Here is a 144,179-nt window from a genome sequence, read left to right on the forward strand (position 1 = left end):
AAAATTTAAAAACAAAGGTGAAGGACCCAGGAGGCATATAGCTATATTCAGATCCATATCTCTATTCATATCTATATATCTATGTCTATATCTACATTTGCCTATATCTATATATTTCTATGTCAAGATATATCTCCATAGAGATCACCCCCCCCCCATATTTTGGACATGGTCAATATGAGAATTTGTTTTGATTGACTATGAATATATGTAGCAAGGGTTTTATTTTCCTTTGTATTTTAATGGGAGAAGAGTGGGGAGGGGGAGAGAAGGTGAATTTTTATTAATTGAAAAAATATAAATACAAAATATTAGGAGGGATAGATGACCCACTGAGAAGGATTCATTGGAGAGATTTCAAGGAGGAGAGGGGATTTGAAGCAGACTTTGAAATGTGGGTAGGGCTATGTTTGGTCATTTAATACTGCTTCATTCAGTTCCTCATCTGTAAAATGAGCTGGAAAAGGAAATGGCAAACTACTCCAGTATCTTTGCCAAGAAAACCCCAAATGGGGTCATGAAGAGTAGGACGCAACTGAAATGACCTAACAATAAATATTTGGTACTGATTCAAAGCCCATGGTCCCAGATAATTATATAACTTAGAGTTAGAAAATTCCTTTGAACTCCTTTTTACATCCCCAATTGGCATTATGTGTCCCCATAACCCTTTTGGGATGCTCTGCCAAAGGGAAAAAAACCCTAGAAAATACAAGAGCTATAATGGGCTATTAAGCTATTTCTCTTCTAAGATCCCCTTTGATTGGCAGTCAAGAACAAAGTGAAGGAAAGACGACCAGGCCATTGCCTTCCACCTTCCTGTTTCATATTATTCCCTTTGTTGGGCAGAAACTCAGGCCAGAATAGAGGGCTAAAGAGAGGGTGTTGTTACTGTTGGTGTTGCTCTTTGGGATTATTCCAATGTAAATTTAGTTATTCACTTCTTCAGGAATTGTGTTTTAAATATCCCTTGTTTCATAGTATTTCTTTATTTGTTGATCTTTTATTGGGTTTCCTCATTTTTCCTGCCTTAGTTCTTGACTTGGGACTTTGTTACAGAGATAGTCTTTGTATTCTTCTGGAAGGAATGGTGAAACATTCTTTGGAATGAGAAGGTCAGTCTTCATTGGGGTCTTGTCATCAGAGTACACTCTGACTGTTGTTTTCCAGGTCTTGGCACCAAAGGCTTCTGACCCAATTTTGGAATCAGATCATCAGAGATAAAGGCACCAGGCATTCTTGGCTAGATTCTGGTCTCCGTTTCCCTACTCCTGACTGTAGAGCTCCTCAGATTGTTCCTGGTCCTGAAAGGAAGGTTGCTATATATTACATTCTTAGGCAAGACATTTCTGACTGGACCAAGGCTTCCCTGGTGCTCCTTGTCTTCTGGCTGTCTCTTTGTGGGGACCCGGGCTGGAAAAAAATGCACTTACTATAGTTTCCCCTAGGGTGTCTTGATCATATCTTTATTGGGTCCTTTTTATTATTATTTTTCAAAAAATCCTTTCTGGAATCATTGGGAGAGAGCTGGACTTTTCTGTTTACTCTCCACTATCTTGAGAACAACTCCTACAGAAAAATAATCCCTCCTTTTGGCAATGATGTGAGGAACTTTTGGGGCAGAATGTTGCATGCACTGTCAGTTGTGATTACTATACTGTTTATTTTTTCTTAACTGTTCTGAGATTGGAAGGAGAAATATCCAAAGATTATGTGATATTAAACAAAAATAAGTAAATAACCCTTGTAGCTTTGCTTGGAACAGATATACAAAGTATTGTTAATGCCATCAAAATTAATTTCACTGGCTATTGCTCTTTCTCATAGTAACATACTGATTGTAAACTGCAGCATGGTAATGAATCTGAATTATATTTAGCCATAAACTTGGGGTTGTAAGCAGAAGCTGTTTTTCTCTTTTGTTTAACTGGAGATGAGGAGTGGTGGGAGAATAGAGTACAGAAATCTAAGTGATGATTCTGGGAATTGAAGCTGTGAGTGACAAATGAAAGAATGTTAACCAGAAAAATGACATGACAGAAGGAAGGGGATGCTTTATTATTCTTACTTAGTGATTCTTACCAAAATAATTCTGCAGCACTTCATGATTCTAATTGAAGTAACTGATATTTTCATTATTTTCATTTGACATTTGAAAGCAAAAACAAGTTTAACAAGAAAGTAAGTATTTGAGATCCCAAATTAGAAAGAGATTTTTAAAGTTTTTAATAGGGGTCAAAGCCACATGCCGAGCACTTCCAAGGAACTACCCCACATTTCATTTAGTATTGATGTATGCTTAAACTTGAAATAAGAAGGATGTGATAATGTTTTGTTTATGTATCAGTTTTTTGTTATAAGGGGATCTTCCCATGCATTAAAACCAAATGCAATGAAATTGGACCATAACTTTATACTAGCTCAACTTTGGTTAGGGCATTGAATATGCAGAGAGGGAAAAATAAGGCTAGTGCCAGATTAGGAAAGGCCTTGAATGCTAAGCAAAGGAGTCTGAAATTTACTCAGTTGAGAGTAGGGAACCTTGTGTGTGTGTCTGTGTGTGTCTGTGTGTGTGTGTGTGTGTGTGTGTGTGTGTGTGTGTGTGTGTATAATCTCATTTGATCTTTGCAACAAACCACATACAAAGGTGCTACTATTGTCCTCTACTACTATTATTGAGGAAAATGAGGCCCCTAGATTAAGGAACTTGCCCTGGATGGGGGAAAGGAACTGGAGACGGAACACAGCTAGAAGGGTCTGAGACAGGGTATAAACTCAGGCATTCACCGGCTTCCAAGTCCAGCATTTTCTTTCAGCTGTGTGACTCTGGTTAAGTCATTTAACCTTTTGAAGGCTCAGTTTCCTTATCTATAAAATGGGGTTAGACCTCTAAGGTCTCTTCCATCTCTAAGGCTATGATCTTATGGTTTTAAGTGTGTATATAAAGTCATTTTAGGAAGGAAGACCCTAGCAGCAAGGGGATCAGAAAAGGTTTCTTGTAGGAAGTGGCTCAGTCTTGAAGGAAACCTAGGGTTTCATAAGATAGAGGTGAGAATATTTGAGTTTGAAGGTATGAAAATGGTATACAGAGCATCATGCCTGAAGACTAGCAGGTGGGCCAGTAGCACTAGACTATAGAGTGAAGGGAAAGGATAATGTATAAGAAGACTACAGAGTTAAGAAGGGGCCAGTTTGATACCAAAAAAGAAGTTTCTGTTTAATGTTAGAGGTAATAGAGAGCCATTGCAGTTGGTTGAATAAGGGAGGCTCATGGTATGATCTGTGCTTTAGAAAAATCACTTTGGCAGATGAATGGAAGATTGATGGTGGTTTGTCGTTGTCGTTGTTCAGTTGTTTAATCACGTCTGACTCTTTGTGATCCTGAATGGAGCTTTCCTGGCAAAGATACTGAAGGGATTTGCCATTCCCTTCTCCAGTGGATTAAGGCAAACAGAAGGTAAGTGACTTTCCCAGGGTCACCCAGCTAGCAAGGATGTGAGGTAGTGAACTCAGGTCTTTCTGGCTGCAGATCCAGCACTCTAACTACTGAATTATCTAGCTATCTTGAGGTAGGGATACCTACTAGAAGGCTTTAGCAATAGATCAGGCAAGAGATGATGACAGTTGGAACCAGGGTAGTGGCTGTGTGAACTTATAAAATTGATGTATGTGAAAAATGTGAAGAGAGAAATGACAAGGTTTGGCAGCTGACTGGCTACGTAGAGTGTGTAAAAGCAAGGAGCCAAGGCTGTGAACCTAGGGGACCTAAAGGGGGCGATATCCTCTACTGGTATAGAGAAGTTCAAGAGAGCAGTGAGTTTGGGTTCAAAGATTTCTGCTCTGGACATGTTAAGTTTAAAGTGCTTGTGGGACTTCCATAGGTATCCATAAAGATGGAGCCATAGTATAGTGGATAGAAACATGACTTCAAAGGCAGGCCGAAAGACTAGGTTCTAATTCCCCCTCTGATATATGTGGTCTGTGCAACCATGCTAGCCACTTAACCTCACAGTGCTCTAGACAGTTCTCTAGAAAATAAATTAAAGAAGTTGTTTCCTTGCATTGGTGGATGCAGTTTTCTTATCATGGAGTTCCCTCTTTATCAATTAAATCACAGCTTCAGTGCTTATTCCTACGGTAAGTCCAGCTCAAGATGTGTAGTAAGCATGGTGATGGCGGCCTGGAACTCACAAGAAAGTCTCTGGCTGGGTGTGTAGATCTAGGAGTCATCTACCTAGATTATGGTCGTTGAACCTATAGGAATTGATCAGGTCACCCAGTGAGAGAGTATAGAGAAAGAATAAGAGGTCCTAGGCTCCTGATTCTGACTATTATATGACCAGCCCATCTCTTTTTCTGGTCATATGTATTTTTGAATTCTTTTCTGATAGACGTAACTGGCAATGTGCTACTATAAGCCTACTCATATTCATCTTTCTATTTCCATTTCTCACTGGAAATTGGGATTCTTTCCAAGTTAGTGATGTTTTATGATTTGCAGTCATGTAACCTGGCTGGGAGATTATCAGTAATGACAAGATGAGCATCTGTCAAAGGAAATAATCAGCTTATCTTAAAATTGGTGGAAAAAAAGGTAGAGTCTAATTATCAGAGAGGTACTCTGTATAATGACAATTATGTTAGTTCTTCTCGCCAGATATCTATCACCAGAGGGAAAGAATGGGATTTTTAGGACAGCTAAGGTTATTGATGAATATTTGTGAAACTAGCAGAAATAGGGCACGGGGCAAATTCAGTTGGGATGACAAGGAGCATGCTGGTGCGAGGATAGTTCCATGAGCAGGAAGTGGGATATGAAGTGTCATGGAAGACAGACTCATGGAGGAATATAGTGGTACCAGAAGGTGGTGATCCATTCCCTAGAGAGTCGCATGGGGATGATTATGCCCTGCACCTCCAGAGGACCAAAAAATGAAGTTTGGGGATACCATTTGCTATGGGAGGAAGTGTTCAAGTACACTCTCATGGGGAGGAAATTCACCATCTCAGGTGGTAGTGCCTTGGGGCAAAGCTTCATCCACCCCTGGGCTACAGTCCTCATTGCTCTATTTGGTAAGAGTAAACAACCAAGTTCCATGACTATATCATCAACTAGCCAGAATGAGCTTAAATTCCAGACCTCAGGTTGTTGGCGAGAGCTATATTATTATTTCTCAGATAATATTAATAGTAATCATAACTATAACCAGGGGTGTGCTGAAGCCAGCTCATACTGGATCATGAGAGCTAGTTGTTTAATTTAAGTGGGAGCATTTACACTGCAGAATCTACAAATGTTATCAATCAGGGCTTAGTATATTTTTTGTTGATTGCCTAGACTTAAGAAAATGATGAAGAAAATGTTGAAAGTTTATCTTGTCTCATTTTTTTTTTTGAGAAGCTGCTAAACATTTACCAGCATGCCCCTGGCCATAACTCACATTTATATAGCACTTGATTCATGGTGCCTGGTACATAGTAGGTTCTTGTTAATTGATTGAGGTAGTTATCAGAAGTATTATTATTCCCATTTTACAGATAAAGAAACTGAGAATCAGACAGATTAAGGAATTTAAGATACCAACCAGAAGTGAAGTAATCTTCAGGGTTGAGGACAACATAATAGAAGTACATTTTGCTAAACTACTGATTAAATAATTCATCCTATGTAAATTTTGCATTACTGTCCAAACCATTGGACAGTAAAAGTCACATGTGGGGATAGAAAGGATAGGACAGAATGTTAGAATTGGAAGGAACCTCAGCTATTACCTAGTTTGACTCTCTCATTTAACATTTGATGAAATTAGGGCCCAGAAGTATAAGATTACTCACCCAAGGTCACATAGCTAGATAGGGTCAGAGCTGGGATCAGTTGCTTTTCATTTATGATCTTTTTGTTGACAAGGATGAGAGAAAGGCTTTGGATATAGTTTCTTTATTAAGACATAAAAGTGGGGCAGCTGGGTGGCTCAGTGGATAGAGCATGGGACCTTGAATCAGGAGGAGCTGAGTTCAAATTCAGCCTCAGACACTTGGCACTTACTGGCTGTGTGATCCTGGGCAAGTCACTTAACCTCATTGCCTAGCAAAAAATGAACAAAGAAAAGTTTAAAAAAAAACCAATGGATAATCAAGAAATCATTTATAAAGAAAAGACACAAAAACAAAATCATTTTTTATTCTACATAGAATTCACAGTGTTAGAGCTAGATGAGAACTTAGAATCAACTAGTCCAAGTTCCTTATCAGAGGATAACAAATATAGAGCTGGAACAGATTGTAGAGACCTTCAAATCCAACCCTCTCATTTTACAGATAAAGAAACAGAGGCCTAAAGAGGTAATTTTCCCAAGGTCACACAGACTCTAAGCAGCAGAGTCAGGAATTGGACTCAGGTCTTTCTTGAAGAAACTGAGGCCTGGAGAGGTGATGTTCCCAGCTGGGCCTAGAATGGAGGCCTTTTGATTTCTGGTTCAGTGTTCTTTTCTTTATTCCACACTTTTAAACCTATTATATGCACATAACTCCAAAGAAGAAGCCCAATTCTTAAGTCAGTATCTAGAATAGTTATAAGTCACGTCCTCTGACTCAATCTAAGTAGAAAGGAGAATACAGCAAGGCATTAATTTTCAATCTTTTATTGAGTATTCTTTTTTTGATTCATGTTTCTCAGAGAGATGCAGACATCTGCCTTATTTTTTCACCACTTTAAAGTTAACTGTGAACCTTTTGTTTTTCTTCCGAGCACCCTGAAGTCAGCAGATCTGTGTCGTTGAAAGAGAATGATGTGTAGACACTATTTTGGCCATGAAACATGTTCAATAGTTTTAAGAGAAGACATACAGAGCTGAGACCATCAAGCAATAACACTACCTCTTTGGTCAACTTTGTACACAACTACATTAGAGAGATGTGAAGTTACTGACAATTTTGAGAGCTAATTATTCTGCTTATGGCTAAGTAAGATGTGTATTTCTTTAGGAGATCCTTCAGCTGACCCTGCATTTAGCATGTGGTGAAGATTTTATTTCCAGTGTAGGCCAGCCCACCCTGGAATTCCACATGGGAGGTCAACCTAATTCCTAGGCAGCCCACACCCATTGAGTCATCAGATTCCCTCCAAGAGTTCAAGGAGCACCAAGAGCAGGGGTACAGTCACTACTGAATGAAAGATGAAAGTCCCCTTTATATGTCCAAAGACTGCAGTAGCTTTCATGGGCATTGCTGACCTTTCTGTCACTATGCGATTGCTATCAGCCAGGACATTTCGCTTCTTATGATATCAAAGTTTACTGAAAACCTTCAGTAATCTCTAGGTTACACATAATCCCAAAGCCATAGGATCAAGAAATCAATCAAAAGGGATTTATAAAGTGCTTACTATGTGCCTGGGACTGTGCTAAGTACTAGAGATATAAAGAAAGGTAAGATTAGTCCCTATCCTCAAGGAGTTTACATTCTAATGAAGGGAGACCTCATGTAAATAACTAAGTATATACAAGAAATATACCACATATTTTTCTTTCTTTCTTTCTTTCTTTCTTTCTTTCTTTCTTTCTTTCTTTCTTTCTTTCTTTCTTTCTTTCTTTCTTTCTTTCTTTCTTTCTTTCTTTCTTTCTTTCTCTCTCTCTCTCTCTCTCTCTCTCTCTTTCTTTCTTTCTTTCTTTCTTTCTTTCTTTCTTTCTTTCTTTCTTTCTGTTGGGCAATGGGGTTAAGTGACTTGCCCAGCATCACACAGCTAGTAAGTATTATGTGTCTGAGGCTGGATTTGAACTCAGGTCCTCCTGAATCCAGGGCTGGTGCTCTATCCATTGTGCCACCTAGCTGCCCCTTCTGCGTATTTTTCTTTGAGGCTTTGTTTGTGATGTTGTTAAGTCATTGTCTTCTTCTCAGTTTGTGTCTTGGGCTTCCCTGTCACCATAGTAACTTTTTATGGTTCTCTTTTTGCTGTTTGCTCATTTTTCTAGTCTGTATCTTGACTTCAGACTTTATGTTAGATATGGGCTCTGCTTACTTGTGAAGAGATGACTGGCCTAAGCTTCTTCTTCTTCTTCTTTTCTTTTCTTTTCCTTTTTTTTTTTTAATGTCTCTGCTGCTTTCACAGCTCAGTGGGGGCCTGTAAGTTTTCAGTGTTCCCAAAGTGGTATGATCTGGGGAAAGGTCTAGTCACTCCTCTCCTTCTCCACTGCCCTCCAGGAAGGCCCCTACTTCCTTGTGACTGCTACTGCTCTTCTCCGCCCTGGAATTGTGATCTGGCACTGGGTAAAGGGTGACAGAGCTGCCAAACGGTACCCAATCCTGTTCCAAGTGCTACCAGAGTCTTCAGGAATCTCTTGCTGAATTGGCGCTGAACTAGGCTGCCACCACAGTGGTGACTATTTTACCAGGCTGAGCTCCTAGCCAGTCTCTGCCCTGGTGTGGACCTTCCAAAAGTGCCCCAGGCTGGAAAAATTATTCACTGGGACTTTTTGTTGGCTTTCTTGCTCAGAATTCAGTTTGATGCATTTTTTAAGTTGTTTGGAGAGCTTGGCAAAAATGCTGGCTTCACTCTGCCATCTTGGCTGTACCCCCGAAAAATATATACAGAGTAGATGGAAGGCAATCTCAGAGAGGACGGTATTAGTAAATTGGGGGTCTAGAAAAGCCCTCTTGCAAAAGATAGGATTTGAGCTGATTCTTGAAGGAAGCCAAGGAAGCCAGGGAAGCAAAGACTTAGAGGTGAAGGAAGAGATCATCCCAGGCATGGGAGAAAGCTTGTAAAAAAAGTACAGAGGTGGAACATGAAATGCCATGCACAAAGAACAGCAAGGAGACCAGTGTAACTAAACTGTAGAGCAGGTCGAGGAGAATAAGGTGTAAGAAGACTGGAAAGGTAGGAAGGGGCCAGTTTAAGCAGGGCTTTAGAAGCAGAGCAGAAGGTTTTGCATTTGATTCTGTAGGTAATAAGGAACAGCTTGAGTTTCTTAAACCTGTAATTTAGGAAGATCAGTTTGATAGTTGAGTGGAGGATGAGTGGAGAGAGATTTGAGGTAGGGAGACCCACCTGCAGGCTATTGTCATAGTGCAGGTGTGATATAACAAGGGCTTACACCAGGGTAATAGGAGTGTCAAAAGAGAGAAGAGGGCATATCTGAGAAATGTTTTGAAGGGAGAATCAATAGGACTCATCAGTAGATTGGATTTTGGGACGTTTTGAAGGTGTTTGAAGGTGAGGTTAAGTGACTTGTCCCAAGTCACTTAGAGGTCAATGGTAGAACTGGTAGAACCTAAGTTGTCTGACTTCACCTCTAACACTCTCCCCACTGCATTGATTTAGTTTATGTTTCTTTTGCAATTCATTCCAAAGTCAAACAGTAAAAATTATAAACAGTATAAAAGCTGATTTTTTATTCTGCTATTATTAGGATATCTATCTCTGTTGTGAAAGCTATGCAGTCAGTCTTCCAGAAACTGAACAAAGAGGGGGAAGGCTTGGAAAGGACTTAAGAAGTTATACTTATAAGTGCCCCTCAGAAATGGTATGATTTCTCTGGCTTTCCAGATAAATGTATTTATTCTGAAATATTTTTAGACTCAGATAATATATGACAGCGATCAGGTCAGAGGACTTAGAGCCGGCTCCCCAGATTTAGAGTTTCAGCACTTTTATTGTCCATCTGAGGAACTTTTGGGAAACCTAGTGATTCTACAGCAAGTTGACACCCCACCCCTTCCCAGTCATTAATGAAAGCTATTTTACAGAAACACAGAATGTCGGAGTTGGAAGGGGGTTCAGGTCCAATCTAGATCACAAGGAATACAGTCTACAACATCTCTGATAAACTATCCTCTGATCTCTGCTTGAAGGTCTCCATTGAAGGGAAACTTGCCACCTCCCAAGGCAGTCTGTTTCATTTTAGGAAGGCTCTGTCAGGAAACTGTCTTTGTATTGAGCCAAATTCTGTTTCCTTCTGTCTTCTATTCATTGCTCTGGGTTCTGCCCTCTGGGGCCAAGCAGAAGAAGTTTAATACCTTTTTAATGTAACATCTCTCCAGATGCTTGAAAACAGCAATTGTGGTCCCCTGAGCTTTCTCTCCTTCAAGCAAAATGTTACAAGTTCCTGTGAATCATCCTCGCATGACAAGATTTTGAGTTCCCTCAGCATCCTGGGCATTCCAACTTGACTGTCCTTCTAAAATGTGGCACTCACAATGTGATGTAAAAACTGCTTTTTTTTCCCTCCCACCTAAGCAAGATGAGGGAGGGACAGCCTGGTGCTGCATACGGAGGGAGAGGATACCTGATTGACGGAACCAATGTTGACCTTGACACTACATATTAAATAGGTTTCTGAGTTACTTGGGAAAGACATGGGGACTAAGGGGGGGATAGTGGAGAAAGATTTGCAACATTCATGGGAAGTGGGTGCTGTTCTGTCTCTTGGACTTGCTTGAAATGCCAGAGACTGCTAGAATGGACATCTTCTGGGTGAAAACATTTATTTTCTCTCTCTCTTTTTTTTTTGATGGTAGTAATTGGAAGCTTTATTTAAAACAAATAAAAATGTGCAAAGTATTTTACTCATTTTCTTCACTCCTCAGTCTAGCGTTTGGATTGGTAATCTTGAGGGCTAGCTGAGCTGCTCTCTCAACAATGACTTTCTGATTCTTGGAGGACACATTGTGATCAATCTCGGCACGGTAAGATTTGTTGCACATCAGAAGCACATCTAGCTCTTTGACATTGTGTACCAAAAACTTCCTGAATCCACTTGGTAACATGTGTTTTGTCTTCTTATTGCTTCCATAACCAATATTGGGCATCAAGATCTGGCCCTTGAATCGTCTTCACACCCTGTTGTCAATGCCTCTTGGTTTATGCCAGTTTCTCTTGATCTTGACATATCTGTCAGACTGATGCCAAATGAACTTCTTGGTCCACTTCTTGATGCTTTTAGGCTTTACGAGAGGTCTGAGGGCAGGAATGGTGCCAGCAGAGAGATAGCGGCTCTCCACGGGAAGCACCGAAAGAAAGAGAGAGAGAAGGAAAGGTATTTTCTCTCTTAACCTTTTGAGCTGAAGTCACATTTCATTTCTAGCTGACATGCTCATTCGCTCGTGTATTTTAATCTATATAACTTCTCCGATTTCTGTTTGGTGTTTACTTAGATAAATGTATTTACTTGTTATTCACTCTCTGTGATGTTATTTGTGGAAGCAGAATCGGCGGGGATGGAGTTAAGTTGATCAATGTAAGCTACCTTTCTTCTTAGGAGTGACCGGGGAAAGCAGGTTTCCTCATCAATCTCTAGACTAGACAGATATCTGAGGTATGGCACATAGATATAATTCTAACCCAATATCCCTGTCAGAGATGGGCAAAAGAACATTCAGCCTTGGCAGCACTCCTGGGGGCCTATCTGCTCCTCAATCACAGCTAGCATTTTGGAGATGCAAGCATGGGCTCTTTTCCTGTCTTCAGAGGTGGACTAGTAAGTCCTCAGATCAGTTACAAGGAAAGACTTACTGCATAGGGTAGGGGAAGAGGGTTACATTCAGAAGTGAATGTGATATAAATACAAAAGATCTAAATTTTTAAAAAACAGCAAAAATGGCAGACCCAGAACTGAACACTTGGTGAATGATATTGTCTTTTGAAGGCAAAGCCCAATGGGGCCATCATCTCTCTTGCTTTGGGGCAATATATTTCAATTATTCATATTCATTTATTCCTTCACTACATCATAACAGACCAGGCATTGGGATGAGATTAAGATTTGAGACTTCATCCTCCTTCTACCACTCATGGCCTGTGCAGCCTTGGGCAAATCATTTAACTCTTCCAGGCCTCAGTTTCCTCAACTTCCAACTGATCGTGTTAGACAGAAGATGTAGAGCCAGTGTAGTAAGAGTACTGGAGCTGGAGTCAGGAAGACCTAGGTTCAAACTCCACCTTTGGCGCTAGTGATGTAGCCTCTCAGAGCTTCACTTTCCTCATCTGTAAAATGAGAAGTGTAGACTCAATGTCCTCAAATGTCTCTCTCACCTCTAAATCTATGATCTGATTCCTAATTTCCCTTACACCTCTCAAATTTTAAGATTTAATGGGCTCTTTCCCCCAGATTAATCTCAAAGAGCTCAATTTATGTGGCCCTCAAAAGAGGAAATATTTGGATTCAATATTTGCAAACCTCTTGGAAGTTTTAGATCTTTTTCTTTTCTCCAAACTAGCCCTTGGTACAGCAAACAATGAGAAAACTCCCTTTAGCAATACATAGTCCCTTCAAAGCACTTTGGAATCTTAAGATTAAGTGCTTAGGGCACTTAAATGATCATATATGTCCAATTATTAATGTCAGTACTCCTTGAGTGCCCACAATATGCAAGCATTATGCGAGGCAGAGTGAGGGTGGGGAGAGAGGAATGCACACGTCTAGGGCAGTTACATTCTAATGGGAGGGGGTGCGTATATATATCTTAACACATAGTAATACAAATTGTGCTCCATTTACAAATGAGTTGTGTTTTAAAGGGTCATTTGGAAGTTTCTTGTTTGGAATTGAACTTCCTTTCTTTTTCTATTCCTTCTTCAACCCTTAATGTGGATTTCATGCAGCCGCTGCTGGAGTGAGCAGGTTAGACTGGAAGGCTTCTCATTCACTGTCCAAGCCTCTTGCTTCAGTCAGCCTGCTTTTACCTCTGCTTTCAATTCAGTTCAATTCTACAAACAGTTAAATGCCTACTAGGTTTCAGGCACTTTGCTCAGTGCTGGTTACCCAATGACCATCTTCACAATTCTGTTTGCTGGTCACACACACACACACACACACACACACACACACACACACACACACACACACACACACACACATATGCTTGTAGTGACCTCATTAATTGAGGGCCTGTCCTCATTATTGCATCTAATGTCAGGACTTTTCTCTTGCCCTCAATCCAAAACTACCTATCTTCATAGCCAATGTGGAAATTTGTTTTGTTTGACCACACACATTTGTTATAAGAATTTTGTTTTTCTTTCTTTCTTTCTTTTTTCCTTCTTTCCTTCTTCCTTTCCTTTCCTTTCTTTTCCTTTCCTTTCCTTTCCTTTCCTTTCCTTTCCTTTCCTTCCTTTCCTTTCCTTTCCTTTCCTTTCCTTTCCTTTCCTTTCCTTTCCTTTCCTTTCCTTTCCTTTCCTTTCCTTTCCTTTCCTTTCCTTCTTTCTTTCCTTCTTTCCTTCTTTCTTTCCTTCTTCTCTTTCTTTCTTTCTTTCTTTCTTCTTTCTTTCTTTCTTTCTTTCTTCTTTCTTTCTTTCTCTTCTTTCTTTCTTTCTTCATTCTTTCTTTCTTTCTTTCTTTCTTTCTTTCTTTCTTTCTTTCTTTCTTTCTTTTCTTTCTTTCTTTCTTCTTCTTTCTTTCTTTCTTTCTTTCTTTCTTTCTTTCTTTCTTTCTTTCTTTCTTTCTTTCTTTCTTTCTTTCTCTCTCTCCCTCTCTTCTCTCTTTCTTTCTTTCTTTCTTTCCTTTACAAGAAGGGGGGAGATGGGAGGGAGAGAAAAATGAATTCTCAATTGGAAAGAAAAACAATTAAAAAGAAAAACCTGCCTGTGATGAGTTATCGGGTCACAGATACAGCCTAAAGGGACTTCAAAGGTCATCTAATTCAACTCTTATTTCAGAGATAAGGAATACAGACTCAAGACAAGCTAAGTGATCATAACCTTAGGTCCTTACTCACCACTTTGCAAGGTGACAGTCAATCCATTCAACTAATCTCCATTTTCATATTAGTGTGTCCTAGTGGGTCAGCACATTCTCCTTCTTGGGTAAAACATTAGCATTTAATAGGAGCTTTCTGGAGACTAGTGATTTAACTCTAATGACTCTGATAAGGGGAGTTGTAGCTTTTGGAACAGACTGGTGGGTGAGATATTTTAGGGGCAGACAGGAAGGCTTTTAGGTGTCTATCAAATGACATCATAGCCTTGAGCGTTCCTATTCCTGTGGTAAAGACTGCAAGGGTGTAGGAACCGTGCAAATGAAGTTTTCCCTCTAGTGCTCAGAGGATCATCTGGTGAATTGGCTCAATTTTCAAATATGATTTGAAAATGTCACACATTTTTTGCTCCTGGGATGTAAGGACTAACTGTTAATGATTTCTGCAGCTAAGAGATGCTGGTTTGAAGGCAGAGCTTTCTTAGAAATAAAATAGTACCAAAATGTTTCTCCTCCCCTACAAGTCCAGAAGACTTCACATTCCCTTTTGTTGGCATCTACCAAAAGGAGAACAAGAAAAGAAACCTTATCTAAAACCCCTTATGCCCTACTGATTTTAAGCTCATTAGAAAGAGGCAGCAATTATTGCAGATATCCTGGGGAGCCAGTAAATATTTCATGCTTTTATAGTGGCCAAAGTTTTTGTTTACATATAATTGAGGGATGAGGAATAGGATGTAATGGTCTCTTATTAACAGCTGTCTGGGAGGTGGGGTAAGGGGGGTGTTTTTTTCTTTGTAATCTCACTCTCAAAATACAGGAGCCAATGGGCTGTGAGGACTAGATTCATTTTTACTGTGGAACATTTGCTGAACTTAGGGATCAGGATGAAAAAGAAACAAACAAGCTAGGGTTAAAGGGTATTTGATATTTTAAAATTTTATATTAATTGCAAACTTATGAAGAGGATATAATTGAGGGGGAGAGTAGGTGGGAAGAATGACTGCAAGCTGACTCAGTAGTGGAGGGGTGACAAGGACAGCTCTACCACAGGGCATGGAAGAGGAACACAGTGGATGTGACATACCAATATGCCATTGAAAATTGGTGGGGCAGCTAGGTAGTGCAGTGGATAGAGCACCAGCCCTGGAGTCAGAGGACCTGAGTTCAAATCCGGCCTCAGACCCTTGACACTTACTAGCTGTGTGATCCTGGACAAGTCACTTAATCCCATTGCCTAGCCAAAAAAAAAAAGAAAAAAGAAAATCGGCCTACATGCATCTACATGCTTTGGGACTTAAAGAGACTCACCTATTAGAAGAAGGTCCTTGAACTGCCATGTCCCAGGAGGCTGTGTATAGACTTACAGAGTGAGCATGTTCTTACAGTGGGAGGTTTTGAAAGAAGTGCTAGGAAGCCTTGAAGTCCAGCCAAAGGTTGAAGCCATGGATGGGTGTGAGTGGTGGAGGAGCTAACAGTTTCAGCATTTCTGATCCATGGTGGCCGGCATTCTTTAACCTACAGGTTTAATAAGCAGCATAGCTCTAAAGTCTGTAACAACACAAACTGTGGTGTAGGGGGACGTGTCCTAGATTTGGATTCAAGGGATCTGGGTTCAAATCTCAGCTCTGCAATTTCTGAGGGCCATTTTGGCCCTCAGTTTATTAATCAATAAAATGAAGAATCTGGAGTATGTGACCTCCAAGATACCATTAAATTCTAAATCCGTGACCCTAAATGGGAGAGAAACCAATAGGTTTAGTCTGTTCAGACCTTGGTGAAGGGCATTCTTCCAGATGGGTTCTTCAGCTAGGTTGGACTGACTGGAAGAGCTAATTGTTAAATTTTCAATGTGAGCATTTACACCACAGAAGTTAGCAAATGCTATACATCAGGGCTTGATTTATTGTTTTGTTGATTTCTAGACTTAAGTGATGGCAGAGAATGTTAATAATGCTGATTAAATTTCAAAACGTGCATGTTTTCCCCCCAGAAAGCTGGCTGTTAAATATTTACCACTGCCTTCACTGAGAGTTTGCCAGGCCTGTTTGCAAAGGTTAACCTCCCAGGGTTGGGGTGAAGATGAAACGCAATAATATTTGTAAACCACTTTGCAAACCTTAAAGTGCTATATAAACGCTGGCTATGGTTATTATTATGGGTTTTACATTGCAGGCCCTGTGTGAATAATGGCATGTTGCCCTAGACAGAGGTATTTAGTAAAGAAATTGCAAAGAACTAAAAGTCGTAACCTAGAGAGTCCTCAAGGGAGAGGCATTGCTGAATTCTGTTAGCTATGGGACACAGAAATAATAATTTCCATTCCAAATTCCTAAGTACTTTTTTTTGGGGTGGGAGTGGGAAGGAGGCATACAGAGGGAGACCTGTTATTTACTGATCCTTACATATGAGATATTAAGTGAAAAATATATGTTCTTGTTTGGAAGTTTTGTCCCCATGAGGCCCAACATCCAGATGTTTCTGAATATTATATACATGCTTGTGAATCAAAATAAACTTCCACCTAATTTGGAGGACCTCTTTCTGAAATGAGGAGTGTCTGAAGGTCAGCTTTGCCATGTCTTACCTGATGGGTGACCAGATGAGTGAATGTGATTTTCTTCCATGTCTCTTTTTCCATTCTGTAGAATGGGGATAGTTGTCAACAAGGGCTGTCCTTGAAGTTCCTATAGCCAATAGGGCATTGTTGTAGGATTCAGAAGAAGAGGGCTTAATGTCTAATTTCCTATTGAGGCCAAATTAATGGGAAGGACTGAGAAAGTTTCAGTTAGTAGTTTGGAGGAACTGGAGCAAAGAAATGACAAGGGAGGGGGCTCCAACCCAAAATGGTAGATTGAGGAAGTGATCACAATGTTTTGTTTTTCTTTCTCCTTTTGATTTCCTTCCTTTCAAATACCATAGTGCAAAGCTTCCAAAAGTGTAGCCCCAGTAAGATAGGCCCAAGATCTAATGACAGGCCCCTGCTAGGTATTGCTAGTCTGTGCTCATAATTGACTGGCTCCAAAATTTTGGAAGAGAAACTTGGTACTTAAGAATAGACTCAGCATTCCAACTTCTATTTGGCACTGTTTATAATAGTGCCAGCAATGAAGCTACCCCAAAACTTTGCAGAGAAGTAGCTATTGGGCAAGCCACTTAAGGAACCTTGTGAGCAAGAAATTCTGTTATTTTCATCTCCTGATGAAGTAATAGTCAATTACTTATCTTGGGTAGTTGGGGATGAGATATTTATTTATTAGTTTATTAAATTTATAACTCTTTGGGCTAAAAGAGGCCTTATTTGGTTAAAAGTAAGGTAGCATGGGGGTAGTGGATAGAGTACTGGACTTAGAATCTGGAAGACTGGTTCAAAGCTCATCTCTGGAAAGAACAATGTGGTACAATGGGAAAGGTACTTCATTCAGATTCAGATGACTCGGGTTTGAACCTTAATTTGCTCCTTACTATAACTGTGACTTTGGGTGAGCCAACTCAGCTCTCTGGGCCTTAGTTTCCTTATCTGTAAAATGAAGAATTTAGACTAGATGACTTCCATGTCCTCTTCTGACTCTGGCTATGGTCCTAGGATCTGCATGGTTATGGGCAGGTCCCATAGTTTCTTTGAACCTCAAAAAACATTTTTGAGACTTAATCTACTAAATTATGGGAGGGTTGTCATCTGGATCTTTGAGATGTTGAAAGTTGTACAGAATAATAGAGAAGACATAATGTGGTGCTAATGGTGGTAAAGCCAGACAAAAGTCTGGAACTCCTTTACAATTCAATTTACAAGGAGAGGAAGACTTCACTTGTCTAAGTAGGGTAGGGTTCTCTTTTTTATGTCAGAAGGAGATTCTCTTGTGTCTAGGATCTTAGAGGCCCTTAAAAATGTGGTGGGAAAAGTCCTGGGTGATTCTATCCTCTAGGCACGGATGCTAGGAATTCAGGCCCTGTGGCCTCACCCATAGGATTAAAGATTGGTCACAGGAGCAGAGCACTCTGGTTCCCTCTCACTGAGCAAAATGGCTCCAGCAGCTTAGAATGTGCTGACTGGCCAGACGTGTCTGCAGCAGCAGCAGCACTCGCTCTGATGTTATGGTCATGGGGAATGTATTAATAGGCTTTGAAACAGATCAGTAGCCCTGTAAGAAAGACCTCCTTTCTTTGGAGAATGCGGTTCTTTCCTTGAGGGTATTGGAAAAATGATCAACTCTGGGGCCTGATAATCCATTCCTGCTCAGGGTTTTTGCCCAGATCCAATTCACCTGCCTAACAAGGACTGCTGGATCAGTATTGGCTCTGTAACAGGACTGGAAATAGACAACTGTTGAGTCTCATTTTTTAAAGGAAAGATGTAGGATGTTTTGACTTGGCCAAACATTGCTCTTCCATTAAATGTTTATGAAAAGAAGGAGATGGAATGAGAGGGAGCTAGGATGTTTGGAGGAGTTAAGCAATTGACAAGCATTTATTAAGCATCTGCTACATGCTAAACTCTGTGCTAGGCGCTGGGATATAAGTACAAAGAATAAAACAATCCCTCTTTTCAAGGAATACATCCTAATGGTAGATACAGTAAGTATAGGTAAACATATGCAGCATAAATGTAAAAAGTCAGTAAATATAGATATGTGCAAAGTAGCTCAATGCCAGATAATTTGGAAGGAAGGGAATTGCAGTTGGAGGATCAAGAAAGGCTTTATTCAGAAAAATATTGTGTGAGTAACATCTTTTTTTGTTACTTTTTTTTATCAACATATTCTGCTTTTTACATCATCGTAGTTACCCCAAGTATCCTTCCCTTTTCCCCTCCCAGAGAGCCATCCCCTATAACAAATAGTATTTTTTAGAGAGGAAAAAATGAGCACAACTAATCAATACATTGAAAAAGTCCCAAAACATGTGCAAAGCTTTTGAACACCTGTGGACCTTCCTCCTCCATGAAGGGCTGGGTTGGGCATGTCCTTGAATGGCTCTTCATTCAATTCCTGATGGATCTTTATAATTTTGCTACATTTACTTCTGATATTTTGGCATGTAGTTTTTCTTTCCATTTGAACCAAAGAAGGTCCCATTTTACTCAGAGACAAATGTCTTTATGTCCAAATGTCAGAGACTTATGTCCAAACTGTACTTTTCTACACACATGTATATTTTCTTATTGGATTTGTCAAGCAACAAGCATTTATTATTCACCTACTGTATACCAGAAACTGTGCTAGACATTGTGATTACAAACAGCCTCAGGGAGGTTATATTCAACTGGGGGAGTTTATACAAAAGAAATTCCAGGTTAGAGGCAATTTGGATTAGCAGAGAGAGGGCAAGCTTTAGAGGCAGGAAGACATAGGTTCAAATCCTGACTCAGATACATACTGACTGTGACCCTAGGCAAATCACAACCTCTCAGTGCAGTCAGATAATTCCCTAAGATTGTAAGTTTCAGAGTTGGTGCTGACCTGAATTCCTATATAGAGTTTCCTCATGGCCAGTTCCCTATACCAATGAAATTATATGTCCAATTTCTACTCCCTCCCTACCTCCCCAGCCCTAAACTAAAATGCAAGGTAGTTTGGGAGGCTAAGAAGCTACATACATATTGCAATAATTGATGAAGCAAATACTCTGACTTTGCTGTGCTCTGGGAAAAAGCAAGAACAGAAGTATAGACTCAGGGAAGAGGAAGAGGGAAAGGAATAAGCGTTTGTATAGCTCCTTCTATGTATCAGGTTCTGTGCTGTTTTTGTTTCCACAAATATTATTTCTTTTTTTTTCAGAAGATTTAAAACGTTTTATTCATATTTAATTTTTAAAATACATTTAAATTATTCCTACTTTGTGAAAGGTTTTTATAGCAAGAGTAAAACAGTGAAGTAAAATTAATAATATAGTGATGTTATCTGAAATTGCAATCAACACTTTTTAACATTCCCTATCACTATTTTCAAAAATTAAGAGAAATCAATTTTCTCACTCTTATCCTCCACTGCATTGGAGAAAATTTTTTATTGTAACAAATATACATAATGAAATTCTAATTCCCACAATGGTTAAATAAAAAAAAAAGTATGTATCATTCTATACCCGAAGTTTTTCATAGTTTTGTAATGAATAGCATATTTCACCACCAATCCTCTGGAATCAGACAGTCATTTTCTTGACCATAGTTCATTCAGCTTTCAAAGTTTTTTTTTTTGTTTTTTTTTTTAGTGAGGCAGTTGGGGTTAAGTGACTACAAATATTGTTTCATTTGATCCTCACAACAACCCTACAAAGTAGGTGCTATTATTGTCTCCATTTTACAGTTGAGGAAACTGAGTCAAAGGTTAAGTGACTTACCCAAGGTCACATAGCTAGTAAGTGTGTGAGGTTAGATTTGAACTCAGATCCCAGCACTCTATCCACTGTGCCACCTAATTGCCTCAGGGGCACACTCTTCCATGTACCACCTTAGCCTCGTGGAAATTCGTCTCAGACTTCTACAAAGCATTGGTTTCACCAAATTCGTGTCCGAATGTAGCATCCCTGCTGGATGAACCCTGCCAATTTGCTCTTCATTCCTTAGGGCCTCTAAGCTGGACCAGTTGGCTATAAACCTCATCATGGACTTAATTCTTGGACCTCTCAAAGCTCACCAGGTTGTTCAACCAAACTTCACTTAAAAGAGAACAACAAATGCTGAGACAAAGAATTAAGTCTTATACTCGCAGGTAGCAGGTCTGCCTCAGGTAGGGTTTCTTCTCTCATTGAAACACCACCAGCCAGCAAGAAGTAAAAATCAAGAGAAGGGACAAGCTTGACTGGGACCTTCTGAATGCATCCCTAGTCCCCACTGTTAATCAGAGGCTCCTTTTCACCACAAAGTTAGCAGAGGAGCCAGGTACAGAATTTCTGTGCATGCTCCAAACCTCTCCAAGGTGTGTCTATTACATATCATTGCAAGGCTCCAGGAAGGAGCCCCCCCCACCCCCAGCTTTTTCCACATAGGGACATTTCATCAGCTGAGCCTACTCATAAGAGCTGGGCTCCATGAAACTGCCATAATTTCACAGGATTCTGAGTTGGAAGAAACGTTGAAGTTCCATTAGGAGCTTTCTAGTTCCACCCTCTCAGCGGCACTGGGGAAACTGAGGCTCAATAAAGTACATTTATGGGTCATAAATGGTAGAATGAATTCCTCTTACTGGAGAGTGCCTTTCCCTCCCATTACCTCCTGCTGCCTCAGGGGCACAATGATTCTTTCCAAAAGAATGGCTTTGCATGCATAACATTGTAATTATTGAAAATATTTATAAACCTAAGAATAAAGTTTCTGTTCTTAGCAAATCTCTGACTTATTCTTCCATAATGGGAGTAGATGGAGAATGATAAGTTTAAGCTTAATGTAGACAAGAAAGGCTTTCAATTCATTAAATTGTTTTTACTCCTGGTAAATTTCCAGCTCTCATTCATGTGGTCAGAGGGCCAGATTAATTTGTCCACAGCTGCTCTTTAATCTCAGCATATTTTCCTGCTCTTTGCACATCACCACATAAATTATCCCCATCCTTTAAAAGAAACATGGGTAGCAGGCAGAGTTTTGTGTATTTCTCCATGGCAACGTCCAATGGAGTAAACCTTTTGTTCCTACTGTTTATATATAAACTACATTGTATAGCTGTTGAAAACCTTTGATTTTTCCTAGTGAACTTTCCAAAGGGAAAAAAAAAGGCTGCATTAGTTTCTGTTTTGACAACAAACATGAGCTTGACGTACTTCTATACCCAGTTCTTCATTGTGAAAAGTCTCTCCAAAAGGCTAATCCTTATGAAAGTATGTTCATATGTATCTTCTTGATAAGGTAGAAATTATGAAGGTACTCTAAGAAGTTTAAGAGAATAAGAATCACATTAGGCATTAAGATTATCCCCACATCCCAGATTAAAAAAAAGAATACAGTATGGTTGGGGTAAGAAATGTTCTGACACCGTGTGTGTGTGTGTGTGTGTGTGTGTGTGTGTGTGTGTGTGTGTGTGTAACAGACTATTGTGTTTAACTAAGAATTATCCTATATGCCTGAAAAATCAGGATCAAGTGAGCATTTGTCTTTCTGTTTAACTTCTGCTCATGTACCTGGGAAGCAGTATGGTGTGGATCAGAGGACCATCCTCTGTATCAAGAGCACGTGGGTTCAAATCCTGCCTATGGCACACACTAGTGTGACCTTGGTCAAGTGACTTCACTTGACCTCATTGGGTCCCTAAACAATTCTCTAAGACTTCAAATTACAGTTTAATTATAGGTGGACAAAAGGAGTTCCTTACAGTGATGAAATCATAAGTTTTAACCAAGTAAACCAAACCAAAACCCATCTGTGCTATTCACGGTTTGTCAATTTGCATGAAATGAGAAAGCAGTAATACCCAAAGTAACCTAAATAAAACCTAGTGAACATAAGCAATTCCTTCTTTGGTGAATCAGAAGGCACTTTGGGATTTTGGAGTGTTTCAAGGCTATCATTATACTTCCATATTTATATTTGATATGATTGGAATTTCACCAATATGAGTATTCCCTCCATCAGGGCAAATAGAAACCTGCTGCATCTCCACCTGTGCAATTCTTGATTATGTTTTCCCATAGGCTTCCACAGAGACTCTGCCCTAGCATGTTGGAAAGCTTCTTCTGGAGCTATTTACATTTTATCAGTACCAGTCATTGCTATAAAAAACAACATATTTAGAAACATGAATTTTCAATATATTGTAGTGTGAGAAAAATAATCTGGGTATACATTTCTTAAGGTTCTAATTATATGGAAATTTACTGGACTATTTACTGTGGCTCAGCCTGAGCACACCATCCAAGCTCCCTCTCTGGACATAACTCTGGAGAGGGCACATTTTTGCTATGGGAGCAGCGCCCTCTTGGTGTGGGCAGAGAGCCATTGGGATGGAGTAGGAAGGGCACTGGTCAGAGAATGCAAAAACCTGAGATCCTTGAGTTCCAGCCCAGGTTGTGCCACTTACTATTTAATTAATATTTATTAGCAAACTACTTAACTGACCCAAGCTTTTGTGTCCTCATCTGTAGAATGGACATCACTATTTTTACCTACCTTAATAAGATACCTAGAAGATCAAGTAAGGTAGTACATGTCAAAGTACTTTGATGAATTGTCCAGGGCTCTAATACAGGTATTATAGTGGGAAGTGAGAAGTTACATACTCAAGATGCTGTCAAAGCCATTCTTAATTGTCCCCCTCCCCCTCTGCATTTGAATGTGATTGCTTTGAAAAGGTAAACAGCTATATTGTTTATTTATTTTTTTGAAGGTAGACTTTTTCATTCTTTTTTTCTTGGTTCCAAATTCTCTCCAGCTGTATTATTTTGGCTGGAAAGCATAAAGGACAAAGTGGGGAGGGGCAGGGGAGCAGCAGATAAATCATTCTTCTTCTTCTTCTTCTTCTTCTTCTTCTTCTTCTTCTTCTTCTTCTTCTTCTTCTTCTTCTTCTTCTTCTTCTTCTTCTTCTTCTTCTTCTTCTTCTTTGGCTAGGCAATGAGATTAAGTGACTTGCCCAGGGTCACACAGCCAGTAAGTGTCAAGTATCTGAGGTCAGATTTGAACTCAGATTCTCCTGACTCCTGGGCCAGTTTCCTCTGCACCACCTAGCTGCCCCTTAAATCGTTCTTCTTTAGCTACAAATATAGAAGCCTTACTTTGAGCGAAGGGCTTTTTAATGTTATATCTCAATGGTTCTTGAAAAACAGAGTGTTATCACTAAGAGCAAAGGAGCAGAACAAGAGGGATCTTGAAGATCAGAGGGTCACAGATGTAGAGCAAGGAAACTTAGAAGTCATCTATTCCAATCCCCCAATTTTGCAGATGAGAAAACTGAAGTCTAGAGTGCAACTCTGTTCATTTTACCTGCTTCTTCCTTTCTAGTTCAAAAGAGGTAGAATATAGAACGTAAGAGTGAGGAAGACTAGGCTTCAAATCCCCGCTTCAGACACTGCGTGTATCATCTCTAAAACAGGGATAAAAGGGGCAGCTAGGTGGTGTAGTGGATGGAACACCAGCCCTGGAGTCAGGAGGATCTGAGTTCAAATCTGGCCTCAGACACTTGACACTTAATAGCTGTGTGACCCTGGGCAAGTCACTTAACCCCAATTGCCTCACCCCCCTACCCCCAGAAAAGGGATAAAATTAGCAGCTATTTCAATGGGTGGTTATATAAACATTTCTTGTTGTAGTTGAGCAGCAATTTGGCATAGTGGCTAGAGAGCTAAGTGCAGAAAGATCCAGGTCCAAAGTTTCATCTCTGACATACATACATACATACTGACTGTGATGCTTATGTACTGCTTAGCTGCTCCCATTTCTATTTGAGTTTGGCACCATTGGTCTAAAATAAGATGCAAATAAGATGATGATCTGCATTGATACAGGGAGTTTTCTTATTTGGGAATTTCTTATACCAATGCAATCCAGGTCCAGTCTATATCTCTATCCTATTATTGTTGTAATGCAGATAGGAAACGAGCCTAGAGATGTAAAGTGACTTACCAAAGATCACACAGAAGCTTTGGCTAGTTATTAGAGTTGCTGTGTTGAAGTTAGTTTTTATGGATCCTCACTTGTGGGGGCTTTGGCATCTTTCATGTAAAGTCTACAACTGGAACAATTCAGAAAATTTGAGTCATGAATTTCTAGTTCCCATACAGTAAAGAGGCACTTGTTCTCTTAATTGAGAATTTGCTAGCCATTAATGAGGCACTGGAGTGACAAAAGCCCTCTAGCCATGACTTGCACTAGACATTGGGAAACACCAGATTCAGAGGGCCTTATTGGGTTGTGAAAAATGAAAATGTAACAAGAAATTATCTTTCTTATCACATCATCATCATTAAAATCTCTTGATTTCAATCACAGAATTCTATTTGAGCCCCTCTGCCTTTGTGAGCTGTTCCTATAGTAGCCTTTAGGAAATCAGACATCTTCAATCTGGACCCTTCTGTTCATATTTTAAATATTCATTTCTAATTGTTTTTCTGTCTGGGCTTGCTGAGAATGCCTTGGGCAGGGAACTTAACAAGAACTTAGTGCCTCCTTGTGAAGGAGATGGCTGGTAAGAACAAACATATCAGATACCTGATGAATATTGACCCCATCTGCAGAAAGCCAAATTCAGGTCCTCTGTTCATAGTGATATATAGACTAGTCTCACACTCACATTACTGACTGCATTCATTCTAGAATTATAGGTAGAAAGTAAAAAAGACTCAGATCTTTCTTCAAACATCAAATAAATCACAGGCGTTGGGGATTCAGAAGTAGCATGGTGTGGTGGAGAGAGAGAGAGAGTAATGACCTAGGAATTCAGAAGCATGTTCTAGCCCTAGCTGCTGCCACTAATGAGTTGTGTGATCTTGGGCTAGCTGCTTCATCTGTTGGCAATCAGTGGGTGGATCAGATCAGTGTTTTCCACATCAAACTGTACTGCAGACCCCAGAAGATACTTGAATTTTCTATAAAGGACCACATGGCCCTCTGCAGACTGCCTCACTGAGGAGCAGGGAAAGGAAAAACTACCAAGAAAAGGGAGAATCAAGTTTTTAAGTTTAGAGAAATTACGTAAGAACTGTTGTGAGTGGAAGTTTTTTGAGACTAATAAAAATTTGCCTTCAAACGATGCTGGTCCATAGAACAGAAGTATAGGGAGTGCTGGACTAGATAAATGGTAAGATGCCATCTCTATGGTTAGAGATTTGATCTATTGAAGGTAAAATGAAATTATGTACTGTATGTAGAAACACTTGAAGAGCTAAAAATGTCATGTGTTGTTATGGAAGGAGGTAGGGTTTCAGAACTGGAAAAGACCTAAGAGGCTACCTATGCTAACCCTTACCTAAGTAAGAATCTCCCCTACAACATCCCCTGCACCGCAACTAAGTAGTACAGGTCATGGAGCCTCTGTTTGGAGACCTCTAATGAGGAGGAAACCACTGGCTACTTAGGAAATGCATTCCATTTTCAGATTTCTCTAATTGTTGTTAGAGGAGGATAGTGATATAAAGGAAAGGTGGGCTAGGGTCAGCTTGTGGAGGGGGCAAGGGGTCATCCACAACAGGCTAAGGAGTTTTTATATTATCCTGGAGTCTGTATTTAATATAGGAAACCATGGCAGATTTTTGAGCAGAGATGAGTGGTATGGTTTTGAGCTGGGCTTTCAGATTATTTTAGCAGCTGTGTAGAGGTTGGATTGCAGAAGGAAGAGATTAAAAGCAGGGAGACTAATTAGTCCAAGTGAGAGATAATACTAATAATGAGAATAATAAAAATAATAGCTAGTATTTTGTATAGTACTTTAAGGTTTATTAAGCACTTAATATGTTATCTTATTTGAGCTGCACAAGAATCCTGTGTGGTAAGTCCTATTATTATTCCCATCTTAAAGATAAGAAAGGTTAAATGACTTAGTCAGGGCCACACGGCTAGTAAGTGTCAGAGGCAGGACTTGAATTCAGGTCTTCCTGATTCCAAGTCTATCATTGTACCTATCAGACCAGCTAGCAGCCTCAAGGATAACCTCACCTAGGATAATGAATGTGTGAATGGAGGGGAGGGAGTAGAGGCAGGAGGTGCTATAGACGTAGAACTGACAAAATTTAGAAATTTCTTAATTATGGAGCTTGAGGGATAGGGAAGAGTCCAGGATGATTTTGAGATTACCAGCCTGGAAGGACAGTGATGCTTTGCACAGAAGTAGGGAAGTTTGAAGGAGGGTTTGGGGGTGGAGTGAGATAAATTCTGTTCATACATATAAGTGCTGGGTTTGAGATACTTATAGGACTTCCAGGGAGAGATTTCCAGTACGCATTTGGTGATGCAATACTTGAGTTTAGGAGAAAGAATAGAGCTGGAGGCAAAGATTGAGTATTTATTTTTTTCTGCAAAGAGATCATGATTAAACTTGTGGGAGCTGATGGAGTCACCAAGATATTGGGTATAAAAAGAGGAGAAAAGTATCTAGGCCTGAACCTCAGAGGAAGCCCGTGATCAGGGATAGGGTGGTGATGGTTTGATGACCCATTGAAGGAGTCTGAGAATGAGGAGGCAGACAGATAGGAAAACCATCACCAAAGTCAAGAAAGGTGAGAGTGTCCAAGAGGAGATTCAAGGGCTTCTGAAAGATCAAGGAGAATGAAGACAGAGAAAGCATCTTTGGGATTTAGCTGTTAAAATGCCATTGGCAATCTTCGGCACAGAAGTTTCTGCAGAGGGGATGAGCTGGAAACCAGATAGAGAGGCTGAGTGAGCAGTGAAAAAGATGAGTCGTTTTCTGCAGAAAGAGTTGAATGTAGACAGTGTAGATAGTGAAAGGGAGAAGAAATATCACTGTTAAGAGGGGATGGCAGGGTCAAGCAAGGACGGGAGAGATTAGGGTATACTTAGAGGTGGCTGGATGAGCTAAAGGAGGATCAGTCTCTACATAGAGGCCAGGCATTGGCCACCTCAGGGTCAGAATTCATTCAGAAAATAGGGGAGGAGTAGCAAAAACATTTGAAATAGAGTAGGTGCCCATTAATTGGGGACTGGTTGAATGAGTTGTGTCTTGTGTACATACAGGCATATTATTGCCCTATAAATAATGATAAATGGAAGACATCATAGTGTAGTGGACAGAGTCAGCTTTGGAGCCAGGATTGTTTGGATTCAAATCCTTCCTCTGATACAAACTGGCTTTGTGACTCTGGGCAAGTCATTTAACTTCTCAGCTGCCCCTAGGAAACTTTCTAAGGCTTTAAGTTTCAGAAACTCCCCATAGCCATGAAATCACAAGTCCTGACCATCCCTCCTTCCCTACCCCTCTCCCTAATAATAATAATAATAATAACAATAATAAATATAAATTAGGAGACACATGATAAATGGATGCAGAGTGAGGTCAACAGACCTAAGACCACAATCATATAAAAGAAAACAGTATTAAAAAGCCTTCAGAATCTAGGGCAGCGCAATGACCAATCTTGACTCTTGGTGGACTAATGATGGAATGTAACTCCTCAATAGAAAGGTGGTGGACTAAAAATACAGAATGAGGCATATACTGACAAGGTCAGAGTGAAGATTTGTTGTTTTGATTAACTGGACTTCTTGGATACAAGAGAAGATTCTATGATTGGGGAAGAGGGTGGTTGACAGTGGTGTAGAAAAAAAGAACATTAACAAAGTATTAACAAATGAAGTAGGAGAGGTTCAGTTTCATTTAAAAAAAACCCAGACATTAAAAAAAACCAAAAAACAAAACTAAAATGTCGAAGTAGGAAAAGTTTAGAGAAGGGAAAGTTTCACTTAAAAAAAAAACTTGACATATAAAAAAAGTGATCTAAAATGTTGAAACATTTTACCTGAGAGTAACAATAGGTAGCATTTATTCAGCACTTTAAGATTTGTGGAGCGTTTTACAAATATTATCTTATTTGATCCTCACAACAAGCCTTGGGGATAGGTACTATTATAAACCCCATTTTATAGAGGGAGAAACTGGGGCAGAAAGAGATTAAGTGACTTGCCCAGTTACATAGGTAGTAAGTGCAGGAGGCTAGATTTGACCTCAGGCCTTCTTTATTTCAAGTCTATTACCTGCCATCTAAGCTGCCAAAGACAAATTGGGTGTATCCTGCTATGTCTTTTAAACAAAGCAAATCTGATGGCCTGCTGACATCATGCCTTAGCTGGAATATGGATAGTAAGGTATCTACAAAAGTCAGTACGAGAAAAGAAGCCAAGGAGATTAAGGTTTTGAGAGGGCAGAGGAACGCATTCTAATGCTACTTTCTCTTCTTTCTTGCCTCATTCTGTTTCATACTCTGTAGAATTAGATGGGAAGCGAGTGTTTCACTTTTGAGCACTAAAAATGAAATCTTTGGTATATTTGTTTCACTTCAAATAAACAGACAGATCTGTGAAGTCTTCCTGTGACCACATTTTATTGGACTGATTAAAAACACTATCTTCTTACAAAGAATCCATGTTTTTCAGAGCCTCCTGGATCATGGCATTTAATCCTAATCTCAAATCTCATTATGCCGTGGAGAATCCCAGATGCTATTTGCACGAACTTTGCTTTGCTAGGAAAAGGTGACATTTATTTATTTACTTAAAATGCCGACTTTTCCTCTGTGTGTGATTTGAGGAATGTGGATTAATTTAAACTCCCGGCACCCTGGACTTTCTAAAAGAATAAGGATTACTCTGTTGGCCAATGCTCTTAATGCTAAATTAGAAGGTCAAGTTATGGTATGCAGGAGAGGGCAATTTATCTGTCTTTAGAAGGGAGAACCAAATACACAAAATGAAGCCAATAGATAAAAGCAGGAAGATGTTTGTTTTGGGTGGTAGGACAGTTTAATCCAAGCACCTTGATTTTTTTTTTCTAAATAGATAAGGAAAGAGGACCAACGATGTTAAATAACTGAGTTGCACAAAGTCACAAGAGTGGTAAATAATAGAGATGGCCTTTGAACCCAGATCCTTTGAGTCCAAATTCAGCGCTCTGCCCTTGCCAAGACATCTTTTGAAAAACCAGAGGGCATCTGAAGTACCATGAAATTTGCAGCTGTAAGAAACTGTGAATCATGTGGATATCTACAAAAAAATGTTGCAGAGGAAATGATTTTGCAGTTTTGCAAACAAGAGATTTAGGATTTGCAAGGAACAGCTAGCTTCTGCATGCCAGGAACAGGGTGCTTTCCATTGAAATAAATTTAACAAACACATTAAGCACCCACTATGGGCACCAGAGATCCTAGTGTTGGAGACACCCGTCTGTGACATGTTGATAGCATTGGCTCAGGTCTCCCCTTCTGCCCAACTTCTTCCCAGAAACTGGGAAACCCACCCTATTTCTGTCTGGAAAGGGCTCTGCCGGAAGATGGTGTTTGAAGTGACTCTTCAGGGAAACCAAGGAGGCTAAGAAACAGAGATGAGGACCGAGAGCATTCCAGGGAGGAGGGGCAGCCATCACAAAGGCAAAGAATAAGGAGATGAAGCAGTGTGGGCAAGGAACCAGAAATAGGCCAGTGTCACCGGGTTGTAGAGTACATTAAAGGGAGGAAGGTAGAAGAAGACTGGAAAGGCAGGAAGGGCTCAGATCACACGCAGATCATAGATTTAAAACTGCAAAGTCTGAATCTTAGAGATCTTCAAGTCTAATCTGTTGATTTTGTGTTTCAGTCCTGAGCAGCTCTTTGTGAAACCCCCATTTGGGGTTTTCTTGGCAAAGGTACTGCGGTGGTTTGCCATTTCTTTCTCTAGCTCATTTTGCAGATGAGGAAACTGAGGCAAACAGGGTAAAGTGACTGGTCCAGGGTCACACAGCTAGGAAGTGTCTGAGGCTAGATTTGAATTTAGGGAGATGAGTCTTCCAGATTCCAGACCTGGCACTCTATCCACTGTGCCACCTAATTGTCCTCGCTTCCCCATCCATTTTGCAAATAAGTAAACTGGGCCACAAAATGGAGAAATGCCTTGGTGAAGGTTAATTGCTGAATGGCAGAGCCATTGTTTTATCCCAGGACCTCAGACTCCTGGGATAGAGCTTAGCTTTCATTTCTATAGTCCTATAGAGTTACAAAGTACTTTCTATGATTATTTCTGTTGATTCTCACAGATGACCTATGATCTTTTCTGTTCCTTCTTCTTTCTGATGGAACCATCCAGAGCTATGACTAGAATAAAGAAATCAGAGTTTTGGACAGCTAGGTGGTACAGTGGATAGAGCACCAGCTCTGGAGTCAGGAGGACCTGAGTTCAAATCTAGCCTCAGACACATAACACTCACTAGCTGTGTGGCTCTGGGCAAATCACTTAACCCCAATTGCCTCATCCAAAAAAAAAAAAAGAAATCAGAGTTTTACCCATGGGTGCCCAATTGGGAGGACACTGGCAAATTTATAGAAACAACAGAGGTAAGCATTTAGTTAGCAACAAGTCTTGCACCCCAGCCTGGATCCTGGGGCATCTGAAGCCCCAAGACAGGAGAGTGTTCCACCCCCTTCTTCAGCTGAGGTTTGAGCAAGGCTTGTGGTACTTGCCTGTGACACAAAAATTCCTATTTATGGCTCAGGGTTCTCATGCAATCCTTTAGCTGCCCAGTGTCTCACGGGGGTTAATATCTGGAGACAATGCCCTATGCCACCAGGACAAACATTCTTCCCAATGTCTCCATATTTATTCTTTCCCCCTCCTTGTTAATCAAACTAACTTGCCTTTCTCTCATTCTTTCTCAGGGAATTGTCATATTATAAAACAATCTGATAAATTAATTCGTCACTGAACACCATAGGGACCGACAGGTTTCACTTCTCTCCATCTTCCTTGACTATCTGCTCTATACCCTTGTTATTAGAAGCCTCACTGTCTGTACCAGAGACCATGTCCTGGAAGAACTTCTGCCCTGGGGCTTATTTTTAATTTATGAGATGTCTGTTTCCAGAGCACTATTTGAGGAAAGTCTCTGCTCTGTTTCCCATCACTCCCTTCTCTTCAATTACCTCCTCCCCAATGCCTCCTTCATATTGGAGTATCCTTCTCCCTCCTTCCCCCAAATGGGTGTGACTTAGTCAACAAGCAATTATTAAGCACCTACTATGTGCTAGGCACTGTGCTAAGCCTGGGCATACAAAGAAAGGCAAATATCAGTCCCTGCCTTCTTGGTGTTCACATTCTAATAGGGGAGACAACAAGCAAACACATATATACAAATGAGCTAGATATGGAGTTGATGGAAGGTGATCTCAGAGTTAAGACATGAACAGTAGGTGAAGGAACTGGGAGAGGCTGTCTATAGAAAGTGAGATTTGAGCTGAGTCCTGAAGGAAGCTAGGAAGCCAGGAGCAGGGATAAGGAGGGAGAACATTCCAGGAAAGAGGGACAACCATTTAAGAGATTCTCTCACTTTCTTTGCAACTTTCTGGACCCAAGTTCTCTTCCTTGGCTATCACTTCCCTTTGTGTGACATTTAGAATATAAAACACTTGTAGAGGGATCAGCCCTGGTGAGAAGGGCCACCTAATCATACTCCAGAGACTGGAGTAAAGGAGGAGACAGTGGGAGATAATATCAAGTGTTGTGAGAGGAGAAGAGAGGGGAGAAGGGGATTGTAAGGTGAATGGTTGACATTCAGGATTGAAGTTTGGCAAGGCATGAATGGCAATAGGACAAGGGAACAAGGGGATTTGAGAGTAGAAGACAGGATGGAATTGATGAGGTTAATTAAGGGGTCAAGGATGGGGAAGGAAAACAGTGTAATCAGAGTAGGAGTGATGGCCTGGGAAATTACAAAGGCACAGAAGGATTGGAGGTTATGTGAAGATGAAGAATAGGTTTAAGCCTTAAGGGCAGTAAGGCATTGGGAGAGATTGGAATATCAGAGGTTTTGATTGGATGAAGGGATTTTGGAGTTCTTGACCAAGGAAGTGGAATATTTGTAAGTGATGGCAAGATCAAATGGATGACCATTTCTATGTGTAGCTGAGGTAAGAGTTGAATAATTTGGAGAACTGGGAGGTAGGGCATTTAAGGAAATATCAACATACATGCTGAGGTCTGTTAGTATAAGGACAGGAGTAGGGGTGGAGAGAAAGGCTATGAGCCAGGAACTCATTGAGGAGGAAGAGAAAATGTTCTGAGGGCTAGTTGATAATGGCCAACAGGATCTGGATTGAGAGAAAATTTTGGATAGAATGAACTTTAAAGGAAGCAGGGCTGCCTAGTGATAGCAGCAGAGGGAGAGTATCGAAATAGCAAAGAGGAATAAAGATCAGAAAATATTCTGACTCTACCTTTGGGACCTATAGGTTGGGGGGACATGAGAGAAGGTGAATACAGTTCTGAAAGGATGACATTATCTTTCCTAATGATAGGCTTATGCCTTCATAAAACAGAGGGTGACTTGAATAAATCATTTCATACTATTCTTAATTTTTCTGAGGCAATCTCAGTGTAGGATTTTTGAAGGATCCAAAAATGGATGTTTGAAGATTGTGCCAGTGAGAGCAGGAAATGAAAATAGGCAATATTGTAGTTAAGTCTTCTATCTAAGATTGGATTTGTTGTCTGTTTTGTTGGGATGATTATAATTATTGAATATGGGTGATTGACACTTTCCCATCATGATGCTTTACCATTTCAAGGTGTCCCACCAACTGCTTAAATTCATCATCAGGGTAGGGACTAAGAAACCATACCAAAAGACTGGCTGGAAATGAAGAACACATTTTCCTTTTCACAGCAACAACTTATGTTCAGATAGTAGGAGAAAACCACCCTTCTGGTCTTCCTGAAAGTTACAGACAACATAATGCATGTGTAACTGGTGGTTATTTTTTTTTTAATACTCTAAAATAATCAGAGCAGGTATATGTCCAGTAAGAATTCCCGGGCATAAGTGAATCATCATGAATTCAGAGCTTTTTACATTTGCATAGGAAAGAGAAAAAAATGCTTTCTCTCAGTGCTGAAGTCTCCCTGGTTTCCTACAGTTAGCAAGGGGAATGCCTACACCATTCTTGTGGATACATATGCAAATTTCCCAGCCAACAATTTGTAACTATAATAGTAATTATTATGTGGCATTTATATGATGCTTTAAGGTTTGCAGAGCTCTTTACAAATATTATCTCATTCAATCCTCCCAATAGCCCTGGGAGGTAGGTGCTATTTTATTCTCATTTTACAGATGAGGAAACTGAGGAAGGTAGAGGTTAAATGCCAGCTAGTAAGTGGTCAGAAATAGACATTTATTTAAATTAGATCCATATCCCTGAATATGAATTGAAGATGAATATGAACTACTCTTCTTGACTCTAGGTCTGGTACTCTATGCATTTCAGCACCTAGTTTTACACTAACAAAAAGCAGCAAGACAATTTATTTTCAAATCTTTTTTTCTTTTTTTGGTCTGGATTTGTGATTTCATTGGTGTGAGGACCTCCTGGTGTGGAAACTTCCACAGCTAATAAGTGTCAGAGATGAACACGAATCCAGGTCTTCTTGACTTTAAGGTCAGCTCTTCATCTAACAGTGCAACACACTGTTTTTCACTGTTCTGTCTCTCAGTTAGCCATATAGTAAGATAAATACAAGTCCTACTTTTTACTCGTTATCAGTTGGCTCTGGCCATATGGGTTGGTGCTATCAATCTGTCCATCCATCCATCTATCAATCTGTCCACATACATAATTTGTAAAAATAATCATTTGTAGTGGGATTGAGTGAGATATTTGACAAGCCCACCCCCTCGAAACCATTTTCCAGCCATTACTACTACTTGAATGCTAGCTATTGTTACTTAACAAATGCTGGTTGAATTGAATTTAATTATCGGCGGCGTATCTTTGTGCTAGGTACAAAGAAGCATCAGAACTTATCTCTGCCTCAAAGGTCTGGAGACTTGTTAGGAGAAAAATTTTACACGCATGAAATAACAGAAGGACCATACCAGCTAGTACATGAAAAAGTACAAGATTGTGTTTCAAAGTGAGCACACTAGAGGAATTTAGAGAATCTCAGAATGGGAAGATCATCTAGTCCAACCTATGTCTGATTGAGAATCACCAGACAAGGGATCACTCAGTCTATGCTTGAAAGTCTCCGATGAGGTTCCCTTCTCCTTTGATGCATCCCATTCTCCTTCTGGGTGACTCTAATTGTTAACAAGGTTTTCCTCATAGCTGAGAGCTCCTTCTGCAACTTCTATCCAGTGCTTCTGGTTCTGCCCCCTGGGACAAGGAGAATGAGTCTAATCCCTCTTACATAGAACAATTCTTCAAATATATCCTACAGACAGCTTTCATCTTCCCTCCTAAGTCTTCTCTCTTCCAGATTAAGCAGCTCTAGTGCCTTCAGTTGGTCCACAGATAGATCATGGGATCTTAGATTTAAAGCTAGAAGTGGCCTTAGAGGTCAGCTTGTCTAACTTCCTTCTTTTACAGATGACAAAAGGGAGGCCCAGAGAGATGAAGTGCCCAGGAAGTCAGTATTTGAACCTGGGTGCTTTGATTGCAGATTCAGTATTCCTTCCATTGTTTCCCATATCACATGCTTTACAGCCTGTTCTGCATCCCAATGACTGTCCTTGCAAGGCCCTTCAGTTCATCTATGTCCTTGTTAAAATGTGACACCCAGATCTGGCTATGACCTTTTCCTCCTGTTCTTGACACCATGCCTCTACGAATGTCCCCCAAGATTCCATGAGCCCCATTTCCCCCTCCCTTTTGTTGGGCTGCCTTACCACACCATTAATTCACATTAAACTTGCAGTGTTTTCATTGCAGAAGAGAGACCAGCATAGGCTGGTATCTAGGGGAGGTTCCCTGGAAGAAGAAAAACAGAATAGACTTTGAAATAGATAGAGTTTAGGTTTAGGGGAAACCACATGAGGAAATGTGTAGAGACAGGGATAGGTAGGGCATGTGTAGATATGGAAAGTTAGTAAAGAGACCCACCCAAGAAGACTGGAATTTGAATTGTTTTCCTCAGTCTCTTTGGACTCTCAGAGCAAGCAGACAGAAACACAGAGTTGCCAAAAGTGAAAAGATGTAAAATCCTCATGTTTAGAATAATATCTGAGTTAAAGCCTAAGCAGAGCTCATTTTTCATATTTTCGATAAAAGCCTTCAGGCATTTGGAGGTGCATAGACTGAGTAATGGGTTGAGAATCCTTTACTGTAATAAGTGCTAGGCTCTAGGGAACCTTGGATCAACAGCTATTCTTTCTAAGCTGCCATTTGCAGTATTTAGTTTTTACTGGACAAAAATAGAGCCTTTCATAGAGATGGCTTATTCTTTTTTTCATTTGTGCTCATAACCAAATGTAAACTTCTGTCTGTCAGTAATAAATTCTAAGGTTACCGGGACAAAATTCATAAACAAAACACTTCAGGCAGATTTATTTCCAAATCAGGAGTCTAATGTTTCTCCCTTGGAAATACCCAGTGATAATTTTTCTAAAGTGCTAATGAAACTAACAGACCAATAGTGCTATCTAGAGTCAGACATCATGGGGGATGGCGCCATCCAGCCATTCCCATGAGTCTTGTCAGTGTCCCTGTACCCTGCCCTGTAATATGGCTGTAGGATATTGGTTCCAGGCCTGTCGTGGCCCGGAAGGGCCTGGCAGGGCAACTTTGTGTTTCCACTGTAGGACATGACTTCTGACTATTGGAAGGGTTTAATTTTCTCTGGGGAAAGGAGCTGTGGATTTGGGGTGGTGGCTATGGTCCTCCAGATTACAGGGTCATCAAATATCACCTGAAAGCATATTTAGAGATTGGCTAGTTCAACCATCTCATTTTATAGATGAAGAAACTGAGTCTCCAAAGGGAAGTGATTTGTCCAAGTTTACAAAAGTGGGAAGTCAAAGAGCCAGGACTTGGAACCAACTCGTCTGAGTCCAAATCTAGTACTCTTTCTAAGAAACGACACTTGGCACAGCCTTAAAATTATTTTGGATTATTGATTTCTTTCTTGTCTCATATGAACCACCAACTCCTCCTAAACAGTGTCTCTTGAGGCTGACACCTTAGAGCTGGTCCTCAACAATTCATGACTATATTATTGCGGTAATTTCCTCACTAGTCTTTTTACCTTCTTTCTTTCTTCTCTAATCTATCCTGGTTTTTTTGTTTTTGTTTTTTTATTTTTAGGCAATTGGGGTTAAGTGACTTGCCCAGGGTCACACAGCTAGTAAGTGTCAAGTGTTTGGTCTGAGGTCGGATTTGAACTCAGGTCCTCTTGACTTCAAGGCTGGTGCTCTATCCACTGCACCACCTAGCTGCCCTCCAGTCTATCCTGAATAATATGCCCAGGCTAATCTTTCTAAACAACATCCTCCATCACCACCTATTCTCTGTTGTCTTCTGGTCTAGGTCAAAACTTCTAGTGAGAGGGGCTAATGTCCATGAAGGGAAGGGAAAGAATCTGGAGAGCAGTAACTAAATAAAACAAGAGAAATAGATCACATTAAATTATTGAATTGTGTGTGTGTGTGTGTGTGTGTGTGTATGTCTGTGTGTCTGTGTCTCTAGTGTCCTTATGATTCATGAGTTTGTGTCTTGTTTGCTTCTATATGCCAAGTAAAATAAGCCTCACCATCTTCCCAAGTAAGGACAGAGAGCCTAGCATCCAGGGAAGTATAGGAAAGGGTCTGGAGATGACTGCAAAGGGAAACGAATCAGTTGGATCTCATTAGATTGATGTCTCACAAATAGAGAGCTTGCCACAGTGGTTAGGCACAAAGAATAGCCAAAAAAGCTACCAACAAGAAGCATCTAGAAGATAGTGTGCCATATTTGTGTTTCTGTCAATATAATGAATCATCTCTCTCTGTCTCTGTCTCTTTCTCTCTGTGTGTCTCCATCTACATATGTGCATGTATGTTATATGTATGTATATATGTATGCACATGAAAAGTACAAGCTCACCTTCATCCATTTCAATAAAGTGACATGGCTAGAGCAACATATGTCTACTTGTAGTTAACAGAGAGAAGGAAGTGTTCCTTTCAAGAATGGAGATAGTCCTGAAGGCAAAACATACAGAAAAAAAAAGTCAGAAGGAAGTTCTCACCTGAATAAGAGGTTAGAGGGTGGAAGAATGTGACTCAGAGGAGGAGGCCAAGAAGAAAGACTGTTGAACATTTGGAACTATAAGAGAGCATAAGGCTCTCCTTGTGAAGGGAGGAGCTCTATCGTCACTGGAGGAAGCTGCTTCTATGCTTTGAGGAACGATGACATAGATTGGCAGGTCACATCAGAGGAGATACTAGAGGGTAAGAACAGGAAGTTCCAAGAAAGGATCAAGCTTGGCATGCTCCCAGTTACCCAGCTGAGTTCCAAGAAACATGGAAGTGCAGGGAGACCAGGAGCCGTCATGCTTTGTTTGCTCGAGGACTTCTTGGAGTCAGTGCTTTCCAAGTCTATTTCCCCTATTTAGGGTTCAGGAGCCTGAACTGGTGCTGCTGCCTCCCAAGCAACCATGGCACCAGGATCCCACCGCCTCAGAGTGTAAAGGTTCTGCCACCTCCGATGCACACATGCCACAGAAAAAAAAGGTGTTATCTAGAACAATCGCCACTATATTTATGAATGTTTGCTGTAGATTTCAGGTAGCCTATGATATATACCAGCACAAAAATTTCTGGGACACTCACAACCCACACTCTAGCACTTCTCTATTGAGTCTTCAACTTCTGCCGTTGTCTGTCTTTCTTTCTTTCTTTTTCCTTTCTTTCTTTCTTTCTTTCTTTCTTTCTTTCTTTCTTTCTTTCTTTCTTTCTTTCTTTCCTTCCTTCCTTCCTTCCTTCCTTCCTTCCTTCCTTCCTTCCTCCTTCCTTCTCCTTCTTTCTCTCCCTTGTTCCCTCTCTCATCCTTCTTCCCTTTCTCCTCTGTCCCCATCCCTCTTCCTTCCTTTGGCCTTCTGTCCCTTTCCTATTCTTTCCCCTTTTATTACCCCTCAAATTAAACAGAATCATTTTCTCCTCAGTTGAGGAGCAAGCTCTTCTCACTCACAAAAATAGGATTTAAGACCCAGGTTCAACATTCTTTTTTTTTCTTTTACTAGTAGCTTCTATTATTGTAAATGTCACCACCATCATCACTACCTCCTTACTTCCACATCTCAGAATTCCTAGTTTCCTTCAAAGCTCAGCTTCCCCACAATTTTCCTTATATATACCTATGTTGTGTCCTTTGATAAAATGAAAGCTCCCTGGAGGCAGGAAATATTTACTTTTGTCTTTGTATACTCTAGGATCTGGCACAGAGTAGACACTTAATAAATGTTTGTTGATGAGCATTATCTCTATCAATTGTGTTTTACATTTTTCAAAACACTTTACTTACATCATCTTATTTGAACCTTACAACAAACATGAGAGGTAAATATTACTATTCTTGTCATGTTGCAGATAAAGAAACTGAAGGTCAGAGAGGTTAGGAATGGTTACTCAATGGAAATTGAGAAGACACCCATCAATTGGGGAATGGCTGAACAAGTTGTGGTATATGAATGTAATGGGAATCTATTGTTCTGTAAGTTATGATGAGCAGGCAGATTTCAGAAAAATCTGGAAAGGATTAAAAGAAGTGAACTGATGCTGAGTAAAGTGAGCAGAGCCAGGAGAGAGTTGTACACAGTAACAGCAACATTGTGCAATGACCAACTTTGGTAGACTTAACTCTTCTCAGCAATACAAGGATCTAAGACAATTCCAGAAGATTCATGATGGAAAATGCTATCCACATCCAGAGAAAAAACTATGGAGTCCGAATGCAGATTGAAGCATATTATTTTCCCTTTTTTGGGTTTTTTTTTCTTTCTTATATTCCCTTTTGTTCTGATTCTTCTTTCCCAACATGACTAATGTAGAAATATGTTTAATATGATTGTACATATACAATCTATATCAGATTGCATGCTGTCTTGGGGAAGGGGAAGAATAGAGGGGGAAAATTTTAGAACTCAAAATCTTATAAAAGTGAATGTTTAAAATCAAAATTAAATAAATGAATAAGTAAACAAAAGAAAATTAAAAGAAAAAGAACCCAAAGCAAAAAACCAAAAGAATGGTTACTGAAGTGTCAGAGGTAGATTTAAACCCATGTCTTATTGACTCTGAGTCTTGCATTCTATTCCAAACCTTTAATGAATACATAATTAAAAAGCATAAAAGTAACTCGTTTTATGTTTTCCATAAAAATCTCAACTGTCTTCTCTTAAAGAAGTAATCCAAATTTAAGAAGCCTCTGTATACTTGTACTATAATATATGCTACTTTATATATATGCTACTATAATATATGCAAGCTTTTGATTGAATAGCAGTACTTTGGATATGTCTTTAGAGTTTTGAAACTCAAGATCCCTTGGGTAATCATCTGCAATTCTTATCTACAGAGAAATGCTATGAAGCCTTTTCATTTAAAGCAATTCTGTGTGTGTTTTAAACCATTATTTTGGTATTTGTGTTTTAGCCGACTTCTAGATGAGAGAAGAGAATACGAAACTGTCAGACCAGGGGCCAAGCAGCCCTTTCTCAAAGCCAGGTGTGTTTTTCCTTCTGTACTGTTACTGACAAGAGAGTGCTGGGGGATTATACCAAGAAAATTCACTTTCCTTTGTGCTCAACATTTCTTTTGTTCCTTTTGATGACAAATTCTTTGAAACCAAAATAATTTGCTCCTTTCTGCCTTTTCCTTTCTTACTGGCTAAAGGAGTAATTTAGATGAAAGGAATAATAATTAGCATTTACATGCTATTTTAAGGTTTGTAAAATGTTTTAGATACATCACCTCATTTGATCCTCACAGCAATTGCATGAGGAAATGATATCAGTATCATCCCCATCTTACAGATGAGTAAACTAAGGCTCAAGGAGATTAAGTGATTTGCCCAAGCTAGTCTCTGAGATGAGATTCAAACCCAAGCCTTACTGACTCTACATGCAGCACACTATTTGTATTGTTATATTAACCTTCTAACTAAATAGAAGGTCTGGAATGCCAAGCTAAGGAGCTTGGACCTAATTGGATAAGTAGTAAGGAAGTGGTAGAGGGGCTTATTGTGGCTGTGTGGGAAGCATATTACATTGAAATATTGAGGCTTCTCCCTTCTTAAATTCATCAGCTGCATTGCCATTTTGTCCCATTTAATTAATTGTGGCCTCAATAGATGAATGCCTTAAAAAAACCCTCCTGAATTGCAAATTGTTGTTCTCATCAACATTTTCTCAGTCTTTCAAGGACCTGTGGCCCAAAAATGCTGCTTCTGAATAGTTGTGGCTGCCTGGGAGAAAACGGTGTTCCACAAGGAGGAAACATGCTAAAAGTAGAAAGATGAGCACACTATTATCACAAGATGCGATCACACTGCATTCTGTAAGTTAATAATTCCAAACCCAAACATAATCTATAATAGGGTAAGGCACTGTCCTTTTATAGGGAGTAGTTTGTTGCTGACTTAAGTCTGCCCAGAATTCTAAGAGAAGCAGTTACTCTGACCAATAGTTCTGAGATAACAGCTGAAGATTTCTCTTTGAATGTGACAAACTACAGTATATGGGAACAATATGGACATCAGAACTGGTCTGTAAAATTGTAATTTTCCTGATTACAAAAAGGTGATAATTTGGCTACAAATCACAATAGAAGCTGGAGTCATTCACAGAAAGGAGCCAGGGAATGAACCTATTAAGATAGGAGGAGAGAAAGCTAAAAGGACAAATTTCAGAAGTGTATCAGCTAAGTTTGAAGCTAGAAGTAATGTTATACTACAGTTACTGTTGAGGAGTAAGTCAAGTTCATCAGAAGAATGTATTGAAAACTGAGAAGCAGTCACCTAGTAGATTCACTAGTTTGGCATAGATATTGTATCTAGCAAATCAAGAAGAATGGAGATTAACACAGTTTAGCAGTGAAAGCATCTGTTCAACATAGAAGCTATGCTCAGCAAATACTTCTATGGGCATTTCCTGAGACAGAGAGAAGACACTGAAGTTTATGGTTCTATACTTCTGAGTTATTCTCTGAGATATGGATTTTCTTTACTTATATTCTCCTTGGCACGTTTTTATTAATATGTGTCCACTGTCCTCCACAGGTACTGAGTACTTTGTTAGGAAAGTGTGGCCTGAGTTTGTGTATGAATTGTGATATATTTATTAGTTTTGTGTTTACTTTAATTTGTAAGTAACTGTGATGTTTTTATTTCTTTTGCCTTGTTACTAAGTAAGTGGTTACACTTAAGCTCTAAAGCGTCGTCATTATGAGTGGTTAGCCTATAAAAATGGAAGCACATTAGTGGGGGCTCAGAAACTAAAGCAGTGAGTAGAAGAAATGTTTTCCCCTTACCAACAGAGTTTCCCCTAGAGCACCGAGAGGATTTGAAAAATGATCCTTTTCTTGGAAGCCGGACATATTAATATATGGGGAAGTTGGCATGTCCTATAATAGCAATTCAATAAGCATTTTTAAGTGCTTATTACATGTCAGGCATTGTTTTAATCACTGTGGATACAAAACATGAAAATAGTTCTGGCCCTCAGGCAGCTTACATTCTACTGGATTAAATAATTTGTTTTGTTTTGTTTTTTCTGCCTAGTAGGAACTTTGAGCCTTCTGAAGGAGAGGATGTTTTAAATAAGGAAGGTGGACTATTTATATGCAACCTGTGGTAGAGCCTTCTGAGCTAATACTGGTCTGATGGGCCACAGTCAATACACTGTACCTTGATTCCAACATAGTGATGTCATTTTGGTCTTCTTACATTTTGGTTACTTACAAAGGACAACAACCAATTAAACCACCCAACAAATAAAGTATTGCAAACATTGGCAGATCATCCTTTAAAAAAAAAGTCACCATGCAAATTTTATCCAGAAAGATATGAATGGTTATTACAGTATCCAAATACTATTTCACAACCTCAAGGATAACTTTGTCAATTAGGGAACCCCTTCCATTGAGTCAGATCAGAAGCACCCCTATCACTTCAGAAATAGCATTCAAGAGTTAGCGTGGACGGAATATTTATCATTCTATGGTCAGCCCAGCAGTGGGCCTCTCTATAATGCCATACTGGCGTACCACCTGGTCCCTTGACTTTAGCCTATCATTGAACCTATTCTGGAAACTCTTTCAACTTGGTAGGATCCCTTAAAAATGAAGCTTTATATTCATTAAAGTATTGATTCCTGGTCTGTTTTATGGCAGAAGCTGCTGTTCCTCTCCTCTTGTACCCCCAACATGGGGGCCATCTCCAGTCATCCTGATTTATATCTGGCCACTGGACCCTAGATGGCTCTGGAGAAGAAAGTGAGGCTGTTGACTTTGCATAGCCCTCACTCACTTAAATACAATCTACTTGAAAATCATGGCATCACCTGCCTGACGTTATGGTCCCCTTTGAGAAGGAAGGACAAACAACGACAAACCCTAACATATTCTTCATGTTTTCTTAATTACCTGTTTCCATTTTTAAGGTCTGTTGTAGTCATGCTAGAATTTTTTTTCTCATTCCACTAGGAACCAATTTAACAGTTTTGGATGGTCCTGAGGGAGAAAACCCACTTTTTATTTTTATTTTATCTATCTATCTATCTATCTATCTATCTATCTATCTATCTATCTATCCATCTATCTATTTTATTTATATATATATATATATATATATATACATATATATATATATATATATATATATATATATACATATATATATGTATATATATATTTTATTTTTATTTTTTTTGGTGAGGCGATTCGGATTAAGTGACTTGCCCAGGGTCACACAGCTAGTAAGTGTTAAGTGTCTGAGTCCAGATTTGAACTCAGGTCCTCCTGACTCCAAGGCCAGAGCTCTATTCACTGCACCACCTAGCTGCCCCGAAAACCCACTCTTTAAATATAATACTTCTTGGTACAGAAGTTTAACTTGAGTAAAACTCTGCTCTCAATACAAGTGATGCCCAAGCAGGTGATCTTGGTAGCAAAATGCTATTGTAAATTAAGAATGTGGGAGTGAGGTATTTGAGACAAACCCTGGCCTCTTGTGTTTAAAAAAAAATCAACTTTATAAATACATGATGTAGAGAGGGGGAGACTTATCTGCCTCCCAGATAACTTTCAAAATACTAGTTCACCTGGAAAAGATCTGGGGGTTTTAGTGGACTACAAGTGCAGTAGGAATCAATAGTGAAACACGAGAGCCAAAAATACTAATGGAATCTTAACCCGTCTTTAAGAGAATTGCATGGCCTGGGACTAGGTAGGTTGATAACCCTCCTATATGCATCACTCTTTGCAACACACCTGAAGTACTTCATTCAAATATAAACACCATTTGTTAAGTGAAAGTTGGGTGCGTCTTGTTGAGGGAGGGAGTGGAGGGCATGCTTGAGCAGGCACTAGCTGGCCTAGCTTTGGGGCTGGCTTTGGAGAGCTCTTTGGTGATTCTAAGCATCGACTTTTCAGAGAGAGATGCTGATGGGACCTGGCCAGTGTGATGTTAATACTTTATCAGCATTTGCTTCTGGAGCCATCAAGATCTATTGAATTAAGAATTTTCCGTCTTGCTCATAACTCACAGGGTTGTTCCAAAAATCTTTATTAAGCGTCTACTGTATGAAGCTAGACAGTGCAATGGATAGAGGTACTAGGCCTGAAGACAGGAAGACTCATCTTCCTGAGTTCAAATCTGGCCTCAAGACACTTAAGCTGTGTGATCCTGGGCAAGTCACTTAACCTTGTTTGCCTCAGCTTAGTCATCTGTAAAATGAAGGGGAGAAGAAAAAGGCGAACCACTACAGCATCTTTGCCAAGAAAAGCCCATTTGGAGTCATGAAGAGCTGCACACGACTGAAAAATGACTGAACAACAGCAGCACAGAGAGTGTGTGTGGAGTGCACTGTGCTAGACCCCAGGGAAAAGTCAAAGGCTAGATACTACACTGTACCTGCCCATAGGGAATATATAGTCTAGAAGGTTTGGTATTGATTTTTCTCTTTCCCCCTACAGCCAGGAAAAGCTTCCTAGATTTCCCTGGAAACCCTCATTTACATTTTTGGGCTAGTTCTCAGTTTTTTGTTATGAGATCTCTGTCCTTTTCCACCCAACCCTGTTTCTCCATTCTTTCAGCAGCACATCTTGCCACATGTTAATTGTTCTTTTGTTGTCACTGCTCTAGTGGGGGTGAGCAGGCGGCCGGGGGGGGGGGTGCCAGGGAAGGATTTCCTTATGTCCCATCTGTATTGCATGTCCTCATGTAATCATCTGTGCTGAAAGCCTGTTGATCCTATCTAAGCCTTTTAGTATTTTCGTACACTTTAATTAAACCCACCCTTAAACCTTCTTTTTGCTGATTGCGTTCATTAAGATTCTTTAATCTGCCCTCTCTGTCCCTCTCCCTTAATTCCATTTGTCATTCCTTGTATGTTTCCTATTTAGCACACAGGTCCTGTTTTTTATTAAACTGTCAACAGAATGTTCCTGCTTTTAATGTGGCTTTGGGAGAATAATAAGTTTTGTCTTTTTCATAATTTTGAAAAGTGGAGGGGGGAGAAAAAAACTTCACTGGTCTGATAAAAGGGAATTATTCTGTTCTCCTGTTTTGACCAATTTTGGAGGAAAAAAAGACAAATAGGTTTTGTTTCCCTAATTCTGGTGGTATGTGCTACATTGGGTGAAGTTGGGGGTGGTGGAGTCCCTCGATTAGAGCCAGGTGAGAATTTCCTTTTTGGGGCCAAATATTATACTTACATCAAGTGTGATGCACTGGGATGTCAAGTGTCTTGGAAGGGGAGGTTTATCAGTCAACCAACAGAGAGCTTCCTGCTTCCTGTTAGTTACTGAATGGACCAGTCATTTAGAAAAAGCAAATGTGGGGCCCATGTCTTTCATACAGAAGTGGGGGTAGAATGTTACAAAAAAAAATTGTGCTTTTGATTGGAAATATGCAACATACATGTGCAAAAAAGCACATTTGATTTCTTCACCAAAGGAAGTCCCTCCATGCTTTAGTTAATGGTTGAATGAGCTGCCATGCCCTCTCTAATGTATGGCCAGCCTTACATGGGACTTTCTGACCTTGGATTGGTTCTCAGAAAACAGAGAGGAGAGACATGCAATCCATCTCTGGGCTACTATTCAAAGCCTTTCTAACATAAGAGGGCCTCCCTTATAACCATAGGTTTCTTGCTCATTAGGAAAAGGGACACTGCCATACTTGTCACCAAGATGTGTAAGATTACATCAGGGTTTTAAAATCATATCTGGAATTTGCAAGTATGCAGTTTAGGGTATCTCTTTCTTTTTAAGTTATTCTTGGTAAATTGGAAGGATATACATTCTGCCCGGAAGCTACTGTGTTGTACTCTAGACTTCCAAAATGGGAGTCTTTTTTTTTTAAGCCGAGATACTTTTATTTTGTAATGAAAATGCCCTTTCTACCTAAGAACTTTCCCTGGGAACTTAGCATTTAAACTCTCCTGTGTATACTGCATCTTTTTGGGTAGTGAAAGGGATTGTAGATTTAGACCTTGAAGGGACCTTAACACCAGTGAATCCAAACCCTCATTTTATAGATGAGGAAATAGGCTGAGAGAGATTATGTGGGGAAATACAGGGAGAGGGAAGGAAAGGAAATTAGCATTTATTTAAGGTCTACTATGTGCTAGGCACTATGTTGATAACTTTATAAGTACTATCTCATTTGATCCTCACAACAAACTTGAAAGGTAAGTGCTATTATTATCTTCATTTTACAATTGAGGAAACTGAGGCAGAGGGGCAGCTAGGTGGCACAGAGGATAGAATACAGGGCCTGGAATCAGGAAGACTCATCTTTCCGAGTTCAAATGTGGCCTCAGACACTTACTAGCTATGTGAACCCTATTTACCTCAGTTTCCTCATCTTTAAAAGGAGCTGGAGAAGGAAATGGCAAACCGCTCCAGTATCTTTGCCAAGAAAACCCCAAATGTGGTCATGGAAAGTTGGACATGACTGAAAATGACTGAACAAACTGAGGCAGACAGAGATTAAGTGACTTGCCTAAGGCCACCCACTTGAGGTCAGATTTGAATTCAGGCCTTCCTGACTCCAAGCCCAATAGCCTGTAAGATACCTAACTGAATTAGGCCTGGGATTAGGGGTCAGGAGGCTGAGTTCAAGCTCTACCACCAGTTAGCTGTGTGACCTTGGTCTCACTCATCCGTTAAATGGGAAGGTCAAAGCTAAGGCTGAAATGTCAGAGCTTCGGAATTTCAGTGGGCCTGTGATCCCATGAACACAGGCCCTTCCTCATTTGTGAATATTGCCTTTTCATCCTGTGGGACTCTTGCCCAAATCTGCCTATAAATCCTCTATCCACGGTACATATATCCAACATAATAGGAGGGATTGTCTGATCATTATAGGGAGGTAAATTCCCACCAGTGGTATTTACCTCTTTCAAGAGGGCAGTCCAGGGGAAAATCCAAATAGATGACGAATTTCCTATAGATGGCAAGGCCTTCCAGAAGCTTCTGTTTGTGGGTAGCATTTTGCTAATCACATCAAGCATTTAAACACTGCAGAGCATTCTAAACAAAATTTGCAGTCTCTCAGAAACCTGAAAGTAAGTGTGTGTGTGTGTGTGTGTGTGTGTGTGTGTGTGTGTTGCAGTGTATTTAAAACTAGATAAGTAACAGAAGGGCAGGGAGGGTAGGCAGCCTGAATACAAGGTAGATAGATAGTCAATGACTCAGGACAGTCCCCGGTTCTCCCCATTTGATCAGTCACTCAGTGTTTTAACTTTTATGTTACAAAATAGGCTTGTGAGTTTACTCTCTGCATGTTGTGGAAATGGAAGTACTTATAGAAGCCTGTTCATAAGGTTTTAAATGATCACAATATCTATCATAAATATACTATTTAAAGATATAAGACCCAAGGTCCCCCTCATCTATGTGCCTCACTCATGTTCTGTGTATTTTGTGAGTGAGAATCCCCTCTGAAAGATATCTATAGCCATCACTAATGTATTTACTTTTAACTGCTGAAAAAAAATCCTTAGTTAAAATCAGAGGCATTCTAATAACATAGCAGTAGAATGTACATATAAACCTTGACTCACCTACCCATAAATGCGCACATCTTCAGCGGAAATAGTTAACATGCATAGGGATGAGGCATGGGGCATACATACAAGGTGGACACAAGCATTTGGAGTATTTACCCAGACTTGTACATGCAGAGAATGTGGAAGGGCAATTCATATCTCTCATACCTCAGAGTTGTCCATGTCTTTTGGTGATATCGTCACACTCTTTTTTGCTTGGCCTGCTACTTATCAAGTGTTATGTCCAAACCACTTCCCTGCTGAGTATTACATCTTTCTTATTCTATACTTAACATCATATGTGTACTCTATCTGGCCTTCAGTCATCTGGGTATTTTCAGGGCCACATGTCTCCCATGCACTGAGGGATATTTGGTTAGTAACATGGTTAGTAAGCTTCTTCCTGAAATAGAGTATTATATCTTTTTCAATCATTTCCACTTTCCATTTTTGTGTATTTGTAGGGGGGGAAGGAAGATGGGTGCTATTCTTAGCAAACTTCTCCCCTATAGGAGTGGGCCATAGTACTTTCAGCCAGCTCTTATACCTTAGTTACAATTTTCAACTGAGATGATAGTTTCAGGACTTCCTGCTACCCTGCTCAACATCCATGGGGGTGGGGGGTGGGGGTGTTATGGCTAATAAGCCTCTCCCATGCAGGAGAAGATTACGTATCTTTCAGCCAATAGTTATGAACTACTTTCTCTTAGTCAGGCTACTCTACATACCAGGCTAAGCTCCTATCTCTTCTTTGAACTTCTTTCCCCACTATCTCTTCTGGACCCCTTGACAACTCTCACTTGACTCATGCTTAGAAACCCATAGATTAATTCTTAGTTCTAATCATATGCTCTTCCTTAGGCAAGCCTCCATCAGACTTTACTTCCTTCAAAAAAAAATGAGTGAAACTGGTAAGGAAACTTTTTAACCTCCTACCACATATTTCTCTGCCTTGTGCACTGGTTGAAGAACATTAAAAAGGCACCTGGTGACCTTCTCCCCTACTTTCTTCTCCCTCCCAGGTAGCAAATCCTGTCATTGTCTCTTTTTTGGTCTTTATACAAAGGAAGCCAGGTATTTGTAAATCAGGATGTTTTGTAACCTGGATTCTCATCTTCTTCCTTCTTGTAATGGGAATATAGAAGGCATTTGATAGACATAGATTCTGGAAACTGAGACAATACAACCTAATGAAATGATTTGGGAAATGATAACATTTCAGTATTGTAGCAAGTGTCTGTCTACTACTGAAGTCTCATCACTGCAATTTTACTAACCCAGTTTTCAAAGCACCTTTCTTTCTAAGGACTGGAGGACAGAGCTACCTTTTACTCAGCAGGTAGAAAAGGTGACTGGCTTTGCAGTGTGATTTCAGGAGTTGGCCAGGGGAAAGCCTGCTTCCTTTTAAAAATCCCACCACTGGGGCTGGGTTTCATTCTTTTAGTTTAAGGCTCTAATCCCTAGGGGATCTCCCCTTCTAATCTATCCTTCCCAATAATGCCAGGAGAATCTTTCTACTGCATAATTCTGGGCAAATCAATCCTTTGCTTAAAAACCTTCAGTAACTCCCCATTTCCAAGCAAGTCAAGTTCAAATTCATTTGTGATACTTTACAATTTGGTGCCAACTTACTTTTCCAGTTCTGTACTCCTCAATAATAACTGATGAAAGCAATAAGTATCACTAAGTAAAACTTAGTTAAAGCCATTTTTTAACTCAATGAGTATTCTCTCCCCCTCAAACTAAACCTGACCAGTATTTCTTTCCATTATTTTGGTAAGGTAGTTACATAAATAAAGAAAGGCAGTAAGACATGGTGAGTAGCCATCTGAGCTCAGAACCAGGAACAGGCTCTGTGACCCTGGGCAAATCACTTAACCTGTCAATGCTCTAGGAATTTCTTCATCTAAATGACCCCTCAATTAATGAAATCAACGTCCAGTGCCTATCCCATATCTTATTTAAGTGAATGTTAGTCTCATTTGTTTAAGTTAGTAAAAAGGGGCACAGATTGAGTTAAGTGGTTTTCCATCACCATCATCCAAGTGACCCATCTATATCACATCGTTATACTTTTATTCCAGTTATAGGGGCACCTTGCCAATGGGCAACCATGCCAGAGCAATAGAGTGGGAGTTAGGAGACCTGGATTCTAGTCCAGGCTCTGTCTTCATCTCACCGTTGTGTTTTTAATGTGAAAATCACTTCCCCGCTCTGGCTTTCAGTTTTTCCATCAGTGAAATGAGGAAGTTGGAAATGGTTTTTAAGGTTCCTTCTTGTTATAAGGTCCTATGCTTTTGTGAATGAGGTAGAAGTCTAGTCTATTCTTTTGTGAGCTAAACTCATGCAAATAGAAGAAGAGGAAAATCAGTTCTTGCTTAGTTAAATGGATGGCCAAGAATTACAAATATTTGACTATGATGATTAGAGAGTCCAGCCTGTTTCCCATGGTGTTTGATTGCCAGATCTTATTTCATAGGATAACTGTCCAGTGCTACCAATTGTATGAATTTTTGTCCTTTTAATACCTCAAATTTTTAGGTGTTTTATACTTTAGCTGTATTGTAAGATAAAAGAATTCCACGAGGAGAAAAAATCCAAAATTTTCAAACAGTTCAAAGAACTGAAAACTTCACAAAGAAACAATGGCTATTGTTTGGGTCATCTAGGTATTAAAAAAAGAGGATATTTCACATACCAGGCATCCCCTACATAGCAGATTTAATTCATGCTGTGTGATTAATGCTTCCTGTGGATTAGACTATTCACACATAGTTTCAAAGTTTTGTTTTGTTTTGTGCCTGGGACTTTTTGTGTAAGCTCCACACCCTACCCCCTACTTCTCATTCCTGCTGACTGCCCATCAAGTTTTTTAAACATTTTGTTTTAGCTGATTGTGGAACACATTTTATGAAATCCAAATAAAAGAGAACCTCACTGATTCAAGCTAAACAGGAGGAAGGCCTTTCTATATTAGTGAAAAGTTTGTATCTTAGAAAAACAAAACATTTTAATTGCTTGCAAATCTACCTGGTTACTCAATCAGTCTATGGGGATTTGCTTTCATGAACAGATAAAGATGATTTATGATGTGCATTTCAATTATTTATTTGAAATGGGACTTTCTAAAATATTTGAAAAGACTTTATTCTCTTAAGTACATTAAATATTTTACTTCAACCGTGCTTATCCTATTCATTTAATGAGAAAACCCAAGGTTTTAGTGTTAAGAGAAAGCTTGTATTTTTGTGTCAAGTAGCAGACTTCTTTTCTTTGGCAGGGGTGGGGAATCTGTGGCCTCAAGGCCACATGTAGCCCTCTAGGTCCTCAAGTGTGGCCCTTTGACTGAATCCAAACTTCACAGAATAAATCCCTTATTAAGGGTAACTTGACTTGTTTGGAAATGGGGAGTCACTGAAGGTTTTTAAGCAAAGGATTGATTTGCCCCAATGTATACATAAGAAAGATTCTTCCAGCAATATTGGGAAGGATAGATTAGAAGGGGAGATGACCTTGGGATCAGAGCCTTAAACTAAAAGGATGAAACCTAGCCACACCTAGTTAGCCAGGAGATACATGTGTCAAACTTTCTTCTCCAGTGTTTCTAAGTACTGATAATACCTACATTTACCTATAAGCAAAGTTATTGAATGGATTTCTTTTGACTGGATCTGTGTTTTCATCAGAGTAAGGAATTAATGCTCAGAAACAGTCTCTGCTTTCCTGTCATTCATATGGTCTTTGACAGTTGCTTAGGACACTGAGAAGTTAAGTGACTTGCTCAGGACATAAACTCACCCAAGTACACTTAGAGACACAAAATCAGGAGGAGTTTTATTTATTTCTTTTAAAAATATTATTGGATTCAGCATAGAACATTTGCCCAGAGTAGAGCAAAGAGATGAGACCTCCTTGTGGAAAGCAGCCAAAGGCCACTGAGGCCTAAAGTGAGCCAGATGGAGAGCTGTGTGAGCCCTGGGAGGGAACCCTGGCACTCTTGCCCATCAATTCTCAATTCTCCCTCCTCTCCTCCCCAGTGAAATAAAGTCTCCACGGCTAACACACACACAACTTCAGGGAATTAGTTTTTGTTCTCCCAATGAGGATTCGAACTCTGAATCCATGCATCCTGGGAAATGTAATCATTTCCCAGCTTGGTCACCTAGGAAGGCATTCCCTCCCCTCCCACATGGGTTCTAGGATAAGAGGTGATCAGGGCCAGTTCAAACTGAAGAAGAATGTGGCCGGGAGAGTCAGCGCCTGGCCAGCATGAGACAGAGGAATGGAGCAGTTTTTACTCGCACCATTCATGGAAAGGCCTTTTCTCTCTCCCCCTTTCACTCCCAGACTTGAATCATTGCTTCCTTTCCAAGATGAATGAGATGAATGGTTTTTCTGGAGTACTATTAGCATGCTTAATGTTGACTAACTGGAGTTTCTTAGAAGAAAAATCTTTTGAGTCTTTTGGTACAGTAAAGTACAAAGAGGTCCAAGATGTTCAAATGTTTGGCTTCAGATGACAGCGAGTTGGAAAGTTGGAAAGAAAATTTCCCATCTTCTCCTTCTCTTCACTCAAACAGAAATCTATTCATCTCCAATATAGATTTGTTTTTATAAAATTTTGTAATAATTTTGGATTACAAAATACTATTTTGTACAGATTAGAAAACTGAAGCAATTACAAAATAAATTTGTAATAAAGGCTCTTTATAATATAAGATTATACCGATACTGATGATATGGCTAGCGGGACACATGCTTTACAAATGTTTTTCTCCAATAATGGTGATGGATCTGTGCTGATGCATCCACACTCTCACTCAATCCTTCTTGTGACCATGAACATACATCAGAGTTAGCTTGCTAGAGTTAAGTGTGCAGCCTGATTCTTTGCAACAGGGAGCAAAGCTAATGGACCCAAGTGGGGAGCAAATATACAACCTGGCTTCGTTTGTCTAAACATCCATGAATTCTGACCCTGAGTCTCTTTCTGGCTTGCACATGAACAGATAAGGTGCTTCCTTCTTTCCTCATTGGCCTTTATTTCTACTGTTATGATCTTTCTTGACCTTTTGTTCCAACTCAGAAGGCATTTCAGAATGCATTTTTCTAGTAAAGCTGCTATATTTAAGTGTTGTGTATTAGAGGATCATAATTAATGGACTGTTGACTAACAGGTTTTTATTATGAATTTATTTATGTAGAGTTTCTAAACAAATGAACTATCAAGCATTCCTTTTGTCAATGAGAGGAAGGTCAAACAGAATAATGTGTGTATATGTACAAGGAACCTCTGTCAGCCATGGGAGGCTGCCATAATTTCTTTCAGATATTTCACAATCTGTATCAGTGAACCAGGCACCAAAGTGGCACAGTGAATAGAGTGCCTGGTCCTGGAGTCAAGAGGACTTAAGATCAAATCTGGCCTCAGACATTCACTAGCTATGTGACCCTAGGCAAGTCACTTAAACCTGTTTGCCTCAGTTCCTCATCTGTAAAATGAGCTGGAGAAGGAAATGGCGAACCACTTCAGTATATTTGCCAAGAAGACCCCAAATGGGGTCACAAAGTCAGACATGACTGAAAAACAACAAAACAGAACTGGTGTACTATCTCACAGTATAATGGCAATTATCATTACTACAGAAAGGTCTTGTAGACTGGTGTGAGTGGAAGGGTATATGGGGACTCCCCAATGCAAGAAGTAATACAGAGTTAGGTGGCTCAGTGGATAGAATGCTGGGCTGACTCAGGAAGATCTGAGTTCAAATCTACCCTTAGACTCTTACTAGCTGTGTGACCTTGAGCAAGTTACTTTCCTTTCTGTTTGCCTCAGTATTCTCATCTGTAAAATGGGGATAATAATAGCACCCCTATCGTTGTGAGGATAAAATGAGATAATGTTTATAAAGCAAAATGTTTTTGAGTAGTTGCAGATCTCATTTGGGAGGCTTTGTATTGGTACAGGGCTTGGTGAAATCAGAACAATGTCTGCACCGAATCAGAGCATTTGCTGAACTTCACCATTTATAGGAAATCCCTGGTCCCCTGCCCATGCATCCTCTATACATGTATTAAGATCATTTAAGATTCCTTGATAAATAAAACCAAAGAGGCGACTCTGTTTACAGACCCTATGATTGTAAACACAGAGGTATAACCAACTTATTATATCCTGTTTTTAGAAATTGAATGAATGGATATACACATTTGTCTATATGGAAATCAATATGTTCTAAGCACTTCACTATAGACATTTTTGTGAGTCTCCAAATAGACATGATGTCTAGTTAATTTCATAGTTCATAGGACTTAGGTCTGGCAGCTAATTTAGACCTAACGATCTGATAATCCAAGCCTCTCTCATTATATAGATAAGGAAACTGAGGATATACTCCCCTCTCCCCCATCTTGAAAGGCACAAGGCATTTTCCCAATTTATTCTGCTATAATCATTCAGAGATGTAAAACTCATATTCCATTCAGATACCTAACTTTTATGCTGTACTATTTTATGTTTGACCCAGGAAACTTCTTAGCAGTCTGCTTTTATTTTAGTTTGGTCTTATTTTGGTTTTTGCATCGAACCTATTATAAAAAATGAAATGATCAGAAAATGACCTCAGATAAGTCACTTATCTGAGGAGAGAGAGAAGTGAATTTCCTCCTTTCTTCTCTGGGGCCAAGTTTGAAGGAATATATTCAACTGAGTACATGCAACTATAAAAATGAAATTTATGGATTTGTATGTTTGCACATAAGTAGTTTGGGGGGGAGGGTCAGAGCAGTGTTAGGGAAAAGATGCACAAAGATTGATGCCCAAAGGGATTTGGGAGGTCTACCTCATCCCCCTCCAAGAGCTTCCTATAAGCCAGGCACTATGCTCAGTGCTGGGAATACAAAGAACTGGTAAGGATCAACACTTCCCTTGGGAAAATAAATCCCAAGGGAGCCCCACCCACCCAATTCAATTCAATAAATATTTATTAAATGCCTATTTTATGCACAGTACTGTACTAGGTCATGAAGTCAGTCCATAGTTTGGTTAAGACAAAGTCCCTACCATATGGAGTTGATAGTGTAGTAGGGGAATATGGCACCTGCAAAATCTGTATATACAATATACATATTTATAATACATTGTTAATGCATAAAAGAGGAGCAAACAAACAGCTATGTGAAGTCTTATGAGAGAAAGGTTATCACTGACTAATAGGTGTGAGAGAGGAGGAGGTGGCCTTTGAATTGTATTTTATAGGGTGCCTAGGAATTCAGTTGGAGAAGGAAATGGCAAACCAGTCCAGTATCTTTGTCAAGAAAACCCCAGATGGGGTCCCAAAGAGTCAGACATGACTGAACAACGGCAGAATGACAACAACAAGGAATGCAGTAAGGTACAGGGAATAGCAGGAGCAAAATGGGGAGGCTGCAAATTTGGGGTAAATATATGAGGAGTATAATTCAGTACAGTGTAGCCAGAGCATAGAGCCTGTGGAGTAGAATACTATGAGATGAAGGCTGGTGTCCTTATTGGGAAAGCTAAGGAGTTTGGATTTTAATTAGATGAGAACAAGGAGTTACTAAATGTTTATGAGCATAGGAGCAGCAATGAAACCTATAAATAAGGAGAATTGGTTCAGCTGCAGCATAAAAGATGAATCTGGGTGGGAATGAGAATAGAGGAGAAAGTGGAGGCAGGAAGACCTATTACCGCAGGTATAATGGTCCAGGGGGGTTATTAATGAAGGCCTGTTCTAGAACCATTAGCAGTGGGGACAGAAAGGAGGGATTGGATGTGAGAGATAGTTGGATACTGTGGGAGTAATATTGAAAGACTTGACAATTTCCTGAATATGAGAGGTGAGGAAGAGGGAAGAGTTAAAGCTAACACCAAAGCTTTAGACATGGTGGACGTGGACGAATGGATGAGAGAAAGAGAGGAGCGTAGTTTTGGTGAAGCCATGGGAGAAGACAGTATCCAAAAGTAGGAAAATGTCGATAATATTAAACACAATAGAAAGGACAAGGAAGATGGAGACTTTTAAAATGGCACTAAATTTAGAAATTAGGAAGTCAGTGACTTTTAGTAGATTGTAAAGATCTGAGATAAGTTTAGAATGTGAGAAAATATAGGCAAAAAGTATAAAGAACTTCTAAAAAAGAAGCCCATGTTTGAATCTGAATTTCTTTTGCTAGATTACCAGATTGTCTCAAACTGATGATACAGGGAAGGGAAAGAATCATTTTGGAGCATGGGGAAGCTTAGGGGAGAACCTAATAAGAGAGGGCTTTGGACAATCGCAGGACTGCAGGAGTCATCCAGGGAGGGGAAGAGAGGGTGTGCCTGGAGGATGGCAAGGGGGCAAAAAAGGAGGTGGAAGACCATCTAAAAAACCTGGACTGACTTTTCAATTTTGCCTAAGGTTTAGTGCCACCTTTGGTACAATGGTATCGCAATGCTGGTGGGGGAAAATTGAAACTCTATTTCTAGTAATGCTGTAGCGTAAATAAAACTCAACTGGAACCAGGAGGCTATACTTACTGACACTATTTGACCACGGATGAATCACTTACCCTCCCTGAGTATCAGTTTCTTCATTTGTGATACAGGCTGAACCCTCACAGCATTGTTGTGGGGAAAGTGCTTTGAAAAAGAAGCAGGTTAATACAGGGAAAGAGAACACTGGCTGTGAAGTCAGAGGACCCAAGTTCAAATCATAGGTCTGGGAAGGAAGGAAGGAAGGAAGAAAGGAAGGAAGGAAAGAAAGAAAGGAAGACAGGAAAAGAAAGAGAAGGAAGGAAGGAAGAAATCAGTATAATTTGAGGTATGGATCTGGGGAGGAGGGAAGGGGAGAAGAAGATCTACTTTAATATGATATAAAATTAAGCCAACCATTCAGTATCAGTGAGCTGAGAGAAAGAGCTATAGGGTCAATCTCAGGTAATAGATTGGCATTTTAATTCTGGTATTCCTTGGCTGGAATTTGTTATTGGAATTTAAGACTTGGTAGGATAATAAGGTGGATCAAGGCAGGTAGGATGGGAGATATATTTTGTAACTTTCCCCTGCACTATCAAATCTCAAATAACATTAATTTCTACCATTTATATGCCACTTTCCCTACCTTTAAGTTAGCATTCCTTCCTTACTCCTCATCACCCGAGAGACAATAGGACCTTTTCATCTTACTTACAGCTAAAACCTCCTGTATGTGATAATCTCCCTCCATTAAGATGTGAGCTTCTTGAGAGCAAAAACTGATTTTTTTTCTATTTGTATCACCAGCTCTCAGACAATACTTTGCACATAGTAAATGTTTAACAAATGTCTTTTTTGTCATCCATTCATCCATTCACTCCCTGTAAACAAAATCAATAGTACTATTGCTTTTGGAAAAAGTGTGAATTAATTGTCCTATGGATCAACTCATCATCCCTGTGACCCATCCACTCCAAAACTCCCTTCCCTGGCCCTCATCCTCTATATGTGTTGTTGGAATATAAACTCCTTGCGGGCTGGGACTATCTCACTTTTTATATCTCCATGTCCAGAGCTTGGCATAATTCCTGGCACTGGTAGTAGCAGCACATAATAAGTGCTTTTTTAATTCATTCATTCAGGTAGCCTTTTTAAGTTTCCAAAGCACTTTACCTATATTACCTCATTTGAAACTCAGAACAGCTGAGGTAAATAGTACAGGCATTATCCTCATTTTACAGATGAGAAAAGTGAGGTTCAGAGTGGGTAAGTGACATGTTCACAATCTTACAGCTAGCAAGTACTACAATCAGGACCTGAACCCAGGTCTTCCAGATTCCAGATTCAGTGCCCAAAGGTAAGGTCAAGTTAGTTCTCTGAGAACGGTCATTACTTTACAACTGAGGAAGATCAGCGTTATTTCCTCCCACTGCTTTTCTCTTTGGAAGGTGAGAAAACAAAGCTTAAATCAAGAGAATCATGTGGTCAGAATTTCATGGCTTTTGGCCAATGACTTTTGGCCAATGACTTTTGCAAAGCTTAGAAGCACAGAAAAGGTCTCCTTGGAGGTGATGTCCAGGATCTTTTCTTGAACAGCCCAGTCCAGTGCAAAGAGTACAAGATGAGTGGTGTGGGGAAGAGGGTGTGGAAAGCTGAATGATTTTTTAAAAAAATTTAATCACAAACCCTTGGGAACCCTGAGAAAAACTAGAATGTCTCCTTGCCATGAATAACAACGATTACATCTTGACAGACTGTCAAAGGTAAGGCTGTTCTTTAGAGTTCCTGTAGGGTTTCCTTGGTGTAGAACATGGTGTTAGGTATGTCACCCCCAAAATGACCTTTTCCTTTGGATGTTGCTGGGTTCCTAACCCCGGAGGCAGTTACTTGCAGCTGTCAGGTAGCCTGGACCAGGAGAGAGTGATGCTATAAATTCATTCAGCCTTTTGTTCAGTTCTTTATGTAGACTCTAGAATATATATTTTTATCTTTTTGTCCCAGTCCTCTGTTCCCTTTAAATAACTGTTGAGAATTGTTCTCAGTATAAAATGTAATCTCAGAGAATGTGGCCTTGTAATTGCTCTCTTGGGACTTAAATACATTTCATTTCTCTTCCTGAGACTGAAAAAGCTTAATCTTCTTCTGTATCAGGAGAGCCTGATAGGCGATTTCAGACATCATGGAACAACTGTTAAGAACATATCTTCAGTAACCAATTGGGAAGTTACTTGGTCTGACAAATTATTTCTATTCTCTCTGGAATAGTTTTCATGAAAAAGTGCTTAGTGAACTGGACTCCTCAAATCACCATTCTTGGCTCCATTACTTTGTATTCATTCATTCATTTGTTGTTGTTTGTCCTTCATTCTCCAAAACATCAGGAGGGTGATGTCTTGACTTGCAAGTGAGGCAGGGCTGTGCAAAGTCATCAGCCTCACTCTCTCCTCCAGAGCCTTCTGGGTCCGGTGGCAAGATATAAATAATGACTGGAGATGGCCCTGGATGCAGTGGGAGACCTTGACTTTTTTAAAAAAAGTGTTATTAAGTATCTATATGCCAATACCCCCTATAAGCTCTGGATACAAATGTAATTAATTAGCAGGTGTCATTATGGAGCAAGGGAAGGAGGGATCTGGGCTATCTTCATTTCCTGTTCCCAAAAAGAAAGGAGGTGGGGTCAATACCCTCACAGACTAAACCTAACACTACCTACTGAGGCAGTTCAAAGGCAAGACTTAGCTCCTCATCCCTTCAGGTTAAAGGGGCAGTGTTTGCCTATCACCTTGGCCCCAGCAAATTCGTTCTTCTAGGGGAAGTCAAAGTCAACTCCCAAATTCAGATTTAAGGTTCTGCTCAGGAAAGTTACAAGACCATTCATAAAAACTAAACCATAGGGCAACCTGGGTGGGGACTGGGGAGTCTTTCTACCCCTTCCCCAAGTCAGAACTATTTCATATACTCTGAAATTTATAAGACCCTTTAGTGTTGATCATGAGTAATGACATGTCCTCAGACAATGGGAACAGACTCGTTTATGAAAAGAGAATCATGTTTACACACAAGCATTGGAAATAACGAGAGATTGGGAAATAGGAATCATTGTTTTGGTATTTGTTGTTTTTGTTTGGCTCTGGCTAAATGGACAGGGAGGAGAGAGTGGTGAGAGTACGTCCCTGTCCAGTCACTGCTGATACTGTCTCTGGTGGATGAAGCTTCTGGCTTCTCTGTGTACCGACACCTTTGTGCCATCCCTCTGTCCCAGCTCACTCGCAGCTTTCTCTTCTGCTTCAGCTTCCACACACTCTCTATTTCCCTCTCTTCCACTTCCTCTTTTTGGCCCAATTTTTTTGTGAGTTTAACTGGAGCCTTGCTCTGGTGTTTTATAAATCCCTCATCTTCGGGGCAGCTAGATGACTCAGTGGATAGAGCACCGGCCCTGGAATCAGGAGGACCTGAGTTCAAATCCAGCCTCAGACACATAATGCTTACTAGCTGTGTGACCCTGGGCAAGTCACTTAACTCCATTGCCCAGCCAAAAACAAACAAACAAAATAAATAAATAAGTAAATAAATCTCCCATCTTCTCTTGGACTAAAGATGGTGGGGAAGGAGGAAAGAGATTCATTTCCCAAGATGCACCACTCTCATTCAAAATATTTGCCCCCAAATGAAACAGGCCCTGTCCTCAAAGAGCTCATATTCTATTGGGGGGGGGGGGGAAGCAACACATACATAGAATATTAAATACAAAACATAGACAAACTACACAAAAGGTAATTGGGGAGAAGAGTACTAGTAAATGAGAACCATCAAGACAGGTTTCTTATAAGAGGGAGCAAATGAGACAGATGAGAAGGAAATGTATTCTAGGCTATGAAAGGACATGAACATTAGAGATGAAGTGTTTTGTACAGAGAAAAGCCAACAGGCCAGTTTTCCCACACTGTAGAATATATTATAAGAGTAATGTGGAATAAGCCTGGGAAGGTAGGCTGGTATCAGTTGTGAAGGACTTTAAAAGCCAACTAGAGAAATTTGTATTTTATCTAAGGAGCAATAAGCTTCTGGCGGTTTTGAGAAAGCCTGATTAAATCCATGCTGTAGAGATATTACTTGGGCAGATGTGTGCAAGACGGATTGGAGAGGGAAGCCACTGGTCCCAGGAAGACCAATTAGGAGGTTATTGCAATAGTGGAGGGGGAGGGAGAGAGGTCTGTACTAGAGCGGTGGCTCTGTAAATGGAGAGAAGGGGAGTTTAACCATATCAACCCCTGCTTCTAAATGACTAGGTTATGCTCTCTGGGAGTTTTCCGCTGAGAATGTCGAATACAGAAATGTGGAAAGCAGGAGGCTTGGCTTCCATTTCCATCTGTTTGTGTCCTCCTGAGAACACATAAGGAACACATTTTCCTTCCTATGACCCAGGGACTCTCAGGCATGTTTTATTCCTGTTGATGTCAGCAGAGATAGTTTGGTATAGTGGGAGGATCTAGAGTTTTGGTCAGTCACTTCAAATTGATAAATATTTATTAAATACTTACTACATGCAAGGCCTTTAATTTCTCTGGATCTCAGTTTCCATATCTATAAAATAAGGGAATTGGACTAGATGACTTTATAAACTATAAAATTACACTGTGATGGACTCCTTAGTAAGCCTACTCTAGAGACCTATTATGGGCAGCTAAGTGGCACAGTGGATAGAGTGCTGGGTCTGGAGTAGGGAAGACCTGAGTTGAAATCTGGCCTCAGACATTTACTAGCTGTGTGACCCTGAGCATGTCACTTAACCCTGTTTGCTTCAGTTTCCTCATCTGTAAAATGAGCTGAAGGAGGAAATGGCAAATCACCCTAGTATGTTTTCCAAGAAAACCCCAAATGGGGTCTCAAAGAGTCATACATGATTGAAAAATAGACCAAACAACAAAACAGAGACCTATTGGCACTATCTTGGGGTAGATAAGCAACTCTCTGGGTGATTTATATACCTGAAATAAGAAATTCTCTCATTAAATCTGTTTGCATGGAATTTGGAACCCAAGGAGGAAGAGACCTGGGTGGAGCCACTATTTGTCTCAGAGTTATGGGTACGAGTCATAAATATTGTGGAATATCCTGGCCTAGGCAGGGGTGTATTGCTATATGTTTAGCAATTGCCTCTCCAGGGAGACAAAAAGTTAAGTTTATTCTGCATCATTAAGATTTTTTCCCATCACTTTCTTAAACCTAGACAAACAACAAAACAATAAATGAGCCCTGATGTGTCGCCTTTGCTGAGGTGCAAATGCTTACAATGAATATTTAGCAATCAGCATTCCCTGCATGATCTGGCTCTGGCTGTTACTGCTCCAGGGATAAGTTGTAGAGTCCTTGTGCTGCAGAGAACAGAGACTGAGTGTTCATCACACTGTCCATGTTGTCATATGTCTAGAGGAGATAAGAACCAAGGTTCAGGAGCTTGGGTAATAGTCATTGGAGGTAGCTCCTCAGCCATGCTGGAGGATGGGGCTCCTATCACCTTGATAGGAAAATATGAATATGATTATGCATAGTAAATCAGTTAATAATAATTTGTTAAGTACTTAACATGTGCAAGGCACTGCGCTAAGTGCTGAGGATACAAAAAGAGTCTGATGGGGAGACAACAAATACATGTAAAGCAGCTATATACAGAATAAGTAGGAAATAATTAAGAAAGGGAAGGCACTAGAATGCCAGGAGATCATTTCCCAAGTCCCATGTTACCATTTGTTCCTTCAAACAGTGTGGCATTTTCTAAAGAAAATCATTTGCTGGAAGGAGCTCTCTAAACAGATTGTCTCTACAGGAAATGACAGTTTACAGTCAAGTTCTGGGGAGGGTTTCAACAGACTTCAGGGCTTCAAATATTGCCTACCACAGTCCACCATTTATAGGCCAATGGGTATTTAAAGCATTCACATCACAATATTAAGCTGTGTCTATGCTGTTATATTATGACTAGCTCTGGTTCCTAATGATGTTAGAATTTGGCTAGAATAACATGATACGCTCTGACCTTGCTTGCTAATACATTCCAGAATTTTGAGGAACAAAGCCTTAGCTCCACACAATTATGACCTATGGGGTATATTGATAGGACATAAGCCACTGGTAACTGGTGGTATGTGTGTGTGTGTGTGTGTATGTGTGTGTGTGTGTGTGTGTGTGTGTGTGTATAATATATATATGTATATACATGCACACACATACACACACATATATGAAACATGTGAATCTGATTTGCTGCCTCCTAGTACTTAACCTTCATTCTGGTCCTAGGAAACCAGCCATGCCCATAACTCACAACTAGAAGGATAAAGAAAGACTTCCTGTATGAGACAAGGTGACACCAGCTTTGAACCTTGAAGGAAGCTGAGGATTCTTAGAGGCAAAAGTTAAGAGGAAGTAGATTCCAGACCTGAGAGATAGTCCTGGAGACAAGAAATAGACTTCTGAGTAGAGTGGGTCAGTTTGGTGGGATGTAGACTAGTAAATGAAGAGCAATCATGTGAAAAAGTAGAAAAGTAGCTAAACTGTGCCAAGCATAGTTTTTATCCTACAGGCAATAGAGGGAGACACTGAAGATGATGGAGCAGGCAAATGCAATGATGAGACCGTGCTTTAGGAAGGTTATTCTGGTAAGTGTGAGGAGGATAGATTGTCATAGAGGTCAAAGACTGAGATTAAGAAACCAATTAGAAGACAACTGCAATAGTCCAGAGGAGAGATGAAGGAGGTAAACCAATTGGTGGCCATATAAATGGAGGGTAGGAGAAAGATGTCAGAGATATAGGGATAGAATTGACAAAGTTTGACAACTGATTGAATATGAATGGGAGAGGCGAGGAAGAATGAAGAGTTAAGGATGTCTCTGAGGTTGTGAACCTGAGGTCCTCTGTTCCTGAGGCCCCTCTTTCCCTCTGATGGGAGAGGGTGGACATCAGAGAGCTCCTCTCAAACCCTCCATTTAGGAAGGGTGCTGGGGCAGTCCTTTTGTCATTTCCCACCCATGGAATCCCTAGGGACTTCATCATTCCTTCTTTTACATCCCCACCCCATCAGGTACTCTTTCACCCCCTTTTCTTTTTATTAACTTATTTTGATTTATCAACAAGTACTTCCATAATCACTTTTTTTTTATGTATCGGCTTCCCCTATTAGATTGCAAGCTCCTTGAGGGCAGGAATTGTCTTTTGCCTTATTTGTATCCCCAGGTTTTTGTCCAGTGTCTGAAATGTAGTAGGTATTTAATAAATGTTTATTGACTGACTGATTCAGTGACTAGAAAATGGGTTGTACCCTTGAAACAGGGAGGTTAAGAAGAAGGATGGTTTTTCAGAGAGATAATGAGTTCTATTTTAGACAGGTTGAATTTGAGATACTTGTGGGATGTCCATTTGGAAATGTCCAACAGGCACTTGATAATGTAATCCTAAAGCTCAAGGAAGCCACTGGGGTTGGATATGTAGACCTGGGAGTCATCTACATAGAGATGCTAAATCAAGCCTAAGGGAGATGATGAGATAAGAAAGAGAGAGGACAATGAGAAAAGAGGGCTCAGAGCTCCCAGGCAGGAGGCATGAGATGGATGAAGATCCAGCAAAGGAGATGGAGGAGTGGCCAAACAGATAGAATGAGAGAGAGAGAGAGAGAGAGAGAGAGAGAGAGAGAGAGAGAGAGAGAGAGAGAGAGAGAGAGAGAGAGAGAGAGAGAAAGTAAATATAGAGACTAGGGTGACCAGTCAAGGATGAGGACTCTGAAGTAGTCATTGGATTTGACAATTGAGAGACTATGGGTAACTTTGGAGAAAGCTGTTTCAGTTGAATGATAAGGTCAGAAGCCAGACTGAAAGGGGTTAAGAAATGAGTGAGAGGAGAAGTGGGAGCAAAGGTAGACATGTTTTCAGTAGAGTTTGACTGTGAAACCAAGAGATATATAGGACAATAGCTTAAGGGCATGGTGGGGTGAAATGAGGATTTTTGTTTGTTTGTTTGAAAGGATGGGGGGACCTGAGCATGTTTGTCAGCAATAGGGAAAGGAATCAGTAGATAGGGAGAGAGAAAGGGGAGGATTGTGGGGGCAATTTGCCATAGAGGATATAAGGGGATAGGGTTCACAGGACAAGTAGAAAGGTTTCCCTCGGCAAGATGAAGAACTTTCTCTTCATTAGAGAGGAGTAAAGGGGGAGAGAATGGAGTGTGCCAAAGGATATTGGAATATAGAGCAGGAAGCAATCCATATAGGAAAAACCAAGTGCATGAGAAATGTCTATTATTTTGATGATGTCATGCAGTTAGATAATAATAATAGCTAACACTTATATAGCTCTTACTATGTGCCAGGAACTTTACAATTATTATTTCATTTGATCATTACAAGATCCTGGGAATAGGTGCTGCTATGATCCCCATTTTACAGATGAGGAAACTGAGGCTTAGAGAGGCTAAGTGACTTGCCCAGGGTCATATGGCTAGTAAATATCTGAGGATGTATTTGAATTTAGGTCTTCCTGACTCTAGATCTGGCATACAATCCAGCTACTACTGAGCCACTTAGTTACCCCCAATGAACTTTTGCTCTGCTGTAGAGGTGGTCTAGCATTATTCTTCACAGACCAACTTTCATAGATATTGGAGTCAGGCCCAGAATCAGACAGGAAGAGGATAACAGCTTGGATTGCCTTTGGAAGCAGTAAAGCTCCTTTAATAACCACACACTTCTCTGAGAAACAAAGACCCCTCTTTGTAACTATCTTTTTTTTTTTTTGCATGGGTTTGGTTGTGGGTTGGGGGGTTTATTTTGCTTTTCACATTCAGGGCAAAGCTCTAAATATATACCATAGGAAGGAAAGGACACAAGAGCAATCATTGCAAGATTCAGGTGTAGAGACAGGAGGAAGGTAGAAGGTTAAATAAACCAATACCCACCAAAGGCTGAGTCCTTGAGGCCTAATGAGCTCCAGATTTGCTCTTTGAAAGTGTTGCAGCTCCTCAAACAAAGCCAATACAACCAAGATTAGAAGGGAAGCAGAAAGCTGGGAAACAGTTTTTATAGCCAGTATCTCTGAAAAAGGCCTCATTTCCAAAATATATAGAGAACTGAGTCAAATTTGTAAGAATACAAGTCATTCCCCAATTGATAAATGGTCAAAGGATATGAACAGGCAGTTTTCAGAGGAAGAAATTAAAGCCATCTATAGTCATAAGAAAAAATGCTGTAAATCACTATTGATTAGAGAAATGCAAATCAAAACAACTCTGAGGCACTAAATCATACTATCAGATTGGTTGACATGACAAAACAGGAAAATTTAAAATGCTGGAGAAGATGTGGGAAAATTGGAACATTAACGCATTGTGAACTGATCCAACCATTCTGGAGAGCAATTTGAAATGTTGCACAAAGGGCTATAAAAATGTGCATATCCCTTGACCCAGCAATAGCACTTCTAGGTCTGTATCCCAAAGAGATCAGAAAAAAGGGGAAGGGATCCACATCTACAAAAATATTTATAGCAGTTCTTTCTGTGGTGGCAAAGAACTGGAAATTGAGAGGATTCCCATCAATTGGAGAATGGTTGAACAAGTTGTGGTATATGAATGTAATGGAGTACTATTGTTCTATAAGACATGATGAATAGGCAGACTTCAGAAAAACCTGGACTTATAAGAACTGATGCTGAGTGAAGTGAGCAGAACCAGGAAAACATTGTACATACTAACAGCAGCATTGTGCTATGACCAATGTTGATAAACTTAGCTCTTCTCAGCAATGCAGTGAACTAAGACATTTCCAAAAGCCTCATGATGGAAAATGCTATCCCCATCCAGACAAAGAACTATGGAGTCTGAATGGAGTCTCTCCCTCTCCCTCTCCCTCTCTCTCTCTCTCTCTCTCTCTCTCTCTCTCTCTCTCTCTCTCTCTCTCTCTCATGGGTTTTCCCTCAGGTTCTAAATCTTTACAACATGACTAGTGTGAAAATATGCTTAACATGATTGTACATGTATAGCCTATATCAGATTACATGCCGTCTTGGGGAGGGGAGGGAAAGGAGGAAGAGAAAACATAAATTCAAAATCTTATACATGTGAATGTTGAAAACTAAAACTAAATATTTAAAAAATAAAAAAGTGTTACAATTCCTGCTAATCATTTTCATAGTGTCTGAGCCATATTTATCTCTTCAACAATGATGAAAATATAGATTCCTTTGTTTGGAAACAATATTGTAGAGGACCTGTCTGTCTTATTCTGTCTTTTTCTTTCACATATACACATACATATTACAGGTTCATATAAAATTAATTTACATATTTTAGAAGATTTGTAAGGAAAATATTTTATAGACTTTAAAGTGCTATGTGAATTACCATTCATCATATATGTATTATGTAATAAAACATATTATTTAATAGACATAGTGACTGACCCTATAATTTCCTCCCAGATGAGGAAACTCTCTCTCCTGATACAGGTCAGCACCTTTTCTATAACTTACATTGCCCAGGGTCACACAGCCAGAGAAAGAATTCAATGAGGGGGTTGGACTATATGGGTCTCTGAGTTCCATTGCAACTCTACACCTATGATCTTAATGGTCCTATGACCTCAGTTTCTCTATCTGTAAAATTATCCTCCAGCCTTGCCTTCCTCAAAGGAGTATTATGATGGTCAACACAAAACATTTTAAGGACCAGGAATGGGAGGTACCCTATAAGAATAAACTGAAGTGGCTTTTCCCGAATCCAGTCCTGTGTAATAGGAATAGAGTTCAGTAGCATTGACCCTGAGACCCAAGTGGCATCTGGGAAGAATCACAACTATCCAAATAATCTTCATACTTCTCTGTTGATGCAGATAAAAAAGACAAATCCTTTCAGCAGCATCCGTGGCGGAAAGGCTGATGGAAAGATGAATTGTTTTCCTAGTTATCCATCCCTCATCTAGCTTTAGAGAAGTGAATGCATTGGGGCAGGTAGACTCCAAATTCCAAGGCAGATTCCAATCTGATTCTTCAAGGTAATGCTCCCTTTTTTTCTGCCTCTTCTCAAGACATGAAAGAACAGGACTTTAGCTATTGTACCATAGGATCCCAGAAATGTCAGATGATTTATGGCAGAAAGATCAATGCAAAACCTCCTGCTGCCTTTGTATCCTTTGTGTTACTTGTTGCAGAAGTGTCACACTTCTTTATGGATATAATAAATGGCTGTGCCACCTACATATGGAGCATCTAAACCCAGAGAGTTAGATGCAAGCAAGAAAAGTCATTCTAGAGAACTCATCAATTATATTCAGGACAATACCGAATACAATCAAACTAATTAGATGATATTTGCTCCAGGAAATGAATGCTTTTTTTGGAGTGCATTCTCTTGGCCAGGACTCCTGAGCAGTGCAGCCACAGAAAATACTTCCTACCACATTTCAAACAATAAGAATAAATAAGTGAATGGGTAAACCCAGGCTGAGCTCAGTTAGTTTCTTCCAGGCTATTTGAATGCAGAGCTTTTGTCTCAATGAGAATGATAATGCTGAAGCCTTAAGATTTCTTCAAAACAATCAGTTTCAGAGAAATTAAATGCTTTCCCTGGGTCACATAGCTAATAAATGTCTGAGTTAGGATTCTTATGGCACGTACACGTGCAAAGGTTTGTAGTCAAGGCAGGTAGGTAGCACGGGACCTAGAGCCAGGGAGATCGGAGGCTTTATCAGCCTCTCCTACCCAAGGTTCTCTCTGGCTTTGTCTGTTCTTCAGAGGATAGCAGCACTACCAGTGAGGAGAAGGGCTAGTGCATTTGTCTTTAATAGTGACAGGCCCAACTGTTCATATCACACACAATCAGTATGTGTAATATAAACTAGCTAATTGGAGCTGTCTACTGTAATTACAGTGGTAGCAGGATCCCTTGTGAAGTATATAAATCAATAAATGCGATCCTAATAAGATATACACATAGGCACTCAGATGTAGGCGAGCACAGAGGAGCCAAAGCATAAAAGGGTTTACAACTGGGGAGTCTGTGATAAAAGGAATTATTAGGGTGATATAATAATAAGAGCTAGCTTTTATGTCATAGTTTTAGGTTTGCGAAGTGCTTTATAAACGTCTCATTTTATCTTCACAACAACCCTGGGTGCTATTATTATCTCCATTTTGCAGATGAGGGACAAAGGTCAATTCTCAACTGACTTTCTCATGATCACATAGCTCGTAAGTATCTGAGGCAGGACTTGAACTTGGGTCTTATTGACTATAGGTCCAGTGTTCTATTCATTGTGCTGCCTAGCTGCCTATGAGAAAAATATAGGGAAGACAGGGTATTGGGAGTAGCTGGAGCCAGGAAAGATGACACCTTTGCACAGCTACATCACTCATGAGAAGGGATAGTCCTAGGAAGCATTGTTCCCCACAGGAGGTTTGTTTTCAATGACTGGTCAGATCCATCTTGCCTCCTTTCTCCAGTGGAGAAATGAGAAGAGAACATTCAACTGCCCCCACTGAGTTCAAGTCACATGGCCCAGAGTACTGAATGAGCTAGTGGATTACTGAACAGGTATTGGTGAATTTTGAAAGATTTTGGAGAATAGGTGAGAGATCCCAGGATACCTCAGGACAGATAGCTTAAGCTTCAAGAAAGGGAAGAGAGAGGAGTCCACAAACTATAAGTGAGCTTGACTTTTATTCCTATCAAAATTCTATAGTTGAACACATTTATTAAGGGTATGGTTTGTAGGCACTTAGGAAGAGAAGCAATGATGCCTAAAAACCCAGACAGCTTAATTAAGAACAAGTCATTCCAGAATTACTTCACTTTCTTTTTGGATGGAGAAACTGGACTGGAAAATCAAGGGAATGCTGGAGATATGATATTCTTTGATTTCAGCAAAGCATCCAAAAAGTTTCTCATACTATCCTTGTGGTCAAGGTAGAGAACAGAATGTAAGCTCTTTGAGGGCAGGGACTTTCATTTTGTTGTCTTTGTGGCAGCCTACTCAAGTCTACCATGAACCTTTCCATTGACCATTGTATTAATGCAACTTTAATTCTCTTTGTGTGTGTGTAGTATTAAATTATTTTCCTCAATAACATGTAAAAAATTTTAACATTTTTTTTTTAAATTTTGAATTCCAGGGGGCAGCTAGGTGGCACAGTGGGTACAGTACCGGCCCTGGATTCAGGAGGACCTGAATTCAAATGTGACCTCAGACACATAACACTTACTAGCTGTATGACGCTGGGCAAGTCACTTAATCCTATTGCCTAACCCCCCCCAAAAAAAAATTTGAGCTCCAAATTCCCTCCTGCCCTTCCCTACCCCCATCTTGAGAAGGCAAGCAATTTGATATAGATTATACATGGGCAGTCATACAAAACATTTCCATATTAGCCATGTTACAAAAGAAAATGCAGATTAAAAAACCCCAAGAATAATAAAGTTTAAAAAGTATGTTTCAATCTGCATTCAGACTCCATCAGTTCTTTCTGTAGAAGTATATAACATTTTTTTCATCATAAGTCTTTTGGAATTGTCTTGGATCATTGTATTGCTGAGAATAGCTAAGTCATTCACAAAGCAAGTTTAATTCTCCAGAGGCTGGGTATTTGTGGCCAATATAGGATCACAAGAATCAGCCAAAGAACATTTATTAAGTGCTTACTTTGCCAGGCAGTGAGCTAGACATTGAAGATACAAAAGCAAAAATATTGCTGGAAGGATATTGATGCTAAAAGATGGGCCTTTGTTTCAGGGGGCCATTAAAAGCACCGTTCAGTTTCTCAAAGACAATCTAGGTTGCTCTCCTTACCCTTGCCTATATTTCAAAAAATCTCCCCAACTATGGGAAGGAAGGGAATGAAGTCATTTCCAAGGAGAGAGAGACCTTACATCAGGCCTGCCCCAAAGAAAGGGGCCTCTTGTTTTCCCTACTGTAGAGACAGTGGTTACCAGAAAGGTCTTGTTAACAGAATATCAGGCAACCAATAATATTCAGTGTATGTGAGACTGGCTTAAAGCTTCAGAATATGATTCTGTAAGGGTCTGAGAAATCATACCAGTTTTTTTCCTATATTATGTTTATAGGAACAGAGCCTCATGCACTTATACTACCAAAGTAATGAAAAACTCTTCTCATCTTCAGCTCACATAAACAATAGGCCATGAAATTCCATCATGTTTTCCAAGAAACTAGTACTGAAAATTCTGGAAAAACTGGGGGCCTTGCTTGACCAAAATCCAACCTAAAAGAGAGTGCTGTGAGTATCCTTGCATATGGCCGGATGTTTCTATTCTTTATTTTCTTGGGTTCTGCTACAGACTGTGGCCATTGGCCATTGGGACCGAGCCATGATCTTCAAGGTCATCTTTGTTTAGAGCATTTTAATATTTTTTTTAAAGAAGGAAAGAAGATGGGGAGGAAAAAAAGCTTAGTTCTCAATAATTTTATGGCTAAGAGGTTTTTCTAGGCCCCTAGCCAGCCCTATGTCAACCCACTTCCTGGCCTGTTTGAGTAATACAATTCACTGGCCCGGATACTATCTTCAGCAGAGGGGTCCAGGGAGAAAGGGTATTCTAGTTCAGCTTTGATTCTAGTTGTTTTTAAATGCATCCTGGGTTAAGATATGGTTGGAATAACCCAACCTTAAAGAATTTCTAGTGCATTCAGTGGCTGTGACCTTAAAGTGCACGATTTCAGAGAATTTATACAGATTTCACCAGAATTATTGGGCAAAATAGAAATATCGAAGAAATCCATTTCAACTTAGTGCAGGCATATTGCATCTATTGTGAGAAGTGGACATTTTCTTGGTCATTGTGGTTTAACAGTTTTTCTTTTTGACAAGGAAAGCTCAAGGTGAGGATGAGAGGACAGGCATATCAGGAAATGACTGTGGGGTGAAAAAGATCAATCAGGTCAAATTTGTTAAGTGAAATGAACAAATAAGAAAGTTCCATTTTAGGAAGATTTTGTTTTTGATTTTGTTGTGATCTGCCTTCAGAGACTAACAGAATCACCAGTGAGGAGGCTCATTTTAGAGCTGTGCTTCTCGGGGAGCGAGTATATTTCCATTTTTTCCATGTCTCAAAGGGAGTGGGTGCTGAAATTAAGGCTTTCATCCCTTTCTCTGTCTGAGTAAATAGGGACAAAAATAAGAACCAATTGTACTTGCAATGTCATTGTGTCTCGGGCTCCTGAGATAGTGTGGGGAGGAAAAGTAATAACATGTAGGTGTTTGGTGTTTTAAGCCAAGGCTGATTATAAATGAGAACCTGGAATTTCTAAAAAAAAAAAAAAAAAAAAAAAGCAATAGTCATGCAGAGAGGAAAAATACTAACACAAAACACCTGTAGTAGCACCAAGAGGCCGCCAGGTGGCGAAGTACTTGGAGTCAAAAAGGTCTGAGTTTAAATCCTACCCCTCACAATGACTAGCTGTCACTTAACCTCTCTCAGACTCAGTTTCCTCCTCTGTGAAATAAATGGGGTGGATTTCATGACCTCAAGGTCCGTTCCACCTCTAAATCTATGGTTCTAGGGCCTCATTTTTCAACATTGCTAGGGAATAAGGCTTTGCTCTAGACTAGAGAAATGAGTTTTTTAGATAACCAAGACTGACCTACTTATGTACCAAAATGGTTTTGGTTTAACCGTTTTTATGGAAACCCTTCTAAAGTGGACCACATACTGGCTTATATTCTTATGTATTCATTTAACTTTAAAAATGTATTGATGCCTTGTATTTTTCACATTATAGTCATTTCCTCATGTACCTGCCTTCTTATCCTCACATTCAGCCTTTTTTTTGGTTGAAAAAAGAAAAATAATGAAACAACAATGACCAAGTAAGTGATCTTTGTGACAGTAGATGCAGCATTCTGTGCCTATAGTCCCTGCCCTCTGAACTGAGTGAGGAAAGTGCTGTTTCATTACCTGTTCCTTGGGACCAAGATTGGTCATTGCTGTTAATGACTAGCTGTCTTTTATCATTTTCATTTGTATTGTTGTACTTCCTGTAAATGTTTTACCTGCTTCACTTTGAAGATGTTTATATGTATTTTCCCATGTTTGTTTGAATTCTTCCTATTCAATGCTTCTTATGGTACAGTGGTATTACATTACATTTATAGGCCACAATTTGTTCAGCTGTCCTCCCAACTGCTCAGTCAACAAGTGTTTATGGAGCACCGGTGCTGTGCCAGGTATTGTGCTAAGTGCTGAGGATACAAAGAAAGGCAGAAGACAAGACTGCTCTTGAGGGGCTCAGTCTAAGGGGCAGTCATTTTGCTTCTAGTTCTTTGCTCTCAGGAATGTATGAATATTTTGACATATATGGCACATTTCTTTCTGTCTGATTTCCTTTGGGTACATTGCCCAGTGGTGACTTACATTCTTGATTAGAATATATGAATATAATTTAACATTTCTTGATGACTCAGGGCCATCATCATGGTACCACATGATTCAATGGTTGTCACAGGGCCTATTGTGGTATTTGGAGCTATTTTTCCCTGTCTTAAATGGCCCCAGAGAGCTGTGCTTTTCCAGTTATTGTGTATATATATATATATATATATATATATATATATATATATATATATATATATATATATATACTTTTTTATTGTCTTTGTTTCTGCTCTCATTCTCAGACTGTCTGCAGAAACTTCTTTCTGTTCTCAGTATGCCAGGCCATAATTTGCTATTTCTATCTTGTGTGTGTTGGGGAGAGGTAGCTGAGAAACCAGATAGATAGGCTTATAAGAATTTCATTCTTATGAGGGGCGTCTAGGTGGTACAGTGGGTGGAATAGAGACCCCGAGTTCAAACCTGGCCTCAGACACTTACTAGCTGTGTGACACTGGACAAGTCACTTAACCCTGTTTGCCTCAGTTCCCTCATTTGTAAAATGGGGACAATAATATTACCTACCTTCCAGGGTGAAGATCAAACAAATGATAATTGTAAAGTTCTTAGTACAATATCAAGCATGTAGTAGGTACTGTATAAATGTTTGCTGTTATTATTATTATTAAAACTAGTATAAGTAGATTCTGAGTGAGGGTCCAAAGACAGGTGAGTGGAAGTCTTCTAGGAGTAAATTACATGAGCTTTAGGAGAACACTCTCATCTCAAAATATTACTTCCAAGTAATGAAAGTTGGCTCCCTCCATATTATAACTGAGAAAGTTTGAGGTAGAAGATACCATAGAGTCAACTATTCTATATAATGTGAAGGCATTTATGACCACCCATGAGAAGGGCATTAGCTGTACAAGTTGTTGAGGTATCTAGAATGGGGACTAAGGAATGCATATCAAGTGACCTGTCCCAAGATTCACAGGCAATAAGTGCCAGAGCCAGTCTAAGATCTCTGTCCCCACATCTAAAGTCCTTTCCACTAAACCACATCTAGTCCTTGGTCTTATGGCATATTTTTAGCGTTGGTATTTGCTTTGGTTGTCATGGCACCTATCGGCTTGTCCCTTTTATTTTTTTATTATAGTGACTTCTAGCAGGAACTTAAGTTAAAATTGTAGCATGTTGCACTGCTATGCCTTGGCAGTTTAAAATACGACTGTAAGAACTCAGAGCCTGAGAGAGCTCTTTCTATTGCAATACCAATTTTGGACAAGGTCATTATTGGAGCATTAACAGCTTTGGCAGCCCACCATTTCAGACAGAAATGTTCGCTTCTGTTCTGTTTTTGTTCATTTGCTCCCACTCTCCCTCACATTGCTTCCAAATAAAACATAAGCCTCCAGCAATTTTTGTCTTTATAACCAACCCCTCCACCCAACTCTTGGCCCCACCAATGGACAAAATTGACTGCTGTTTTGGGTGGTAGTTTGGCAGACATCAGATCGAGATTGATCTTCCCTGCCCCACCTTCTTGTTCCAATTGTCTTCCTCACAAAAGCAAACCCAGGAGTTTGAGAAGAGTTTTGATTATGCATACATGGTCATCGCACCTGGAAACACAATTCTCTTTGGGACCTATTAACTCCTGACTAAAATCCATCTGTCTTCTTCACTTTGAGATTTTGGAGCAGCAACTTGTTTCACTCCTTTGACCGTGGATCTCCAAGGGATGCCAGCGAAGTCTCAGGATCGGACCACCTGTGCCCTTCATCATCTTACAAAAACAGGAGTCTGCAGGTAACGTCACGAAAGATGGCATCTTCAGCATTCTAGAAGCCTTGACTATGACGAAGCTTACTACAATAACCCCAGAGAATTTTTTCTTCATCAATGTTCTCCTATCACTTTTAAACTTTATTTCTAGAGAGTATATCAACTGTGGTTGCTGTTGGATTTGCATATGAACATTTTGGTGAGTATTCATCATTCAAAGCTGTGACAGCTTTCTGGTTGCCAATCTAAATGAAGTTCAATACATTTCAATTCCCAAATCATATGCTTCCACAATTTATTTTCTTCTTGGAAGACTAGCCTGCTTGGTGGAGTGGAAAGAGTGTTGAAACTCTCCAGTCAGAAGAAGTGGGTTCAAATTCTACCTCTAATTCTTATTGCCTCTGTGACCTGGGGCAAGTCACTCTCCCTGGAACTGTCTCCTCATCTTAAGAAATGAAGTTTAAAGAAAAGTGACATGATAACTTTATTATATATTTTAAAGGACTAGCAAGTTGTACATAATAGATTTGCAGTTTCATGTGCAATTATCTTTTTTTTTCTGTTCTACTATTTTATGGAAATACTTGTTTCATTTCTTAAGTTCAGAATAAAATAAATTTTAAAAAAAGGAAATGAGGAGAAGCTAGGTGGCACAGTAGATAGAGCACTGGCCCTGGAGTCAGGAGGACCTAAGTTGAAATCTTGCCTCAGATACATAATACTTACTAGCTGTGTGACCCTGGGCAAGTCACTTAACCCCATTGCCTAGCCAAAAAACAAAAACAAGAAATGAGGGAGTTGGATTGTTTAGTTGTTTTTCAGTCATGTCCGATTCTTTGTGACTCTTTTGGGAGTTTTCTTGGCAAAGATATTGGAGTGGTGTGTCATTTCCTTCTCCAACTCACTTCATAGATGAGGAAACCGAGGCAGAGTGAAGTGACTTGCCCAGGATCACACAGCTAGTAAGTGTCTGAGACTGAATTTGAACTCAGGTCTTCCTGACTCCAGGTTTGGAGCTCTATCTACTGTGCCACCTAGCTGCCCTCTAATGTCCCTTTCAGCTTTAAGGTTTTTGTTAACATCAAAAGAGCTGGTTTATATAAAGGACCTTGTAAAGCGCTATGTAAATGTCAGATACCATTATTATTATTATTACCACCTTTTTCTAGAGCAGATGTCAGGTGCTGTGGCTAATTTGCTGCCCTTCCAGGAGCTGGCAACTTTGCCATTACAGCCCCAGAAAGGGTAGCAGCTGGGTGAAGCAGCTGCTAAAACACTGGGCATGGAGTCAGGAAAACCTGAGTTCAAATCTGTCCTCCAACACTCTTTGCTGTTTGACTCTGAGTAAGTCACTTACCTTCTGTTTGCCTCAGTTTCTTCTTCAGTAAAGTGGGGATCATAATACCCCCCTGTCTTGCAGGGTTAATCCATTGAAAAACCTTATTTTAAGGTTTCCTGGGCAGCTTGGCCTACTGGAAAGAGAAGTAGGTTGGAAGTTAGAAGACGTTATGTGCCTGACTTGGATTTGGGGCAAAATTCTAGAATGCATTATTAAAAGAATGATTACTGAGCAATCAAAAGGGGAAGAGATGACCACTATGACAGTAGGAGGTGTTTAGTAAATGCTCATGGACTGGCAGACTGAGATCAAGTTATTCCAAACTAACCTCATTTCCCTTTTTTTTTTTTTTTGGTGAGGGGAGTTGGGGCTAAGTGACTTGCCCAGAGTCACACAACTAGTGAGTGTTGTGTGTCTGAGGCCAGATTTGAACTCAGGTCCTCCTGACTCCAAGGCCAGAGCTCTATCTATCCACTGTACCACCTAGTTGCTCCTCATTTCTTATTTTTTGAGAGGACTAATATACTGGCAGATCATGGGAATGCTATAGGCAAAATACGAATATCTGCACTTGGGCAAAACCTTTGTCTAAGTCATTTGCAAGATTCTCATGGACAAGATGAAGAGGTGTGTTGGATGGAAAGTATAATTGGGTGGATTTGGGGACTGTTTGAATGACTGCACCCAAAGAACAGTGATTAATGGATTGAGGTCAAACTCGAGGCAGATCTCTAAGGAATCTTGGCCAATGCTGTTCCAGTTAGTCTGGCAGACATCAGCTCAAGATTTATCCTCCCCACCACCCCACCTCTTGTTTCAATTGTCTTCCTCACAAATGTAAAGCCAAGATTTTGGGAAGCGTTTTGATTATGAGTACACGGCCATCACAATTGGAAACACAATTCTATTTGGGATCTATTAGCTCCTTCCCAAAACCCATCTGTCTTCTTCACTTTGAAGTTTGCAAGCAGCTGCTGGTTTCTTTCTCCAACTTTAGGTCTCCAAGAGATGCCAGCAATGCTTTGGGTTGTAAGACCATCTACACCCTGTTCTATCCAACAGTGAATGAAATCATTAAAGTGCAGATTTCAAACTTAACAAATGTGGGCATGACACAAAGCCGGAAGGGACAGCTAATAATAGATGGCAGTCTAATACTAGATGACATTATCTAAAATGATCTGGATAATCTAGAATGAGAGGCCAAACCTAATAAAATGACATTTTGTAGAGAGGAATGTCAAATGCTAAACAGCTTCAAAAACTCAACATAGATTCATTATACATAAGAATTTTTGTTGTTGTTCAATCACTTTTCAGTCACTCAAACTCTTCATGACCCCATTTGGGTTTTGTTTTTTTTTTTTTTTGGCAAAGATACTGGAGCGATTTGTGATTTCCTTCTCATTTGACAGATGAGGAAATGGAGGCAAACAGGGTAAAGTGACTTGCCCAGGGTCACACAGCTAGTAAGTATCTGAAGCCAGATTTGAACTTGGGAAGATGAGTCTTCCTGACTCCAGGCCCAGCACTCTAACCACTGTGCCACCTAGCTACCCACATACATAAGTATAGGATAGTGTGAATATGAGTAGATAACAGTTTATGTGAGAAAGACCTGGGGGTTCCAATGGACTGCAATAGTATGACCTGGTCAAACAAAAAGTAACTGATTTGAGGCTATATTAATAGGATCATACAATCCCAAACCATGGCAATAATAGTCCTGCTGCATTCTCTCTTGGGTTGAGCATGTGGAGGACCATATTCTATTTGTGCACCACATTTTTGACAATCTTGAGTGTGTTCTGAAGAGGACAATTGAGATGATGAGGGCATTGAAAACCACATCGTACTGTGACTGGCTGATAGCACTATAGAAATTTAGCTTAGAGAAGAAAAGATTTACAAGGTGCTCGATAGCCATCTCCAAGGTTATATTTATTCTACTTGACTCCAAAGGGAAGAACTAGGAACAATCTGGAAGATTCAGGAGCAGATTTTTTTTTTAAGATTTGAGAACAGGATCCGTGACCTTATATGTATATGGGACATTCAGGCAGTCATTCAATAAACATTTTTTAAGCACCTACTATGTTCTGTTGAACTAAGTGCTGGGGATGCAAAGAAAGGTAAAAGACAGTCTCTACTCTCTCTTCTGATGCTGACCCCACCCTAAAGCAGGCCCTCATCACTTCACACCTGGTCTATGGCAATAGCCTACTGGTTATTCCATGAGTGAGTAGGTGGTGAACCTCTTTGATGTCTGATATAAGCATTTGAGATCATTATGAAATCTTTATCCAACCTCAAGCTGAAAGTCATCATCATTTAAAGCGCAAGCTATGGATGTGTGTATGTAATGTGTGTGTCTCATGCACATGAATGTTTTGTAAATGGAAAGCTTTTAGTTAACCACAGAATCTTGTACTCCATGTGGTTAGGAAACAAAGTCAGGATAGAGTAACCTTTGAACGAGACTGGCTTTCATTTCTGATTTGACTGAGATCCTTAGTTTAATCGTCAAAGCAGCAGGCAATCCTTTCTCTAGTCTAATAGCCATGGCTATCCTGAGCAAAGACTTACTTCTGGGGTAAGAGGGAGAAAGGGAAAGATGGGGAAGAAAGAGACAGAAGGAATGGGCACAAGACCCCCAAATGTTTGCTGAACAGTTTTTCTCCCCAAAATGTTTCAGCTAGTGAGAAAAATGCTGTTCTTGCTTGGCGAGATTTTCTTTAATTACACGAACTTCATTATACTGTAATTATGCATAACAAGTACGATATAATAGAAAACCATTATAATTATACAACAGGGAATTATCAATATTCAACCTGCTGGCTATAATTGTCTTCGATGTTCGTTATAAAAAGACTGCTGTATAAAAATATGGAGGGGGAAGAAAAGAGCCTTAAATGGGATTTGCTCAGGGGCCCAACTCTCTAGGGATGGTGCTGCCTCTGCCCTTCTTCACTGATTTAAAGAAAAATTTTGAATTTTGGCATCAGTGGGAACAGAACCTAGAGCTTCCGTGGGGAGGAGCTTTACAATGCAATATGCTTCCAAGGGAGGACAATGTGACTGGTAGAAGCCTGAGTTATTTGGATCTACTGAAGAATGAACCAGCCTATGGTTCATTTGATGTAGAAGCCCAACCAACCATGTTACGCACTGGGTCACTCTACTGCCGAGAAGTTTGGTTTTCACTGACTGAGCACGATAGCTAAAGGTGATTTTTTTTTTATTTTAGTTTTAAGGCCACAGGACCCAATTAACCCAAACACAGCGAAGTGAAGAGCTCCAAACATCCCCAGTGACAGTCAAGATATTTCTGGAATTAGACTCACCTTGGAATCGCTCCAATGTTGCTATAAGCTGCAGAGACAGGCAAACCGGGATGGCAAGCCCTTTTGCTTCCTGGCTGTGTAATTAAACAGCAAGCCCTTTCTCAGTTTGGCTAGAATGTGGGACCACTCCTAATGCAACAGAACTGCAGCTGAATTGAAAACCTAATTCTTCTTCTTCTTCTGCAGATACAGCAGTGTCAGGGCAAGGGACCTCCATCACTTAATCAGTGACGGATTGTTAAAGGCATTGTTATGTAATTACTGGATGACTAACAGAGCAAACAAACTCAGCTGTGGTCGCCAGCCAAATTAGATCCATGCAGCTGAGTTTCTATAGGCTTTCACGAGAGGAGCCAAGGAAAGCACTGTACATTTACATGAAGTAAGCAAAGGAGAACAATAGACAATTATCGTCCCAGGAAGCATATTTGGATGTATTCAGCTCATGTGCTTCTATAAAACAATCCACTTTTGCTTTTTAAAAACCTCACTGAATTGGGACAGGTGGGGAGAAAGGAAACAACTTCCTTTTGTCCAATTTGTCCAATCATTAAAAGTCCCAAGTATATATTGGAAAAAGAATGGTTTCTTATTTCTAAATAACACGTGAGTGGATATAAGTTTAAACTATGACAAAACCTACTGTTTCGGTCTGAACTCTGTTGGACAGACCAGCCACAACATTTGGACAAAAGTGCAAACGAATGTTCTTTGGTTGGCACAGATAACCGGGAGCTGTCAGTGATAATAACAATAACTGACATTTATGTGGTGCTTTTAAAGCTTACAAAATGTTTTACATATGTTACCTCATTTGGTCTTCATAACAACCCTATGAGGTCCAAAATACAGATATGGTTATCCCTATTTTAAAGATGAGGAAACTGAGCCTAGGAACAGGCAGGTTGTAAGTGTTGGGGCTGGGACTGGAGCCTACGTCTTCTAACTTCAGGTCCATAATTCTTTTCAGGATACCATGCAGCTTCTCAGGGAAAGATGATTTAGGAAGTGCCGGAGAAGGCACAAGGGTGGAGGCTCTGTGGGTCATGCTTACTAATTGCTCAGCAATTCTCTTTTTAAAGGTTCACAGCAAAGTCTTCTAGCTGGCATCCACAGGAGCTATGGGCAACTTCCTTTTGACTGATGACTAGAAGACAGCAATCCTGAGGCAACCCAGTACAGGAGTATCTCTCCCTCCACAGATGGAAGAGGAGACACATACGCAAAAGGGGTGTTGGAGGAGGTGATACATGAAAGAAAGTGCAGCTGCAGGGCAGGTGGAAAGGCCCAAAAATCCTGATGGCAAATAATAAGGTCCAGGGATACCTTAACTACATCAGTAGGTCCAATGGCAGTGTCCGGTATCTTCATGTTGTCATAGGGAACATCACAAATCCTAGAGAACTGTAGGATTCAGTGGAAGGCATAGTGGTCTTTCACATCATTGGAAGGAAAGAGCTGATGACTCCCATCTCACTTAAGGCACACGAGCAGTTAGGCAACCAGGGAACACCTGCCAGGGCATGGGTCAAAGGGAAAAGGGTGCACCTGATGATGACCATTCTTCCCACCACCCAGTGATCATGGATGAGTTCTAGTATAGCCTGGGGCTGAGTGAGGGAATAAAGAGGGAAACAATTCTTGAGGATTATAGACAATGTCATTCTGTGATAGTAGACCACAGAATAACACCATTTTAAGACTACATGCAACATCAGAAATCACTTTGCACAACACTTTCATTTTGCAAATGAAATAACTGAAAATAGGAATGGTTGTAATTTGGTCAAGGTAACAAAGTGGCAGATTGAGGATAAGTACCCCAGTGTACCTATGGGACAATAGGGGCAGCTAGGTGGTATGGTGGATGGAGTGCTGGGCCTGGAGTCAGAAAGACTCATCTTTCTGAGTTCAAATCTGACCTCAGACGTTTACTAGCTGAGTGACCCTGGGCAAGTCACTTAACCTATTTGCCTCACTTTCTTCATCTATAAAATGAGCTGGAGAAGGAAATGGCAAACCACTTCAGTGTCTTTGCCAAGAAAACCCCAAACGGGGTCATGAAGAGTCAGAAATGACTGAACAACAGCTCCCAATGTCCTACCTAGTATTTTTCCACTCCACCATCCCACAATGTCTTTTCATATATTCTAGAGAGGCTTAAAAAAATCAGGTAGTAAACTAGCTGAACTCTCTTACTCCTTAAGCGACAGCAATCCCAATTTTGTGGCCATTTGCATGATCTCCATAGAAACCGCAAAACAAAAATCCTTTGCTTTTTCATAGCTCTGCCTTAGGATACTGTTTCCAGGTTTAGAAGATTGGTGGATATGAAAAAAATTATTCTATTTTCACAGTTAGCACTGGTATAGAACATACATCCTTTGAATATATGTTGACAGAGTTGGCGGAGTTAACGGTGCAAGTGAATAGCATCTTTCCTGAAGAAAAAAAGGATGTCCGTGAAACGGAAAATCACCATCAAGGGCTTTCTGTTCATCACACAGACAAGGTTTGGTTTGTGAGAGAATACACTGGATGAGTGCTCCTGGTGCAGGTTCTGAATGGGTATTGATCCACAGAGTGTTTTGAAATGAAGTACGACTTTCAGGTAGATAGGTTGAGGGGGAGCTTGATGAACAATTCTTTGGATGTCCCTGAGATACCCAGAACAGTGCCTGCCCACCTCAGTGCATAACAGGTGGTCAATGAATGTTTGTTGAATTGAATTAGGCATTTATTTTAAGGCAACATTCTCAACTTGAATTTGGCTGCATTTTCCCCTTAGCTGCTCAGAAAACACGTCAAAAAACTTTGAAGTGCCAAAGGCAATAATGAACCCAAATCACAGCCAGGAATGTTCTTGCTAATGGAGACCCCCATAAATACAATGTGCTTTCCTTGGAAAGAGCAAATCAATTGTGACTAAAATGGGCTGCCTGCCTGGTCTGATGCTGTAAGGAAATTTGGTTGTCACAAAAACAATTCTCAAAGCAATTTCCCTGACAGCAACTTTCCAGAGGAAACCAAGCTCTCATTATCAATAATCTTTGCTTCTTCCTACTCACACAGACTCGTCTTTCCAGTCGTTTCAGCAGAGCCACCAGGAAAGCAGACTGGGGTTACTGCATTTCCGTATAGACTCTGGAGACACAAGGTTCAACTGGGACCCAAGTCTGTGCTGGAGAATGGCCCCACATGGACTCCCAGATAACACTCATGCTATAAGGACCCCATACATGTGACTGAGCTCAGCCTAGGAACTGCTCAATAATGACAACCAGATGTAAAGGAACCGTCGTGGCTTTGTGTCAGTGAGTCAGAATTTAGGGGCCATTTACTTCACTCTGGTGTCCTGCTCTGGCCACATAGGTTTGAGAGTCCAATTGTTTCTCAGTATTTAAATTCTGAGGGGAAGGATGGGAGGAAAAAATGTTTGATGGTAACTAGTTTTTTTTCACTTTCATAACTTCTTTTTTTTTTAAAAGAAATTTTAATGTATCTTTTGTTTTGACATAGCCTTAATTTTCAAACATACCCTTCTTCCTCCTCCTCAGAAAGCTGCCATGAGGTAACTAGATGGCCCAGTGGATAGAGCACTGGGTCTGGAGTCAGGAAGACTTGAGTTCAAATCCAGCCTCAGATACTTACTAGTTGTGTGACTCTGGACAAGTCACTTAATTGCTATTTACCCTAGTTTTCCTCAACTATAAAACAGGGCTAATAGAACCTACCTTGCAGAGTTGTGAGGATCAAATGAGATAATATTTGCAAAGCACTTGTCACTGTGCCTGGCACATAATAGGTGTAGGAAAATGCTTATATTCTTCTCTTATTTAGTCTTCATACTGTATAATAAAGAAGGAAAAAGAAAGCACCTCAGCAAAATTAACCATATCAATCAAGTCTAACGACATAGGGAATGCTCCACACCCATCATTTACCATTTCAGCAAAGAAGGGATCATAAGATCACAGCCACTGAGATATCCCCTCATTCCCCGCCCCATTTTACAGATGAGAGAACTGAGGTACAGAGATGTTAAATGACTTGTCCAGGATCGCGTAGCTTATAAGTATCTGAATCCAGGTCTTGGGCCTTCTAAGTATAGTTCCCTCTCCACCAACTGTACCATGTTTGGGAGGGAAGTACATTTTCTCACCTCTTTTCCAAAATTTCACTTAAGCTGATCTGTTTTGTACCCGCTGGTTTTAATGTCAGCTTTCTTAACGAGAATACAGGTAGCGTACAGGGCATGAACATAGCAGGTTGTTGGCTGGGGGATGGTTGTTAGAACAACATTTGCATAAGTTAGCCAATTTCCCTTTAAATACCCATTCTTCATGCGGCTCCTTTTCCAGTCCAACATTATACTGGGATGGGAATCGTCACTTTCTTTGAGCTCTGCTTTAGGCAGACTTCATAAGGGCAAAGTTGAGAAGTAACGGAAAAAGAATGACTGGCAAGTGAGAATTTTATCGATGGTGTTGAAAACCATCAAAATGTCGTATTTTTCTGCAGCCTGTGCGGGAAAATTGGGCCTCCACATTTAAACACTCTTTGTCTCTGCTCAAATTTGATAGTTATTCTTGGCTGGAGAAACAGAGAATCTGTGTTCAAATCATGAACAGTTAATAACTAGTTCCAAGCCAGTATTCAGGGGCTGTAAAGGAAGAGAAAAATTCAAGAAACCAGTATGGGAACCAATTGTGGCTGGCCAGATGTGTGAAAGGAAATAGAAAACAAAGATGTCTGCTGATTCACAGGGCAAACAAATAATCAAAGGGCTAAGAAGAGGTCAAGTTAAAGATGTCACAGGCAGGGATGAGCTATTAAAATTATAAGCATTAACATTAGAACTATTTGGGGAGTTCAATGGATTTATGATCTCATAGACATAAGTAGTTGCTCCATTCCACAGATTGGAACCCATCCGTGTCTTCTCATCTTGTGCAATTCTGGTCCATGCTCTCCCATAGATCCTCCACAAAAGATTTATTCAGCATGCCAACCACCTTCCTCTAGGTCTTTGTCACATTTTTTTAGGTATGAATGAAACACTTGGACTTTCTAGCTGTTATCCCCTCACTTTTACTACAAGGACTAACCCACCTCTGTTTTTTAATTACATATTTCTTCAATGGTACCCTTCAGCCTACTTTTGCATGTAGGTCATCAATGGAAGTAGGGGCAGCCCATCTGTATCCTCCTCATGTTTTTAAACTATTTGGCTCCTTCAGAGACTGAGATGTTCCAAAATTCATAGACATGCAGCAATGCTGGTCAAACACTTTTGTTAAAAAGATGGATTTCATATGCCAAGGAAAATGTCTTGAAGATTGTTGAACGCACTGCATGATTTCCTAAATGAATCCAGCTGATCTCTTCCTCCTTATCTATGCCAGGCAATGCAGAATAACAAGCTTTAACATGGTATAATTTAAGGAGTGATACACAGGGCCAGTTCCTGCCTCCCCAAACTCCCCCCACTACCTAAGTGGTAGAATAGAAAACTTTAACAATAAGATTTTATCCACTTTAATACAGATTTTGCTTTTTGAGTTATTGTATATACCGAAAGTACAAGAAAATAAAAGCAACTCAGACAGTCTACGGCTATCCAGTCCAAGGTCACTGGATTTGGGATCAAAGGACCTGAGTTTGAATCCTTACTCTGCCATACAACCCTGCCTAATTTACTCTGTGGGCCTCAGTTTCTTTATCCTTAAAAATGAAGGAATTGGACTAGATAAATCTCTGAGATATCTCCAAGTTCTGCAATCCATGATTTGTGACTTTTTATGATCACTGGGCAGCTGGGTGGCGCAGTGGATAGAGTGCCTGAAGTCTCAGACTAGCTGTGTGACCTTGGGCAAGTCACTTAACACTGTTTGCCTCAGTTTCCTCATCTGTAAAATGAGAATGAAATGGCAAACCACTCCAGTAACTTTGCCAAGAAAACCCCATGGACTGCATTGATGTGCTAAGGCCCACGGGGTCAGAGTCAGATACCACTAAATGACTGAACAACAAAATTGACATGTAGCTGACAGCAAGGCCTAGTGGGAATCAGGAACAGGAACAACATCTGGGATGACATTAGAACAAAGATATAAGGAGTAAAGAGAGGATTCTGAAAAAGGAGGTCAGAGATCACCCAAGACATTGTTACTCATGTCATACTTTTTTATGTTTACATTTTTTGATGGGACTTTGTATAATGCTAGTAATTTTTTTTTTAAAGCTACCAAGAATATCTTCCTCTGCCATTAAAAACAAGATGCTGAGAGACAGCATGGCATAGTGGTTAGAAATCTGGCCTTGGAGACTGGAAATATTGAGCTTAACTGCTTCCTTTGATGCATGCTGTCTGTGTGACCCTGGGCAAGTCATTTGATCTCTCCCTGCCCCTAGGTAAGACTATAAATTGCAGAATAGGTGTATTAGAAGATGGAGTTTCCTCACTGGATATTCCCAATCTTTATGATATCATGGGTCTAGTTTAAAAAATTGGAGAAAAAAATCAGTTAGTCTAGTTAGTATTTACTGTGTACACTAGGTTAGGGGCCCTCAGCCCTAAAGTCTTGAGGTTCTAGAGGGTGGACAGTGATGCCAAGGAAGTGTCTGAGCTGGGGGATTACTTGGGGTAAAGTCCCATGGAAAGAGGGGTAAAGGGGGTTCTTTAATCATTGCTTTCTTTTGTAATTGAAAACAAATCAGAAAGGGGGGGTTCCAGGTAATATGTTGCAATTCACCAGTACACACCGCTATCTTGACTGGGAATCCCTACATTAGGTACTATAAGGGGTGCATAGACTCAGTCCCATAGTCTTAGTATTTCCTCAGGAAAATTTCTAGGAACTAGATTTAAAATATCCCAACATCAGAATTGGAGGGACCTTAGAGACTGATTATCTACAGCAGACCAACTCCCTTGTTTTATAGATAGAGAGACTGAGGCACAATTCAGTAAAGCAATCTGCCTTAATTCCCATAACATTTGAATTTGACCCCTACTAGGGTACGAATTGCACATAGATAGGATGTGAACTCATTCTGACTCCAAATCCAGTGACCATGCTTGCAGAGGAGTTGATGTCTTAATAGGAATTGGCCCACATATAGGATTATAGATTTTAAGGCTAGAAGTGGCCTTAGGCTATATCTCTTCCAATTCCCTCCTTGCTGAGGCATAAAAAGGTTAAGTGACTTGCTCTGGATCACACAGGTAGTAACTAGAAGATCTGGGATTCAAATCCAGACCTTCCTAACTCCAAAGCAAAAAGTTTTACCGTAGCATCACATGAAAACATCGACAGAAAACTATGAACAAAGCACCTGGGTACTGTACCAAAATGCTAAAGTGAAAATGAACTCAATGAAATTAATTAAATGAAGGGTATACATTTATCCCACTGTTAAATCCTTGAAGAGAAGGGGAAAGCGGTCAAGTCAAACACTGGATTAGAAAGCCCACATGCCCTGCACTGGGGTTCTTAGCCCAAGCTGTTTGCTCTTTAGCATTTTAAAAAGCTGATTAAAGAATTTATTCTAAAAACAAAGAGATTAAACCTTATATTTTTCAGAAGTAGAGGAGCAAGTCCACCTAATTCCCTCTCACAAGACCAATACCAGCCACTGTTGCCCTCAAACTTTCTGGAGCATAGGATAAATGTAAGGCAAGAATGTGTTGTGTGGGTCCTTTAGTTTCAGGGGGCACATGGGTAGTGTTAAGACACTGCTAACAACTCACTTTTCCAGGGACTGGGTGCTTTTCACTTGAAATGGCTGTCATCTTTTTGCTTGTGTAGTTGATTTTTTAAAAAACTTAAACACATGCCTTTATGTTTAACCCTCTATTAAACTTCATTTTATCTTTTTGATTTAGGCATATAAAACCAGCCTTTCAAAATATATTTGAATCCTGGTTATTAGCTCTTCTTTTCAGATTTATCATCTAAAAATTGATAAGTATATCTTTTCGTCTTCAACCATGCTTTGGTAAGAATGTTGAACAGGATAGTGTCAAGGTTAGAGTTCTTCAGCAGGTCACTTCAAGCTAACCTCCAGGTTCACATGGATTCATTTATCGAGACTTTTTGGGTATGGTTCTTTAGCCAGCTATGAAGCTCTGTAAACATATTGTCAGTCTGATCATGGTAGAATTATAGAAATGTGGAAGTGAAAAACAACATAAGAATTCATTTAGTCCAGCCACCTGCTTGAATCCACTGAGTGATGGAGAACTCACTACTGTATGAGACATTTCATTCCGTTTTCTGTCAATAAAATGTTAAGGATTTTTTATGTTAAGCCCCAATATGCTTTCCTGTAATTTCCCATTCTTTGATCCTAGTCTGATATACTGCAGCCAAGAATGAATTTAATGCTTCTTCTGTGTGACAGCCATTGCAATGATGAACATGGTTGTCTCTAGTTTTCTCCATGTTAGACATCCATACTTTTCATCACCATTTTTGATATTTAGCCAGAAAAAGGGAACTGTTACACTAATATAAGCTAAAGAATGAGCTTTTTTAAGAGGTAGGGGGTTCCCCATCATTTGAGGTCCTCAAGCAATATCTAGAAGATAAATTTTTTTTAGGGAAGCGGAGGTAGAACTCATGCAAGGAAGGCATTCTCTGAAGAACTTTGGAATTGATTGTGTGACATGGGAGATACTGACAAAGTACTGCTTAGGATGGTGTGCCCGCATCAAAGAAGGCGCTATACGCTACAAGGGAAGCAGAGTGGCAGTAACTCAAAAGAGGCAAGATATGCACAAATTTAGAGACATCTTCACTCCAAATGTTCCTGTGAACTATTTGTGCCTGACCTGTGGTAGAGCATTCCAAGATCATACTGGAATGATCAGCCATGGTAGGACACACTGTACCTTGACTCCAATGCAGTGATGTCATTTTGGTCCTCTTCAAAAATGAAAGTCCTCAACTAATCAACCAACCAGAAGATCAAATGTCAAGGGAGTTGTGGGATATACATTACGCTCCATGGCTGCTGACATTCCTTCCAACACTGAAATTCTGTGGTTCAGTCAAATTCAAGGCTGTTTGGGAAATAAGGCTTCTGTACCACCTGATGCAAAAGTCAGTTGTGAGCTGGCAAATCTGATGACCCCTTCCCAGAATGGAATAAAAGGTCCTTGGATTTGGCTTAGGGCTCCAAAGACAGAAGGTGTGACTTATTCTTATCTAGTTGCTAGACAATCTGGGGACCTTCAGCTCCATGGTTCCCAAAATTTGTCCACTGGGGATGAGGCTGAAGGGATGGACACCGTTTAATCTTAGTGCCTGAACAAGTTCAAATGACCTGCTCTGTACACTCCCTCAAATTTTCTTTGATGACATACTCAAGTGGTCCTCTCCCCCAGGCCCAAGGGGAGTAAGTCTTCCAGAAGCATAGGATCATAGTCCAACCTCAAATCCTATTGCTAAGTTGTAATTTTTTAAAAAAATTACATGTAACCATTTTAATTTGTCCTACCAACTATGAGAGGAGGTTTGTTTCTCTGTGTGTTTCATGTGATTGGCTTTGTGGCTTCCCTAGGGGTCATCCTCCCGATTGAAGGCTCCTCTAGACCAGATACCCATCCATTGCTGGATCTTGAAATAACTTTCTGCTGCCTACAGCTTCTGGAAGAAAATGAAATGTGGTCACAGACAGAGGGGGCATCGATCTGCAAAGAGAAGTGGAGATGGAATTTCTCTTCCATAGACAGGTTCTTGCCCAACTTACCCTCATATCTAGACTATTGCAATGATCTCTTTGCCTTCAGTCTCTTCGATCTGTCTTGAACATCACAGACAGATTAATCTCTCTGAAATACTGTATTTCCTTATGTATTCCCCTTCTACCCCTCCATCAGCACAACTCAAGTAATCTTTCATCGGTTCCCAGTGACAACAGGATAAACTCCAAGCTGGGGCATCCAAGGCCCCTCATAATCTGACTCCAGTCTTCTTTTCCAGTCTTATCTCCCTCTGACCCTGCACAATTCTCTTTTCTAGTTGAACTTTTACTGAGTTTTTGCTTATTTTCTTTCTTTCTTTCTTTCTTTCTTTCTTTCTTTCTTTCTTTCTTTCTTTCTTTCTTTCTTTCTTTCTTTCTTTCTTTCTTTCTTTCTTTCTTTCTTTCTTTCTTTCTTTCTTTCTTTCTTTCTTTTTGAATGGAATTGAATGAAGTGAATTTCATTGAACTGAATTGAAAAATCCTCCCTCCCACTTTTTCCACTTACACACAAGCCCACATTGTTTGGGCCCTGATACCGATGGTGGCACTGGACTCTTGGTGCTCTCTAGCAGAAGCCCTTTTGATATGAATGAATGAATAAATGAAAAAGTATTGATTAAGCACTTATGGTTTACCAATACTCTGCTGAGCACTAAGTATACAAATAGAAAAAGAAGAGTCCCTGCTCCCGGGAGCTTCTTCTTGCATAGTTTAATTGTAGTCAGGATAGGAAGACCCTGTGCTCATAATGTGCCATTACAAGGCCAATGACAAGGCCCCTAGGTTGCATCAAGGTATCCATCCCTCTGGATCAGCTAACCAGCATTAGGAAGTAGTGAAAAGTCTAAGGGTCCCAGATTCTGTATTCCCTGGGGTGGGGATGGGGATAAGAGTTTAGTGTCCACCATAAGGAGGAAAGGGGATGGGGATATTGGCAGGAAGGTTTGTGATGGGTTCAAGGGCAGGGCAAGGGGGGAAATGAGATCCTATTTACACCAGAGTTTGAAATATAGCAGGGTATGGCTGGCTAACAAGGGTTGGGATGCATTCAAGTGTTCATGTTGTTTATCAAGCTCAAAGTAATAACAAATAATTATTTTTTAAAAGAGTAGGAGGGAGAGACTAGGGCTGGCAGGGTTTCATCAATACTACAAGCCCACCTGCAGTTAAGTAGCTTGCCCTAGCCCAAACCCTGGCATGACAATAATTATGCCCTTGACACAAGTCCAGAAAATCCATTAGAGTTTCACATTGAATTTTAAGGGTAAGCAGGAAGTCTAGAGGGAAAAGAGCTCTTTTTTTCTCTCTCAGTCAGAGGTTACAGGAAAAGGCAAAGCTTAAAGATTCATGATTTCTCAAAGATTTTCAGAGCAAGTACAAATTGTGTGTTGAACATGGGTTGTAGGGGAAAGAGCACTAGATACGGAGTCAGGGACTCTGGTTCACATCCGAAGTCTGCAACTTGTGTGATCTTGGTTGGACAAGAAACCACTCTAGGTTTCAGTTTTCTTTACTATAGAAGTGAAAGAGATGAGCTAAATGGACTAGGGTCCCTTCTGTTTCTGAATCCTGTGATCTGTGAAAGTCTATTGCACTCTTGCCATGAATAATGCCTTGATAACATTTTATTAAAGCTTTCTGGGGACAATCTGTTCTTTTCTGAGTTGTTGTTTTTCCCAGTCACTAAGATAGAAGAGGAGGAGGTCTCCTGTATACACATCTAAAATGTTTTCTTTGTATCCCTCTGATTCCTTTTTTTTTTTTAGGATTATGTGAATAATGAAAGGCTACTGTAAGGGCAAGAGACTTTGATCTGCTTGACCACTGCCAATTTCCTAAAGAAATTCTCTCCCCCACATTTCCTTGCTTGGACATATATTTCAAACTATAGAAATGGGTACTTAATCAACTTCTCTTTGTAGTTTTAGAAGCTGATAGCACTAGGAAGGAAGCAAGACTGGATGTTCGAATGACCTCTCAGAGGGTTCTGATTTACGGACCACTTAGTTATCATGTGAACACAGTACCTTAGCAGGGACAGTAGCCATCAGATATCATTGCAGCTGGGTCTGGTATTGATAGAAGTGTTTTCAAGACAGTAGACCATGTGGGAACAGTCGACTACAACATGAGGTGGAGGGGAGGGAAATGAGTCACAGATCCCCCAAATGCTAAACAAAATGAATATCAGCAGCTCTGATCTTGAAGGAGTAAAACCAGAGGTGACGTCAGATTATCTGCAATTTTGATTCATTGGATTAACTCACATGGCTCTGATAAGAGCCTCCAAAGCTTGAACCTTCTCAGCTATGCAAAGCAAATTCGCCATCACGTGCTGTGATTATGCAGTTTGGGTCCAAGAGGTCAAAACTTGGAGCTTAGCTTTTATATCCCACAACTCCCTCTTCTGTAGTACTTTAACGATTTACAAAATGCTTTCCAAGGCTCTTTCTCATTTGATACTCAAAACAATTCTGTGAGCCAAGGCGAGCAGGAATTATGATCTGTGGTATAATGGAAAGAGCACTGGTTGTGAAGTCAGAAGCATTGGGTTCAAATTCTACCTCTGACCTTGGACAAATCGCTTAGCCTCCCTGGGCCTCAGTTTTCTCATCTGTAAAATGGGAGCTTTGAACTAGATGACCTCTGAGGTCCTTTTCAGTTCTAGATCTAGGATCCTACGATTTTCACTTTACAGATAGAAATAGAGGCCAAATTTATAGGAAGCTGAGACCAAGAGAGACTTAGAGACTCATCCCAAGTAGTAGGGTGTAGCCAAGACCAGAACCCACAGATTCATAGAATTCCAGACCCAGAAAATTATCTAGTCCAACCTTCTCACTTTATCTTTTAAAAAAAAAAACTTTGATTTGATTTGATTTTTTTCTAATTAAAAAGCATTTATTTTTTCTCCCTTCAATCCCTCCCACCTTTGGAGAACCAAAAGAAAACCAAAACCCTCACAATGGCTTTGCAGTCAAGCATAACAAATTTCTCTAGCGGTCTTGTCAAATAGGCCTCGTTCTGCATCTTCAGTCTATCACCTCTCTGTCAGGACATGGCTAGCATGCTTCATCATTTTGGAAATATGGCTGCTCATTATATTGATTACAGTTCTTAAATTGTTCAGTTAATTATCTTTATGATTGTACTAATTGTTCTGCTCACTTCCTCTGGTATCCATTCATACAAATCTTCCTAGATTTCTCTACAACTGTTGTTTTCATAATTTCTCAAGTCCTAATAGCATTCTACAATATTCGTATACCATAATTTTATTTGGCTATTCCCCAACTGATGGGCACCCCCTTTAGTTTCCAGTTCTTCATCACAACAAAAAAAGTTGCTATAAATATTTTTATACACAAAAGTCCTTCTCTTCCTTTGACCTCTTTGGGGCTATAGACCTAAGAGGGGCATCATTTGATCAAATGATAATACAGAATTTAATGACTTTTGGGATATAGTTCCAAATTGCTTTTACAGTTTCACAAACAGTTGCTTTAATGTACCCTTATTTTTTTGTCAGAAGCCCCTCTGACACTTATGGTTTCCCATTTTTTGGTTATCTTTGCCAAACTGATGTAACTTTTTCACTGTAAAGAGGAGGCTCTGTGTTGTAGTAGAATGAACATTGGACTTGGAGTTAGCAGGTTCATGGGTTTTAATCCTGCCTCTGAGGTGACCATGGGCAAGCCATTTCAACACTCTGAGTTTCAGGAGAATCAAATGACATAATAGATGTAGTTTTGTCACCCTTCAAAGATTATATAAATGTCAGAAATGGCTGTGGAGAGATTGAACTGAAGGGATTGCCCAAGGTCATATAGTTAGTCAGTGGTAGAGTGTGGACAAGAAGCCCGGTTTATTAACTGTCCAGCGTTCTTTCTACTATTGCATACTGTCTGAAGACCTGTATTTTTTTTTAATTTAAAGAATTCATTTAGACCAACTCATGACAGAAACACAGAAAATGAATAAAATTTAGACCATAAAGCCTTCATCAATTCATTGGCCAAAAATATGTTACAAAAATATGTATATATATGTATATACATATTTATATGTATGTATATGTTACATACAAAAAATATGTTAAAGAGATAGACCAGCTCCATGGATAAATGATTGAGAGAGAGAGAGAGAGAGAGAGAGAGAGAGAGAGAGAGAGAGAGACAGGCAGACAGAGTATCTGTTAAGTTCTTACAGTGTGCTAGGAGCTGTTTTAAGGGTAGAGGGTACAAGTAAGCTAGATAGTTCCTGCCCTGAAGGAGCTTACATTTTAATAGGAGGAGACAATGCACAAAAGGAAACTGGAAAGAGGTATAAGGGGCACATACACCCATATTAGCATGGCTAGGAAGTGAGGTGGAAGCCTGGATCTGGGCAAGCTAAGGCTTCACCAATAAGAGTCTAGGGTGGTTCAGAGTCCAATGTTTCAGTGGAGAGAAGCTCTATTACAAGTAATTCATTTCAATCAACATTTATTAAGTGTTGGTTACATATAAGCCACAATGCTAGATTCTGGGGGGTGCAAAGATAAAAATGAAAGAGTATTTCCAAGTCACTCTGATAGGTCAGTTTGCTATTCCCTGCAGTAGACATTCCACTTCTCCCCTAGGAGCCTTTGCAAAGGCTCTGTCTCATGCCTGGAATTCTTCTCCCCACCTCACAGATGCCTCTTGGAATCCTTAAGTTCATTCACGTCTCAGTGCTATCCCAACATGAGATCTTTCCTGATCATCATCCTGGTCAATACTGTTCCCCTCCACTTCCCTGACCCTACAACTTTATATTTATTTGGAATGTACTCTGCACTTACTTATCTATGAGCGAATTTTCTACCCTATGGAATAGAAACTCCTTAAGCAAAAGGATTGCTTTTATTTCTTGTTTTCTCAGGGCCTGCCTGGCACATAATAAGGACACCATAAACGTTGGTTGAATTGTACTGAATTGCCCTCAAGGAGATTAAATGTGATGTCTTCCCCAATCGGTGGGAAAACTTGCAAAGTAACAACTGTAAAATAAAATTCATTACCCATACATAGAGCTTTATATTTTTCAAAGGAGAGAGAAGTCATTATCATAAACTGGGATAACAAGGTGGCCTCAGTGGGTAAAATGTTGGACTTGAAGTCTTGAAGACCTGCTTCAGCCATTACTAGCTATTTAACTCTGAGCAAGTCACAATCTCTCTCAGCCTTCCTTTTTTTCATCTATAAAATGGAACTTGTTAATGGCAACTACCTTGCAAAGTTGTTATGATGATCAAATGAGAAAATATATGTAGAGTGCTTTGAGGGTCACACGACCAATAAGATGGAGGAATAGACATGTTGTCTGATCCTCAAGACTGCTCAGATCTCTCCAAAACAGAAATTATGCCCCAAAGATAAAACAAACCCAGCTGTCTTCATGTTCTAGGACACTAAGAACCAAAGAAGACACAAGCTGCATGAACTAATGCCCAACTCACCTACTCAGCATCCTCTTCCCTGCTCCTTGCAGCACAGATGTGACAGCCAACCAGAGCCATGGGTGGGGATCAGCAGTCCTACACCTGACCCCTCTTCCTTCCCAGGACTATGAAGAGCCAAGCTGTAACCTGTAGAAATTTGCTGAGGCTGTGATATACAGCACAGTGGCAGTGTTCTGGGCTGCAACTGAACAGACAAACAGAGGGAATGGGGCAGTTCATGCTTGTATTGCAGCTCAGCTTTATACCCTAACCCCCACCCTCTCAATGCTGCAGAGATCCAAACTCCAAACTGCAGAAATTTGCCCAGGCTGTGTCTCTGTACCTCTGGGCCCAAGAATGGAGGAACAGAGGACATGGGGCAGGACGCTGGGTGTGTTTATGGTGGAGGAGGGGTTGCTGCAGGGCACTCCACTAAGTCTGAGGGAAAGAGCCCAGCTTCCAGCTGGGGCCAGTTCTGTCCACTAGAGGCAGAGACCTAAGCTGGTTAATCATTAATTGCCCAGGGTGGGAAGAAGCTGAGACTTTGAGGCCTGGCCCAGTGAAACTACCACCTGAGGGAATGGAGTCAGAAAGTGAACAACATGGAAAAATAAAGGGAGAAAAAAAAGACTGAAATTATGAAAGATCTCAGGAGGAAGAAAACTCAGGGACCTTGAGTAAAAGCAAATAAACCGAGAGGAAAAATATTAACAGCAGAAGAAAACATGGCTTCTAGATCTAGTAAACACGTTCAAGTATCTACGAGTAAATGCTGCAAAACAAAGGAAAATAATTCAACCCCTGATGAGGCAGAGGACTCTTTGGATTTTGAGGAGAACATAGAGCTACAACATGCTATTCTTGAATGGTTTAAAAGAGAAATGAGGATTGTGAGGGCAGAAGTTATGTCCTGTGCAGGAAATATTAGCAGAATAAAAAACTTTAATTTTCAATGGTTAGTCTCACCTAAGAAACAAAAAAGATAGGACAACTGATTGGGAATACACACACACACACACACACACATATGGAGAGGGAGAGAGAGAGAGAGAGAGAAGAGAGGAGAGAGAGAGAGAGAGAGAGAGAGAGAGAGAGAGAGAGAGAGAGAGAGAAGAGCCAGAGAGAACATATTTTCTTTTAGTGCTATTGCTTTCTTGTTTTTCTTCTTCAAGATTGCCCTTTACTTCTCTCAATCTCTCTCTCTCTCTCTCTTCTCTCTCTCTCTCTCTCTCTCTCTCTCTCTCTCTCTCTCTCTCTCTTTCTCTCTCTCTCTCTTCAAATATATATATGTATGTATGTATAAAACATGCTGATTTTAAAGATAGGATGTGTAGAGACAATCTAAGAATGATTGGCCTCCTAGAAGAACATAACAAGTCAAAAAGTCTTAACACCATAATGCAAGAAGTAATACAAGAAAACTGCCCAGAACTTCTGAACACAAAAAACAAAATGACTGTTGAAAAAATTCATATGTTGCCTCAAGGAAAAAACAAACAAACAAACAAAAAAAACCCTAAAGTTGCGAACTCCAAGATATGTAGTGGTTAAATTTAACATTTCCACTGAGAATCAACAAATTCTGCAAGTAATCAGGGGAAAGACTTTTAAATAAAAAGGAAAGAAAATTCAAATACAAGACTACTCTGCACCCACCAGAAAACACAGGAGGGAATAACATGTTCCAAAGAGGAATGTAGCTAAAGCTGTAGCCTGAAGTGATCTACTCTGCAAATCTGAGCTTAACCATAAATAAAAAGAGATTGACAGTCAATAATAAAGAGGCATTAAAAAAATTCTTCGAAAGAAAACCAGAACTGAAGAGGTTATTTGCCTCTTAAACATTGCAGCCAATGGAAATGCAGGAGGGGTGAAAATTTCAATGGTGACAGAGAGATCAGTAGGAGACCTCTCCAATTGTTTACAAGGAGACCATAGTGAAGGCAGAAGTCAGAGAGAGGCAAATCTGGGGCAGTATGGACCCCATCTATAGGTGAATGAATGTTTTTTGTAGAATTAAAATGTGAAATAGAAGAGTGTATGAAAGAGGGAGAGTAGGATAGCGGGAGAGTGGGTGATGTGCCCTGGTCAAGTTGAAGGCTAGCAATGAGAAGGTAACTCCTATGGTCTTTCAGGAGGAGAATCTGTTGGGGAGAAGGAAGAGATTGGGGGGGAGGGGAGGATTGAAAAGGGAGGGGAAAGGGAGGAGGTCTAGTTTTAGTGGTAGGAGGAAGTGTCAGTGATGAATGATCCTATGGGATCAAGGAGATGGAGACCTTGAGCCAATTATTGTCTGTAGGAATTTGGTACTTGAGGAGACCACTCATCCTGCCTCACAAGGTGGGGGTAATTGGAGGTCCTGGGGGCAACTGGTATGGGGGAATAGGAGGGTAAAGACCCAGAGGGGCAGATTTTGAGGCAAATGGGAAAGGAAGATGACTTTACCTTGCTCTGAATGCTTGGAAGTACTCCAGTCACATAATTAGGACAAGGGGGAGGATGTTGCCATGGGACAGTGTCTTCTCTATCGCCTGAAACACCCAAAATTGACATTTTTCTGGGAGCAAAGCATGGTGGGAAAATATCAGCCAAAGAGCAAACATTATAAGGCAGTAGCAGAAACTGCTTATAGAGGAAAACATAGAATGGAGACTACCCACATTTTGATTCTATGAGGAATACAGAGAATAGAGAGGGTCTAGATAAATATATGGGACGTGAACCAGAGAATGAAGGTCTAGGGTAGACAGAAAAGGAGGAATGGACAGGGAAGAGAGTAATGGAAAGAAATCCTCTCCTCTCTGGAAAAGGGCACCAAAAAGAGAGAGAGAGAGAGAGAGAGAGAGAGAGAGAGAGAGAGAGAGAGAGAGAGAGAGAGAGAGAGAGAGAGAAGATTTAAAAACTAATGAATAGGACAAGTTGAAAAGGAAGAGAAGAAGGAGCATCTACTTCACTGGCTGACAGGAAAAGAATTAAATAACCAGATTAAAGCAGGAAAGAAAAAGAAACTAATAAGCAAAACTCTAAAGGAAAAGGGGTGACCAAATGGAAGGGAGGCATGATCAGGGGTGAGTGGAAGAGAGCCAGCTTCAAAAAGATTGAACTAAAGTACCTGAAGAGACACAGTACTGTCTTTATAGTAGAAGAGGGGGAAAAATCATAACTTGTAAAGTATTTTGAAAAAGTTAAAGCCCCATACAAATCCTAGCTATTATTATTACTCTAAACTAACAGAGAACTTCCTTTTCTGGAATCCCTGTGGATCTACTGATGCTTCCCATAAGCATATCAAAAGCAAAGACAGCTTCGTTGTTCTCAGTAGCTTGCTTGTGTTGTTAAGGCTAGGGATAGGGGCAGTTAGATGGCGGCAGTGGATAGAGAGCTGGGCTTGGAATCAGGAACACTCATCTTCCTGAGTTCAAATCTGCCCTCAGACATTTACTAGTTGTGGGACCCTGGGCAAGTCACTTAACTCTTTTTGCCTCAGTTTCTTCATCTATCAAATGAGCTGGAAAAGGAAATGGCAAACCACTCCAGTATCTTTGCCAAGAAAACCCCCAAGTGGGGTCACAAAGAGTTGGACACAACTAAAAAATGACTGAACAACAATGTTCTTAGGGTATATATAACCCCTCACCTGTTGGCTTTCCTGGTAGCTTAATAGGCAGCTACTATAACGAACTGGGTTGAATAACCTCTCAGATCCCATTCCTAATACTGATTCCACTTTGTAATCCCATGTTGTGTGTTCCTGGGCCTCCACTGAGCCTTCCTTCAATGTTTCTTTGTGGTGGACTCTTACAGGCTTTGCCAGCGGAGTGGGATTTGTGGTAGAACCTATCAAGGCAAAAGGGCTTTGAGTATGTCCGTTGACTAAAGACAAGCCTGGCATCACCAGGCTGGCTGCAAGGTTTTTGAACTCCTCAGATGTAGAAGACCTCAGAGACCATCTACTGAGGCACAGAGGGACACCCCAACAATGAAAACCTAGAGCTTGAAAGTCTAATAACAATAGCTGTGACTTCTATGATACTTTATGAAATACAAAACTCTTTGCATCCATGACCTCATTTAATCCTCAAGACAGCCTTGTGAGGTAGGAGGTAGTATAGATATTATTATCCCCTTTCAACGGATGTAGAAAATGAGGCACGGAAAAAGCAGATGGCTTGCCTAAGATGCTGCACAGCTATTAAGTGGCAGAGCAGGAATTCAAACTCAATCCGGTCTGATGCCAGGTGTGATTCCAGTTCCATTACATCACAGCAACCTCCACGTATTGAAGCAAGCATGACCTGAAACACTGAGCTCTTCTGTCTTTCCCCCATTTATCCAATCCCTTGAACACAGCTGGGCTACCTTTAAGAAAGAGGCCAAGCCAATTCCCATGATGCTAGGTAACTAGGAAAGTTCTAAGAGCATCAGCTCTCCGCTTCTCTCTCTCTCTCTCTCTCTCTGCTCCCAAAGTTCCAGGTGTAAAATGTATAGCTAACCTCACCTGAGACCCATTTGGAAAATGCTCAGGTTCCCTCTGGCCTAATGTGACCCTGTCCCCGAGTGAGGCTGGTTTTTTAGAATGTATTGAAGACTTCACAGGAGCTTTCCAAAAATGACTGCTTAGTAGCACATGGGAAAGGTTTGTAAACCCAGCTACATTTGAGCTGTCAGTTTAACAAAATGAAATTGATTTCCCCTATCATTTAGCAAAAAGGCCACGGTCACCATCGCATGTTTCCCCACAAGCTTCTGATCAAATTTAGAAAATATGCAAAACAAATGTAATTTTCATCACACACATCACTTAACACACTGCTCTTATTATGTGTTATCAGACCCCATCAACCCAGGCTACCGAAGGGCACTCTATTAGATGTGGTCTGTTGCCTGGTCTAGCTCAAGTTACATACACAATATCCCTCCTCAGGACACAGCAACTGAATCGAATCAAATACCATCAGGCATCCTGTGGGGGCACATTAAGGACTTTTGAAGGCCAGTGACTAATTAGAGTGTTTAAATGAAAAACAGAAGTGAGCTGTAACAAAGACCTGGTGACTCCCAGGTGTATAAGCCATCTCTTCAAACACACCACACATCTAATTCAATTCCTTAACTCCCCCCTACCTACCCCAGAGTAATCTTGCCCCTGACTTCCTATTTCTGTCAATGGCACCACCATTTTCCCAGTCATGGGTGCTGGGCACCTTCCTCTCTATCATATCTTACATTCAGTGAGTTGCATAGACCTATTGATTCCATTTCCACAATGTCTCTCACATCCACCCCCTTATTCTACTCCCATGACCACTTGCTAGCCAGGTCCTCATTACTTCCCACCTGGACTATTGAAATAGCCCTTTAATGGGCTTCCTTGCCTCTGTTCCACTCCTCCTCTAATCTAGTCCTTCACACTACTGACAGATAAATGGTCCTATATCGCAAGTCACTTCCCTAATGAAAAACCTGCGATGGCTCTCCATTGTCTATTGAATCAAGTCCAAATTCCTCAGCCTGGCATCTGAGGTCCTCTAAAATCTGGTTCCAGACTACAAACTTTAAAACAAATGAGAGCATGATTTTAGGCTGTAGTAAGAGAAAAAGTATATGTCCTAAATGAAGGAGGCAATAGTTCCATAGTACTCTGCTTTGGGGAGGGCACATCTGAAGCATTGCATTTCGTTCTCTGTATGCCATTTTAGATAGAAGATAGATAAATTATAGAGTATCCAGAGAAAGCTGGCCAGATGGGTGAGAGAACTGGGAGCTATATCATATGATAATTGGTCAAGGGACTTGGAGATGTTTAGCCAGGAGAAGAGAAGATTTAGGGGAGACATGATAGCTGTCCAGAAATTCTGCAAGGGCTGCCATATGCGATTGGGATTGGTCTGGTGCTGCTTGTCTCCAGTGAGCAAAACCAGCATCAATTCGTAGAAGTTTCCAAGAAGCAGATTTGAGATTAAATAAGGTAAGACTTTCTAACAATTAGTGTTATCCCAAAGTCGGTGGGCTGCCCAGGGAGACAGAGGAATCCCCCTCCCTAGAGAGAATCAGAATCTTTTGAAGAGGTTTTGATAGATGCTTGCTTGTTGAATGGCAACAACTATTTATTAAGGCAGCTGATATTTATTATGTGCATACTTTGTGCCTGGCACTGTGCTAAGTTAAAGGCACCAGTACAAGAAAAAAACACTCTAGTCGGGGGAAGACAACACACTGAAAGGCTGAAAAGCAGGAGACAGGGAGAGAAATTCAGAAGCAGAGCCAAGAATGAAGAGCGGCTAGTCTAAGCTCCAACCCAAAACAGAACACCTGGAAGCAATTAACTAATAGGCTATGGGGGCATGAATGGCAGAGGGTACTCCAACACGTGACTGTAGCTGAGGCATGTGGAAGTCCTGAAAGTCAGAAGCAGAGCCAGGAGAGGAACAAATTTGAGAAGTCAGGGAGCGAAGCAGTTAGAAATCTGGGCCCCGAGTCAGCAAGACCTGAGTTCAAATTTAACTCCAGGCACTTAACTAGCTGTGTGATCCTGGGCAAGTCAGTTGACCTCTGTTTGCTTCAGTTTCCTCATCTGGAAAATGGGGATAATAATAGCACTTACCTCCCAGGGTTGTTGTGAAGATCAAATGAGAGCGTATTTGCAAAATGCTCAGCACAGTGACTGACACGTAGTGAACACTTGTATAAAAGGGAGGAAGGAAGGAAGGAAGGAAGGAAGGAAGGAAGGAAGGAAGGAAGGAAGGAAGGAGAGGAGGGAGGGAGGAAGGAAGGGAGGGGAGGGAGGGAGGGAGGGAGGGAGGAAGGAAGGAAGGAAGGAAGAAAGGAAGAAAGGAAAGAAAGTTATTTTATGGAAGGGAACTTAGAAGTCATCTAATTTACCTCCTTATTTTACAGAGGACAAAACTTGAGCCTTCTTCCTCACCTCTGTCTCACAGAATTTATCTCTTTCGTCCAGATGCAGTTTAATTGCCACCTTCTATGTAAAGCCTTTCCTAATCCCTTTAACTGCTAACACATTCCCCCTTGAATTTAAACTACTTTTTATTTATTTGCATTTATTCTTTTCATATTTTTTTCCTGTGTGTACTTATTGTCCTAACCATTAGAATATAAGCTTCTTGCAGGGAGGGATTGCTTCATTGCATCACCCATGCTTAGCCCAGGGCCTGGCACATGTAGATTGGGATTAGACTTGTGATTTCAATGGAATAAAGAACTCCCTGATGAGAAAACTCACTCTGTAAGATGCAGGTTGACTTCTCTATAATTTATAGTCTTAGAGTTGCCCAGAGCAGTAAAGTCAAACTAAAAACAGGGATGCTAAAGACCCCCACAGTCTACATATTGATTAAGAAAAACCCCTATTAAAATTATTTATGTCCTATTGTTTTTAATTATTATTATTTTTTAATTTTTAGGCAATTGGGGTTAAGTGACTTGCCCAGGGTCATACAGCTAGTAAGTGTCAAGTGTTTAGTCTGAGGCCAGATTTGAATTCAGGTCCTTCTGACTTCAAGGCCTGTGCTCTATCCACTGCACCCCCTAGCTGCCCCTATGTCCTATTGTTTCTACATCTGGCACATAGCAGGCCTATAATAAATATTTCATTGATTGATTCCCTGGTTAAGTGGCGGAGTCACAATTCCAAACTAGGTCCTCCAAATCCAGGGTTCTTCCTGTTCAAAACAAAAAATAGTTCCTATGCTTGAGGGAATTACCAGAGAAGAGCCTGTCCTCTCTTTTTTCTAGGATAATCGTTCATGCAGTATTGCTGGTACAAAATCAGGACTATTCTGCATTGTTTCTTGAGTTAATACATGCACCACTCTATAGCTCTAGACCCAGTTGGGTATACTAGAGGCGTAGGCTGATCTCTGCTGCTAATGATCCTACCCTGAAGCTATGTGCCAGTCTCTAGAGATGAGATGAATAATTCTTCTGAGGAGGCATGTGGATGAACAGAAGGCAAAACATCCCATGACACAACATTTGCATTTATGCTATTTTAAATTAGTGCCAGAGAGAAGTGAAAAATGTCCTCAAATACAGGAAATAGCTAAGTGCCTTTCTTGTCATTAGAAAGACAGAACTCATTTGCTTTTGAGTTTTTCGTGCTTTCTATGAAGGGCTGTTAAGATTCTCATTGCATGGGTCCCCAGGGTCAGAGAACTGCCCAGACCCAGACTTGAGAATGAACCCATCTTGGTTTTTAAAGAGCCAGGAGCCACTCCAGAAGAGAAAACCATGTACCCTTAGATCAGTGTTCCCTCACCCAGTTCATCTACATAATAAATCCTTTTCCCCACCTGCTCCAGGGACTGCTTCAGAGCTTCTCCCGTCCCTCTCTCTCTTTCCCTTTGCTCCTTTTGGGGACCCTGACTATCTGGGAGGCATTATGGCTTTTGCTCCTGCACTGAAGCCCCTAACAAACTTCCCCTAGCATCCCTTGGATTCTGAAGGAGAGGCTATGTTTTTGCTCCACCAAGGAGTCTGGGCTGGGACACATCTTTAGACTGTGGGACCAGCCACAATTATAAATAAAATCTTTCTCCTATTCTGTCCCTCCTCCAAAAAAAATTCATCACTTGGGTACCAGTGGTGGTGGTGATGAGCCTTTCTATCCTTAGTCAGGCTGCTCCCCGCCTAACAGATCTCCACTGTTCTTTTGCCCAGCCTGAATCTGAAGCTTCTCCCCATGGCAGGAGTTACTAGCACTGGTGTTCTCTCCTGAAGTCTTCAAGAACCCAGAATCACTTGTACTCACGATGACATTTTGGAAGAGGACTTCTTATTATTAGCATTTTGAAAGAGGACTTATTTATTATTAGCATTTAGACCAACAGAAATTTGACATGCACACCAGACACTATACCTTAATGTGCACTTAACTGTCTTATGGTGATATCTAATCATCAAAATGAAGGACATTTCTTGGCTCTAAGGCCAGGTTCCCCCTTTAAGAAACCAGTGTATTTGCAATCTGTAGAACTAGACATAAGTATCCAGGGATGGAGACTTACAGAATCCGGCTCACAGAGCTGGAAGACACGCTAGAGCTCATCTTAACTCAAACCCCTCTTGTTGCAGAGGAGGATACCAAGGCTCAAAACTGAATCTTTGAAATCCTTTAAATGAAATGTTTTTATACAAACTATGATGACCTCTTGCTCTGACAACTCACTGAAGCTTCCTTTCCATCTCTTAAGTCAAAACATATGAAACTTTTGAGGCCACATTAAATATTTACTATTGAGATAATTACTAGTATTTATTTGTGAGTCAGCCCACTGAATTCCCACCAGAAATTTTCACATGAAATGAGAAGAGTCTGTGTATTTCTAATAAGGACTTAGAAATCCTTTAAATTAAACATGTTCATGTTCACTGTTTAACCCATCAGTATATTCAATGTGCACCAGTAATGTGTTTCTAGATATTGCAAAAATCACTAATTGTGCGTATCCATGGGGCAGCTAGGTGGTGCAGTGGTTAGAGTGCTGGGCCTGGAGTCAGGAAAACTCATTTTCCTGAGTCCAGACAAGTTGTATGAGCCAGCGTGCAGGGTCCATTCCATGACCCCATGTGACTTTACTTAACAACTAGCTTCCACTCCCCGCCCCCCATCCCACCATGTACACATGCCACACTTTTAAATTTAATCTTCATTTCCTTCATCATTTTCTCAGGCCTAGATGGCCAACAAAACAGTAAATCAAGCCTTGATTTGTAGCATTTGCCAGTTTCTGAGAGGTATGTGCTCCTACTGAAGATTTAACAATGGGCTCTCATGAGCCAGTGTGGGCTGGTTCCAGCACGTCCCTGACTTTATGCCCTGACTCCACCTCTCACAAACAAGTTCTGTTTGTCACAGGGAAAGGGAGCCAGGAGAAATCCTGAAGAACTAAGTGCAGAGCATGCCCAGAAAGACCGTGAAAACAACTCCAAATGCAAATGGTTACTATTGGTCATGAGTGTATCATCTTCACATATGAAGAACAGTACATCATTATATTAATAAATTAACTAAAGGCATTTTTAAAGTTCTTCCATATGCCAAGCACTATGTTAAGTACAGGTGATGATAATAGTAAGAGCTAACATTTATAGAATACGCTATTCACTGTCTAGACAGTGTATATTCTAATAGATGGAGACGGTACAGAGAGGGTTGAAGTCGTCAGGGAAGGGCACTTTGATCTAGAATGGAGATTGGAGACCAAGGAGAGTTGATTGACAGACTCCTTCCAGGAGCAGTAGCAGAGTTGATTTGATCTGGGTTCCAGAAGAGGAGGTGAATAAGAGAGTGTGGCAAGGACAGCTGGGGAGAGGAATGAAACTTGGCTGGATCTACCTAAAATCGTGGGCTAGTCACCAATCAGGAAGCCCCAGGAGGAGATTCTGTAGATCAAAAGGGTGACCTTCCAAGTCATGGTCTCTGGCTCTACCTTCCCTATTACTGTAAAGGCCAACACCATCCTCCCAGTCACTCAGACTTACTACCCAAGAGTCATCCTGGACTCCTCACTGTCTCTCACCTGCCATATCCAAGCTGTTGCCAAGATCTGCCAATTTTACCTTAGCAACATCTCCCTAATACACCCCTTTTCCAATATGACATTGCTTTCACTCTAGTGTAGGCCCTCATCATCTCACACCTGGATTACTGCAATAGCCTGCTGGTGGGTCTGCCTGCCTCGAATTTCTCCCCATTCCAATTCATTCTCCATTCAGCCATTAAAGTGAGTTTCTTAAAATGCAGGTCACCCCCCTACTCAATAAACTCCAATGACATCCCATTGTCTCCAAGAGCAAATTCAAAATGCTCTGTTTGGCATTCAAAGCCCTTCATAGCCTAGCCCCCTCCTACCTTTCTAGTCTACTTACACTCAACTCCCTACCATACTCTTCAATCCAGTGACACTGGCCTTCTGGCTGTTCCACAAGCAAGACACTCCATCTCGTGGCTCCAGGCATTCTCTCTGACTGTCCACTGTGCCTGGAATGCTCTCCCTCCCCCACCATCTCCCTTTTCTGCACTGATTACTGACCTCCCTAGCTTCCCTTAAGTCCCAACGAAAATTCTACCTTTTACAGGAAGCCTTCCTCAATCTCTCATAATTCCAGTGCTTTCCCTCTTTTAATTATTTCCTATTTTTCCTGTATATAGCTTGTTTTGTATATATTTATTTACATGTCTCTCGAATTAGACTGTAAGCTCCTTGAGGGCAGGGAATGTTGGCCTGTTTTTTTTTCAATAACTAGCACTTAGCACAGGGCCTGACACTTAGGAAATAATAAATGTTTATTTATTGAATGATTAATTGGTGTGGGTGGCCAATAGGATATGAGGAAATATGGATATGTGAACAATTTAGAAGAGACCTCAGTAGTGCCAGAGCTCAAAGGCGAGTATCATAGTCCCAGGCTATACTGCCTGGCCAGTTACAACCCAGCTCATGTGGTGAAACGGGTAGATATCTTTCTTTTCGCTTTTCTCAGCCCATGAACCTCTAATTCATCAACCTTTTTCCCTGGGCATCACATAGTACTTTGTTCTGCAACCCCTAAAATTCACTTACCAGGTAATCAGGTGTAATATAGTTATTTGTGTGTTATCATTTCCCTCTAATTGGCTATAAGTACCATGAGGGCAGGGATCATGTCTAACCTAAGTCCCTCTCCCCTAATTTCTCCCACAGAATGTGCATCCAGCGCACTACAGCAGTGCATCCAGGGAGTACTTAATGCATATTTGTTAGAAGAATGGAAAATGAGACAATAGCAACAGATATTAAGTTAGCTAGAAATAAAGAAATCTCTCAAAAAGTATTGAAGGAAAACAGCCCAAAACTCTGGTATGGCTTTGCAATTGCGAATCCTTTGCTTGAAGATGCATCTGATATATACTTAGCTACTCTGATTAAAATGACTGATTTAAGACCCTCTCCCACATCCCTTGCTCTGAACCACTCTCTTTCCTTTATTTATCACAAGGTAATTTTTAAAATCAATTCTTTAACAGATGCTTAATTTAAAAGCAATGAAATCAACTTAAGAAATTCCTCATTAAATATGAAAAATAATATGACCTTTTTAAACATTTTCTCAATAAATACTTATGACTATCAGAGTTGTGACTTGGGTGGGCAATTAGGACTTTTTACCAGGGCATCAAAATTAAAGAGGCAAAATGTTTAAATAATGACTTTAAAAGTTTGTGCAATTTAAAATTTTGTTACATATACATTTTGATAGCATTTTTCACTCCAATGGTAGAGAAACTCATTAAAAAGGATAATTATAGGGGGCAGTTAGGTGGCAGCTAGGTGGCGCAGTGGATAGAGCACCGAACCTGGAGTCAAGAGGACCTGAGTTCAAATCCAACCTCAGACACTTAACACTTACTGGCTGTGTGACCTTGGGCAAGTCACTTAATCCCACTGCCTAGCCAAAAAAAAAAAAGAAAAGAAAAAAGAAAAATTATTTAAACTAGGAAATTATTAGATAGCCTGATTCCCTCCTGTGATTATACAACAGGGAAGCTCTTCCCCAGGCTGCAGAGTCCCCCACAGTAGGCTTGTGGTCCTGGGGTAGTGGGATCTCTATATTTGTCCTATAAGGCAGTGTCTCTGGGTCATTCCCCACGTGGGGCCAGAGCTAGGGGGTGGGAAGGAGGGCTCCTGCTCAGTGGGTTTGGTGTCATGGAATCTCTTTCTCCATAGTTAATTTGAGGGTCTATTTAATGCCGCTTGCTAGTAACAGCTCTGGTGACCATGAGTAACTCTGAAAATTCTAGAAATGATTGAATAATGTATGGCATGGTGGCCCACAGTATATGCTTAATTGGTTGACTTGGAGCCAGAAGGCTTGGGTTTGAATTCAGGCTCTACTATTTATTGGTTGTATGACTTTGGGTAAGTCATTTATCTTCTGGGCCACAGATTCCTGATTGGTCATGTGGGGATGTTGGACTAAATGATCTCTGAAGTCCCATCCTGGTCTGAACCTAACCAGAAGTCACATAGGCTTATCAAGGATCTGTAATTATAGCTACCGAGCTAGAAGGGACTTAAGAGGTCATCTAATCCAACTCTCTTATTTTATAGATGATAAACTGAGGTGCAGAGAAGTTGTGAGTTTCCTAAAGTCATACAGACAATAAAATGACAGAGGCTAGGGCCTTTAACTCTAAATTCAGTGTTCTTCCCGCTACAATCATCCTACCTCCTAGGATCTCAGCCCTAGTCCTTTTTCCTAGTAGATACAGGTTGATGCTTAAAAGGTCTATTTTTTTGTAGACCTAGAATGAGAAGAATTAAACTACCTAAGCTCTGCTCCCTTAAACCTTTAGTGCATGGGCAATATCCATAATGTATTAGCGAATGGACAATGGCCTTAGAAAGAATTCACTAAGTAATAGGCAGCAATGAGAGAATAGAGCTGTTCTTCCCAGCAGACTCGGGCCTTTAATAAAATGCCTTGGAGGGAAAGCTAATTCCACACATGTCTATTTCTTGTATTGCCTAATTTTGGAAGATGTATAAGTCTTTCCAATTGCTGCACAGTGGGTCCAGGTGACCAGCCCTAGGCCGATTGGAAAGCATACAATGCGGATGGTACATTTCTTATCTGAGTCACAGCAAAAGCTGCTGCTTCTTATCTGTTAAACTCAGTTTTCCTATAAAAAAACACAAAGTTTTTGGCTATCTTTTTAAAGAGTGTTATTCTTTTATCTCTGTTGTTGATGATGGTGGTGATGATGATGTTGATGATGATGACCATATGGGTTGACAAATGGGTTGAGCCAATGGGTTGACAAAATTTTAAATCTTGGGCCTGTTTCCTCCCTCTATTCAACTCACTTTAGAGTCACCCCTTTCTATTCTCAGTTGGTATGTGTGCAGGGAATGCAAGGTAATCTTAATGTTAGCCAGAGCTAAATATCACTTGAAAGGTAAATCTATAAAAACAAAAAAACCATAGAACGTCTCCAAAGCCAAATACAAGTGATTTTTATATTGTTGGCTGGCTCAAATTACCCACGCCACTGCTCACCTCCATTAGTACAGCTAATCATGAGGTGATTGGGAAGATAATGTCTGGTATTTATTTAAAACTTTCCTGCTAAAAGCTCGAACGTTTTTTATGTCTGCTGTACCATTTATTCTTAAAACCTGGATGCTAGACACAGTAAAAATAGTTATCTTAAAGTAAAGATGAGAAACAGAATGAGTCTTGGAAATAATGTGATCATTTTATTATTTCTGTTAATGGAATAGGCTTGTGGAATAAAACTGAGAGGTTGTATTGCTTTCTTATCTTCATTTCAAATATTTTTTGTAGTTCAGCCATTTCAGTCATGTCTGACTCTTCCAGACACCATTTTGGGGTTTTCTTCGAAAAGATACTGGAGTGGTTTGCCTTCCTTCTCCATCTCATTTTACAGAAAAGGAAACCAAGGCCAATAGGGTTAAATAATTTGCTAGGGTCACATAGCCAGTAAGTGTCTGAGGCTGGATTTCAACTCACAAAGATGAGTCTTCCTAATTCCAAGCCCAATGCTCTATCCACTGTAGCACCTAGCTGCTTTTCATTTCATTTATATATTTTTGTATGTATGTATAAATATATAAATACATATGAATGTATACGTATAAGTATACGTATATATACAAATGTGTATGAACATTTATATATACTATACATGTAATATATAATATATAGTATATACAACATATAAATGTGTGCATACATGTATATATATATAATTTATATGTGTGTCTATGTGTCATTGATAATCATTGATAGCCATGAACTCAATCCTAGTCACTAAAAAGAGAACAGTGCTTGGGAAGTCTTATATTCACCCTTGCCTATGTACTTCTCTCCACTGAAAGGGAGTGCTAAACTCTCTGTGGTTCCCATAACATGGTTAATTTTCTATCCACAAACTTCTCTTTGCTCTAGATGGTCATCTCAGCCCAAGAGATGTGTTTAGTGTGGATTTACCAATCAATATGAGCTCGTGAGCCCCAGCCAGTTGGCAACCTCACTTCTTCCTGAATCAACTATATTTCTTGAGCCATAATTATGTGATCTTGGTATAACGGAGTCTGACCTCCATGTCAATTAACAGATATGCTTAACAGCATACAGTGTTTTATTATTTACTCAGAATTAATAAAAGATTTAAATAATGTGTAATGGAACATATAACTTGCAACTACACATCTATAATTTCTCCTAGTCACAGTCAATAAACATTTATTAAGAACTTATTACATTCCAGGAACTGTGTTAAGTGCTAGGGATACAAAAAGAGGCAGAAGAATGCCTTCGAGTTCACAATAAACCCAGGAGATTTAGGAAAGGCACAATTTATTCAGTTCCCTGTCAACTCAAAGCCCCTACTCCCAACCCATGGTTGATCCATCCATGAGTAGAGAAAGGAATAGTAAAAATACACCACAGTTTCCAACTGATGTTCAACTGAAAGTATCTCTTTGGGCCAGTAATTAGCTCAAGAACTCTGGGCCTAGGAGCCTAGGGCCTACTACTCCTAGCATAAGGATATGGACTAGAGCAAGGCCCTACAACAGACAGACTTTTTTATGGCCAGTAGTATTTGTCATTGACAGGGACCTCTGAGTGATTCTAGCCATGGTTATTATATCATTTGTTGGACAAAGGAAGTGGACTGAAAGGTAGTAAGAAATTCCAGCTGCTATTTTACTTCCATCTTTCCTCAAGTTCTAATTTCTGGTGCCCAAGAATCATATTGCTTCCCTCTTAGTAACTTCCAATCATCACTGGCGGTGAGAGTAATATTTTAAGGCCCTGCCTTAAGGGTGTGGTGAGGAACCTGTGGCCTGGAGGCTACACATGGCCCTCTAGGTCCTCAAATGTGGCCCTTCGACCGAATCAAAACAAATCCCCTCAGTAAAAGGATTTGTTCTGTGAACTTTGGATTCAGTCAAAGGGGCATACTTGAGGACCTGGAGGGCCACACGTAGCCTCCAGGCCACAGGTTCCACCTCCCCACCCCCCAACTAGGACATCTCTAAGTCGCTTCTCAGTGCTAATGTTTTATGATTCTTTGAGTTGGAAGAATAGAAAAGTCAGTTTCATTTTCTTCCCAACTCCAGTTCTCCCACTGACTTGTCTTGCTTTAGTGGCTTTTTATAAGACTTTATGACTGGTGAAAAAATGAATGTTGTGAACATATCATTTCATGGGGAAGAATTAACTGATGTGTTAAAAATCTTGCAAACTCAATGCCAAGTAATGGCAAATAAATGATTGCAGCAAAAGATCATATTGCATATTAAATATTTTTAAAGATATAACAAGTTGTAAAGTTTATTATCAATAAATTTGGTTATTTTCCTTTGTCCCAGTTTAAAGAAAGCCATAGTTCATGACTGATTTCGCCTCCACTCACCATCTTTTTTTTTCCCTCAAAGGTTAATGGTTGGAAGGGTGAATTTAGAGGTGTTTGCTAGGTATGCTCACGGCCAGGAAGGAAAGTTGAATTTGCTTACAAGTCTAGCCTGACACAAAGGTGTAATTATTCAGTTGCCTAGTCCATATGGCTCCCATGGGGGAAAGTTAAGCCTCCTCCCTCACAATGGACCCAGTTCCTACCCTGGGGCAGGAAATCCATCACCGTAGAATTCCACATGGAAGCAAGCAGTTTTTCTAGCTCTGAGATATGTCTGTTTTGACGTCTGGGTGACACATTCTAGAGACTTAGCAGGCAGCAGCTTCCTGTACCAGGTGAGAGGATGAATGCTATTCAGTCATCTTTAATCCATGCCTACTCAGCCTGCAGTGGAGGGAAGGAAGGGATGTTCTGATAGCAGGGACATTTTTCAGCGGAGCCTGGAGGCAGAATAGCTCCTGATTTATTTAGCAGAGGGCTTGCAGTTAAGTATACTGGGCCCCTCTCTCCATAGGGAAAAGGGCTGGGGGCATCTTTTTAAAGTCAGAAATTAAAGGACATTTGGTGAAATAAAAACTATGATCAAAGCCTAATGACCTATGTGTGTGGGAGATGGGAGAGGGGGCAGGGTGGGAATCAATGCAACAGTAACCATCACTGGGGCTTTTCTCAGACTAAAAGGCCCTTCCTTGCCTGTGTGTAATTTGGAAACTCTAGAGGACCCATTCCAGACACTAGAGGTGTAATTATAAAAGTCAGCACACTAGAATACACAACTCCTTCATCAGCCTTCAAAGGAGGCTGGCTATGACCTGAAGCTCTGGACCTAGAGTCAAGAAGACCTGAGTTCAGATACAGCTTCAGACATTAAATAGCTGTGTGACCTTGGGTAGCTCACTTAACCTGTTTGCCTCAGTTTCCTTATCTGTAAAACAGGGATAATAATAGCATCTTACTTACCAGGGTTGTTGTAAGGATCAAATGAGAGAATATTTGTAAAGAGCTTAGCACACAGTGCTTGGCACATAGGTGCTATATTTGCTGTTGTTCAGTCCAACTCTTTGTGATCCTATTTGGGGTTTTCTTGGCAAAGATACTGGAATGGTTTGCCATTTCCTTAACTAGTTCATTTTACAGATTAGGAACTGAGGCAAACAAGGTTTAGTGACTTGCCCAGGGTCACACAGTAAGTAAGTATCTAAGATTTGAGCTCTGGTCCTCCTGACTCCAAGGCCTAGCTGCCCTAGACACTATGTAAATACTATCCATGATGGTAAAGATGATGATGATGATGATGATGCTTACATAGTTCAAATTATTTCTAGAGTTTCTCCTTTGGGATTACCTTCTGGGTCAGCTTATGAGCCACCCCTTTGTCCTAAGCCCCAAAGATTATTCCTTAGATGTATTTTATTCACCAACCCTGGCTCCAAAAGATTTAGGGCTGTTTCTTCAAAGAAGTTCACTCTCAAAGAATGAAGACACATCATCACTGCGGATATTCAAAAGAATGAGTGGCAGGATTCAAAGACCATTCCAAAGAAGATCTAACAATATTTTGGTCAATAGTGGCATCACTGTGATACAAGTCTAGCATTCAAAGGTGATGGCTTTAAAGGTGTGATAGGACTAGAGCTTTCTTGATGCAACTTTCTTTGACCTTAGCTTCCCTGGCACGATTTTCTTCACCCCTACATAATCTGATTGGCTCTAGCTTCCCTGATGCAGCTTCCTAGTCAAGGGGCATTTGCCTCCCTAGTAAAAGTACCAGCTGTGTATAATCTTTTTTTAATTTTTTATTTTTTAGGCAATTGGGGTTAAGTGACTTGCCCAGGGTCACACAGCTAGTACGCATCAAGTGTTTGGTCTGAGGCCGGATTTGAACTCAGGTCCTCCTGACTTCAGGGCTGATGCACTATCCACTGCACCACCTAACTGCCCCTGAGCTGTGTACAATCTAGGCCTAACACTTGATGTGTGCCTGAGACCCTAAGAGTCACCAGCTCATAATGATTTACTGGTCAGATGCATTTCCAGTTGAGGCACAGCATATTTTTTCTATCTTAGGACAGAGAAAACCTCCTCCATTGTTACATCTTCAGTGTCTTGTGAATGCCTCATTTCATCCCAACATCAAAACTGAACTGAAAGGGTGCTGGCATTAGAGCTGTGCCTACAACAGAAGGAGACCACACCTGTTTGGACAAATCATCACCCAGCACCTGTGGATGCTTCTTCTTATATGTGAAGTCAAAAGAATAGTTGCCCCCAAATCAAAGACCTACCTGTGGGATCATGTCCACTGAAAATAATAGCTCATAAGCCCCTACTGATGCTGCTTCTTTTTTTTTAATCGGTCACAATATAATAATTAAGTCAGAGCAAAGGCGTTCAGGAAAGAGGATGTAGTGAGCATTCCTTTCATCTGTTTAGGGCATGCTCTTCCACAAATAGACACAACCTCAGCGAGAAGAGTGAGAAAGTGTGGAGACTATGTATGAAGGGATTCTAATACGTATGGTGGTGTGGCCGAGGCACATACAAGGAGGGACGACTCATGCCCCTCCATGGGGCTGCCAATGACCTCATGTTGCTTCTGGTGACCTCGGCCACAGCGTCTCCCCTGTGGACACTGCTTGACACTGTTCGCTGGCACTCTCTACAGGTCCCAACTTCTAGTTCAGCTGAATTCTTTAGTTAGGGTATTGCTGGCCACTTTCAGGAAGAGCAAGAGCCCCTACCCCAAAAAGGTAGAAAACTTCTGCAGCTCTGCTCCCTTGAAGTTTTGGCCCTAAGGCCTGCCATCTCCTGAACAGTAAATTCTTAGCCTGAGGTGCTAAATTCTCTGGAACAAAGGATAGGGTTATCCCCAAGATAATGCCCTCAGGCTTGGACTTTTCTTTCATTGTCTCTTCCTGGTACAGAGCTGGTTCACTTAGAGACCTGACCCAAGCTTATGGTGACTGCCTAACACATTTCCCAAATACTCATCTCTGCAGAGTAGGCTATAAAGCGGGTAATGGTCATTTGCTTAATAATTATCCAACAGCTCTGGGCTTCTGGATTCTAAGGCTCTTCTGTTTGGCCAGGTAAACATTCATGCTCAGCAGAATTTTGGACCTTTTGATATGCAAATGTGATCACTCAGGTTCAAAGGGGCTTTTGTTTCACTTCCTTACAAATGACAAATTCAGCTGCAGAATCTGAACAGGATACATACTTCTACTCACTCATGTATTCCTGGAAAAGTTATCCATGTTGCTCTGTACTCACACTTTGTACTGGCTAATCTCTCAGAAGTACAAGTGATAACTCCTTACCTGCAGAATTGTAATAGGATTGCTGGCACCCAGGGCAAATTTATTTGAGTGGGAGAATGGGAAGCAGAGGGTAGCCCATCTCATCAGACATAGTTGTGTTGGGAAAAGAAATTCCTACTCCCAGAAACTCCAGATCAGGATGACCTTCAATGCCCTAACTTCCAGAAGAAAACTGCTATGGTTGACCAGAGAATTGACATGGGAAAGAAGCATGTCCTTCAGGTATCAATGCCCTGTAGCAAAGCTCCAGTTGCCCTAGCCTAATTTGATTCTGCTTACATTTTTATGCTTTCCCAGTAATAATTGTAGACCCCATTTATTTATCAATTTTGTGTATCAGTGTTATAAAGCGCCATCCTCTCCCATTCCAATAAGCAGATAGTGAAAGGGAGATAATTCTGTTTCACAGATAAGCAAAGTTAGCCTCAGGGAAGCTAAGTCATAAACAGGTCCTAAGTTACTATAGTAACTTAAGCAGTAAATTACAGAGTGGGGACTAGGTTTTTGGTTTTTTACCTAAATTCAGTGTTCTTTTGGTTAAACCATGCTGCTTACCCACCATTTGCTACTCCTTTCTTCTTTTATTTCCTACAGGAGGTACTAAAGCTCAAAAGATTGGAATTAGATTATAATCTCTACAAGAGCTTGCCCAACCCAATTCCTGAGTTATTTGTCTCTTTCCTGAGAGAAGATGTGGATAGATGTCCACTTAATAAAGACTGCAAAATGAATTACTGGTGAAGTTTAAAAATGGTAAGGCCAAACCCAATTTAAAAGACAACCAGCTGTTCTCTGGTCTTTATAGATCAGATTGCCATATAATTATCCTATAGAATCTTACAGCTGTAAAGAAACCTTGGAGGTGGACCTAGTCTACCCCTCCCCTCACCTGAAGCATGAATTCTGTCTATGACATCCCCAGTTAGTGACCAGCCAATCCTCTGTCCAAATACCTCTAATGACAGGGAGCTCCTACCACCTTCTATTTTTGGACAGCTCTAATTGTTAGGAATTATGATTTTTCCATATTGAGCCAAAATTTTCCTCTCTATAATTTCTACTCTTTGCTACTAGTTCTATCTGCTGGGGCCAAAAAGAATGTCCAATCCCTCTTTGATATGACAATACTTCAAATAGTTGAAGATAGCAATCGTGTTACCATGGGCAACTAGGTGGCACCATAGTACAGAGTGCTAGGCCTGGAGTCAGGAAGACTCATCCTCCTGAGTTCAAATCTAGCCTTGGTCACTTACTTGGACCCTGAGCAAGTCACTCAACCCTGTTTCTCTCAGTTCTTCATCTGTAAAATAAGTTGGAGAAGGATATGGCAAACCACTGTAGCACCTTTGCCAAGAAAACCCTGAAATGGAGTCATAAAGATTCAGACATGACTGATGTGACAATAACAACAACAAAATTATGTTACCACCTAATTCTTATGCAGGTGAGTATTCACATTTTCTACAACTTATTCTAGAGTAATCTAGTCTTATTTTTCCTCATCATCCTAGTCACCTAGAGTCTAAAACAACAAATTATTTGGACTCCCTCAACATGTTCATGTAAATTGGGTTGACCACTCAATGAGATACACCATCAACCTACTGCTTCCACAACATAGTTAAAGATAATGTTAATGGTGCTAGTATTAAACACACACACACACACACACACACACACACACACACACACACACACACACAAGAATTACATATAATTTTTTGGACTAGACCTGAGATTTTCTTAGTATGTGGAATTCCCAGTGTGGAAGTTCCTTCTACCAGCAAAGATTATCAACTGCCTGTAACTTTAAGTCTTAGAGAGTTGCTTGAAGTTAAGAGGTTTGCCTAAGGCTAGCAGCTACAATGTGTTTGAGGCAAAAACTGAAATCTAGGTCTTTCTGATACCAAAGGTTTAATGTCATACTACATTTGGAGTGTGTGTGTGTATACAATTGTAACCATTTCATTCCTTTTCAAATGATTGGGGGAGGGTAGGAGGCAGAAAGTATGATTCTCAGAACAATCTTTGCATAAAAGTATCATACTGATTTTTACTATTTTGAGCTTTTTTTGAAAATTATTTCCATCATATTTTTCTTTGTCTCATAGATTTTCATGGCCAAAAAATCATCCCCAGGTGATTAGTCTACTGGTGATGTGCTTCTCTGTCATTAGTTAGTTTGGTCCTTGGAAATAGATTTGGTCTTTTGCTGAAGATGTACTCTTGAAATTCTTGCTATAGGTGACACCATAAGAGAGAAGAAAGTTGCAGTTAAATGAAAGGATGGTTCTTACAGGTACTCCTTAGAGAGGCAAAGAAAGAAATTGACAGAGTAGGTTTTATTGTACTTCCAAAGGCAATGAGAAACATTATTTCATGAGATATTTGGTCCCATCAAGACTTTCTGCACTTAAGCTTCCTGGAAAAGCAAAGGGCCATCTTTTTTTTTTAAAAGCCAACATTCTACTGATATGACTATACAGCAGTGAAATATGGAATGTGACAATCTCCAAAGAGTTAAAAATGAACAACATATCAAGGGCTCAAAGGAGAGGTACATGGTGGGTAGGAGCAGCTGCAAACTGACCAGTGAGAAACTTTGAGGAAGAACAAGAATAGAAAAGGTCACAAGGGATCTTAGATAGGAAGAGAAGATGGATTGGTTACTTGTCAAGGATGAGAGATGACAGGTGGGCATCCAGAGTACTTTCATGGTACCCCCTCAAAACCAGGAAAAATCAAAAAGGGCCTCCAACCATGTGCTGCAGAGAGTTCGTTTAACTTTTTTTAGGGAAAAGGAAAATGAGGCTTTGCTGTCTTTAGATTCTCATTAGAAAGCAATGAAACAAACAATTTGATTAAGTTCACATTTCTGCTGACTTTCATATTTAAAGGAGACTGTATTTTCAACCTGAGAGATGATGCATAGAGACGAACATACATACACATTTATGTATCCCGATATCAAAGTTCAACCTCGTAGCTAGTTATCTCATTGACTCCTCATTTCCCTTTTTTGTTTCTTTTTTTAAAGTTTCTTTATTTTTATTTTTCAACATTCACTTTTATGAGATTATGAGTTTAAAATTTCCCCCCTCCCTCCCTTCCCCTCTCCCCAAGGTGGTATACAATCTGATATAGGCTATACATATAAAAGCATATTAAACATATTTCCACATTAGTCATGTTGTGAAAGAAGAATCAGAACAAAAGGGAAATACCATGAGAAAGAAAAACAAAGAGAGAGAGAGAAAACAGTCTGCTTTGATCTGTATTCAGACTCCACAGTCCTTTCTCTGGATGTGGATAGCATTTTCCACCATATGACTCCTCATTTCTAAAGGGAGCACCACCACCCCTCCAGTTGCCATGGTTGCATCTTGGAGTCATCCACTATTCTTCACTTTACTATATCTCTTGGTTAATTTAGATGAAGTTGCATTTAAATGGAAAGATACTCCTTAGGGGGAAAAAAAGGAATTGGCAGAGCAGGTTTTGTTGTGCTCCCAAAGGCAAGAAGACTCATTATATCGTGAGCTATTTGGTCATTAAGCCTTCCTGTATTTAAGCTTCCCAGGAACGCTCTAATTAGTGGCCAAGAACAGTTGAGCCAACCTCCACAAAATCTCTTCCATCTCACCCTCCTATTTCAGGCCTTCATTACCTTTCAACTTACTGTTACAATAACTCTTAATTGATCTCCCTGCCTCCAGCTTCTCTTCATTCCATTCTGTCCCCACAGAATTGCCAAGTGGACATGATTAAAGAACAAGTTTGGCCATAGAAGACTGTGTTGGGTTGTAAAGAAACCCAAATTTGGAGTGAAAGGACCTAGGTTTGAACCCTTGCTCTGTCAATTTTGTGGCCTTGGACAAATTACTTAACATCTCTGGTGCCTCAGTTTCCTCATGTGTAAAATGAGAAGATTTGACTAGGTAACCTCTGATGTGCTTTTCCACTCTACATCTCTGATCTTCTGGTCCTATGCTTCAGTGGTTTCCTATTAACTTTAAGATTAAAAATATAAACTCCCATTTGGCCTTCAGAATTCTACAAAGTCTGGCTCCAACCTTTCCTTCTAGTGTGATTTCACCTCACCTATCCTCACAATTCTGTGGTCCAGCCAACCTGGTCTACTTTTTCTCCCCATATATAACATCATATCTCACAACTTTTTCGTCCCTTGCCTGGAATGCGCTCTACTTATTGAAATCCTAGCCCTCCAACTCAAATACCACCTTCTATATGAATCCCTTTCTAATTACTCTAGTTCAGAAGTGTATACCATTGTTTTTTGTCGTGGACCCCTTTGCCAATCTTGGTAAAGCTTAGGGACCCCCAAATCAGAATAAGGTTTTTAAATAATTGAAGGAAATGCTAAGTTTCAGTTAAAGGTTAGTAAAAATAAAAATGTATTTTTCCCCCATCCAAGTTCATGGATCCTCTGAAATCCATCCAAGGACCCCTTGGGGTCTGTGGTCTCCAGGTTAAGAATCCTTGTCCTAGGTTTTAGTGCTCCTCCCCTAACCCCAAATTACACAATATTCACTTCGTTTTTATTTTGTATTTATTTATTTGTATATATGTAGTCCTCTTGCAGTAGAATGAAAGTTCCTTGAGGTCAGAGAGTATCTATTTCTGTCTTCATAATCCCAGAGTTTAGCACAATGCCTGTTACATGGTAGGCACTCAATAAATGATTATTGAATTGAACCAAATTGAAATAAAGTTCTAAGAGAATCTGATTTGATAGAAGTAGGACTCCATTGAAGAATCGCATACTGGTTTGAAATGTAAGAAAGAGTAAAAGGTTATCACTTTGGATTGCCTCAAAAGTCTTAGTTTCCTTACTCAAGTACCTTAAGTTATTATTGTTATTTGTATTTAAACTCATGTCAGAGGCTCTCCCCCAACATGAAAGGGAGGCTTTCTTTGGGGGATTTCTTCTTTCTATGACTCACTGTTCCCACTCAGGTAATACATGACTTCAGTATCTGACAACCCTTACAGTCACTAACTGGGTTAACAAAGCTCAAAACCTGAACAAGTTTATTTAGGGACCAAGGGAAATAATTAAGACTCATATCAGAGCCCAGAGAAAATAATAATACTCAGGGAACAGCCTTCTCCTCAAAGGTCTATATAGTCTCAGCCACTTAGAGTAAGGAGCTACCTAGGACTTCAGGAGGGAGGACCAAATGAGTTGCTCCTCTAAATATTAGTGATCCCTTTGAGGGCTTTTCTGGCTGTGTGCTCAGTGTTACTTCTGCAGCTTGGACTTTTAACAGTTCTTGTAGATGATATAATTCATTACTCCTACATTGTAGCATTTCTTACAAGTTAACATAATTTTGCTTACAGCCCTTGCCTCCTGCAATTTCCTTAGCTCCCAGCAGATGGCAGTCATTCCCTTTCCCAGGAGACCTGCCCTTTATCCCTGAACTACCTGGGCTTTCCCCATCACAGTGTAAAAACACAGATGCCTTTATTTCTAGACCCTTCTCTTACATTGTGAATATTGTAGTCCCGATTTCCATACATGCTTTCCCCAGGAAGTAGAAGAAAAAAATTTTCCCTGGTACCTTACAAGTGGGCCTCTCCTCAGTTCCATTTTGGCTCGCAGTGGCTTGTCACAGGCGGTGTCTAAACTTCCCTATCACTAGGGCAAGACTCTCCCAGGCTTCCTTGTATGAGGAGGGGTACTCCTTTCTCTCCTTAATTGATTTACTGAGGTCTCTCTGGGCAGCTGGGTAGGGATATTCAAGTTGCTGCTTCCCAAAAGCTCTAGGGTAAAGAGGACAAAGGTTGGCATACACTTTTTCTAGGACTACCACAGAATAGGTAGGGAAAATATTTTAGTCCCCACTATAATGATCAATCTTTTGTAAGAGCTTCAAAGCAAAATTCTAACATTGTTTAGCTGTAGGAACAGAATAGAAATTATGCAGTGGCTTTTCATCCCAGCCTTTTTCACTTTGCTAACATACCTTCATTACCAAAGTCAGGTTTTGTGATGGTGAGTGTATCTTGTTGACACTGTTTCTGTTCCAAGCGCCAAGTATTTTCTTTTTAAGAGTTTATTCTTTTTTCCCTAACTCAGCATACTTCCAATGCCAAACAGCCAGAAATCTGTAACAATGCAAAAAATAATAAATAAAAATCCTTGAAAATTACTTTAAGGTTTAGTCAATGCGATAATCCTACATATTTAGACTACATTGCTAGACCATGATAAGGATAAACTTCATTACAATAACACAAAAACACTTCTTTTCTAGTTCAACACATCACGGTGAGTCATGCCAATTTGTAGAACCAATGGAAAAAACCAACAGAATCACTATAAAATCCCCTAACCTATGGTATTTTCCATCCTAGTTTATTCAGAGTCACTGTGTTGACGCCTCTTTGTCTCTTTCTCATGATGTTTCTGAAATATCCCAGCTGTTAAGCAAGTTCCTGAATTCTAGTTAAGCAATTTAATAATGCCCAGTAAAAACTTTCCTCTGAATTTATAACCCAGAGTGGACGGAATCTCAGCTTTAAGGGGATATTTACAGTGTCTCAATGGACTTCTCTTAGGGAGAAACAAGGCTTAAGACCATTCATCACACTGTTTGTACAACAACTTCTTATCAAGCGAGTATGTCTACTTGATTCAGAAAAATAACTAGACTTTCCCCCAGTGGATGAGAAACCCAGTACCAACCCTGTTGGGTAATGATGCCTTTAGATCACAGAGGGGAAATTTTTAAAAAATATCTATTTCCACCATTCCTTCTCCTGTAGCTCCTCACACCTAGTATTCACATCTCTGGTCTCCATTTATAAATCCTTCTCCAACTGCTACTTCCAAAAGCTGCTATATGAAGTCCCTACATACTGAAGCTCATAGTTAAATGAGAGTTCTTTGAGTCTTGCTCAGAAGTGATAGAAGATCATTCTAAAAAGCCAGGAGATCAAGAGTAGTCTTTACTTGAAAGAAAACAAAAATAGCTTGAAGATTCAACTTTTTCAAAAGATAATTCAATGGGAACTGGGATTTTTGGAAGTCAAGATGGTGGAGTAAACAGCGACTCACTGTAGCTCTCCCATATTTACTTCCAAACAGCCATAAAATAGTGCTCCAAAACAAATCCTGGAACAGCAGAGTTATCAGAAAGACAGGTTGAAACAATGTTTGAACTCAGGCAACTTGGAAGATCAGCAGGAAAGGTCCTTCCCACTCAGGTGAAAGGGGAGTGCTGTCCAGGACAGGATGTGTCCCAGACAACAAGCCCTACCTCTCCAAATCAGCGGTAGATCCTGTGTCCCAGTGTGCCAGGGCAGACAGAAACCAAAACCAGGATGCCCCACTTGTCTTAGCATAGCCAGGAGAATGGCAGACTCCAGCTCTGAGAACCTGCTTGTGCGTCAGCATAGCCCCAGACAAACAAACAATTCCAGCACCCAGACCACCATGTGCTTCCAGGTACTTCAGTGTAGCTCTGTGGAAATGCAGAAACACCCCACCAGGCTCAGCACATGCTAGATACCACCACCAGGACCTTGGCTCAGCACCAGGTAAGCTGTCAGACCCCTACATGCTCCAGCAATGCCAGCCATCCTGCACCCTACCCCCTCAGCACAGCACCAGACACAAGAATTACAGGCATCATCAGGGCAACACTAGGTAAGCAGTCAGTGCCTGCAGCCCCTGGCATAAGCAGCCTGAGACGGTGTACCTTTCCACCCTGGGAACAGAGCTCAAATTTAAAAGAAAGGAAAAAGGCCAAAAAAGATGAGCAAAAACAACAACAGAAAAAAAAAAGAATCTGACCATAGAAAGTTGTTACAGGGACAGGGAAGATCAAGACACAGACTCAGAAAAGGACAAGGGCAAAATACCAATGAGCAAAACCCCAAAGAAAAATAAGAAGTGTCTCAAGCCCAGAAAGAACTCATGGAAGAGCTCAAAAAGGAGCTTTAAAAACATATAAGAGAGGTAAAAGAAAAATTGGGAAAAGAAATGAGAGCAATGCAAGAGAATTATGAAAAAGGAGTCAACAGCTCAGAAAAAGAAAACAATTGCTTAAAAAGTAGAATTGGCCAATAGAAAAGGAGATACAAAAATCCACTGAAGAAAACAACTCCTTAAAAAGTACAATTGACCAAAGAAAAAAGAAAGTACAAAAGCTAATTGAGGAAAAGATAATTCAATGGCAAAAAGATATGAGCTGATAATTTTCAAAGAAAGAAATACAAGATATGAACAAACATGAAATAATAACTGATACAGAGAAGTACAAATTAAAACAGCTTTGCGATCTCACCTTATACTCATCAGATTGAGAAGGATGCCAAAGACAAAAATCGTCAATGTTGACTGTGGAAAGACAGGCACACTAATGCATTCTTGGTGGATAAACAATGAATTGCTATAGCTCTCCCCATATTCACCTTCAAACAGCCATAAAATAGCACTCCAAAACAAATCCTGGAACAGCAGAGTTAGCAAAAAACACAGGGTTAAACAATGTTTGAGGCCAGGAAACTTGGAGGATCAAGTGCTCCAATCAGTCCAGCAGTTTTGGGAAACAAGTTGGAATTACGCTAGAAACAGTCACCAAACTGTGCACATATTTTGACTCCATTAAATCTGTACTCTCAAGGAAGTCAAAGAAATAGGTAAAGGTTCCATTTATACAAATATAGTGCTTTTTGCAGCCGCCATGACATAGAAGGGAAATGGGTTCCCCTTGATCAGGGAATGGCTGAACAAATTGTGGCATATGAATGAAATGAAATATTATTGCACTGTAAGAAATAATGAATGTGAAGAATTCATAGAAACTTGTGAACACTTATATGAACTAACGTAGCGCAAAAAAAGCAAAGCCAGGAAAACTATTTAATAACTTTAATAATGTACAGGAAAGTAAGACTGAAAGACATCAGGCCTCTGAACAACACAGTCACCAATCATGACTTCAGGGGAATGATGGTGAAGCACGTTTCCCACCTCTCTGGAGAGATGTGTGGACTAAAGATATAGAAGGGGGCATACATAATCAGACATGTCCAAAATATTGATTAAAAACAAATGTATTGTTTTGTCACGAGGGAGGGTTCTACTAGAGGGTGAAGTGCGGGGAAAGACTTAGAAAATTATAACAATGTAAAAGTGTATAAATAATTAGAGGTAGGAAGGTGGCACATTGAATAGTGTGCCAAGCCTGGAGTTAGGAAGACTTAAGTTCAAATCCAGCCTTAGATACTAACTAGCTGTGTAACCCTGGGCAAGTCACAACTTCTGTTTGCCTCAGTTTCTTCATCTATAAAATGGAAATAATAATAGTACCTGCCTCCCAAGGTTGTGAAGATCAAATGAGATAATATTTGTAAAACACTTAACAATTTCTGGTAGGTACTATATGTTAGCTATTATTAAATATTATTATTGCTGTTAAATGCTTTTTTAAAAAGGTCATTCATCTGTGGCCCACCTCCTATGTAGATATGGATTACAACCCCGCCAAGTCCAGATTGCTCACCCTGACATTCAAGAGCCTTCATAATTTAGTCTCATCTTCCCTATCTGAGCTTATTTTTCATTACTTTCTGACTCAAATCCTCTATGCCATTCAGGCCTGGACTCCCTAAATGCGCCACTTACGTCCTGGGTGTCTTTTTTCATGCCGTTTTCCTTCCTTCTCTCCAAAATCTATTCAACAATTAAGGCCCAGCTCAAGTTCCCCTTTGTAAAACCTTCCCAGCTCTCCTGATCCATAATGACTTCTTCTTTCTGTAAACTACTATGCCACTGATAGTCGGTTCTAACGCAATCTGACACTTTTTCACATGATTTCTCATGTCATTCTCTGATTGTTTTTAGTTATATAAAATCTTGTCTTCCCACTTAGACTGAAATTGTCCTAGGCTCAAAGGCCATGTTTTGTGATTTTATATCCCAAAGAGCCTGCTGAGCACAACATAAACACTCACATACGTGTTGATACGTGCTGACTTGAGTTGATACCTCAAAAAACCTGGAGTGATGTTTCTCGAGTGTTTTTGACTCAATCCATTTTGATGGGAGTGAAAACTACAGGTCTCTGACTCTCCATGCAACACGTGCCACTAGAAAATACAAATGTGTCCAAATTCATGGAAGAAACCACACTACACCAATTTCTGGTTTTTATTAAGTATCATATACATATAAGGGAATAATTGATTCATGGCAAGAACAAAAATTATCATATTATGAGCCTTAATTTTATAGGAAACTAAACAATAGACTACCTAGAGAAGCTGTGGATGATATTTGAGAGCCTTTGATTGAGAATCTAACTGAGAATCCTACTAGTAGAAAAGTAAAGCACGAACTCATTTCTTTCCTTCTGAAATAGACATTCTGCTTATCTAGGGAGTCACAATGCTACTAGGCTCCATGTGAGAGTTAGTGGAATCATCTCTTTCCTTGTCTCCATTCTTTCCATACAGATTCACCTTGGTGGGAAAAGAAAACAAGTCCTGAAAAACTCATGTTCTGAGACAAGGAAGCATTTTGGAGCCTCTCTAGACAATATCTCCTGCTTGAATCCATAGGATTCCATCTTCTGCAGCCCCTTGGCAAGTCCCAGGAAACCTGTTGCTTGTCAATTTCATCCCATATTTGGCCTGCGGAGGACGGGAACCTTGCTGTCTGCTGCCATAGTTGCCATATGTCAACGATCAACCCAGTACCGCTATTTTCTTCTATTTACCCACAGCTGTCATTGAATCTCAGTCAAGGTCTTTGTTGCGTAAAGCTCTTTTAACATAACATTGCCCAGACCACATGCCTTAAACTAGTCGATGAATCTACAGTTCTGTCAATAATTGGTCCCAAAGTCTTTAACCTACACATAAAGGCATTTGGGGCAGTTGTAGGACTTCTCTGAATCATCCCTCCCTTTGGATGCCCTTAGTTCTAACTGATTTCAGAGAAACAAATTCCATTTATATCTTTCTTTGCCTCCAGGTACAGGCTGGCAATGTGCCCCTCAAACACAGTCAGCACCCCTGACTGGGGCTTTCTAAAACTGGACCCTCTTTTTCTTTTGTTCTTTCAGCTCCCCTCATGCTTCATTCCTCCCCCCACACCCAACCTGTCTCTGACCATGTCCTGGCCATGTAAATAGCCCTTAAGTGTTAATAACTTTTCAGAAAGCACTGGAAACATTGGAGGAGAGGCAGAGCTGACAATCTCTGCCCACAAAGACTTTGTCATCCTTACAGTGTTTGTTTTCTTTTTCTGTCCTTTCTTCCCTTCCTTCCTTCCCTCTGCTTTTAAAAATGATGGTATACTACTCTCTGAATAAGCTTTTGAGAAGACAGTGGTTACAATGGCATTTACTATCTGTATAACCTCGGGCAAGTTGCTTAACCTCCCAGGGCCTCAATTTCTTCAACTGCAAAATGAGGTTGCACTAGATAGATTCTGGGGTCCCTTTCAGGTCTAGAGCTATGATTCTATGGTCATCCTTTAATCTAAGAGTAATGGAAATTGGGAATAGTCTCACGAGGCAAGGTGCCTAGCATAGCATTGCTTTACTAGAGCCGAGGCATAGCAAAAGCCATATTTCTTGGCAGAGAAAGAAAATCCTGATGGGCCCTAACTGATGTTATGATGAGTGAGGCTCTTAAAGTCGGCCCCAAGAAAAGCAGTTGAGCATCAGTAATGCTAAAGATAATGAGCAGAGCCAGAGTCAGGATAAGTATCGCAAAAGGCCCTATGGAGCAAGATGGGGATAGAAGTCCAAATAGCGCAAGGTATCCACCTCTTCATCAGCTTTCTTAGTCTTTGCCCCATGGATAGCTTTTGTGAGAGACCATGACTCAAGGGATCCTTGCAAGTTGACTGCAGTCATGTTGGGAGAAGCCTGTGATCCCCTATTACCTCAGAGGACATGGAGGATGGGGAAAGGTAACAGACTGGGGGTATAGCAATAAAGATGGTGCAGTGGCAATTATCTCCTTTTACCAGAAGATACACCAGCAACATCCCATCTCCATGATGGCCCCAGTGGCCAGGTCCTCCAGCTCTAGGAGGGGGAGTGATGTTATCAGGAATAACTTCCAAGAGCCTAGGGAGAGAGTGGGGACAGTCAAATCACAGATTCTGGAAGTCTTGACATAGGCCAGCCAGCCAGCCAGTCAGAGGTCTACCAGAGGAAGAAATGGGCCCCTCTAACTTTCAACTCTTCTGGAACAAAGCCTAAAGTAGCTATGTCTCGGCAGGAAGAGCCAAGAGAATACCTGCCTATTCACTCGGCATTGAACCAATCAATTAATAAATGTTTATTAACAGAAGTTGGGTATACTGATAAAAATGAAACAGTCCCTTACCTCAGAGAGCTTTCATTCCGTCGGAAAGTCTCTGTAGACCTTTGGGAGAGAATTCCTCACTAGAGTATGCCTACATGCCCTTTCCATGATCCAAATAAAAATGGCATCCAGGTAAAAATTTCAGAAGGGATCTCCTGACCCTTCCCTTAGGTGTTCCCTCTCTCTCCCAGTAGGAGGCATTGGGTGACATATTGGGTGATAATTATACCAGGGTTCCTTCTGCTTCCCCCACCTGCCATTCTAGTACATACTTCCACACAGCAATAACTTAGGGGCCTGGGAAGAGACTTCATACTCTGCCACCAGGATGATCAGCTTCTCATTCCAATATCTTCTGTTTCTTTTCGTGTTCATTAAATGTGAGTCCTAAAAATTCTGTCTCCAAGTATAATTAGACATTATATACCAGAATTCCAATCCTAGGAAAGGCACGTGGGATATCAGTATGTTTGGATTACACAAAGGTTTCAATATCTGTTGTTAATTCTTGTTTAAAGGGGCACCAAATTCTTTCAACTTAGCAATGAGCTATTTTCCAAACAATATTTGTGCTGATGAGTTGATGGAAAAGAGGAAGTTCCACAGGGAGATGTTCTTCTTAGGAGTTTCCTAGGATGACCATGAAAGATTGTAGAGTGCTGGACTTAGAGTCAGGAAGACCTGAGTTCAAATTCGACCTTAAGCACTAGTGGTGTGACTCTGGGTAAGTCATTTAACCTCTGCTTGTCAAGGTTTCCTCATCTGTAAAAATAGGGATAATAATAGCAACAGCCTGCTGTGGTTGCTATGAAAACCAAATGAGATAATATGTGTAAATTGCTTTGCAAACCTTAAAATGCTATATAAATTCTAGCTATCATATTATTATTGTAGAGAACAAGTCCTTCATTTTACAAATGACAGCATTTGACCGTGGCCCTCCGTGAACTCAGTTATGTGTTCATAAAGGCTTAGATGCACAAAGCTGAGTATCTCTCCATTCTGAAATCTGAGATCTGGTTTTTTTTTTTACCATTAAAATACAAACGTTCCGTGCCCTTGGACAAAGAAAGGAAAGGAATGCCAAATATCCTATTCTTTGTCTCTTGCTGCCCCCTGCTGTCAAGAGGCTCAGCTTGCAATCTTATTTAAAAAAAAAAACAACAGTCAGTTGAGCTGTCCCTTGGGAGAGGAAAAGGCTTGGTCCTGTCTGGAGCTCTGGTGTGTCCCCGGCTGCTGCTGCTGGGCAGTGACTGGAGGAGGAGCTGGCTCACCAGCTGCTACTAAAAAAAGACATGAGGATGATATATGGGTATAATTGGTATAATTAGTCCATAGTTTCATTTCCTCTCCTCCTCTATAATAACCAAGGCAGAACCTTCAGTCTACACATTCTGTCCTGCTGTTTATGATAACAAAAATAATCGTTCACACTCATATGCTACTTTATTTTTTTTACCTTAGTGATGCAGGATAAAGAGTGTGGATTTAGAAAGAGACAATCTGGGTTCAAATGCCTGCTCTGCTATTTAGATAGTTACTTGGGACTTCTTAGACAAGTTACTTGACTTTCTGGGCCTTGGTTTCTTCATCTGTAAAATGAGGTATTTGGATTAGATGATACCCCAGGTCCATTCCAAATCTTAATCTAGGACCCTATGTCTTTTATTTTTACATCACAGTCATTTCTACACATATTTCTACACATTTCTCCCTTTCTGCCTTCTCTTGTGATCACAAGCAGAAAAGCAAAAAAAAAAAAATTACCCAGAGACCAACTTTAGATGAATTCAACATTCTGCTCCCATAGAACCCCCCACTTCCATTTATCCAATGAAAAAAGTGCTTACAGAGCACTTTCTCCACATTGATCCAGTGAGGTATGTAATGCAACTCTTATTAGCCCATTTTACAGACGATGAAACTAAGGATTAGAAAGGAGAGGAGACTTGTCTATGGCCCCCATAGCTTTGAATTAGGATTTAGAGCCTGAAGGGACCTTGAAGATAATTTAGTCCAGGGGATTCTTAATTGGGGTCTGAGAAATTATTTTAAAAATAATTTTAATAAGTATATTTCAATATAATTATTTTCCTTTGTAATCATTGGTTAAAAGTGACTGAACCTGGACTCAAACCCAAGTCCCCTGACTTCAAATCCAGTTTTTCCACTGTAGAACTCTGCCTCCTCCATCAGTGCTAGTGTTAGAGGTATAGAAGGGATGGAGGTGAAGCTAAACCCAGTTCTAAGCCTAGGGCATGCCCTAGAAATTAATCATAGGATCATAGATCAGAGCTAAAAGGGTTCTAAGAGGTCATTAAATCCAACCCCCCATTAAATGACTTGCTACAGGTTGTGTAGGTAGTAAGAATCCAAGTTGAAATTTGAACTCGGCTCCACTGATTCCAAAGCAAACACTCAAACCCCACTGCCTCCACAGAGAAAGCTAAAATACTTTTTTCACTTTGAATCTTTGATACGTTAATAGCTGAAGTAATGGATTTTCCTGAGTAGCATATTAAATGCTTCTCTAGTAACCTGAAGAGTTAATAATAACAGTGTCTAACTTTCTATTGGAAATTACTCAGGTACTAGGAAAGGAGCTTATTGTGATGAGAATTATTTCAAAGAGTTCTAATTTAGAAGCTTGATCAAACGCAGTAATCCATTTTACAGATACAGGAAATTGGGGAATGATAGTGAGAGTCTCCTCTAAACAATTACCTTTTTGACCAGTAATCAGCAGAGTAGAAGTCTAAAATATTAGCAATGGAATACTCAAAATGAATGACTTTTAGAGGAAGATGTTGTCTTGCCATGGTTCTGAGGAGGCTGCCATCACTGGTGCTCAGTGTGGAAGGACAGGATTAGTGAACCCTATCTACTTTTGAGAAGCCTCCTCCTTGGCAAGAGGCATCCATGAGACTTGGCCGAATCTTCCCTGATGCCTGACTGCAGCATCTGTTGGTTCTCATATAAAATCTGAAAAGAGCCTTTTGGATGGAGGTTGAGTATGACTTTCCAAACTTCTGATACAAAGCAGAGAAGAGAACTTAACAATTCAAACTGAGTTAAACCATGTCTAACATCTTTGGTCACAGTTGTATTAAACTGGCCTGTGTCTGGCCCAGGGATAGCCAAGAACTAGTCTGAAATGTGCATGGTTTCATGAGCTCAAGAGAAAAGTTTGAGGATGTGTTCCTATAGCTTTCAGGAAAGGGACCATCTCATGCCCATGTCACTTCCCTCTGTACCTACAAAGTCCACATATGATGGATGGAGCTTCAGTTGGTCACATTTCCTTACTGATGAATGTTTTTGAAGAATTCAACTTTGTTTCCATTTCATCAGAAGAATTTAGTCAAAGGAGACGCAGTGTGCATAACAGCTAGGGAGAGAATCTCAGAATCAAGAAAAAGCCGGGTTCAAGTCTTGCCCTAAATCACAACCTTTCAGCACCCAAAGCAACTAAAACTATAATTTACAGAGAAGATGCCTAGCTACACGGTTGAGGGAGTTTCTCTTTTTCAGTTAAAAATTTTATTTTACCATAAACAACTATCAACAAAGAACAAAACAGAGAATTACATATGAAACCAGTAATTTGTTGCATACCTTGTTTTTTTGAGTGTTTTTAAAAATTTTTAACTTGTAGTAACAAAATTGTCCTGTTTGTGTCCCATTCCAACCTTCATTTCTCTTTCTTCTGTTTGTTATGGTTTGTTAATGCTATTTTCTTTCTCTTTTCTTCACCTCTTACTACCCACTAACTTATCCTTCCCTCCCCTCTCCTCAATAATTCTTCTTTTTAACATATAAATATAGGCAAGCAAAAGAAACCAACATATTGGCTATTTCTGATACACATGTCTCATTCTGTACCTCTTCAGAGGTAGGTAATGGATGGGTTGTTCAGGGAGGATTAGTGCTTCTTGTGTGAGGGCTTACTGAGCCCTTTTCAGAGCTCCTCATCCGTCTTTGGTGTCCACCTTCACCCAACTCTTACCCGTGGCTCCAAGAAGCTATAGCATGTACAGTGGCCACACCCTGGAAAATTATCTTGGCAGATGTACTAAACCAGGTTATGGGTAACAGACAAGCCTCAAAGCCATTGGTGAGTTAGGGGGATGTCTACTCCAATCATGTGAAGACTTCCTCCAGTGGAATGGGCAGATGAGAACAATTTGTTCCAACAGCCATGAAGGCAGCAGAAGCTGGTGCTATAGAGTATTTTGAACTTGGTTAGACACAGAAGATGCCAAGGTCATCTGCTGCAAGCCAGACCATCACCAGTCATCCTGATTTTCCTCTTGCACTGGACTTGAATGACTAGAAGAAAGAGTGAGGCTGACCACTTGGGCAACTCTGCCTCATTTAAATCCAATTCACACTCAAATCAAGACCTCACTCCATGATGTCATTGGTCCTCTTCAGAATGAAGAATAAACAGTAATATGCATCACCATCGGGCTTCTGAAGTCCTGACTGATCCCTGAATTGATTTGAGTCCTATAGTCTTTCAAAGTTATTTTCTGTCTCATTATTGTGCTCTGCATGCATTGCCAATGGAGGTTATTTCCACATCGGGAATTCTCTACATCAATGAAATCACCAGTCTAGACTTCAATTTTCCTCCCACCCCACTCCTCAAAATGATGGGAATAGCATAGTAGGATTTAGAACTGTAAGATATCTTGGAATCCCTTCACAAATGAAAAACACCGAGATCCAAAGAGAGTAAATGATTTGTCCAAAGTCACACAACTGGTAAGTAGCATAACCAAATGGACTCTTTCATTATGCGTCAAGTGGTCAACATCAATCAGCTCAACTACATTCTACATTTTCTTTATGTGATTTCACTTAATTCATTTCAATAAGGATTTATTAATTATCTGCCATATGCAGAGCATTGTGCAAGGCTCTGGAAAATCTTATTGTAGGTAGAGATGGAAGGCTGCTCTTGGAAAATATATCTTTACATAGCAGGCCTACCAAACATGCTTAAAATCCATGGTACTATAGAGTTCCAAAAATAATCAAGTAATTCAACAAAAATGGATGAATGAAGCATTCATTAAAGGGTTACTACATACAAAGCATTGTGCTAAACATGGGAGATACAAATAGAAAAGTAAGATGCAAACATATATGTTATATATAAATACAATAAAAGACCTTTATTTAAATGAGTCTATCTCGGATTTTACATGAAACACAAAATTTTGTATGAATTGGTATAGAGATTTAGCCAAAGGTAAAATAGAGAATTATAATGTAAGCATTATAAGAAAACTCTCAAATCATCTAGTCTGACAATTTGTCAAAGGATGAATGCCTTCTATGATGCCACAAACCAGCGGCCATTTGGCATCTACCCATTTAAGGAACACTTCTTGTGTTATGAAACTCATTGCCTTGTGAAAAAGACTATTTTATTCTGAGGACTCAGAAGATCTTCCTGATTATTAGTGGCATCCCAAAATAGAATTCAATTCAAATCAATCCAACCTATATTTACTAAGTTCTTACTATGTGAAAGGTATTGTGCTAGCTGCTTGGGATATATAGACAAAATAAAAATAAATTCCTGACCTCAAGGAGCTTACATTCTATTGGAATTAGCTCCATTGGGCAACAGTGAGAGAGCCCCTAAGTTGGAAAGTGTTCAACAGATGCTAGATGAACATTCACCAAGGTTTTTGTGAAAGAGATTCATGCTCCATGTCAGATTTATACTAGATTTTCTTTGAGCTTACTTCTAGTCCTAAGATTACATGATAATTATTAGGCAATTTTCCCATAAATTCTCTCCCTCTGACTTACACCCTTGGTTTCAATTCTCTTGTCTAGAGCTGTGCAAAATAAGTATAATCCCTCTTACACATTTTCAAAAATTTGAAAACAGCAAGGGCAGCTAACTGACTCAGTGAATAGAGTGCTGGGCCTGGAGTCAGGAAGACCTGAGTCCAAATTCAGCCTCAGACATTTACTGGCTGTGTGATCCTGGGCAAGTCACTTAAGCCTGTTTGCCTCAGTTTCCTCATCTGTAAAATGAGCTGGAGAAGGAAATGGCAAGCCACACTTGTATCTTTGCCAAGAAAACACCAAATGGGGCCATGAGAGTCAAACACAACTGAAATGGCTGAACAACAACGATGTATCCCCTATCCAGTCCTTTTTTCCTCAAAACTAAAAATAGTCCTAGATTCTCCAACCATTCCTCATACTATATCAAAGTCTCTAATCTCTTCACCATGTTAGTCATCCTCTTTTGGAGAGTGTGCCTCTATATCCCTCTTATGAGTGTAGTGCCCCAAATGGAACACAACATTCCAGATGTGGTGGGACCAGCACAGCCAATGGGATTCTGTACACTGAATTTATATTAATATCACGAAAATTGGGTTAGCTTGTCTGATAACTACATCATACCTTTGACTCATGTTGAGCTTCCTGTGTACTAAAAGTTCTAAGCTTTTTTTTTTTTAACATGAACTACTGTTGAATCACAGCTTCTCTCCAGTGTCCAGCAGTGTCATATGGTGCCATGCTGACTCTTTGGGTTTTGTTATCTTGTTAGTCAAAGATTGATTTGAAGTCATTGTATGTTTTATGAAGCTCAAGAGGTTTTTTTTACTACATTATCGAATTTATCTAAGCTGTTGAGTTGACTATAGATCTTCATTAAGACATAAGTAATTCCAAAGTATAAGTATATTCACAGAATCATAGAAATTGAGAATTGGGAAGAGTCTCAGTGACCCTCTATTCTTTCCATCTTGTTTAGTTTATTAACGTGACAGCCAAAAATTAAACTCTCATTCCAGCCCATGCTGACCACCCAATTAGATTTTATTTCCAATGTAATAAATCACATGTGCTTCTTTAAGGAACGATGAATCCCATACAAAGGAGTGCTGAAGTAGAGTTATTGCTATTGAATACAGGAAAATGCTACCATGATCTTTGTAGAGATCATTCCAATTTGCACATGTGTCTTTGGAACGCCATCTGAGTTCTCCCTTATGACAAGGAATAAGTTGCTCAGATGATTTGAGATTGCTTCACTCTTGGCCAATTTCAATCCTCTTTTGGCATGCATGTCTCTTTAGAGAAAGAAAAAGGTTAGCCAAGGTATCTGCAGAGGTCCCTAGTTGGAGAGTAAAACAGATGCTGAGTGTAAATGATTTCAAATGTAATTCACTTGAACATGAAAACTCACTTATATACTCAAAAGGTATTCTAATTCCCCTCCCCTTTATCTTGCAGTGTTATTATCTGACTTATATTACAAACTTAGTACAAACTTAGCAACGTATTTTCTTTTATTGGCAGAGAAATAGTTTTAATCTTATTGCTAGTTTAAAATCAGACACCTTGATGGAAAATAAAATTATTGGATTTCTAGTGGGTCTTTCTCTTAGACTGTTAAACGCAAAGGACTCTTAAAAGATACTGAGCCCATGTGACAAATTCAAGCTATGATTCTCTACTTTACAATTCCTGGGATCCCTTCAAGAAAATGTCATTGAATAGAACAAAATGTACAGTTGGTATTAATAATATTATTATTGTTAATAACCTGTTGTAGTGTGGAAAACCAAACCTCGGCTCTGAATTGTTAAAAAAGCAAAATTTACTCATTTTAGTTTTTCCGTTGTTTGCTAATTAAAGTCCATCTGCTCCAAAGGAATGGCGGGAAGGAGGTATTTCATATTCTTTCTTTCACTGCCTGGCACTTTGGGTTCATTCGGGCTTTGGATGGTCATCTAGAAAGTAATAAGGAGTGACTGGTAGGAACCATAGAATCATTCCACATCTGTTATTAAGTATTCTCCACCTTGGCATGTTCCATTTGTCTGCTAACCCATTCTAACTCCTTATAAAACATGTGTTTTCTGGAATGTATGTTTCATCTTTACACTGGATCTTGTAAAAAGGTTTAAACTGAGGACATCTTGCCAAAACCGATTGTCACTGAACACACTGAACCTCCCAATGATTGTGTTTACTAATGATATAAAAATAAAGCAATCATCATTATTAGTCTCTGTGGGTCCCCCAGTATGGTCTTTCCCTAGAAGCACAATTTTTCACATATCATGTGATTCATTGCTGATTTGCAAATGATTTCCAAAAAATTCCTTATCCACAAAAATGGTCCTTAGCCCCATTGTAAAGGATGTGAGTCAAGGGGCATAAAAGCCAGGTGTTCCAGGTTCCACAGACAGACTGTATGCTTACTTGGAAGCTGCTGATTAGAAGAGCTATCTTTCTGAGAAATCTCTAGAATAGAATTTTAACTGGCTGACAAGCTAATCAGAATAGATAGCTTGATGCATTTCTTTCGATGAACCATATTGGTCCCACAGAGTGAAAAGGAGCAATGATGGGGCAGCTAGGTGGCACAGTGGATAGAGCTCCAGCCTTGGAGTGAAGAGGACCTGAGTTCAAATCTGGCTTCAGACACTTGACATTTACTAGCTGTGTGACCCTGGGCAAGTCACTTAACCTCAATTGCCTCATCAAAAAGCAAAAAAAAAAAAAGAGCAATGGCTAAGAACCTTGAGTTTTAAACATATCATGTTGGGTTGGGTTGACCATTTGGGTTAGCCCCATGTTGTCATGCAGACACTATCCCAGGATCTACCAGCACTGACACTGTGGAACTGAGGGATTGTGGGACTGTTCCACAGATAATTCTGGGGCAAAGATTCTGGAAAGAGCAGAGTAAAGAAGCTAGTTCAGAGTTTATGTGGCATTCTCCATCTTGATGGGTACCCAAGTGTTTTGTCTTCCCAGCTTTTCCCTTCAGAACAACTATAACAATTAGCTGAATTGCAGCCTCTGAGGCTGATGAGGCGTCGCTGCACTGATAAGGACAATGGTTGGTTTAATAACTCAAGTGCCCCTTAGAAACATTACCAGGCTTGGGAAAGATGCTACCCCCGTGACAGAGAAGCTTCTCTGATTTCTGTCATCCCCTCCTTCATGTGAGGGAAAAGGAATCTTAGGTGGGAAAGCTGTTTTAGATTCCTGCCATTGGAAGCACCTGGTGCTGTCCACTATATAACCCCTTCACCCTGTGATCTTGCTCTAATTATAGCAGGATTTGTTCCTCTTTATTAAAAAAGAAATTAATGGCCTCTAACCCTTGTTGTATAGTCAATGCTAGAGTCCAAAGATAGAGGTTGGGGAAACTGGTCAGTTTGGGAAAAGCGGAAGATGCGTTAAGAACCTAGTGAGAAGCATATGGGGAGTCCAGAGATCTCCTACAGGAGATCACAAACCTTTTTCAGTTTGAAGTTAATTTATGGGCAAGAATGTCAAAAGAGAGACATCAATAACCTGAAATAAATTTTAAAGTTCCCTAGACTAGGGAAGATAAGCCACTTGAATAGAGCAAGCCAGGCAGAGACAAAGGAGGATGAGGAGTGCCTTAGTCCTTTTTTTAATTCAGTGCTGATGCTTATTCGGGATTCCTCCTGTTTTCCTTTCCAGAAACTTACTAATGGGTGAGGATATTTATGGAGTAAAAGACTCCTCTTAAGCCATTCCCTCAATCATGACTGTCCTACTTAAACCTTTTCCTTGGCAGTTCCTTACATGTGTACTTTGATATTACATATGGGGGTTATATTATATACAGTATTATTACTCTTGCCAGGGGTCATCTCTTACCCTGTATCTTATTACATGTTAATTAATATTTCTGTAATTATTGATACTCCAAACACTTAAATCTTCACACTCCACCTGCTTTAGGAGTAGGGAACATGTTATCTCTATGGCTTATGCCTATACTTTTAGCATCAAGGATGCCTCTCTAATGCTTTCACAACATAATATAGTATATTATGGATCACTATATGTTATCTGCTTACTAGACTGTAAGCTCCATGAGGGCAGGAATTATCTAAATTTTATATCTTCCCCAGAACCTAAAATATCTGACTCTATTCAGGAGGTACTTGAGCAATGTTATTGCAAGAATAAATGAATGGTGGAGCAGCTAGGTGGCTCAGTGGATAGAGCACTGGCCTTGAAGTCAGGAGGACCTGAGTTCAAATCTGGCCTCAGACCAAACACTTGACACTCACTAGTTGTGTGACCCTGGGCAAGTCACTTAACCCCAATTGCCTCATCCAAAAAAAAAAAAAGGATGATTGATGGTTAGGTTCTATAATGCCATTAATTTAGTGGTTTAGCTCAGCTATATTATGGGCTAAATAACTGTTGTGGGCTATCCTCTGGGAATTTAATCATCCTTTGTATCATTGCTTCTATGAGAAAATATATTCTAACTTCCAAATACCCAACTTAAAAATATTTGGGATGTAGCTCATTTATTAGCTGGAGTCTGTCTCAACTTTCAACTGAGATGCACAGACTAAAAATGTCAACATTGGAGGCAGCTAGGTGGCCCAGGAAATAGAGTGTTGGGCCTAGAGTCAGGAAGACATGAGTTCAAATCTGGCTTCAGAGACTTGTGTGACCATGAGAAAGTCACTTTACCTCTCTTTGTCCACTGGAGAAGGAAATGGCAAATCACTCCAATATCTTTGCCAAGAAAACCCCATGGACTCTGGTCTACAGGGTCATGAATTGTCAGATATCACTAAATGACGGAACAACAACAATGTATGTCATCATTAATGGAGTAAGAAAAGGAGGCAATATATCTGGCTTGGGGGAATACTGCAAATAATGATGGTTCCAAACTATTGATCTTCTTTGTGGAATAAGGTTGAGATTCTCTGCTTTGCAAGGTCAAATTCCTTCCCTTTGGAAAGTGAAGGAATAATGAAGCTGAGGTGTTTCACTGATTTGCTAGAGGCCATCACAAGGCCAATCAACACAGAGCCAGAAATATTGTCCAACCTCTTGATTTGGCTGAGGCTGAATTTACCAACAAAGCACCTCTCTCCCCATTGAGTCTTTATAAAGTAGATTCACTTCATGATCCCACCTTAGCCATGTATCATACACTGATAGTGGCCGCAGGTCTCACTGATTTTAATTGACATGAAGTTGAATGATATAGTTTTACCCTGAGAAAAGAATTGAGGCAGTCCATAATTATTTCAGATTTCTGGCTCCTTATCACAGGCCCTCATACTAGGGCAGCCATAGTGGGACCCTTAGCAGTCATCTGCTTGCTTCTCATTTTTAAGCTCTGAGCCCTTTTTCAAGTCATCTCTTTAGTGAAGTCACTAGGTTTCCTTAGGTGATTATAGTTTTCTAAATTAAGAAGTTCCTAGCTCCTCTTGTAATCTTTTTCATTACTGTGCAGTGAAATGAGCTCTGGACTTGAAGTCGAGGAATCTGGGTCCAAATCCCCACTCTGCTGCACATTACAGATGACCTTGGACAAATCGCTTCTCTGGGCCTCAGTTTCCTCACCTGTAAAATGATAGGGTTGGACTAGATGATCATAAGATCCCTTCCACCTCTAAGGCTGTGATCCTATGATGTTCCAGTTGCTCAATACAGAATAATATCTAGGGCTTTCTCTCTTGGTTGAGCTGAGTAGCCTCCCTCCATTGGAAGAGCTGCTTTGCTGTGTGCTGTCTGACATATATTGTCTTACATATACTTTTTCTGATTTTCTGTTTTGCTACTGATTTGGATAAATGGGTTTCTTGGATAAGTGCTATGTGTATTCTTTGTAAGACTGGTATTTAAGCTCAGAGCTTAAAAATGAGAAGCAAGCAGGAGGTGACTGCTAAGGGTCCCACTATGACTGCGCTAGTATGAGGGCCTGTGATAAGGAACTACAAATCTGAAATAATTATGGCCAACCTCAATTTTTTTCTCAGAGTAAAACTATATCATACAACTTCATGTCAATTAAAATTAGTGTGGACCTTCTGTGGCTGCTATCACTGGATGATACATGGGTAAAGTGGAATCATAAACTGAATCCACTTTATAAAGACTCAATGGGGAAAGAGGTGCTTTGTTGGTAAATTCAGCCTCAGCCAAGTCAAGAGGATGGACAAGAAAGGGGTTGGGTGTTGGATATAAAACTTGAGATCCTGTTTCCCCCTGATAATGAAACATTGATCAGAAGTTAGCTTGAACTTGATCATATTCCCTAGACTAACAATATTTAAGGGAGCAGACAGATAAAATTCTAGCCTGGCACTCCCTCTCTCTGAGGAGAGCAGAGTGGCCACAAATTCTGCTTCCTCTCCTGGCAGGAATGGAAGTCTCCAAAGGGTAGGGGCAGAAGAGGCTGAAGAAGTCTATTCTGCCTCCCTTTAAGTCACAAAACAACAGCCCCACGCTCAAGTGGGAGGACAGGCCTTACAACATGTGGACCTCACAACATTTTTAAAATTTATCTTTCTCTAGCAGTCTGAGATAGTCACTTTTTCACCCCTGCCTTGTGTCATAATTTTTGAATATATGTGTTTTGTTCCTCCCCACCTGGAGTATAAATTCCTAAAGGGTGGGAACCAATCAGGGCTGTTCTGGTCTCTCACAAGAGCCAAAAGCATTTTCAACATGAGTACTTACAGCTCAGAAATGGACAACTGCTACAAAGCAGGGTTTGATTTATTGTTTTGTTGATTGCCTAGACTTAATAAAGTGATGGAGAAAATGGTGTGTGGTGTACATTTCTTTCTTTCTTTTTTTGGAGAACAGGTTGTTAAACATTTACTAGTACACTTCTGGAACTAGTCTTATTCACCTTTCTATTACTCTCTGGTGTTCAGACTCTGTGCGGTGCCTCACACTTAGTAGGGCTTCAAATGTTTTTTGGATAACTAAATGGAACTTTGCTGATTTTGCTCCAACACTAAGAAAGAAAGTGACAGAGTCACTGTTGAGTCCTAAGTGGGAATAGGGATAGTAGTTTATTTTTTTAACCAATCCATCAAGATTTACTAAGAACCTCCTAGGTGCCAGGCACTGAGCAAGATGCTAAAGATTTTTTTAAGAGAAAGAAAGAAAGAAGGAAAGAAAGAAAGAAAGAAAGGAAGGAAGGAAAGAAGGAAGGAAGGAAGGAAGGAAGAAAGAAAGAAAGAAAGAAAGAAAGAAAGAAAGAAAGAAAGAAAGAAAGAAAGAAAGAAAGAAAGAAAGAAAGAAAGAAAGAAAGAGGAAGGAAGGAAGGAAGGGAGAGAGAGAGAGAGAGAGAGAGAGAGAAGGAAAGAAAGAAAGAAAGAAAGAAAGAAAGAAAGAAAGAAAGAAAGAAAGAAAGAAAGAAAGAGGAAGGAAGGAAGGGAGAGAGAGAGAGAGAGAGAGAGAGAGAGAGAGAGAGAGAGAGAAAGAAAGAAAGAAAGAAAGAAAGAAAGAAAGAAAGAAAGAAAGAAAGAAAGAAAGAGGAAGGAAGGAAGGAAGGAAGGAAGGAGGGAAGGAAGGAAGGAAGGAAAGAAAGAAAGAAAGAAGCTGTCCTTGCTCTCAAGAAGTACCTCTTCTATTAGAGGAAGACAACATGAACATGTTACTTAATATTAAATAACAATTACCTAATACTTTATACAGGACCATTACTTACTAATTAGCAAAGGATAAGCCTTTATTAACTGTCTTTTCTTTTTCTGTTTCTTCCCTTCCCCCCATCAAGTTCACCTACCTGATTTTGTCACAATAATTAAAATAATCATCTGGAAAAAGACATTTTGTATATTATCTCTCGTGTTCTCTGTCTTTAGCTGTAGAAGGAGTGCAGAGTTGAACAGCCATTAATACTGAGTTCTCTCAATTTCCCCCTCATCTACCAAGGGAAAGACATGTATAAGAATCCAAAAGAAAGGGAAGCCTTGGAAGGATTGTCATCTGCATCAATGAAGGAAATTCACACTTCCCCTCCACCCCTTCCCTCTTCCGAATAATAGATTCATTAAAGGACTAATGTAAATTTGAAGTCCAGACTCCTGTCATGGTCTCTGAAGGAAATAACTCTGAACTCCCAACAGCTGCTTAACTCTGAAATAGTCTAATCTGAAGGAAGGAATTTGTTCCTCAATCTATATCTATCTCAACAGTGATATCTATAACTATATCATATATCTATTAATATGTATATCTATTCATATCAACACTGATAGAGACATAGATACTAAGATAGACTATTCACCATTTCCCAAAGTCATCCCATTCTTTATCAGCCTTTTTTCTTTTGCAGAATATATCTACCATTCCTGGAATCCCTCTCTCCTTCACTTTAACCCTTTCTGCCATCTTCTCCTTTTGAAATCCCTCCCAGAATGCAATTACATGGCACCTCTTCCCCGATCCCTCCAGCCAGAAGTCATGTATCCCTCCTCAGAACTTTCATGCTTATTCTGCTCTTGTTGCCTCTCTATTGTCAATATGTGCTTCTTATTTTTCCTACTAGATAGTAAGCTCCTTCAAGGTAGGGATTTATATTCCCTCCCACAGTGCACCTTCAAAACTATTTCATAGTGGCTTCCCACAATCACTTGATATCATGAAAAGAGCATCAACTCTGGAGCTAGATAGAGGACATGGGCTCAAACCCTACCTCTGCCACTATCTATATGGCATTGGGCAAGCCAGTTACATATCCTGAGCCTCAGTTTCCTCATCTGTAAAATAGAAGATTTAGACTAGATGATCTCTGAGGTCCGTTCTAGTTCCACATAGTCCACTTGCTGCAAAATAATTTCTGATTTAAGACAAGATAACCTGGAAAGAGCAGTTCCCAGTGATCTTTCTTCATTTCCTATTTGTAGTGCTTGCTAGCAAGAGCTAAATCCTGCTTTTTTAAATTTCCCTCCTGGAGGGCCCCCTTGAGCCACAGTGTCAAGGAGTAGCTGGAATACAGGCATCCATTTCTGCCAAAGGCTTCTTCACACCAGCACCCGAGCATGTGTTGTTTCACAGTTCCTAGCTCTAGTTTCCTAACAATGGAAAACAGTGAAGATATTTCTGTGTTCTTTTAAAAAAAAAATGCTCTTGGAGCTCTTTGCCAGGAAATAGAATATAGTGAAAATGGGTCCAGTATTCTTTATGGTTTTCAAAGTGCCAAGTCAGCATCCTGGGCTTGAGTTAAACACTTCTTTAAATAGAGTTTCTGACCTTTCTGAAATCCATTCTATCACTTGGAAAAGAAATGGATTAGGCTAAGGATTCAGACTTTTTTTTTTTTTAAAGCCACCCCTAGATGTAAAGGGAATTGGAAGATGGACTCAGGATACTACTCCAAGTTAAGTTAAGGGGCTGACCATGCTCTTGTTAAAAGGAACATGCCAGCACTTCTGAGAAAACAGAACAATGGGATACATGAGTTATAACCCAAGGCTGGAAAACAGACAATAGCAGGCATGGGCAGAAAAATGTCCAGAGCATTTTAGAAACATCTAAATGTTATTAGAAACTCTTTTTTTGACTCTGTGTGTGTGTGTGTGTGTGTGTGTGTTTCCACAGCACAGAAGTCTCTTATTATTGAAGGAAAACTTGAGGAAAGAAAAATTCCTGTTCTTCCTAAGAAAATTCAATTCAGGTCCATGTGTCAGTAAAAGGTCAGTTTTATAACTTTCCTCTTTCAATGTTCCATATGGACATCTGGCTTTCCTTACTACATATAGCATCAGATTTACGGATATAGGTTAATGGAACTACATTGGTTCCATTGGAAACAGGTAAGAATCTCAAAATGATTAGTATGTGGTCCATGAAAAAGGACTCTTTCAGATAAACCTGCCATGTATTGGAACCACTGGTGACAGAGTTTTTCCTGCCTCAATCAATACGAACTTTACTTAATTTGGAGATTTTCACACACATATAGAAACACACAGCTGTGAGAATATGTTGGATCAGGCAGAAAAGGAATGAATCCCAGAGGTGAAGAACTTTGGTTGCCAAAGCTATACCCTTAACTCATGGAAATGAAAATATAACACACTTAAATAAAGTTCACCTGCTTGTCTTATTTGCCGTGATGATGTGTGAGGAGACAGATCTTCAGTAGTATAATGAAGTTTCCTAAATCAACATCCAAAACCTTAACTTGGAGCAGGAAGTCAACTGGGAATCCATGCCAACTGTTGAACAGAGGGCTGACAGGCTCCAGGAGGTTTGTATATAGGGAACTAGGAATAGGCAGCCAGTTAAAAAAAATATGAGCCCTTTGGGAATAGAAAGAAAAATTTGTATTATAGGACAGATAGCCATCAAAAAGTCTATCTACCTTTTTGGAGGTAATAAAATGAATGTGGGACATAAGAGAAATATATTCACTTTTTATTTCTTTTTGTTCATTTCTATACTTTCAGTTTGTTAATGTTTTGTTTTTACATTACAAAAATTTACAAATTATTCCTGCTTTGTGACAGATCTGTCATAAAAAAAAGTAAAACAGTTAAGTAAAACAATAATACAGTGACCTTATCTGAAAGTACATACATTTCACATCTATTTATCTAAAAACATGATGGAAATCAATTTTCTCTCCCTCCCTCCACTCATTTCATTGAAAATAATATCAAATTTAATGTGACAAATATGCATCGTCAAGCAAAACAAATTCCCCCAATAGCACAAACATGTGTGGATATATACATACATGTATATGCATATATACATGTATGTATGTATCTGTATATGTGTGTGTGTGTCTCATTCTGTACCCCAAATCCATCACCTCTTTGTAATGGATAGCATATTTCATCATTACTCCTCTGAAATCATGATGGTCCTTGTATTGATCATAGTTCTTGAAACTTTCAAAATTGTCTGTTTTTTAGTGTTGTCATAGAAATTGTTCTCCTGGTTCTGTTCATTTCATTCTTCATTGTTACATAAAAGTCCTCTAAATTGTTCACTTTTGTAAGTTTTATAATATTAAATCATTCTTCTGATACTGATTAGCTCACTCTGCATCAGTTCATATAAGTCTTTCCACGTCTTTTGGAAGCCATCTATTTCCTCAATTCTTACAATGCAATGTAAGTAGAGATATGTGAATACCATTTCATATTTCTGAAAAAATCAGTAAAGCAAAGAGAGTAGAGATAGAATAAGAGTCAATTTGCCAGCTGTCCCCTCTGCCTTTCCCTCGCATCCACCTCTTAGAACATCTAGCTTGCTAAAGGCTCATCTCAAGTGCCTCCTACCTAACGCTTTTCCTAATCTCCATCCAGATGAAATTACTGTGTATATCTAACCTTAAGGAATCATGCCTATACCCATTCCCTTCTCTACTGAGTCCCTCTTTTGCTTTAGGCATAAAGATTGGATCAGCTTTACTACAGGATGAGCTGAGTTCAAATCCAACCTCAGACACATAACACTTATTAGCTGTGTGACCCTAGGCAAGTCACTTAACCTCATTGCTAAACCAAAAAATAAATAAATAAGAATCAAGACTTTAAGACTGATTATATATCCTTGATGGCTGCAAATATTTCCATTAAAACCTCATTTGGGACTTTGATAACATGGTCAAGGAGTGCTTTTGGCTTGGGTACTTGCTGACCCACTAACATTTAATTGAGGATGACTGACCCTGGGCATTAGGAGAAGATTTGATTGGGTCAAGGCTATTCTGGCTTTGAGCTGCATTCTGGGTTGGGGCTTCTTTGGACAGCTAGATGGCTCAGTGGATAGAGCACTTGGACTGAATTTAGGAAGACTTGAATTCAAATCGGGCTTCAGACACTTACTAGCTGTGTGACCCTGGGCAAGTCACTTAACCCTATTTGCCTCAGTTTCCTCAACTATAAAATGAGCTGGAGAAGGAAATATCAAACCACTCCAGTATCTCTGCCAAGAAAACCCCAAATGGGGTCACAAAGAGTTGAAACAACTCAACATGATTGCTGGGTTGGGGCTTCTATAGGGAGTGGATATGGCTTCAAGAGAGCAAGAAAGAACTGGGTGTAGAGCAGAAACCAAAGGAAGTAGGCTTTGGTTTCTAGGGAGGGAGAATTTGCTTATTTATGCAGCTTTCTCCAAAGAACCCCTTCAGCACCAGAGATGACAGATCATAGAGAGGTAATAGCAGTATCTTTCAGAAGTTCCCAGAGGAAAAGCCACATAGCCCAGGAGAGAAGGAAACCATAAACCCCAGCCGGTGGCAGCCCCAGGAAGTTATGGAGTGTTCCTAGACCCAGACTTCCGGAAGAGCAGTAAAAGTACCCAGAACCAGTCTTCTGGAAATGTTCCTGGATCTTCCTAGATCCAGCCTTTTGGAGAGAGGATTCCTAGACAATGCCTCGTGAAGAAA

General features: G+C 40.1%; 1 pseudogene; it reads right to left on the bottom strand.

Moving 5' to 3' along the window:
• Window positions 1–10,503: 10,503 nt before the first annotated feature.
• On the bottom strand, window positions 10,504–99,075 carry LOC110213035 (large ribosomal subunit protein eL32 pseudogene; annotated as a pseudogene).
• Between the last annotated feature and the right edge of the window lie 45,104 nt (window positions 99,076–144,179).

This window comes from Phascolarctos cinereus, unplaced genomic scaffold (genome assembly GCF_003287225.1).
Source record: "Phascolarctos cinereus isolate Bilbo 61053 unplaced genomic scaffold, phaCin_HiC Scaffold_9;HRSCAF=440, whole genome shotgun sequence".
Taxonomy (NCBI): domain Eukaryota; kingdom Metazoa; phylum Chordata; class Mammalia; order Diprotodontia; family Phascolarctidae; genus Phascolarctos; species Phascolarctos cinereus.